Source organism: Lithobates pipiens, unplaced genomic scaffold, assembly GCF_037356315.1.
Source record: "Lithobates pipiens isolate NorthernLeopardFrog02 unplaced genomic scaffold, aLitPip1_a1.2 Scaffold_3, whole genome shotgun sequence".
NCBI classification, from domain to species: Eukaryota; Metazoa; Chordata; class Amphibia; order Anura; family Ranidae; genus Lithobates; species Lithobates pipiens.
In genome coordinates this window covers 225,511,489-225,655,667 of record NW_027507790.1, presented here as the reverse complement: position 1 = coordinate 225,655,667, position 144,179 = coordinate 225,511,489, and the positions used below count along the sequence as shown (strand labels likewise).

Sequence of the window (144,179 nt, the reverse complement as noted above, 5' to 3'; positions counted from 1 at the left end):
TTTGTACCAATACCTACCCCTACTCTGGTTTAGAGTTAGGTTAGTTTTAAAAGGGTTTCGTTTTAGGGTTAGGGTTAAAAGTCGGGTTAGGGTTAGAAGTAAAAGTCAGGTTAGGGTTAGAAGTAAAAGTAGGGTTAGGGTTAGAAGTAAAAGTAGGGTTAGGGTTAAAAGTCAGGTTAGAAGTAAAAGTAGGGTTAGGGTTAAAAGTCGGGTTAGGGTTAAAAGTAAAAGTCGGGTTAGGGTTAGAAATAAAAGTAGGGTTAGGGTTAAAAGTCGGGTTAGGGTTAGAAGTAAAAGTAGAGTTGGGGTTAGGGTTAAACCTAACCCAAAATTGAAACCTAAAACCAATATTTAAAGTGAAATCTCCTGACTAAATAGGCTCAACGTAGGTCCTTGTATAGGTGATATTGTGCTTGTGGTTTTATCAATGCGCTTTTTTCCCACACAGTTTTGATGCTTTGCTTGGTTTACTCAGCAGCAAGCTGTAACTTCAGAACACATCCTTCAGGAACTGCATTCCACCAGTGGAAAGGCTAATTATTACATTGAGGTAATTGGTTACTTTTTGTTTTAGAATTTAACACACAAAGTGTTAATCAATTGAACAGGCAAACGTGGTAAGTGTGTATTTTAACAAAAATATTTGTTATTTTCAGTTAGAATTTTGCGACAAACAGATAATGTGCTTCATTCTTACAAAAAAAATGTTCAAATCACAAAATAAGTAACTAAGTATTAGGCTCATCCCTATTTCAATATGTTTTGTGATTTGCAGCACAGACACCTGCTGGGATGATGAAGCTGCAGAAGAATACTCATCAGCGCCAACACAGGAGCCGCCAAACCCAGGATCTCCAAATAAGCAAATGGCTGAGCAAGCTGGAGAAGAGGAACAGGAGGAGGGGGGCTGCTGCACCAGTGCACAATTGGCACACAACTAAGAAGGGGGGTGCCACCAAACGGGCAAATGAAAAAGAGTCTGAGAAAATGTACACTTTATTAAAGTATCTGGCTGATCATTTTACCGGGCAATTGTCTCTCTCCCAACAATTTGCAAACATGTGCCCTATTTTGACCAGCTGCCCGATGCCCTTAAAATGGAGATGCAAATTTCAGTGATGCAATTTATCAAATCCTATCTCCCCAGTCCCCAAACCAGTTTCCAGCCAGACAGAAATCTTCCACTGCAGCCAACGCAGGCAGCCAGTTATGCTTCTTTCCCAAACCCCCCATTATATTACCAGATGCCTATGCAACAAAGTTACAGACCAGGAAATCAATACCTATCTAGAGCACAACTTAGACAGCTTGATCACCAACAACCTCCTCTAACATCTGCACTTGGGCCACCAGGATCCAGTTTTGGAGCACCAGATGTGGGCAATAGGGGGCTACCTTACCGTTTCACAAATGCTCCAAGTCTTGCTCAGGATCAGCACGAAGGAGAAAGTGCTCCTTCTTTGTCCTCCCAGCAACCTCAAAAATTCAAGGTCTTTGGAATATGAGTATGGTGTGAAGGACTTTGCAGCCGAACCACTTCTTTGACTCCTTTCCTTTTTTAACTGACTGTTAAAGCTATCCTTGGTACTACGCCATCTGGTTTGCAAAGCTTTTACTGCAAAATAATGAAAACATATTTTTTTTTATAATTTCAGATACCTGGCAACTGGACACTCCATTTCTAGCCTGAATTTTAAGTTCTTGATTGGGAAATCAACTGCTAGCTACATAATCCGGGACACGTGCTCCATCATTTGGGACATTCTTAAAGAGGTGGTCTTCCCAAAACCTACAACTGATGAATGGGCAAAGAAAGCAGATATATTCTGGCAGCACTGCAATTTCCAAAATTGTGTGGGTGCTATTGACGGAAAGCATATACGCATCCAGAAGCCAGTAGGCAGTGGCAGCAACTTTTATAACTATAAAAAAATATTTTTAATTTGTGCTTTTTGCAATGACAGATGCCAATTACCGTTTTTTATATGTTGATATCGGGTCCTACATCAGAAGTTCAGACTCGAGTATATTTAGCCACTCAACCTTAGGGCATCTTATGCTTGAAAATAGGCTGGGACTACCAGCCAATAGACCACTCCCTGGAACTAGTGGGCCTGCAATGCCATATGTATTTGTGGCTGATGAAGCATTTGCACTAGGGGAACACCTTCTCAGACCGTATTCAAGACACTCTTTGAGCCCCGAAAAAAGGGTGTTCAATTATAGACTGACTAGGGCCAGGAGAGTTGTGGAATGTGCTTTTGGCATACTGGCAAACAAATGGCGTTTGTTGCACACACCAATCTATCTCAAAATGGAACACGCTATACAGGCTGTGAAAGCTGCTTGTGCTCTCCATAATTTTATTCGAGAGCATGATGGGTTCCAAATTGAGGACACCCTTGCCAATCAGGCTATGCCAAGAGCTGAAATAAGTTCAACCCGAGGCAGCAGGAGTGGTGCTGCTTTCCGAGATCATTTCTGCTTATATTTTATGTTTCCAGAAGGTCAGCTGCCATGGAAGCTAGATGCAATAGCCTAGATAGCCCAAATTTTACACATCTTCTAAACATTGTAAATGTGTTTTTTGGTTAAGGTTATGTTTGTTCAATTTGTCAAGCTCTGCTGTACTTTTGTTGCCTGCATGGAAAAATGTGTATCTGACACTAAGCTACTATTTAAAACAACTAGCCTAATTTGTATTAGAATTTTTATTACTAAAGGTTTTAAAGGGACATTAATCTCAAACAGAGCAATACAGCTGTTAGGGAAATACAAGTCCCATGAAGCATTGCAAGGCTGACAGTTAAAAGCATCACTGACAAAGGTTGAGGCATGCTAGAACCAGCAGGACCACAGGCTCAACACACATTATGCAAAGGTCTATAAACTTTAAAAACAAAGGGACATTTTAATCTCCTACACTTTAGGGGCTACAATTACTGGATAATGACTAGACATGTGCAGTTTGGCAAATTTGTAAGAATTACTGGAAAATAGAACATTTGGAGGTCTCTGAATTCATTTTTTACAATAGTAACCAATTTAAATAATCAACCAGAAATTGACCATAAATTATAATCAATTCAAATGCAAACAAAAAATGTATAAAAAAAGTATTTGCTCAAAGTCCAAAAAAATTTAAACATGATAAGAGAATCTAAAAAAAAAGACAAAAAAATAATAAAATTGAAAGAGAATAACTATATTTTTTCTATTTTTATTCTAGTCTCTATGAATTATTTTTCTAATCTAATGTAGTTTAATTTGTTAGAAATTATGGTGAGTTTTAGCAAATTCGGAAGAATTCTACACAAATTCAGAAGAATTCAACACAAATTCAGAAGAATTCAACACAAATTCGGAAGAATTCTACTCAAATTCGGAAGAATTCTACTCAAATTCAGAAGAATTCAACACAAATTTGGAAGAATTCTACTCAAATTCAGAAGAATTCAACACAAATTCAGAAGAATTCAACTCAAATTCTGAAGAATTCAACTCAAATTCTGAAGAATTCAACTCAAATTCTGAAGAATTCTACACAAATTCAGAAGAATTCAACACAAATTCGGAAGAATTCTACTCAAATTCGGAAGAATGCAACACAAATTCGGAAGAATTCAACACAAATTTGGAAGAATTCTACTCAAATTTGGAAAAGAATTCTACACAAATTCGGAAGAATTCTACACAAATTCGGAAGAATTCAACACAAATTCAGAAGAATTCTACTCAAATTTGGAAGAATTCAACACAAATTCGGAAGAATTCTACTCAAATTCGGAAGAATTCAACACAAATTCAGAAGAATTCTATTCAAATTCGGAAGAATTCAACACAAATTTGGAAGAATTGGCAAAATTTGAATGGGTTTTTGCCCAATTTGAATGCAATTTTTCCCAATTTGAATGCTTTTTTGCCCAGTTTGAATACAATTTTGCCCAATTTTAATGGGTTTTTGCCCAATTTAAATGCAGTTTTGCCCAATTTGAATGCAATTTTGCCCAATTTGAATGGATTTTTGCCCAATTTGAATGCAATTTTGACCAATTTTAATGGGTTTATGCCCAATTTAAATGCAATTTTGCCCAATTTTAATGGGTTTTTGCCTAATTTGAATGGGATTTTGCCCAATTTTAATTCAATTTTGCCCAATTTGAATGGGGTTTTTACCAATTTGAATGCAATTTTGCCCAATTTGAATGGGTTTTTGCCCAATTTGAATGCAATTTTGCCCCATTTGAATGGTATTTTGCCCAATTTGAATGCAATTTTGACCAATTTGAATGCAATTTTGCCCAATTTTAATGGGGTTTTGACCAATTTGAATGGGTTTTTGCCCAATTTGAAACTCCACTAACACCGTAATAAAAATGTAAAAATGTAGCAAATGTAAATTAATTAATTTAGGGAAATAAATAATTAAACAGAACTAAACACTCAAAAATGTTTGGGTCCTGAGTTTTTCTGTTGTACAGTTTCTAAGTCACATTAAGGTGTAAAAAGTTCTTCAAATTATTTCTTTGTCTCATTTTTCAACATCACAAAAACCTCAAATTTTAACAAGTGTGTGTAAACCTTTTCAATCTTACTTACATTTCATGTCTGCTTGTTTCTTGGAGAAACTATCCCATTGTGGATACAACTCCTTGGCAATTTCAAGCCACCCCTGGTCCCGTTTTCTATGATCCTTGTGTTGGGGATCAGCAGGAGTGTATAAATATGCTCTTGGCCTCACCAGGCTGATCAGATGCTCAGTCCTCACCATGATTGCTGTAGTCTAAACCTGGGATTTCCTGGTTCTCAAGGTATCCTGGGTATTTTCTTTTTAAAGGGAAGGTGTTTGATCACATGCTGCTTTCAAAAACGCAAAATGCAAAGCGCATCAAAAATTATGAACTTGCGTTTATCTTGCATGCCCATTGAATTCTATTACATGCAAAACGCTGCATTTTGCGGGAAAAAAGTCTCCGACCCTTTCCAAAAACACAGAGACACAAAAATGCACTGATATGAACATGTTCCATAGGAACCCATGCTAAAAAATGTCCCTGCATTTCTGCAAAATGCAGAATGCATCAAAAAACGCGTTAGTGTGAATCGAGCCTAAGGCTTAATGTACACAGCTGCTGGCAAACGGACGTTTAGGAGCAATTGGGCATTTTTTTCAGCTGCTCCTGAACTCTTCTCTATGTTATCTTATCAGTACATATACACAAGGTAATTTCTAGGCAGTTGAGTTTAAAAGCATTTTTTGGAAAGCAAAAAAATGCGTTAAGGACGGATGTTCAGAGGCATTTGAAACGGCAAATACCTGTAACAGCTTGTAAACGCGTGTAAATGCGGTAACTCATTGCAGTTTAAACGCATTTCGTTTACAGGCAGTTTTAATGGAGATACATTTTTGAATATTTAAAAAAAAAAAAAGCAACCCACGTCACCAGAACCAATGTCCCCATGGGAAGATTTCCCCTTTATTACTTTTCCAGGGACAACCCAAAATGTGTGATTTTCTTTACTTTCACTTTCAATGAGAATGGTGAACAGGGCAAATAGAGAGGGTGAATCTCCCTAACAGAGGAACAGACAGCAATAAAAACTGACAGGTGTTCTAATCCCTCACCACTCTATCCAGAACAAAAAGAAAAAAGTTTTGGATATACTTTAAATAGGCTTTACGAAGCTGTTCTTCTATCCTCAAGACCCTTACATAATGACAGCACTGAGTGGCAGTGTAGGGATTCAGAGGATAGAACCAGGCATCTGAACCTCCTGAGAGCTTGGAGTTTTGAAGCTCAAATGGGCTGTAGTGTTATAAAAGATGGCAGGTCAGATACACAAGCTGCTATTAATGTCCTAATTGTTACAGGCTCCATGCAATACATACCACCAAGCAGGGCAGTTATTTATTAATTTATGCTTTTACAGTAATACCTTGGATTGCGAGTAACGCGGTTAACAAGAGTTTCGCAATATGAGCTATTATTTGGAAAAAAATCTTGACTCAGGTACAAGCCTCTGCGGTGTGCAGTAATGCATTTGGCCAGAGGTGCATGGGCGCTGGTTACACTCGGAGCCGTTGGGAGCCGCTCAGATGCATTGAGTTTGTGAGTGCATCCGAGTGGCTGCGAGTGGTCTCCGAGTATTTCTGAGTCTCTCCGAAGCCCCCCCACCTCTGGTCCCATGCAGTACTGCATACAATAGAAGTCAATGCGGCACGAATTATCTTCATTTCTATTGACTTCTATGGGGAAACCCACTTTGATATGCGAGTGCTTTGAATTACAACATTCTCCTGGAATGGACTATGCTGGTAATCCAAGGTTCCACTGTATTTGTTTTTCAGAGTTTGCTCTGAACATTTTAGATGTCTTTTGTTTGCTAATCTCAGTTAAAAGGTGGTATTACACTCCATATTTGGAACTTTTCATAAGAAGGGTCTTACATTGTAAACACACAATGTCACCCTCTGTGCTCTATTAATGTCTTGCAGACATTTTAAAAGGAATCTGTCACCAACAATTGAATGCTCGGACATGGACCAGAGAACTAATTAGAAACAGAATTTTTTTTTTGGCTAAGTTTGTGTCTATATTGTACTAGTACAATACGCAAATAAATGATGTCTGGGTGTGGTCAATGTGAATAATTATGTGTAGTATGCAGGAGCATACTTGTACACAACAAGAATAATCATATACAGTAGATGGGAATGTATACATATCAAAAACCACAGAATAAGTAAAAAAAAATGTATTTTACAAATTAGACATAAAATCATATTTTACATATATATTACACAAGTAAATGCTTGTGATAATTTCACTGTATTACACTTTTTGGGTTTGTCATATTTACTGCACATCCAGCTTTAACACATATAATCTAAGTTTACTCTAATTTGTCTATCTATTAGTGGATAGTTAGATATTTGCATGTGTTACTATGCAACTTGCATTTGTACAATAATATTAATTATTGATGATCTAACACCACAGATTACCTCATTACCTCTGTTTGATCTGACCTGACTGATTGTGAAATGCGTCAAGACCACAGCACCCCCTACTCCATGTATTGGAGAAGTTGTATGTAATACCTGCTACATTAGAATGGTGCTTTGTATAAGGACTATTACAGTATGTCCTGTACCTTCAAGTTTATGTTAAGACAAATGGTAAAATAAATGTTTATATAGGCAGGGGTGACGACTTAGAGCAGCCTTTCTCAACCTTTTCAACACAGAGGAACCCTTGAAATAGTTTTCCAGTCTCAGGGAACCCCTACTAAAAATTAGAAATTTACAACTCATGATACATTAGTGTGATGGTCAGTGGGAAGAATGGTCCTTACACTTGTGGTCATTGGGAAAAATTACCTCCTTACAGATAGCTAAAAAGATCAATGGTGTAGGTGGGAACTTATCCGAGAGGCAGAAATGGCCCAATGCTGAAGGAATCCCTAGCAACCTCTGGAGGAAACCCAGGGATCCACAGAACCCTGGTTGAGACTAACTGACTTAGAGGTATAATTGAACTGTGAAATACATTGTAATTATCACAAGCATTTATTTGTATGTAAAATATGATGGTAGTCCACGCTGGGGAGAGGTAGCAGCCCCCCTCCCCACCTGGACCTCTCTCAAGAGGAAGACTGGACCACAAGCCCATGTGCTCTTCAGATATAAATACAGTTACCCAGCATGCCTTGCAGCACATCCCCTTCTAATTGGCCAGGACTATACAGACTTCCATGCTCTCATCTGCCAGGTCTCCACCCACTGTCCAATATACTGCATAGCTATTGGATCAGTGTAGAAATTTCAAGACAGCACGAGTGCCACCAGAGCACACTGAGCAGACTCTATCAATCAATCACAGTCTCTGTTAAGCAGACAGCACATACATTTGCCTAGCTGTCTCCCTGTCAAGCACAGAAACCAAGAACGATATACACTCACACTAGCACCTACCTAGGAGGGCGCTACATCTACATTTTCAAAAGTTACAATATTACAGTTTTAAGTGCAAATGTCAGTATTTAGGCTACAAATAGGTACAACATGCAATTAGCTATGTGATTTAAAGCGGAGTTCCAGCCTGTATAAAAAAAAAGATAAAAAAATAAAAAAATTTAAAGTCAGCAGTTACAAATACTATAGATGATAACTTTTATATAAGCAATACACCAACTAAAAAGCAGGGAAGTCAGTGCTCACTGATATACAATGGTTAGTGCTGGTACAAAAACAAAAATATGAACAAATGAATGAATGAATAAAATTATTCATAATAAAGAATGGAGATACATGGGTCCAAATAGTCCATGGGGAAACCAAATATAGTGGTGCTAACAGTGGGGGACTGGGCAGTGTATACACAGGTCGGCAGCTCCTTGTAGAGGTAGAGATTCCCTCAGAGACAACAGAAAAAGGAAAGAAAAGGGTGCCAGGTCAATGTAAGATAAACCATAAAACCAACAGTATTTTATTAAATATCCACTTACATTGAAGTAATTTGCAAGCAGTTGCCCGCCGCTCCCTCCGCAGTTTGCCTCTCCTTTGCTTTCTGTAGCCTTACAGGTGCTGGTGTGCATGTGGCGGTGCCATCCTCCTGTCCATCTTTAACGCGGATCCCGGCTCCAGTGAGCGGCTGCTTCACCTGGTGTGTTCTTCCACAGCGTGGGTCCCGGCCCGCGGCTGCTCAGCCTATCCAGTCTTTCACACTTTCCTGGCAGTTACATCTTGGAGGTTGTTGACATCTAGACTCCTGGCCGTCTTCCCCAGCAGGTCTGGACGCCACATCGCCGTTCTCCCATTCATCCTGTCCTCCAGCCTGGAGCTCTGCACCTCACACTACAGCACTTTCCCACGCTGCTTGCAACTTACTAAGATGTAAGTGGATATTTAATAAAATACTGTTGGTTTTATCTTACATTGACTTGGCACCCTTAACTTTTAATATAAGGACACTTACCTGTCCAGGAATCCCAGAATGTCTACATCCAAATTTGATTCATCCATTGGCTTTGGGTGCAAAAGCCAGCATTGCAAGTAAGAGAAACCAGCAGTGAAGCCTTCAGGCTTCACAGGTGGTTTCCTACTGCATATGCATGAGTCATTCTATGCTTTCTGAATGGTTCAGTTGTTATCTGGGACACACACAGCTCCCAGAAGGCAGGGGTCCTCTCTAGCCTCTCTGGCTTTTGACTGTCAAGCAGACGTTAAGGAGAAGTATGGGGTTTTCAAAAAACAAACATACATACTCACCTCCATGCTACATCATCACTCTGAAGCTTTAAGCCAAAAAACTGAGAAATCATATCACCAATGATCACTCTCAGACAACTCTGACTGACAGTCACCACTCTCTGCTCTGCCCCTCCAGTGTTCACTGGAGTTTGGGACTGAAGGGGGGGGGGGGGGGTCGGACGCAGCTGGCTCCAGCTCTCAGTCGAGCACTGAGAACCAGAGCCAGCTGTTAATCAGGCATCTGGATGGATCCTGACAATATGGTTGGAATCCTTTCAGAGCCTGAAGCAGCTTTGTGACGTCATTTTGAATCACAGGAGAGCCCGAGTAACTGCACCATTGTGACCCAGAAGAGAATTATAACCAAAAAAGATTTGACCATACTTCTCTTTAAGAGGTTACCCCCCTGCTCACTCCTCCTATCAACATTCTTTATCACCACATTTGCATTCAGTTTAACTCCCAGTCCTGCTCCTTTCACTCTCAGTGTGCAAGGGTCTGACATGGACATTCACTGTATTGTTCATTTAAGCACAAGAGACTCCAATTTTGTTCACACTGTTGAAATGTTTTCTGTAACCGTCACCTAACACATGGACACATCTTCTGCTAGAAGCTCTCCCTGTCTCTACTTCCTCCTCCTCTCTCAAGTTTTTACTTTTGCAATTGTTCTATCTGCTAGCTTTTAATAGTATATTTCTATTTGTTAGCTTTTAATAACATATTTATATTTGTTAGTTCTTAATAACATCTTACACCACCTCTTTCTTATCTATGTATAAAGTAACATGTAATAATACATTTTGGCCCTGAACGGATATTTTAAACACAGTGATTGCGTCCTGTGAATCTGTTCCCGCAGCTGTAGTATTAACTTCTGTTTTTAGAGTTCCAATTAGAAATAATTCCAGAACAGGGCTGAAACCAAGTCTAATTGAGGTGCTTACACTTGTAAAGGGGTGTTATTCTCTTTTGCTAAGTTCTTGTTCATGGCATCCCCTCTTATATTCCCTGGGCAACTGAACAAGAAATCTGGACAGCAATGGGCGATCAGACATTGCAGCTGATTTAGTCCCCTTTCACAATGGCACCACCTAGTCCAATCAGCGGGGGGGGGGCTTTTGAATTGGCACAGAATAGAATGGATGTCACTTTTGTTACATACGTGTTAGTTTTCTGCTGCATTTAAAAATAGGAGCTTTTTGGTTCCATGTCAGTTATATGAGGGGCCAGATATAAATGGAATTGCATTTGAAAATATGGAAAAGAAAACATTACTTTTTTTTTGCATCAGAATGAATTTGGAGGCAATCAAATGTAAACACACGCAAGTCTGTTTACATCTGGCCACCTATAGACTAACATGGACCTTCAATCAAGTCTGCCTGAAAGACTGGCAGACAGATCTTATCGGATCGTCCGTGTGAAAGGGTTACACACATGAGGGACAGCATGAAGTAGGAGCACAGCTCACATGGGACTGTAGCAGCTGGAACTGATTTGTATGTTGAAGCTTGAACTATTTATGTTAATACCAAAATGTGGATTTCAGTGATGTGAACTTTTATGCTACCAACAATTTGGATCTTATCAGTAAAGAGGTTAAAAAAAATTAAGAAATGTCTCCTTAGGCTCCATGCACACTACCGTTTTCTTAAGCTCCTCCTAGCTATTAGTGTTTTTTTCTGCTCCTAGAAGCTAAATAGTGTTATCCTATGTGTCACTGCACACTACTTTAGGCTATTAGCATTTTGTAAGCTTGTATTAGACAAGTGGGTTACTGAAATAAGTCTCATTGTGGCAGAGGGCACAGCCTATACCTGAGGGGGTTGTAACAGCAGGTTTGGGCCAAGAATGAGTGGTGGTCTGGTGTCACTGTCAGTGGACTGGCCAGGCAGGTTCCATGGGCACACTCATGAGGAAATCTGGACTACTGTTATACGGGATAAGGACAGCCTAAGGATCAGATGGAACCACCAAGAATTTGAGGTCTCGCAATGTGTGAAATTTAAATGTACTCTCAGTCAGGTCAGCTTTCCAAAAAAACATCTTTTGTGTGGCCTGTCCTTCAGACTGGTTGTATTTAAAAAATCTAGTTAATCGATGATACCAGGCTCGTCCCTTGAAGGAGCTGTCCCACTAGACTGCTGAGCAATGCCGCCCGCCTGCTTGCCGCCCAAAAGTTCACAGACAAGCATGAATGGATAGTAGTTGAAAATGGGATTGGAACTGTGGGAATCAGCAATCTTGCCCAGGAGGCATTAGGCAATGTGGTTTACTGTAATCTTCCAGAGGTTGGGACCAAGTTGAATAAACTAGAGGAGTTTGGAACCTTAGAAAGTGTAAATATGGATAGTGAACTATTTTCTCCACTGATCGGAGAAGTAACAGACACAAATGGAGCCCTAGCTGACAACGCCGGTCTGGTGAATAAATCCTGCTATGATGAATGATGGTTGGTTAATAAACATGACTGTAGATAGTCTTGGGGGACGTGAAGAGAGTCTCCCCCAGGCTCTCGGACCGCCTCACACAGCTATACATTATACATAAGACATACCTGACCCCCCAGAAAGTAGCACGGTTCAAACCCACGTATAATCCAGGATGCCGCTTATGCGACCACACTCCAGGCTCCTTCTATCACCTCATATGGTCCTGTCCGGTTATCCAAACATACTGGATACAGGTAATTCACTTTCTCCATGACCAAATGGGCTCTCCTGCTAGCCTTGACCCAAAGATGTGCCTGCTTGGTCTATTGCCAGAATTAGAAGCTGACAAGTCCCTTCGCACCTTCCTACATGAAACACTGTTCCTGGCGAGAAAAGTGATTGCTCGTGGCTGGATGCAGGCCCTCCCCCCCACGGTCCAGTGCTGGAAGAAAGAGGTTAACAATACCCTCCCATATAAGAAATTGGTCTATACACATAGAGGATGTCCACTTAAATACGAGCAGATCTGGGGTAGGTGGTTGGGGGATGGGGAGACGTGTACTTGATATGCTGATATATTGATCCCTTGCCCCCCTCCCCCCTCTGCTTTTCCCCTTCTGGGCTTCCTCCACCTCACGGACCTACTTTTATTATGTCCCCTTCCCCCTCCCCCTTTTATTTCTCCTTTTGCCTGCTCCCCCTCCCCCGGTTGACACAAATTAGCTCTATTATGCCTCTACCCATGATGGGTGTCGGAACCCTATACAGCGCAGCTAATCCAATGCACTCATGTATGCAACACTGCCTTGGCCAGATTGGCCCTCATTACTTGATGTACCGTATGTATGCCTACTATGTATGTTATCTTCTCTGTTTCCTTCTTTTTTTTTCAATAAAGTTGGTTTTTCAATAAAAAAAAAAAAGATGACTGTAGATGCTCCCTCCAAACTGGATGAGCTGATGAGCGAAGATGCATATGAGGAATATGTGAAGTCCATTGAGGAACACTGATCCCATTAAGGAACATGTCCAGCTAGACATCTTAGTCATGTTTAGAGTCAGAGTAGCAGTTTTTGCCCATGTTGGTGCTATGTGCCTACTACAGAGGTAACTGCTAACTAATCTTCCCGCCATGTAACCTAAATTGGACTGGCCGACACAGAAGCAGCTTCAGGATCTTCCTAATTTTGTGTTTTTTTATTTTAAAGTTGAAATTACTTTAAAATTTTACAGTTAATACAACTATAATAATCCGGATAGGATAGTCTTTCTATTGGTTCCCTTTGTGTGCTTCCCTCCAATTTCGAAAAGACTAGAATTAATACTTTCTAAAGACTGCAATATTTTTCCTATACCGGAGTCATTGTAAATGAAAACAATAATGTGTTTAACCACTTTCAGACCGGACCATTTTGCTGGTAAATGACCAGAGGTCTTTTTACAATTTGGCACTGCGCTGCTTTAACTGGTAATTGCGCGGTCATGCAATGTTGTACCCAAACAAAATTTGCGTCCTTTTCTTCCCACAAATAGAGCTTTCTTTTGATGGTATTTGATTGCCTCTGCGATTTTTATTTTTTGCGATATAAATGGAAAAAGACCGCAAATTTTGAAAAAAAATGATATTTTCTACTTTTTGTTATTAGAAAAATCCAATAAATTCAATTTTAGTCATACATTTAGGCCAAAATGTATTCAGCCACATGTCTTTGGTAAAAAAAAAGTCAATAACTGTATATTTATTGGTTTGCGCAAAAGTTGTCACATCTACAAACTAAGGTACGTTTTCTGGAATTTACGCAGCTTTTAGTTTACGACTGCCTATCTCAGTTCTTGAGGTGCTAAAATGGCAGGGCAGTACAAAACCCCCCCAAATGACCCCATTTTGGAAAGTAGACCCCCTAAGGAAATTGATAAGTGGCATGTTGAGCCCATCGAATATTTTATTTTTTTGCCTCAAGCGATTGAATAATGACAAAAAAATAATTTTTTTTTTTTTTTTACACAAAGTTGTCACTAAATGATATATTGCTCACACATGCTATGGGCATATGTGAAATGACACCCCAAAATAAATTCTGCTGCTTCTCCTGAGTACGGGGATACCACACGTGTGGGATTTTTTGGGAGCCTAGCCGCGTACGGGGCCCCGAAAGCCAAGAACCGCCTTCAGGTTTTCTAAGGGCGTAAATATTTGACTTCACTCCTCACTACCTATTACAGTTTTGAAGGCCATAAAATGCCAAGATGGCACAAAACCCCCACAAATGACCCCATTTTAGAAAGTAGACACCCCAAGCTATTTGCTGAGAGGCATTTTGAGTCCATGGAATATTTTATATTTTGCCACAAGTTGCGGGAAAATTACAAACTTTAATTTTTTTTTATTTTTTTTTCACAAAGTTGTCACTAAATGATATATTGCTCACACATGCTATGGGCATATGTGAAATGACACCCCAAAATAAATTCTGCTGCTTCTCCTGAGTACGGGGATACCACATATGTGGGACTTTTTGGGAGCCTAGCCACGTACGGGGCCCCGAAAACCAAGAACCGCCTTCAGGTTTTCTAAGGGCGTAAATATTTGACTTCACTCCTCACTACCTATTACAGTTTTGAAGGCCATAAAATGCCAAGATGGCACAAAACCCCCACAAATGACCCCATTTTAGAAAGTAGACACCCCAAGTTATTTGCTGAGAGGCATGTTGAGTCCATGGAATATTTTATATTTTGCCACAAGTTGCGGGAAAATTACAAACTTTTTTTTTTTTTTCACAAAGTTGTCACTAAATGATATATTGCTCACGCATGCCATGGGCATATGTGAAATGACACCCCAAAATAAATTCTGCTGCTTCTCCTGAGTACGGGGATACCACATATGTGGGACTTTTTGGGAGCCTAGCCGCGTACGGGGCCCCGAAAACCAAGCACCGCCTTCAGGCTTTCTAAGGGCGTTACAGTTTTGAAGGCCATAAAATGCCAAGATGGCACAAACCCCCCCCAAATGACCCCATTTTGGAAAGTAGACACCCCTAAATTTAGGGGTACACTAGTGAGACTAGGTAATAAATGGCGGGTGCCCTGAAACTATAAAAAAAATAACTAACCAACCAGCGTCACCTGTAACAGTTATATGGTGATCACTGGTGAAAGGGTTAACTAGGGGGCAATCAGGGGGCTTTATGCGGTAGTATATGGGGGTCCCTGGCGCTATAAAAAGCTGCGGCGAACCTAAATACCTACCTGCCTAACTAGCGTCACCTGTGACACTAATACAGTGATCAGAAAAACGATCGCTTATTAGGCTGGGTTCACACTGGAGCGATGTGGGAACGCCACGAATGCGCGGCGGGTTCCCGCATCACATGCCTCCCGGCGGCAGTTCACACTGCCCTATGCGAACTGCTGGGAGTGTCAGTGAAATGTTAATGACACCCCCAGATCAGTTCGCATATCGCAGTGCGATCTGCAAACTCGGATCGCATGGTGTGAACACCCATGCGATCCGATTCTGCTGCGGACCAAAAAAAGGGTCCCGTGCGAGTTTGCGGCGGGTGCGGCGGGTGCGACACGAATTCAGCCATACTATCTGTATGGCTGAACTCGAATCGCACAGAGATCGGATGTGATTTGCACTGCAGTGCGGTGCGAATCACATCCGTTCTCATAAACCGCTGCAATGTGAACCCAGCCTTAGTGACACAGGCGACGGGGGGTGATCACGGGGTTAAACCTTTATTGGGGGGGTTAGGGGGGTACCTTAGAACTAAAGGAGGCTAACCCTAACTGCCCTAACAGTTATCACAGTCACAAATGACACCCGCCGGGTGATCAGGGGGTTAAACCTTTATTAGGTAATAAATGGCGGGTGCCCTGAAACTATAAAAAAATAACTAACCAACCAGCGTCACCTGTAACAGTTATATGGTGATCACTGGTGAAAGGGTTAACTAGGGGGCAATCAGGGGGCTTTATGCGGTAGTATATGGGGGTCCCTGGCGCTATAAAAAGTTGCGGCGAACCTAAATACCTACCTGCCTAACTAGCGTCACCTGTGACACTAATACAGCGATCAGAAAAATGATCGCTTATTAGGCTGGGTTCACACTGGAGCGATGCGGGAACGCCACGAATCCGCGGCGGGTTCCCACATCGCATGCCTCCCGGCGGCAGTTCACACTGCCCTATGCGAACTGCTGGGAGTGTCAGTGAAATAATGACACCCCCAGATCAGTTCGCATATCGCAGTGCGATCTGCAAACTCGGATCGCATGGTGTGAACACCCATGCGATCCGATTCTGCTGCGGACCAAAAAAAGGGTCCCGTGCGAGTTTGCGGCGGGTGCGGCGGGTGCGGCGGGTGCGACACGAATTCAGCCATACTATCTGTATGGCTGAACTCGAATCGCACAGAGATCGGATGTGATTTGCACTGCAGTGCGGTGCGAATCACATCCGTTCTCAAACCGCTGCAATGTGAACCCAGCCTTAGTGACACTGGCGACGGGGGGTGATCACGGGGTTAAACCTTTATTGGGGGGGGTTAGGGGGTACATTAGAACTAAAGGGGGCTAACCCTAACTGCCCTAACAGTTATTACAGTCACAAATGACACCAATGCAAAAAAAAAAAAAAAAAAAGCAATTGGTGTCACTGTGACTGGGGGGGCAGGGGTAATTGGGGGGTGATCGGGGGGTAAAGGGGGGGTGTGAGTGTGCCTGGCATGTTCTACTGTATGTGTGGTGTGTTGGTGCAACTCACCGAACCTCTCTCCTCGGTGCCGGAACGAAAAATACCGACACGGAGGAGAGAATACATCACTTCCTCTCCTGTGTTTACATTACAGGAGAGGAAGTGATGTCACGGAGGATTTCCATTCGTCGAGAGCGATCGCGAGGGGGTGGCCATGAATGAATGGCCGCCCCCTCATCCCGGATCGCTCTCGAAGGAATGCCGACCGCCGCAGGCACCGGGGGGGGGCCCGATCGGGCCCCCCACCCGCGGGCAGGCAGGGACTTATATATACGCCCATATACCTGCCCGTGCCATTCTGCCGACGTATATCGTCGTGCGGTGGTCGGCAAGTGGTTAATGAAGATCATATTTTTTTGCCAATCATGATGAATGACTGTAAAAGCCCCACTACAGGTTTACCAATATTACTGTGCAATAAAAAACTTTGACACCTTGAAAAAAATAAAAAATAAATTAGTTAATGAATACAGCTAAGTTAATTTGCCCCCCTTTTTTGTTATCTACCTGGCGTTCAGCCCTAATCTGTCAGCTACCCTTGGTAAAGTGAAGGCTTACTGTACTGTGCACTAGATAAATGACACAATTCATAGATGGTTAGGTATTTATACTGCTGGAGAAAGGTGTAGACATTTCCACTTTCTTTGCCTCTTCTGTGACCTTATTTAAGGACAGATCACCACTCACTCACTCATCCTCCATGACACTTTCCCAGTGAATTATTGTAAATGGTTGCTTTTTGAAAGACACAAACATTGTTTTTCATTAAATGGAAGCAAAAATGGTTTGTGGATGATTTTATTTTTTTAAAGTTTGTAAACTGATCTTTTATCTCTTTATTTATTTTTTGCTATATATGTGTACAATCCTTGTACCACAAATACAAATTTAATACATGTCAAATGATTCCCAGAGCACTATAGGTTATATAAAGATACAGCAAAGCAGTAGCTTTCTCCTTCCTGGCATATCTCTCACTGAAATTTCAGACTGCGCCATTTGATAAGATGGGAACCACTTCTAACTCACTCACTTGTGTGTCTAAGGCCTCGTTCACACGTGGTGATGGGGAGAGCATGAAGCATAAAACATTTTTATCATCCCCCATCATCTTTTTTTTTTTTTGCAAATCTTTTTATTAAGATTTAGGCAGTAAACAACAGCAAGCAAACTAACAAACAAAAAAGAACACATACATTGGTCACGACTACAGTTACAGGCGTGGTGTATACAGAGTTGTAATACAAGACAGTTTGGTACATACAGAATATGACGGAGAGTCTAAGGCACCTCATAGGCCACAGATAGCTGACTCCATGTGCAGCAGGACAACTTGGAGTTAAAACATGCTACTCAGACATATGACATTTCCACTGGTGCAGTTCCTGTTTGCTAGCAAAAGGTAACTTGTTAAGTAGGCTGCGGGTCCGAGGCTGTGGAGGCGTCAGCCAGCCAGCTGGACCAAACCTTGTCATATTTTTGCGGGCAACCCCTATTAACATAGCAGTCTTTGTAAAGAGGCAGGCTGCCGTTGACCAATTTTTTCCACAGGGAGAGAGGAGGGGGAGTTGGCTTACGCCAGCTGAGGGCTATGGCCTTGCGGGCGTAGAAGAGGAGAAGCCCAACCAGGGTGCGTCGCGCCACAGTGGGAATAATATGATCTATCAGGCCCAGTATGCAAATTTCGATGGAGGGCTGGAGCGATATGGAGGTGACCTGTGTAATGACCCTCAGTATCTCCTTCCAATAGTCGACAATGGCCAGGCAGGTCCAAAAAATATGAGTGAAGTCCCCCGGTATTGTATCCCCCATCATCTTACTTAAATTGTGCAATTGCAGCCTCAGGGGACAATACGTATTGTAACATTGCATATTTAATAGAGAAACAGTGTTAAGCTGAAAAAAAGGGGTGATTGCATCTATTTCCTGTCTATATTAATGGACTCCAGCAATTCCCTAGGCCAGTTTCCAAATGGTGACACCAGTGGACCATTGCTACATTAGTTGAAATGGCCACCTGTAGTCTCCATCACAAGCCTGTTCAGGCTAAAACTAAAATCTCTTAATCGACTTGTATCCACAATCCAAGACGAATATATTTAGCCCCGTAAAGAAAAAATTGCTATACATACCTGTCCTGCAGCTGCTCTGGTCTGGTCCCACGCTGAGCTGTCAGTGTGTGGGTTTGTGCAAGAGAGGCAGCCGACAACGGAAGCCCCATAGTAAGTCTATGGGTGACGTCACTTCCCAGGCATTTCCCAACTGTTGTAGGCTGTCTCCTGCACACAGCTTCTGCCGCTGGAGACCAGACCAGGCCTCCTCCAGAAAAGGTATGTATAGCAATTTCTTCTTTGCAGTGTTAGATAGGTTAGTCTTAGATTGTGGATGCAAGTAGATTTTAGTTTTAGGTTTAACTTCCACTTTAAAGCTTACATACGTATATGAGATTTTAGTGCTTGGGTTCATCCTTAGATTTTACTTCACCTCAGAAAAGATTCTGCATGAAATGTTGATACTAGTTCCTAATATCCTAATGTTTTTAGATTGCAAGGTAAAATTAGCCCTTGTACACACGGTCGGACAGTCCGACTGATTTTTTCCGAAACTTGTGTTGCATACACACGGTCAGAACAAAGTTGTCGGAAAATCCGATCGTTCAGAACGCGGTGACGTTATTTCGTTACGACGGGACTACATTCAGGCCAGTAGCCAATAGCTTTGGTCTAGGAATTTGATCTGAGCATGCGTGGCACTTTGTCAGATCGTAATTCTCTACAAACGATAGGACAAAGTCCCATCGGACCATGTTGTCTGAAAATTTTATAGCCCAGCTCTAAAACTTTGTCGGTCGGATATTCCGACGGAAACACTCCGATGGAGCCCACACATGGTCGGATTATCTGATAACATGTTTTTCCGTCGGAATGTCGGACCGTGTATACAAGGGCTAAGATATATTATTTTTTCACAGAGATAGGAGACACATGTTAGACCTCAAAAACAAATTGGCTCTTCACCATCCAGATAAATCATATTGACAAGAATCACATGGTCACCTCCGGTCATGGAGTGGTAAAGACAGATACCATATTTTCAGTCCTTCCTCAGTTACAGGCATTACCTGTATACTAAAGTAAATGTGAGCTTTGGCTGAAGGAGACTCCTTTCTGCTTCTCCAGCACTAACTCTTTTATCTATTTGGTTTTGCTTTTCTCATCATCCTCTGTTCATTATAGAGATAACCTTAACTCATGCAACATGTGTTTTGAGGAATGATATTTTGGAAGTGTAAAAACTATTGTGTATCAGACCAAATGGAAAAAGATGTTTTTTGCTGCTTTCTATTGGCCATGAAAAGACTAACCAGACTGAAATAGCGTAGACAAAAATCCATTTGGGACTGATACGATGGTTTATATAACCTTATTACAGTCATTTAAAACCTCTCATCTGTGTATTAGTGGTTAGTTTGCTGTCATTTCGTCTGTAAAAATATGTTGTCTTAGCACACAAGAGACATACAGGTTTGAGAAATGGGCAGAATTTTACTGGCTCGGCTTGTAAAAATAGGACTTGTTGCAAGAGATAAATAAGAAAGGAGTAATAATCACATTACTTTCAATGAGAAAAGGTGGAAAGATTAGCGTGATGAGTCAAACATCTTTATATGGAGGCAGAACTCCATGATCACGCATTGGCTGTTGTATCCTCTGTTGGAATAAAGGTTGCTGTATTGTTAAACAAAAACTTCACTTATGTCACAAGACATATGATAGCATTTACTGCACATTTGCTACACAAACTATTTGTAATGTTTCCTTTTAAACAGTAAACACATTTTTTGGATTTGCGTGACTTCGTACATACATACTGTGCATAGAACATACAGAGTAGAGATATCCATTTGACATTAAGGGTTGGTTCACACTGAGGAAGCACGACTTGCAGCGCGACTGCCTCAGGGGACCTGGACACGAACGACTGCTGCCGCCGACTTGCAAAACTACTTCTCTATAGAAGTCAATGCAAGTCGCCTCAAGTCCTCCCCAAAGTCATACAGGAACCTTTTTCTAAGTCGATTAGAACGGTTACATTGTACAGAACCGGACGCGACTTGTCAGGCGGCTAAGTCATCTGACAAGTCGTCCCAGTGTCAACCGACCCTAAAGGATCAGAGAATGGCATACAGACACATTTTAGCAATAAATTAGTTACAAAGAGTAACACCATATTCTTCACATGTAACAAACTTGATGAGTTCTGCACAGGCATTTAAGAGCTATAAGAGCTTGTGTAGGAGCATAAATTACAATATCAAACTAGGATCCCTCAGTGGAAGGAGCAAATTTAGAGCTTGATGGGGAGCTTTTCAGCATTTAACACTTCAGCCAGTCGGACCAAATTTTCTAGGTCCAATGATTTCCACTGTGAGAAAGTAGGAGGGTCTGGTAGTTGTTCATATAAGAGAATGTTTTCTTTTTCTCAAGCATTAAAAAAACAGAATATAATAAAGGGCTGGGTTGCTCTTGGCAGTTCTAGACCACTAATCAGACTCAAAAGGAAAATGGCAGGGTCAGCCATCAACACTATGCCCACTCTGTCATCTATGGCGGGAATATGTCACCAATAGTTTCTACTTATGGGACAAGCCCACATTATGCAGCTGGGAAAATTATTATTTGATCCCTGCAGATTTTGTAAGTTTGCACACTTACAAAGAAGTGAAGGGTCTATAATTTCGTATCATAGGTGTATTTTAAATGATAGAGATATCAACCAAAAATCAAAAATAAACACATGGTATAAATGTTATAAATTGAGTTGCAGTTCAGTGAGTAAAATAAGTATTTGATCCCCAAGCAAAACATGACTTAGTACCTGGTGGAGAAACTCTTGTTGGCAAGTACAGAGGTAAGACATTTCTTGTAGATGGTTACCAGTTTTGCACACATCTCAGGAGGGATTTTGATCCACTCTTCTTTACAGAGTTTCTGTAAATCCTTAAGATCTCTTGGCTGTCACTTGGAAACTCAAAGTTTCAGCTCCCTCCATACATTTTCCATAGAATTAAGGTCTGGGGACTGGCTAGGCCACGCCATGATGTTAATGTGCATCTTCTTGAGCCACTCCTTTGTTGCCTTGCCAGTATGTTTTGGGTCATTGTTATGCTGGAAAATCCATCCAGGATCCATCTTCAGTGTTCTGGCTACAGGACGAAGGTTTTCATCCAAGATTTTACAATACATGGCCGATCCATTGGCCCTTCAATACTGCAAAGTTGGTCTGTGCCTTTAGCAGAGAGATAGCCCAAAACATAATTTTTCCAACTTCATGCTTGACTGTAGGGATGGTGTCCTTAGGGTCATGCCAATGAGATCAATTTTGGTCTCATCTGACCACAGCACTTTCTCCCAATCCTTCACTAAATCATTTATATGTTCATTGGCAAACTTCAGATGGGCCTGTACATGTGCCTTCTCAAAGAGGACGATCTTGTGGGCGGTGCAGGATTTCAATCCATGGTGGCATATTATGGTTTGTTTGGTGACTGTGTTTCCAGCTGCCTTGAGATAATTCACAAGCTCCTCCCGTGTAGTGCTGGGCTACTCCCGCATTTTTCTCATGGTCATTATTACCCCATGAGGAGAAAAACTTGCATGGAGCTCCAGTCCAAGGGCAATTGAAGGTTGTTTTGTTTTTCTTCCATTTGTGAATAATCATTCCAACAGTTGTCTACTTTTCACCAAACTTCTTGCTGATGTTCTTGTAGCCCATTCCAGTCTTGTGCAGATCTACATTCTTGTCCCTTAGGTCCTTTGACAGCTCTTTGGTCTTGCCCATGATAGTGAGGTTTGAATGAAAGAAAGGGATTATGTGGAAAGGTGTCTTTTATACACATAACCATCTATTACTTCTACTTCAATATTTTAATAGCAATATCAATAAGAAGCTTGATATAATTGATAAGGACACCCAAAAAAAGAAAGTTAAGAAATGTATTTTTCATCTACAAAAAAGGAGATAATGGCTGACCCTCCCCTTACCCCTAGGGTGAAGTCATCTGTAACTGAGCTTTATGGGGTAGATCAATCAACTCCGAGGCTGAATTCTGAAGGTTGGACCCAAGTGGAACCACGTTTTAAAGGAAACAGGGGTAATGGCCCAAGAGCACCTAGGGGTACTTACCCCAAGGGGGAAAACCTAGGGGAAACCCAAATTATGGGTATGTGGATTCACATCAATATAACAATGTGCCAACTACAAATAGATTTGACCCACTAAGTGAGAATGGAGATTATTATCATAACTCTCCCCGTCCTTTTTTAGGGAGAGGTGGGTGGAGAGGAAGATGGAGACCACGGGGAAGGGGGTCAAATGGGAGGCACAACAATTATCCCCAGAGACCATGGTTCCCGCCGGGACGACAACAGGGCTGGAGCAATCCTCCACAAAACCGGTTGGGTCCACAGCCTCCTCTGGCGGCATCCCAAATCCAGCAACCAGAAGGAGGGCCAGCCGAGAAGTCTCCCCAGAAAATATTACAGGAAAAGGCAATACTACAGCAGGTCTCAAATCGAACTGGAGTAAGAGAAGGGGATGTAGTGCAGGTAGGCGAGTCCAACAAAAAAAGAAGGAGGGATCAGGACCAACCAGAATCTACAATTTAAGCAGTGTGACATTAACACAAAAAGAATCAAATATTTTACAATTAGGTCTAAAATGTGCCCACAAGAAGCCCATGAATACGTTCAATGTATATATGGATATCCATAAATACATACGAAAAATAAATATGAAAAAGTATTTTTTGAATACAAACAACACTAGTGAGAACAGGACAGTTGGTAAAGGAGGTATAATAGGAGTGGACAGCGGCCTAAAAAATCGATCATTGTTTAATCCATTAAATTCGGCGAACCAACATATAGATGTATTTAAAAATTTTATATTACGTGATTTGGAGACAGTAGCACCAAAAAATAATATAAATCCTTTTTATATTCGAGATGGAATAAAATCATTGGAGGACAGATATTACATTATTATTAGACCTGCAGATAAGGGGGGGGGGGGGGGGAGTAGTGATTTTGGATAAAATATTTTATGAAAAACAATTAGAAACTATGTTGGCTGATTCTAATACATATGTAAAACTTACTCATGACCCGACGGGGGCGTACCACCAAAATTTGGAAAAGTTAGTGTCATTGGGAGCAGAAAAGAAAGTATTGAACAAAAAGGAAAGCAGATATTTAGTACCCAGTTATTGTAATGTGCCTACTATTTACACACTACCAAAAGTTCATAAGAACCCACTTGCACCTCCAGCTAGGCCAATAGTTAATTGTATAGGGTCAGTCACGGCAAGACTTGGACAATATCTTGACACATTTTTGCAAACTAGTGTGCAGAATACGAGAGCTTACTTAAAAGACACAAAGAATTTATTACAATTGATTGACCAGATAAGATTAACAGAGGGATTGGAAATATTTCTAGTCACAGCAGATGTCTCTTCGTTGTATAGCGTGATTCAGCACGATGATGCCCTATTGGCTTTAAACTGGGCCTTAAGTCAGAGGGAGGATATCCCTCACTAACAGAAAGTTTTTTTAAGACAGGCATTAGATTTCTGCCTGTCTCATAATTATTTCTGGTACAACCAGCAATTTTACTCCCAAAAAAGAGGAGTTGCTATGGGGGCAAAGTTTTCCCCCAGTATAGCAAATTTATTCATGGCAGAATGGGAGGATCAAGTGGTATTTGCACAACAGAATGGTGCCTTGAAGTTTTACAAGAGGTTCATTGATGACTTGTTGTTTATTTGGGAGGGTACAGAATCTTCTCTACAGGAATTTATGGTATATTTAAACTCTAATAAGAATAATATTTGTTTAGAGTATGAATACAGTAGAGAGAATATTCACTTTTTGGACGTTGATATAATAAGACGGGGTGAGAACTTGATTACTAAAGTCTATTTCAAACACACGGATCGGAACAGCTATCTACCTCTAAAAAGTGGGCACCATCCCCAGTGGTTAAAAAACATCCCTAAAGGTCAAGTAATGCGCATTCGACGAAATTGCACGGCAGATGAAATTTTTTTTTACCTAATCTGAGATCCCTCCTGTATTGATTTGTATTGTAAGTGTACTGTCTGCCCTCATATTTTAAAGTGCTGTGCAAACTGTTGGCGCTATATAAATCCTGAATAATAATAATAATAATAAAGAGACGTTTTGTGGAAAAAGGGTATAATGATAAGGATTTAAGCGAAACAATTATAGAAATAGGAGACAAAATGCCTCGAGGATAGACCAAAAATTAGCAGATTTAACCAGGAGTGGGGGTTCATTTCGGATTTCCACACCCAATATCGGGACGTGAGAAAATCTTCAAACGACACTGGCACATATTGTGTTTAAACAAAAATTTAACAAAAATTTGAGTCAATCTCTTCCAATGGACCCCACATTTATATATAGAAAGGCCCCAAATTTTAGGGATAAGGTAGTTAAGAAGGTCTTAAATCCCCCTAAATGGTCCATAACTTTTTGGGATCAGGGTTTTTTTTCCACCTGTAGGAGATGTCCAACGTGTGCAAAGATATCCCATCCGATTAGAAGTTTGACCGAATTTATGTCATCAGGTAATAATAAAAGATTCGAAATCAAAGAATTTATTACCTGCTGCTCTACTCAACAATGCCCGTGCAATCTTATGTATGTAGGGAGAACAAAAAGAACCTTAAAGAAACGAGTATCAGAACATATGTATAATATTGAAATAGGGTATAAGGACCATAGTGTGTCCTTACATTTTAAAAAATACCACAATCAGGACCCTTCCCTTTTGAAATTTTGGGAGGTAGACAAAGTATCGCCTAATTGGTTGGGGATCGAATATGGTAAGAGAAATATCAAAAAAGGAATCCCAATGGATATATTTTATGAATACTTTATGAATAGCGCCTAATGGGTTGAATGTGGAATTGGATGTCAACTTTTTATTAGTGATTATTAAGGATGTGTTTTAATTTTACTTTTTAATTAAATTGTAAGATTGCATTGTAATCTTAGGTTTTAATTAATATTTAAAACCTACATTTAGTATTGAACATTTAGTACGGGGCTAGGTATAGAAAAATTATCTCGAAGTAGGAAGCATGGATTTTTAACGCATTGTTGCACTTTATTTTAGACATAAAATTAATCCAGCAGATATGTGTAAAATTTACATTTAAAATTGAGAATACATTTAAAATAGATTTTATTATGGACTTTTATATTGTATATAGACAATTATTTTATGCCCTTTTGTCTAAACCTTATAATTACAAAAAACGTGTTTAAAAGTATCTGCAATCCCATAATATTAATAATAGAGTATTTTGGGGGAGTAATGCACCGGATCGGTATGTAGGTATTATAGCAGCGCGATATATATTGCAATGTATATGGCAGAATAAGATGGGTTAACAAGGAGTAGTCTATAATGATGTGAAAAGATAGATCACTATAAGGAGTGTGAGGGGATGTGGTGTGTGTGGTACATGTTTATTTTCGTCTCCCATACACACCGGCATCCCTGTTCCTTGGTCAGCAATCAGGACGAGTGTTTTATCGCCCTGCCGGATTCTGAGAAGGGAGAAGATGTGCATAATTATGGTGCGGATCCTGAGTGTATTGGGAAGCATAGACATAGATGTTTGAAATTGACACAGCACTCGTCACTCAATGCTCATGCTCAGAGTAACTGAGCGTTGATTGGTGTGGATGCGGTCCGCTGCTCGCCATTGTCGGCAGTGTGTAAACACGGGGGGCATGACTGCACCACACGCCTTCTGTCACGCAGCGCGCATGCCCACACTCTGAACGGTGATTGGAGATTGCCCTGAATTACGTGTGTGCGCCGTCATGGATATGGCGACGCTGAAGTGTGAGGGTAAGGAAATGATGAAGGGGGAATTTGTGAAAATAGGGTTAACCCAGTGGGGTCGGAAAACATATAAAAGAAAGAAAAAATCATACGACACCACCCTCAGATGATGTCATTACGACGAAACGCGTCAGTGTTGTACCGTGTGAAATTGATTTACAGCCGCAGGGGTAAGATCAAGAGAGGCTGGTCTGATCAATAACACAAATCCCAGGGATGGGTGAGCGGTATAACGAGCCATACAAAACCTGATTACCCTACTGTGAGCTTGATTGATGCCTATTGAAGATTTTATGTTTGTGAGTGGATAATTTGTTGTTTTAACATAAATAAAGATAAACAGTTTTTATGGAATTACACTATATGTGTTTTTTTTCTGCATAATCATTATCTGGGAGAGTTGAAAGTAATGAAAGGAAATGTGGAAGAAGGAATAATGAAAATCTGGATTAGCCTGCTTTGCTTGTGAAACGCTGATTCACTCATCACAAACCTCCTTTGAGTGTATTTCACGTGTGAAGGTGGTGTGGAAAAAACAGGTGGCAGTGAATTATTTTCCAGCAAAAAGGACTAATTCAGCTGCATCTATATGAGAGATGAACTGATTCATGTGGATGCATAGACATATCGATTGATTTACACATTGATTTATTTATTTATTTATTTATTTTATTTATGGATGGCAGCAGACACTTGCTAATATCATAAATCATTGAACGAAATAGCGCTGCTTGATCAATATAGCATTGAATGTCTTTAGATATTGATTATTTTGAGGTATTAATGTGTTTATGGGTCAGATTTTGTGATTGTATACACATAACCAGTTGTTGTTAGGAGCACCTTCTTAAATTGACAGGACTAATCTGTGTACCACATGAGCACAGATTGTAGCCAGTCGGTGGGAGCCAGAATTATTGTTGGTTGGTAGTGGATCAAATACTTATTTAAAGCGGAGGTCCACCCTAAAATGGACCTTCCGCTCATCGGATTCCTCCCCCCCTCCGGCACCACGATTGGCACCTTTCAGGGGGGAGGGGGGTGCAGTTACCTGGATAATCCAGGTAACTGCACCCACTTCCGGGCTAGCTCTCTGCGGAAAGGAGCGTACATTACGCCCCTTTCCGCAAGTGCCCGCCCCCTTCCGCAAGTGCCCCGCTGCCTGCTGGGAAACACACAGATCCCAGAGGCAGCGGGGACCGTCCTCATTGCGCAGCGCGGCTCGCGCATGCGCAGTAGGGAACCGGGAAATGAAGCCGAAAGGCTCCATTTCCTGATTCCCATACCCAAGATGGCGGCGGCAGCACTCGAGTGTCGATCTAGAGATCGGCTTCGGGTGCCGACATCGCGGGCGCGCTGGACAGGTAAGTGTCACTATTTTAAAAGTCAGCAGCTGCAGTATTTGTAGCTGCTGACTTTTAGAAAAGAAAAAAAAACCCGGAGTCCCGGCGGACTGCCGCTTTAACTCACTCAACTGCAACTCAATTTATAACATTTGTATTATGTGTTTTTATTTTTTGGATTGTTGGATATTCTGTCTTTATTACTTAAAATACAACTGTGATAACAATTATAGACCCTTTATTTTTTTGGAAGTGGTCAAACTTACAAAATCTGCAGGGGATCAAATAATTATTTTCCCCACTGTATGTAGGAATGATCCATTTTCTGTCCATTTTTTATGATAGAAGGAAGCAGCTGTGTGATACATTGTGGATAGCTTAAGAGAGGTATAGTACGTCCTGTGTAAAGTTTTTAGTTGGATAAACAATGTTTGATAAAGATCATCTGGGATACATTGGTACTCTATTTAGTAAGTTGTCCAATGCCTTAATCTCTAATGTGGGAGTAACCATTTTGTAAATGAAAGTTATTTAGAATTACCTTTCCATTTCAAACAGCAGGCGCTGTAATTTAAAAAAAAAAATGTAATACAATATGGCAACCTGGAGGTGTTCTGTACTTTATTGAGTTTTCCAAACTTTCTTTTCCCATGTGTTGAGCACTGCAAAATGATTCAGTCTGAATCAGCATGCTTTGGACAGAGTTCAGAAGACAGGGATTCCAGGGAGCCTCCCTAATAGCAGGACCAAGTTCAGAAGCATCCAATACTCCTAAGCAAAGTTGCCATCCCTGGCACAGTGATCGATGCAACCAGTTTGGCATTTTTGCTGGCTGGTTGATAAAACTTGTAGCCAATTTTGGACAAGTGTACATAGGCAAATGCAGTATACTTCCAAGTACATTCAGCTTGTATTTGAGATCAGTTTTAGGTGCTTCTGAGTTCCTTTTCCCATTGACAAAGCTGCTATTGCAATCCCATTGACTTGTATGGAGAGAAAATCAGTTAGGGTGCAAACAAAACCCTGTGTATTGAAAAATAGTAAAAAAAAATATTATTCCAAGAAAACTAACAAATTTAGCCATGACCTGGTAATGTTATGCTTATCTTGGAATTTATAATAAATATCACACATCTCTAAGTGGACCTACTCACAGAGTACTCCCCCTGACAACACTTGGTCAAACATTTCTAGTGTCAGCATCATCTTCCTGAAAGACAATACAGTCATGTATTGGGGACTGTTTCGTTTTTGGCTGACCAATGTTATTATCTCAGCTTAGGCAGAGTAACTTGTATGCAGCTCAAGAACAGCTTGCAATGAGAAAAAGTGGACCTTTTTTGAAAAGAGTTTACTGTTGCTGTATGCTTTGACTTGTAAAAGTTGTGAAAGGTCCACTTTAAATATTTCACCCTTGTGCTAGAATTAAGGAACAAGCTCAAATAATGTCATTGTTCCAAGATGGCTGCTTGACAGCTTCCTGTTTGCTCCTAGATTGTTTTTTGTGTCCTCTTCTGATGATCTTGCTCACAGCTGTGTCTCCATGTTGTAAGCAGATGTTTTATCTAAGAAATTTTGAATCAAGAGGCATCTTCTGAAATGGGCCCCCCTCTATCAATGTAGCAAAGTCAAATAGAGACTAAAAATAAATCCCTCATGCAGGCCTGGTGAGCTATGAGTGCAGAGACTACATAAATATTCCTCGGCCAGGCTCTGCCGGCAGTGACTTAGACACAAGGCATGAAATACAAACGCCTCTGTCCTATCTCATGTGTGTTTATATGGACGTCAATAGCTGGCAGAAGACCTGGAGATTCCTTTAGAATATAACTTTCTGTATTCAGTGATCTCTCAAGTGGCACATATTTTCACAATTTACAAACACGCTGCTGATCTCTGGAGAGCAGAGATGAGGGAGAAGAGCAAGTGTGACCTTTCTTTATATGAGATGCACTGAAAGCAGAGAACGTTTTGCAAAGTGTGTTACAGGGAACTTGTAATAATCAAAATATTGGACCTGCCATTGCTGATTGTATTTAAAATTTCATATGCAGGACCTGTCATCTAGTTCTTCGCTTTATTGCCCAACAAATGATCTGGAACAAACATGAGGCCAGTAAAGTCTGAAAATGCATTTTGCATGCTTGTTGCTTGTTTTAGGGCAGTGCATTAGCAGGGCACCAATTCACCATCAGCAATGCCATGCTGACCAAGGGCCCCTCCCATTGTCCTCCTGCTCAGGAACAAGATAGGGTACACACACGTGTAACATGCAAAATCTCCTTTAATCACTAACATTCTCCATGCCTGAGGCCCACTTCCAGAAATCAAGGACTGTCCACATGTTCAGCCTTTAATTTAGATTTTACTGTAACAGAAGCATAATGAACAGTTCTTGACCTCTGCCTTTCTGTCACATCAATAATTATTCTGCACAGTGGCAGTCCAAAATTAACATAGGAAAGGTGCCCAATTCTTCTATTCTCCTCACTGTAGGTCCCATGAGTGAATTCTCCAAGTGAGTCTGTTCTGGGTCTACCCCAAAGGGTTTACTTCCTAAGGCTCCATGTTTACAGTGCAATATACTAAAGGTAGCCTTCTCCCATCACTAGGCTGCTCCCACTAGGTCTTTATAAAAGGGGTACTAAGCCTTACTTATAAGTGGCTCACTAGGAATAAAGTCCATGTAACCTATTGCACCTACAGGGCACCCTATCAGTAAAAAAAAGAAAACATAAAACAATTTTTACAAGGTTTTTTTAGTCCTTCCCTTTCTCTCTAGGCAGCAGAGGGTAGTTCCAACTTCTGCACTAAACAGCATGCATGTCATGTATTTTGAGCTCCATTCGGTGCAATAATACTCTGGGTTTAGGCTGTATGATGACACCCCCCACTGGGTATGTACATGACAGCCTGGACTCAGAGGAAGTAAATTGAATGATGCTGTCAATCAACCCAGAAGACTTGGAACTGCCAGAATATAGGAGTGTCTGCGGGAACCACTCATACTCATACAGCCTGGAGGGAGCCTACAGGGGCATAGCATCGGTAAGTAAAAATGATTTTTGTGACCCCCCCATACCTAAACAAGCTTTTAACCCCAGGGAGTATTTGTTTTCTTTTTCCTGGAGTTCATGCCAGAATATAGGAGTGTCTGCGGGGACCACTCATACAGCCTGGAGGGAGCCTACAGGGGCATAGCATCGGGTAAATAAAAAATATTTTTGTGACTCGTCTATACCTAAACAAGCTTTTAACCCCAGGGAGTATTTGTTTTCTTTTTCCTGGAGTTCATGTGTTGCAGCCATAGCCCCCCCCCCCCCCCCCCCCCCGCAACAAACCATTTTTTCTTTCCCTGGAGATTGGCGTTAGTAGAAATAATGATCGCAATAATTTGGACAGCAGTAACTATTATAATATCTTCCCTTTTAAGTGAACATGTTAAATTAGAAACACAGGAGCTGCCACTGTTGACTTGTTTTTTTAAAATCCAGCTAGAAACTAAATGCAGAATGAATAGGCCACAGTAATATATGGTGTCTCCACCAATAATTGCTCTCACATGTTCATTTTAATGGCAGAACATTATAATAGCCACTGCTGTCCAAATTATTGCAACCATTATTTCTCCTTAAGCCAATCTCTAATGATAGGGAAAATGCTCAGTTGCAGTGGGGCCAGCTCCGTACTGCAAGGGTTAAATGCTCATTTAAGTCTTAAGTCTAAAGAACTTGGAAAATCAGTTTTACTTATTTTGATCTTCCTCTAAACCTCATGTCCAATGCAGTGCTGTAGGCTGTGCATTGGACTTGATATTAGAAGACCTGTGACTTCCTGAACATAAGGAAGAAGTGGCTGCAGAGACCAGTCTTACAGCCTAGAGGGAGCCTACAGGGGCATATCAACGGGTAAATAAAAGTGCTTTTTATCACCCTCTATACCTAAACAAGCTTTTAACCCCAAGAGAGCATTTTTTTTCTCTGGAGTTTAAGTATCTTGAAACCTGCTTGAACTCTGCCGAAATTCTGAATGCTACCATTTCCCATCCACCTCCACAGACATAATGGCTCTCAGCACCCTCCATTATTTATCTTTTTGTCTAAACCTTAAAGTACTAAAGACCATCAAATTATAAAGTACTAAAGACGGTAGTCTGTTCACAACTGGCAGGTGTTTAGTAAAGATTTAGACTTACCATTTTGAAGTTCAAAAAGACATTTCAAATTAAGAGGTTACACTTGTGTGGCCAAATCTGGATGTGTGGAACTCTCTGATGGTTTTTATTGAATCATGCGAAGGAAAATATAGCCTAAAATATATACTATAGATAGATAGATGTAAAATGTAGAAAGTAATGGTAATGGTCTACAGAGGTTCTAAAGGCATCATTTTCAGGTGGGAAATTCATATAGCTCCCATACATGTGCCAGTTTCAGGCAAATTAGGTCTGAAGCATTTAACCTAGGTGCTTTGTGAAAAAAAAAAAAAAAAGATTGAAGCTTATATTGCTGGTTTGTTTTTAAAGATGCATGCTTCAGGTCTGTTATGCTAATTTTTCCTTCACAGCTTATTACATCACTGATTAGGAAGGTTCGGTCCTGCCCTGGATAATGTCTGCTGTCAAAGACCCCCAGCATGGACGTAATAGCCTTTGAGCTTGGCTCAGCTATGTAAGCTGCCAGGTCTATGAATTCTCTATATATTCCAATGGAAAAAATAGCGCATGCTACAGTATTTTTGTCCTTCAAGAGTCTATGGATTCTTCACAGGAATTTTGTTGACAATTCTGTCATGTTATCAGCATGAAAGATATGTCATCTTGCCATGTTCAACTTATTATGGAAAAATATATTATTTGAAACTTTTCTGTTTAACCAGGAGCCAGGAGTGGGGCTACGGAAACCAAAGTGTGACAGCCAAGGAAAGAAAGCACTCAACAAGTTTTTGTGATTAATCTAATACTCACTTCCTAACAAACTAATATGTAAGGCTGGGTTGTGTAAAAAAACAGGAGTCACAACTCTCCGGGATCCCTAACCTGCTCACTTTTCTTATTAAATAATTTGGCAGCTTGTGGTGCTGATTCATTTCTGAGTCTGGAATTTTGGATTGAAGGGAAATGAATCAGCAGCACATATATACGTATTATATATAATTCTGTCTTCTTGTACTGGCATGGATCTACTTACTAGACTTGGCACCAGGTATGGTTATCATTAGGTTTTGTACCAGATATAAACAAGTCTCTATATAATGATGAGCCAAAAGTTATACTGAAGGTTCAGTATATTTTGCAATAAATATAGTTTGGCACCAGATATATATTTATTACCTCTTGCACCTGACACAATTCTGTACATAACAGATTTGGAAACAGACAGGGCTGGGACAGGACATTCTAATTTTTTGTGACATTAAACATGACTTTTATGTTAGATTTAAAGCAGACACAAGATTAAATTATATCTAAAGCCAAAACGTGTTTAATTTTGGTTAGAGTAGTGAATTGTTGAAGTGGTTGTAAACCCTTACATATACCCACTGAAGTGACTAGCCTCCGGCGATACACAGAGAAGGCAGAGGGTGGGCATTTGTTGTCACAAACTTCGGAGAATACAGCAGAGAGCTGACTGTAATCTGAGACATGACTGTAGGGAGCGGACACACCCCCCTCTATGCAGTCACATAGAAAAGACTGCACAGCTGAGGCTGTCAATCACCTGCTGTGTGCTGGGGGGGCACCTCTCAGGATTGTCTGGTGTTGGTATAACCTGTCAGAAGAGACTCATACAGAGGGAAAGAGAAGAAAGAAACCACACTAGGTGCTTTGGATTGAGGCTAGTATACATTATAGAGGAATATGCTTTGTTTTACCAAAAAACCGAAGTGAGATAAATCCCAGACAGTTGTCACATGAACATGTGAACACAATTAAAGATTTTCCCTGTATTCCTGTTCTTGCAACAACTTGAAAATTTAACTTTTTCCTAATTTCTTAGTCGGTGTGGTCACCAGGACAAATAGAGAGTGATTCTCTGCAACGGGAAACAGACAGCAAAATAATCCAACATAGGTCATAACCCTTGACCACTCAGCCCAAAACTCAAAGTGTAAAGTTTGACTGTCTAACATGAATTAGCAGGGAGTTATTTTGATAAAACAATATATATCTCTTGATCAGAAAAAGCACATCATTTGCTCACGTGGCTGGGCCTAAACAATCTCTATTCTTTAATCATCACAGGAACCTAGCAAGACTTTGACTTCAGAGGCAATGCCTGCCTATTCCTGCCTTCAGTGTATAATATGGTGTTATCAGGGAGCAGGTCTTAGCAATTGCTAGCATTGCTCCATAACGGTTTGCTTCTCCACCAATGTGGTAGATACCTTGCATCCATACAAAACTGAGAAGTGAATAAACCAGCCACTCAACTTCACTACTCTAACTCCCACCTTGTTGGCCAAACTCTACACACACTGTACTTCCCCTTCAGTCTACCATAAATGCTGCTGCCAAACTAACCCACCTCACTAATTCTTTAGTATCTGCTGCCCTTCTATGCCAATCCCTCCCCTGGCTCTTTGCTCCACCTAATCCCTCCTGCTTCCCCGTCACTGCCTCCCATGGTCAATTCTAGGATTGTTCCAGATAATTTCCCTTTCTTCAGAACTCCCTACCCAAATCTCACAAACAATTAACTACTCTCTCTGCCTGTAAGCAACCCCTGAAGACCCATTTCTTCTGGGAAATCTATCCTGCGTCAATCCAACCACTGAACTTTTACTATCTTCATCAACTCAATGCCTCACAGCTACTACCTTTTGTATCATTTGCCATTCCCTTTTAGATTTTCTTTCTTCTTGTTTCCTTTTATTTTTTACAGCAAACTACAAACTGTTGGTGCTATATAAATCCTGTATGATTATAGTAATAAAGCCAAAACTGTTTTGAAATTAAAAAGAGTAAGAAAGGGTTTCATCCCGTCAGGTCATTACTACTTATGTGTTGCAGCTAGGGAGAATTTCCTTCTCTATATATCCAGATGATCATCACTGGGAAAGAAATTGATGAGAAATCCAGAGTTTAAGTTGTCATCAGAACTAGACTAGGACTAGACGAGGGTGCACTTCCCTACGCACCAAAAGGCCACTTAACTAAAACGTAACCTTTAATTTAAGTAATAAAGGGGATGTAAATGACCATATCAGATATATTAGGTTCAGGTGATTTGGGTGATTTGATTTTGGGAGCACCTTCTGACTTTATTTTCATTTAGGTTCACATGATTTAATTTTTGTCCTGACACATTCTTTCCCCCCTTCCCTCCATTTTTTCTTTTTTGTGGGGTGAGATATGCATTGTGTCAATGCAGTCTTGATAAAGAGCAGGGGCGTAACTATAAGTGGTGCAGCAGTCACAACCACAACTGGGCCCTGTGATGCAGGGGGCCCATGCAGCCCCCTCTGCATATGGCCGGCAGCAGCATAGGCAGCTAGCACACACTATTACATACCCCCTCCATATCCCCCTGGGGACAGGGACCCCTTCTCACGTGGGGACGGGGACCCCCACCTCCCCTGACGACAGGGACCCCTTCTCACCTGGGGGCAGTAACTTCATCTGCCCTGGAGAAAAGGACCTCATCTCTTCTGGAGACGGGGACCCAATCCTGCCTAGGGACAGTCCCCCAATGGGGCACCTAAAAATGTAAAAAAATAAATAAATAAAAACTACTGAGACCAGTGGTGGAACTACAGGGCTCACAAAGGTCATACCTGTGACCATGGCCTGGAGTTCCACCACCGGACTCGGAGGGAAGGGCCCTGGCTGGGGTTCAGGGGGGCCCTTCATGGTTTCTTGCATCGGGGCCCTGAAGGTTCTAGTTACGCCACTGATAAAGAGAAAAGCTTTTTGTGGATATGGTGATATATGTGGCTCGTCTATTAGTAGTTGTTTGTGTCCACATGGATGAGTGTACCCGTATCGCATATCTGAGAGATAGATCATTTCATAGGGCAGAAGATAGCCCATATCTTTAGTAAAGACAGTATTTACTAGTATACCTTCTCCTTTTCTGTTCATCTCAGTTTTATATGTGGCTAATAGATGAGAGGAGAGACAGATATACCCCATCACTTGATACCACGTGGTGTTGGTGAGTATGCCTTTAATTTACAGATCCTCTAATACAGCCTGGAGGCTTTATATTGAAACTTTGTAGATGTTAATATTACCACATAGAGATGGAACGTTTATTCTTATATATAATGGCATTGACCTCATCCTATAGGTATATCTGATATGGTCATTTACATACTTTTCATGATTTAAAATAAAGGTTATGTTTTAGTTAAATGGCCTTTTAGTACGTAGGGAAGTGCACCCTCATTTAGTTCTAGTCTAATTTTGCCACAGTTAAGTGTTATCAATATCACAGGCTTTTGTATATATGTCATCAGAACTAGAAACGAGGGTGTTAAATGGTAATTCCCCTCACTTTATAAAGAATTCCTTCCACTTCCTGTTGCACCTCTGGTGTACAAAGTGAAGATAATTCACTCAATAAGACAAACTGCAAAAGATAAACCTTTAGCCTTTCCTTTGATGTGAAAGGTGCCTATTTTTCCAAATATCCCTCTATTAAGTGGGAGATCCAATCCCTAGTCCAAAAAAGATATTTGGCAAAAGAAAAGTGTGTTTTGCCAAATCACACTACTTTCTGATTACAATATCAGAATATCAGTTGCATTGCCTCTTACTCATATTATTGACAATATTGAAAAAAGAACACCAAAAGAATGATAGAAATGAGTTTTATTTCGTAAAAAGTTAAAAAATGAATATAGTACAAAAATAAAGTTTGTAGAGAACTTTGGTTGCATAACACAAAAGAACCAAGACAACAAAGGTATGTGAAATTTTAACATTCAGATAAGCAAATGGTTACAGCGTTATACCATTTTTGGAAGAAAACCATCACAAACTTTACCCTTTTTTCCAATAAAAGCTAGAATCAGAAATGCACAACCATCTGTCGGGCGTAAAAAAAAAAAAAAAAAAAAAGATAAAACTATTGGAATAAAGACTGGTTAAATGTTCATAAAAATACTGAAAATATTGCAATTTCTGTGTCAGTTTTGTAAATTTTTTGTCAATTTTTATATATTTGTTTTTAACAGTTTTGTAATTTGTGACTCCTAAGAAACTTTATATCTTCTGTATGTTTAGGTTATTTCTAAATCGCACTGTTAAAAACAATTAACATAACAGATGCAGTAAAACCATAATTATGCAATTCCATCTTTAAACTACAAAAAGTTGTATTGGTAGCTTTGTATGACTGATGAGAGTTCTGGAAAGGGTTCAGTGGAGCAGTTCATGTACTGTTAGCTGGAGGTGTATAGCGCTCATTGGATAGAGTCACATTCTTCTGTGTCTACACTGGGTGACTAAGTGAACCACTGCATGGGAGGTCATTCAAAGTTTTGTATTGTCTTCTGCTGCTGCTCAAGGTGAGAAGTTCCATGACATGCCTGGACAGACCCTGTTTAAAGACCACTCACTAATCATAAATACGGGTTCCATTACAAGCATCAATTAATATGTAAAGTTTTAGAATAGATAATATAGTATACAGTATGTAAAGGGAATGTATAGTGTTTTTCATGCTTAATTTAAAAAAATCAGGTAAAATATGAAATGGTAAGCTGGTGGTAAACATCAATAGCTTTCTCAAACTTATTTTACATCTCTGCTGTTAAATTAAACTAGGGAACAAAAAAGGTCAGGCTACAAAACAGCTAAATGACTCAATGATCACACCTACCCTCTCTTCCAGTAGAGACAGGACCTTCTGGCTAAGCCAGCTACAAACAAGCTACCTACAAGCGTGCAGGCAGTGCTAGACTTTCTATCTAGGTGTTTATGTGTAAAGATTATATATGGAATTAAAACAAATTATAGAAAGCTGACAATTTTTAAACTGGCAAACAAACAAAAAAAAGGGCAAAAAGCAAACTTCCCCTTTTAAATATTGTATAGCTGGAACTGATATTTTCCAACACAAGTGACACCCTGGCCAGTAATTCTAGAGAAAAGCTACTAACAGTCACTTTGGTGCCTCATGATGCCTACAATGGCAGCTATCAGCCAAAAGATGTCCATCAAAGTTGACCAAATGTCAAAAATCTCACTTTTGGTTTTCGTTGAACTGTCTAGCTTAAGCCAAGGTAACTTTTACAGTTTGAAGAATGTAACCCTTGTGTAAATTTAAAACTTACATTAAAACCCACAGTTGATAGGCAGTGCACACATGTCCAAATACAAGGCCAAAACTTTTTAGAACCACATTAATTACACATATTTGTGTAAAGGGAACTAGTAAAAAACAGGATCTGGGTCATATCTACGTACTTAACTAAAAATATTCTATACCAAATTCCAATTTCTTTTTTTTTACTTCTAAGCTCTCCCTTGGATCAATGATTCAAAATCCTATAACAAAAATAAAAATGGAACTCTTTGGAACTTTCGTTTTTACACCTCTTAGGGATGGCAGCAGAGCAGAGGAGGAAAAAGTTATTTATTGACTGCTGATGGTAGAATTGAAACAAAAACGTTGAATGCAAACCAGTCAAATCGGAGATTAGTAAATGCTTTCAAATAGGAAAAATTTTGTCAAATATTAAAAACAGAAAAATGAAATAATGTTGCTGCAAAACATCTATATAGCTAGGAAATTCTAGGGAAAAAGTTTTGTAACATTTCATACTTCTCAGTACCAAAACAGATGTTTGATGCAAGTCCATAAAAGGCTGTAATCCAAAGTGGTAGTAGCATCATGCAAGTGAAAAACAATGTTTAATTTCATTGGGTAAACTTTTCTCACTGAAATGAACAGTTGATTGTCCTATTCCATTAACACAACTGGAACAGAGAGAACTATCAATGATAACATGTATTTCAATGAATAGAAATGCTTTTTCAAGTCAAAGAATGAAAATGCTTTACATTTGTTAATGTTTAAACTGTTTTTCCCTGATCACCCTCAGCCTCAGCCTCATTATGATTAAAAAAGACCATACCAAACTCCTTTTCGAACTGAAATAATCAGAATAACCCCACAAGCCAAAGAACTGCCATGTGGTACATATTTGTTTGTTAACGTGATATTGTTTTAAACTCTACCCAGTGCACTCAAAATGCATTCTTTATTGATGACCATTACTGATGTTTTGACATTGACTATTGCATCTTTTTTAAATATGAAGGATGCCATTGCTGAGTTCCTAGTTGCCTTTTGCGGACCCTTTTGCCATCATTCTTTGTTTCACTGATCTGGAACAAGCATGTCATATCACATAAGCTAGAATACAATCAGAGCTCAATGCATGCTTGTCCTGGGTTAGTGACTCAAAATAGTGAAGAAAGAGGACCTGCACGACAGCCAAGCAGTTTTAATTCACAGAATAAAAAAAATCAGCAAGGGCACTCTACACATTTCTCTGATGCATCCTTCCATGTTAACATTCATAAGCTGGTAATTGTAAATACAATTCCAAATATTGAACAGAGAAAACTGCAGCTTTAGCTGAGTTGGGTAACAAATTGGCTGGTGCCAGTCCTTTGGTTGACTTTATACTTCTACCTGGTTTCTACCTCTTACAATTGACTAGTAAAATTATTTAGTATGAAGCAGCTTTTTCAAAAAATCAACCATGTAATCTAGTTTGCCACCAACCACCTTTATGTGTCACCTGTAAAAAAAGGGTAAAGTATGTGATTCCATAATTTGTTTGCATCTGTCTCATGTGGCCCTTGAGAGCATGCTTCACTTTGGCACCATCAAAGAAGAGAAAATGCAATAAATAGGAAAAAAAAACAGGAAACATTCATAACTGGACTGTAATAAATAGCAATAACTTAATTCTCAATAAATATCTTATATATTCATGTATTTGTGAGGATGCATGGCATCAAGTAGTCCGTTTGGCCTCGTGGACCAATTACTAATGTACTGTCAAAGAAAAATAAAAAAGACAAATCTTCTGTAAACCCAAAATTAAAATCTATATAACCTGTGTTGAGTGGTTGATACAAAAAAGTTGGAAAACAGCCCTCAAAGAACAGGCAGACCATAAATATGGACAGCCCTTCTAGACCATAAGTGGGTTCATTAGATCTACTTTTTTTATTAATTTACCTGCTCAGCTACAAGGCAAATCTAAAGGCTAATTCCACCCATAATGATTTTATTTTCATTGGAGCCTGCAAAGCATTTCTTCTTCAATTAGTCGATTGTGGGTGAAATGCTCAGGCTTCTGCAGACTATTTTACCAGCCGCAGATCCTTGATAAGGTACAGACCACCATTTATGGGCCTGGAAGAAGTATCAATGGACTACAAGAGTGGCGACATCACCACACTTGTGCTCAATCAGAAATACAGGTCCCTTTGCAGATGAAGAACCCCAGGATTCTTTAAGAGGTATGGGGTTTGGAGGTGGGTCACTGCAATCTGACTATGTTGAGTGTTATGCCCTTAAAATGGGTGCAACATGAAACATGTTCTGAACGGTGGACCCGCTTTTAAGGCTGCCTTTATTGGCCTCTCTTGGCTAATTGGCTGTCTTGATTATCCAGCGAGGTTAACTAAAGGTGTAAAATTGTTCTTTCAACAAAATGAATGTGGTGGAACTATGTTCCCTTTAAATACCCAATTATATGCAAGGGAAATAAAAAGAAAGATAAAAAAAGATTTTTGCTGTGAAACGACAGGATGAAAGTTCACCCTATTAGCTAAGCTAAGTGAACATTCACTTTGCAAAGTGAAAATTCTCTTCTTGATTAGTTAATCAACCCCAATTAAATTAGTACAGTTGCTAACCCATAACAAATAGCCAGATCGGTGATTAAAAAAAATTGTAGTGAATAATCAGCAAACAAAAATTAAGGAGGTCAACAATAGCAGATTTTCCCTCCATTAGTGTTCTAGAGACAACCCAAAATGTATGCTTTTCTTTTACTTTCACTTTTGATTATAACAATAAACAGGTGGATGGAGAGGGCGAATCTCCTTAATGGGGGCAAAGAAAGCATTAGGAACAGGAGCTGTTCTAATACCTCCCCACTATATTCAAGACTAACATTTTTGCTTTTAGTTATATTTTAAGTTGTGGAAGAGTTTTGAGCTACTTCTCAAGATTTTCCGAGACTCTACGTGACAATTGATGGAGTTTATTCTTTGTTTGAAAGTCTAGTATGCTAAGGGTGTCAATCTTTTATGGGATGTTTACTTGAATATAGTAAAGTCAGAACCAACCACTTGGCTCTCATTTTTAAGATTTAAGCAAGCATTGGAATGCTTAATCTCCACATCTACAGAAGAGAATAAGGTGGGTATCTATTAGGTTTTTCTAAAAATCTATGAAATGTGTACAGTTGAAATTAGATATTTCCTTTTTAAATAGAACTTTGCCTTGGGCATAATATTCACCCTAATGCTTTGTCTCCTAAAACAGGTCCAAGTTATCCCCTGACAACTGTGGCATGGTGTAGCATACTCAAAATGCCTTTTCTAATTTTAGTATTACGTCTTAAGCTGGACATAGATGGATCAAAATTTAGATGGTTCAGCAGGGACCAGATGAATTACAATCCAGGTATAGCCATACCCATTGAACGGGAATGTTAGAGAATTTCTCTATTAAAGGAGTCCCACTGTCAAAATATGTCTCAGTGGGGAGGATTCCTCTATCCTCTTGCTTGTGTGAACAGAGGAAGTCTATTTTTTTTCAATCTGCCCGCTGGTGATCTATGGCCACCTTCAAAGTATACTGATGACTTAGCTAAAGCAGCCAGTGACAAAACAGTACTTCTGTCAACAGCACCATAGGGACTGTCATCAAGAGTCAACATGAACCTACTTTAAAAGATAACTTAGTTGGAAGAGGAAATCTATAGCTGATAGGGCAAAAACCATTAAAGTTTTGCTTTCTAGGGCAAATATAAACAGATCCAACAATAAAAGATTGGGTCCATCATCCTCTAATCCTCTGCATGAACGTCTGGGCCCAAGTGGCTTCCAAGACCTTCATCGACCCGTGCCAGTCTCATAAAAGATTATTAGGAAATCTATTACAGAAAGCATGCTAAAGGCATTGTGGGTCAACTTTATCAGGAATTTCAAATGGCAAATTACAGGATTGAGAGACCAGCGGCAATTTATGTGCTAAACACCTCAGTACTCGAATGATTTTCTCTAGGTAAAATACCTTGCCTTTGCCTTTTAATCAGTAGCGCTTGGGGGCTGTGGAAACTTACACACTAGCCTAACCAAATCTAATAAATTTCATTGGCTCCTCTGGGCTACAGAATACCCTTAAACTCTAAATTAATTATTAAAAAGCTTTAAATCTATGCACCCCCTGCCTGCTGGTCTGGGGTTAAAGACAAATTAACTCTTGGCTATAAACTGGAGGTTTTTTATGGTTTAAAGTTATAGTATTTGAAGAACTGTACTACCTAAAGTTATGTTATAAGGATGTCAATGGATTTAAAGTGAACTGAATTAACATATACTATAATAGCAAATATTTTAATTCAACCCCAAAATACAGAGCTAATAGATTATGTAATACACTTGTTTGTTGTACAAAAAAACATACAGGAAAAAACCTGACATGCACGATGTATAAATGCCTGTGTTTAAAAGCTGGTTATTGACCTTTTCAGTCAACACTGCTGGTGAGTCATATATATAATGGTGAAAACACAATCCTCCTACTGGAGCGCATGACTGGGCGCCACAGTTGCCATTTTTTTCCCCAGAGCCATTTCTAACTCTCACACTTGCAGGACAAATCCCTCAGCGGGTCGCCAGGATGGCACCATGCCCAGCTTTCCTTGGTCCTCTTCTCCATCCTTAACCTCAGGATACTGTGAAGGGAATCTTGATCCCTGATCCCTTCCTTTGTGTTACATCAGGAATGCGACACACACTGCCAAGCGGCCCTCCACAAAATGAAAATCAAACACATCCACATTTCTTGGCGGAATGTTGTCTCAAGGTGTGGTAAACTAAATTGTCATCCAAGAAGGAGACATCATCATCGAATGCAATTGGCCTGCAACATGCTTGCTTTACCTTATCATTAACCAACTTTTTCTTGATAGTCAAATTTTTAAGAATTTGGTCATAAGTTGTCTCTGGGTTACTGCAGGAGCCGCTGCAGTATCGAAATTTTAGTTCTTCCTTGGCTTCATAGCCCAAACCCAAGTCTGTCACATTCAGGTGTATTTCCCGCAGGACGCAGCCTTTGTTTTTACGCTTTTTATCTTTGCCTGCTTTTTTACTGGAACTTTGAGTCTCTGCTGCAACGTGTCTCCCTCTGTCTCGCCGGGAGAGTGTTTGCTTGTTGGATGACCTTCGAAGTCTTTTTATGGTGTCTTGAATGAACTCCAACACGTCGTCAACCTGATCTGGATAGTCATCAGGTATTTCAGCTGCAAAAAAAAAAATCCAAAAACAGCAGATTAGAATATCATGCCAGAAAAGCAAAATAAAATACTGACAACTAATGCATTAAACTGAAGCTACAGAGCAAAGCAACAGGTGCAATTCAATAGAAGCCCCATTAGCAACACATTATTACCTTCCTTCTCCTGCTACTCTGTTCAACCACAAAGAGCAAGAACAATGCTTTTGGGTTATAGGGGAGCTGGTGACTCACCCCCTTCCTACCATATTACAGTTGCTTAGCTCTTTGTAACCTCAGGTTCCAACTTGTTAGTTACACAGGGTTTACTCTTTGCTCCATGTGCCAAAACTGGAGTGTTGGAGGGGTGAAGGGAAGGAAAGTACATAGAGATAATTATTTTGCTCTGCACGGGCTAAGCACAAAATTACTATGAGTGAAAAAGACTACAGTGTTCTGTGATACCAGATTTCTTCATCAAGCCTTCATGTTGCTTGCCAATAGTCATGGCAAATTTTCCACTTTGAGCGATTCCCTGTAAAATATATTCTGATTAAACTGAAACCTGAAGGTTTGTCAGTTTTGGGTACATTGTAGTTGATTTACTAAAACTGGCGAGTGTAAAAACTGGTGAAGCTCTGCATTGAAACCAATCAGCATCAAGGTTTTATTGTTAAAGCATAATTGAACAAGCTGAAGTTAGAAGCAGATTGGCTACCATGCACAGATGCACCAAATTTTGCACTCTCCAGTTTTAGTAAATCAACCCCAATGTGTTCTAGGTGCTTGTGCCATTGTTTCAGCTCAGCTTTGTTTAGAATATGAAGAGAACTGATTTGATGATGCCTAAAATGATATGTAGAAACCCAAGTCAATAAGCCAGGTAGTCTCATCCACAACTGATTATTCATCAAAGCCTAATATTCCAGCCAACCTCGAAAAAAAACCTTTGGCAGATTTGTGCTTTCAGTCTGTCAAATCTACATATTGGGAGTTAGTTAAAAGGCATCTGTCATAAGTGATTAGACTTTTTTTCATAAGTAAACACTATTCCACAGGTATGTAAATGTTGTATCTTATGACCTTCATGGAAGTACCAATGTAAACCTGCATCATAGAATCATGCAGACTCCTCAACATGCAAGAAATGTTGTGACATTTCACAAGTGTGCCTGGGCCACAATTGTGTTTATCCCCTTTCCTTTGCCTTGCTGCATGATGATCGGAACAAAAAGTTCCCCAGTATATAGTGAAAATGGAATAATAAGACCTACACGATGCTTCAAGGAGGAAACTAGAGCACCCAGAGGAAAACCATACAAGCATAGGCAGGACATGACAAAGAGAACTCATGACACGTGGGCTGCAAGTTAACAGGGCTAACTTAACCACCTTACTAACCAAAAGTGTTGCATTGTAATGTTTTGTTGTCAGAGAACAAAACTTAAGTGCAGCAGAGCAGGTAATTTAAAGAGGAAGTAAACCCTTTCAGACCACTTTGACCTACAGGTAAGCCTAGATTAAGGCTTACCTGTAGGTCCAAGCAATATCTCCTAAACCTATATGGTTTAGGAGATATTTGCCCGAAAATGGGCACCGCTGTCTACGGCGCATGCGCCGTAGACAGCGGCGCGCAGGCGCACTAAATGCGGCAAGTCCAAGAATGGATTTGCCTAATTTGTCGACTCCTGTGCGCATGCGCGGGAGTGACGTCATCGCGGCTTCGCCGAATGGCAGCGGCGGAGCTGCGAGACGAGACTCCCATGCGCATGCGTGGGAGTGACGTCATCGCGGCTTCGCCGCTGTCATTCGTCGGAGCTGCAAGACACCACCAGCAAGATGGATGCGGTGGACTACAGGGGACAGCGGCGACTTCGCTGGCTCCTGTGTCAGGTAAGTGACACATAATGAGCTACTATGCGATGCATAGTAGTCCATTATGCTTTACCTTTGCAGGGAAAAAAAAGAGGAAGTAAACCCATCAGGGTTTACTTCCTCTTTAAATCATATACACCAACCATATGCAACAAGTTTAGAGTTGACATCAAATCACTCAGCATGCAGCCCAGAAATCTATTTGTTTTAATGCAATATATGACGACATTACTGGCAAATGTTCTGCACTTGACAAAAGCGATGTAATGGAGACCACATGAGTACCATATGTTTGATGACTGATCCACATTGTGACTTATGGCTGTGTTTAAAATCTATCAATACATTCCATTAGAACAACTATATCAAGTGTTACTTGTGTTCTGTGACAAAGTGATGGGTCATTAAAATGTACCGGTCACAAAGTTACTCCCCCACCCTTCACTGGCAGCCATCTATTTTTGCACATGCCGGACATTTTCTGCCTTTAAAATTTGCTTAGAAGTAACTGGCTATGAACCTGGGTGCACTAATCTTTTCTCCAAATTCCATATGTATAACACAAAGTCAGACCCAGAAAGACACCCAGAAGTATACACTATATATTTGTGAGATTTATAGCTTGGTGGTGTGCAATTCAGCATATGCAAATAGGGATTTTACAGTAAATCTGATATGTAGGGTTTTCAAAAGTGTGCCTGAGTAAGCAGGACAAAAAGAGCAAGGATTTCCCCAGGAATCAATCGCTGATCACTTTTAAAACCATTGATTCACCACTAGAAAAAGCTAATCTTTTATGAGTGATCAGGGATGGCAACAGCAATACAGGCTTTATTATAAATATGGCAAATGTTGCTCTGGGCTGGATTGGTTTCTACTGCTATACACTGAGCATCAAATCTGTGGTTTACATCATGTAGCTATCCTGGTGCCATAGTACCTAAACTGTGCAGAAGAGAAATTAACAAACCTCATCTAATTCCTCATGTATGAAGTCTGAATGGAGATTTTTTTTTCACAGGTCTCCTTCCACAATCCAAATACAGTATATACTGGTAGGTTAAAGCTGAACTCCAGGTAGATGGAAAACAAAACCAATCCACATGCCCAAGGCCTGACATACATCCTCTTGCCAACAACTCCACTATTACATGCAAAAATGGTCCTCAAATCTTAGACTAGACTAGGACACATACGATTGGAGTCATATATGGGAGACAACAAAATCTTGCTCAACTAATGCATTAGTGGTCAAGACCAAGTTTAAGTATATGAAATGATAGCATCTAGTTCCAAGTAGAATCAGCCACTATTTTCCAAGCTGTTTCCCAAATTATTTTGGAACTAGTAGTCTCCTTCTAAATCTAAAACCCCCAAGCATTTCCAAACGTGGCTTCATACTGCTGATGCATGTCTTTACCGTGGCCAAACAAACAATTGCTAAAGCCTGGTAAACACCCACCCTCTCCTTGGTAGAGACCAAATCTAGGATTAACTCAGTTCTTTTACACAATAAAATAGAGGCTAAACTTCATGATAAAATGGATACATTTCTTTCTTTCTGGTGTCCGTGAATGTCACAATTCTTACCAGTGGGATTCCATCAAGATCTCCTGACTTTAAGGGGGGTTGCTCCCCCATTGGCCCTGCTACTTCCAATTACTCCACACCACAAATGACACATCTTTATTTCTTTGTTACTCTACTCCTGCTTTCCCTTACCTTCCTTCCCATCTTTGTTCCTTGGTTAACATTTTCATATCCTTGATCTACAATAGTTGTACATCGATTCATTGCTTATATTGAATAAGTTGATGACTGTACTGCTTACACTAATTTTGAGCTTAATTTTTTGCAGCCCAGCTTTTACATTTAAAGCGGAACTTCAGTAATTTTTTTCAACTTTTCATCTATTTAATCTTCTGCCCTTGTTGTTTTAACTTTGGATAGTAAAATTTTTTTTTCTGCCAGTAAATAACTTAGACAGCCCACTTCCTTTTCTTTTCTGGTAAGTCATAAGAGTGCCAATAAGAGTGCCAATGAGAGCTGCAGAGCTGGAGGTGTGCCTCTGTGTAAATCCAGGAAGTAAACAGTCTGCAACCTCGGCTGCCCACAGTTAAAATGGTTGCAGCCAAACTCAGTGGAGGGAGATTTCTGCAGCATATTTGGCAAGTTCAGAATCACAGTATATATAAAATATGCAAAGTGGTTGGAGGGAAGCTTCAGATGTTTTTATTACAAAATATGTGAGCAGACTGGAGTTCCTCTTTAAGCCTTCATTGGCTCTGTACAATAAGAAACAAAAATATTTTTTTTAAAGCCAACAGTATAAGCACTCTGCCAGGGAGAGAGGGGCAACACTAGAATCAGATGTGCTAAATGCAATATACCAAAATGATGATGGCAGGAGGAGAGAGCAGAGGGGATGAGTACATCAGTCTGCTGCTGCTCATTTACAAGCTGGGGGCTGCAAAGTGACCACACTAAATTTCTTAACTGCCATAGAAGTAACTTGGTAGTGCTGTCTGCCCAAGTTATATCTCAGGACTCGGACACAAGTACAAATGCTTTTGATGGGTAGAACTGGTCCCAAATAAGCATTTTATCCATGTATTTGGGCCACCCACCATATTGGTTTTAGATGTGTATGGGGTTGTGGAGACATTAAATTGTCCCCTGGGGCAGAGACTGATTTAAATGCTGCTGTGTTTTCTCCAAAAACTGCATATTACATTGTCACTATAAAAATATGAGAAATAAAAGATTCATCCAGTAAAATAGAATGCTGTCTGCTATCTTCCTGGTGCCTTGGTATTACTTTGCATATTTCTATGCTTAGGTTATTCAGATTTCATTAGCTCTCTGGAACGACTCAGCAAATGCAGTCGACCAAGTCTCTGAATGACAGCAATGGCAGAACAGGTGCACTGCATTCTGATTATTTGACAAGGCCGTGTAAAAAGCAATAGTAATGTATAGGGACACAACCAAAGTACAAGTTGCATCTGTTATGCTAAGAAAAGATCATTTCTGATTGGTTACTACAACATCATACAGTTTTATTTTGAGCATGTCTATACATTTACAGGGCTACAGGAAGTAGTAGAGCATTGTGCCATGTTAATCATCATTTAATACAGAAGGTAAGCAGTTTAAGTGATGTCCTTTATTGTTTTACTAAATTAAAGATGCAAGCTTTCAAGATAACTTACATTATATCTTTAGGCTTTATACATTTCTAAAAAGAAAAAAGGAAGGACTTATGCCAAAAGCTTGAATCTGTACAAAAAAGAATTTTGCCAATAAAGGGTATCAGGCCAAAACTGAAAACAGAAATTTACCCTTGTGGTGGGGTGCCCTGCATTGCAAGGGTTACGTGTGTACTATTTCATTATTTATTTCTAGGGTGTAGGGCAGGGGTCTCCAAACTTTTCAAACCAAGGGTCAGTTTATTGTCCTTCAGGCTCTAGGAGGGTCGGATTGTGGCCAGCGGGGGGCAGAAAATGTCCTGGGCCCAGCATCAGTAAGAATAAACATGGCCTCAAGGTCAGTGGTCAGTAGAAGGAGTAGTAGTGCCCCTATTAGTAAGAGGAATAGTAATCTTGTTGATCCTGAGTAAGGCTACATTCACATGGCCATAATATATCTGTAAACGTTTTACTGTGCATTAGGCAGGGAACAAAACGTCCTGCGTAAATAGAGATTTTTATCTCCAATTTCCAATGTATATGCATGCCACAGACACAGATTTTTGGATTTTGTGTTACAGATCTGAGCGCAGTGCATATTTTTGCACTTGATTAAATTTCTCCATTGAAAATACATTCAGATCCCCAAATAAAAAATATTTGTAAATGCATTTTTTTTACCATCACACAAATGAGCCAAGGTATTGACGTGTGTTCCTGGATATATGTATCCGTGAATATATGTGTGTGTGTTTATTTTTAAGTAATTACACAAATTCCTTATTTGGTGTGTTGAATTCACGTCTTATGATGATTTCCTTTTTTTTACAGTGACTGTAACAAATGTAAGAAGTATTTATATACAATGTAGGAGAGCATGGTGTAATGTGGCCACCCCAATTAAAGTGAATCTATAAAGTACACCTGGAAGTGATAACAGACTGTTGCAGCTATGCCATGTAGGAGATCCAGTATCATGGGGAACATGGTGTGCTGTGGCCACTTCAGTTGATGTGGATCTATAAAGCATACCTGGAAGAGATTTTAGCCTGTTATAGCTATGCACAAGGTCCTCTGTTTCATAGGAAAGGTAAGTGTATTTGTAGATCTGTAGGGGCTACTCTATGGCTTTTGTCTCAGTCCATAGTCACAGTCCAGTCCTGAGGTGTGTGTCATCACCAGACAACTTTGCAAGTCAAATGGATGATGATAGTTCAAATAATAGTCAGCTCACGTATCACCAGGAGCTTTCCTGTACATAGACAGCATACAAATGCGGATCAAGTTATTTCCACGTCCTTTTCTTACTCAATGGGCTTTATAAATAGAATAGAAAGTTCATTTATGCCTGTGAACCTGTGCTCACTTAAAATACTCAACCTCATGTAGAGGAATAAAAAAAAAAAAAATGGGGAAAAGACCAACAAAATGGTGGGGGGGATTTCTCTTGCACATGATTGGATGACTGAAGTAAACTCAAATATCACTGGGCTATTGTAACATTCTACTTTCTTTAGAAATCAACTGTGTAATCAACCTATACACACAGTCGCCATTTCCGACGGAAAATGTGCGATCAGATTGTGTTGCCGGAAAATCCGATCGTATGTGGACTCCATCTGACTTTTTCCATCGGAATTTCCGACACACAAAGTTTGAGAGCTGGATCTAAAATTTTCCGACAACAAAATTTGATTGTTTAAATTCCGATCGTGTGTAGATAATTCCGACGGACAAAGTGCCATGCACGCTCAGAATAAATTACGAGATGAAAGCTATTGGCTACTGGCCTCTTTATAGTCCCGTTATATGTGGTTTACATCACCTCGTTCTGAAAGATCGGATTTTCTGACAACTTTGTGCGACCGTGTGTATGCAAGACAAGTTTGGGCCAAAATACGACGGATTTTGTCATAGAAATGTCTGACTGTGTGTACAGGGCATAATACCTCCAAAGCATGCCTTATTAAACCCTTGTGGGGGAGAAAACATAATAATATAACAGGATACTTTATATAGTTCCTTCCTTGCTTTCCCCTTTGTGTGACATTTCAGAAAACAGAGCCATTCCAATTTCTGTGCATTGTATTTTCACCTATAGGATGGCTACACTGCCTTGCAAAGTCTTACTAAGACCCCAGCATTGCCACCCTAACATGCATGTGTAGCCACCTTGTTGTCAGAGGTGTCTAGTAAATTTAGTTTGCTGGGTAATGGTTTGCCCAGGCCGATTTGTAGTTTTTTCTATTTGTCTCTTCACTGAGTTCAGGGTGATTACTGCTCCCTGCTGCCGTCACTGAGTGACACTGGTGCTCAGGCAATAGTCCTGAAGGTGGTAAACTTGGATTTATGAATATGTATATCCTCTCTGGCAACCACTAGTAGAGTTTCATGGCCAGAGGTGCGTGCTGGGGGAGGATATAAATGTAAAATGGCCTGGTGAGTTTTCTTCCCACGGGCGGGGGACTGGAGAGGTGTGTGCAGTGATTTGTGCTGAATAGGCCAGGACTTGTTTGGGGCCTAGCTCAGATTCCTCAAGCTAATCTGCCTGGTTGAGGAGGGTACAGCACCCAAGTTGGAGAGCCAGAGAATGGAAATCCTGCTGGAGGGGGGAAGTGGTCCTTCCTCAGAGGACCCAAACATTCCCTTGGATGGAAGAGAAGTGTGGTAAAGTATTAAAACCATGTTACTGTAGGAAACTGAGATCCTAACCCTCTCTCCCTGTGAATCAGAGCAATAAAACCAGAAAAAGAAAAAAATTACTGCCACCCATCATTTTTGTGGCTCTCCACTGTGGCCATGGATCCACCTTGGGGTAATGTAAGCCAGTCAGGAGGTGCACTACACATACTTCTGGCTGTGACTACATCTTGATGTGCTGAAGTTCTGTGCGGACATGCATAGGTGGCAGCAAAGGCCTGCATTCCAACACAAACTGATAAACCTCCTGTTCAATACCTTGTCCAGCTACACAATGTACAGATACACAAAGCTTTCTAAAAAGGAAGATATTTACATATCATGAATTACAAGAATTACATGAATTGCAAGGGGTTCAGACTATGATTTAGGACAGTGGATAAAGCCATGAAACTCACCTCTATGCTCACATCACCAACTTTGCATCTTATGCCGCGTACACACGATTGGAATTCTTGTCAGAAAAAGCTCTGATGGTTTTCCCGACGGAATTCCGACGGACATCGGCTCAAGCTGTCTTGCCTACATATGGTCACATCAAATTCCAATCATTTATAACGCGGTGACGTACAACACGTACGACGTGACTAGAAAAAGGAAGTTCAATAGCCAGTAGCCAATAGCTTCTGTCTCGTATTTGAATCTGAGCATGCATGATTTTTGGCGTGTCGGAATTGCATACACACGATCGGAATTACTGATAGAAAGTTTTTCCGTCGGGAAAATTGAGAACATGCTATCAATTTTTGGCTGGCGGAAATTCGGACAGCTAAATTCCGATGGAGCATACACACGGTCGCATTTTCCGATGAAAAGCTGTCATCTGTCTTTTTCTGGCCGGAAATCCGATCGTGTGTACGCGACATAAGACTGCTGATTTATTAAACACATGCAGTGTGGAATAAATGTAATAAACCCTTGCTTTTTGCATTGGTGTAAGAACCAATACATTTTATTATTCATTTCACAGAATTCATAAAGTACATAAAATAAAGAACAGTTCTCCTCCAAGGATTACATATTGGAGCAATCTGACCGGAAGCCAAATACATTATCGGTATGTTTGATAATAGATAAACAGAGAAACCGAGCATCAGGATCACATCTGCACAAATGACTATGTGGAGAACATACAAATGCCATACAGACAATGGGGTTGGTTTTCATAAAGGAGAAGAGAATATTAATTTAGCTTAGTGACTAGAGTAAAGCTGTGAATGCCCAATCATATGCAGGGGATAGTAAAATGAAACAGGAGGATTTCTGCACATAATTCAGTAATGCAAGTGAATGTGGCTTCACCTTATTTACTGAACTAAACATTTACTTAAAGTAAAAGTTCAGCCAAAAACTAACTCTAAATCCACTGGCGGCCACACATTCTAAGACTGATCTAATCCTGTAAAGCAAAAATCGCTATACTTACCTGTTCTGCAGCCAACCCGGTCCGGTCTTACGCTGAGCTGTTAGTGATGGCGTCTCTGTGTAGGCGTCTGCAGAAGAGGCAACCGACAATGGAAGTCCCATAGTAACTCTATGGGTGAAGTCAATTTCCAGGCATTTCCCAGCCGATGACAGCTGTCTTTTACATAGCATCCACCGCTGGAGACCAGACTGGATCGGCTGCAGAAAAGGTATGTATAGAGATTTTTGCTTTACAGGGTTAGATAGATTAGCCTTAGAAGGTGGCTACAAGTAGATTTAAATTTAGTCCGTTTTGGCTGAACTTCCACTTTAAAATTTGATTTTTTTTTCTTACTTTAATGCAGATGATTCCTCCTGTATTGATTTGTATTGTAAGTGTACTGTCTGTCCTCATGTTGTAAAGCGCTGTGCAAGCTGTTGGCGCTATATAAATCCTGTATAATAATAATAATAATGGATTGGCTTTCTATCGTTTTTTCCCCACTATCGGCAAGAGACATGGTTCATGCACTTTTCACATTCCTATTGAATGTTGTCGGTTTGACTGTAATGGATATTGTTTGGGCAAACTTTGGCCAAAAAAACTTTTAAAGTGGCATTAGACATGGAATTCTACTTTGATAACAAGGCGCTTCTTGTGTGGCTGATATTTTATCTAAATAGCTGTTAAAATAGACAAAATTGAACTGAATCACCAATAGCTTCCTCTAATATATATAGATATGCAGATCTATTTTCTGTAAACAATTACAGAAATATGATAGAACACGATTGTAAAAATGTGTAAGTCATTAAAAAAATGACTTAAGGTACATCCACAAGTAAGCCCCATTGCATTCAGGCATCAAACTTGAAGCAAGTTGAATACATATGCTTCCAGGTGCTTTGGAGTTGCTTAAAGATATCCTTTGATCTGCTTCTGATTGAGCAGCTTTTGCTTTTTACGAGGACTTGTCTTAGTCATCTTTGATAACTTAAGTTAGCCAAAAATGGGTATCACTTTAACTCCAAATGTTCTACATTGACTTGTATAAGGACAAAAATCAACTAAGACACAAATATAAGCCCATGTTCATAAGCCCCAACTCGAAACAGGTCCCTTCTATCACATGAGGCCACGTGCCAATGTTTTAAACTCCATTGAATTATACCTTTGTTCCAATTTAAATCAATGGTTTAGACTGGGTTCACACTGATGCGAATCGGATGTGCGTTTTGCTGCATCTGATTCGCATGACAGGAGACTGTGACCGGCTCCCAATGGAGCCAGTTCACACAGCTTTGGGACAAATGTGTGGTGCATTGGAAAAGGGTCTTGTGCATCTTTGGTTCAGTTTCAGGTGTGAATTTAGCCAAAAAGTCTGACCTGATTTGCACCTGAAACAGTGTGCAGGGATTCACCGGACCCCTTGCTGTGATCCGTGGACGCAGTTTGTGTGAGCCCAGCCTAAATGTCCAATATGAAAATACTTTTTTTAGCATGCAATATATTCTCTGGCTCTTTTAATTGTTGTATTGTTGTACTTTTTTTCCTATCTATTGTTATTCATGCTGCATGGTTTGTACTCACGAACACTTATCTCTCTGTCTCAGTTGTTTGTTAAAACTCCTAATGAAATATTAAAACCAAAAAGCTTTTTTTAAACCTGTATTTCTGCTTGGCATGTACCTTCTGAAAATTTATAAACATTTTATCAAAAAAGGTCTCTACTCATAGAGTAGAGTAGAGCCCATTTGGTGCATATTACCCCTTGTTTAGAACCCTATTTCACCAAATAAAAAATTTTCTGCTTTTTTCTCCTAAAAAAAGGAAAATATTACCAAAAAAATACAATTGTAAGAATCAATATAAAATAAAATAATAAAAATAAAAACTACTGACACTATCCACTGCCCTAATGACACCAATCTCTGCCCTTATGACACCATCCACTTCTCTGCTAGCACCGCCAGTATATATACACATGCACACACGCATATGCGTTTGAGCTTTGGGGTGCACATCCTGATGCAATAGTCTGCGCACACCTATGTCTCTACTAAAAACACAATATTCTTGCCTTATAAAGGTGCTTTACCTGACGTTGTGATGTTGAAATGACTGGCAGAATTCAAATAGGTTTGTAGGATTTTCTTATATGGTATGCACAGCTACAGTAATATATAAATAAATAAATTACATTTATATATATATATATAAATAATAATACACATACATACACCGTACGTATACTAAAAGTATTGCTACGCCTGCCTTTACACACACACACATGGACTTTAATGACATCACAGTCTGTAGGGTTCATTATTGAGTTGGCTCACCCTTTTATTGAACATTCTTCCAGGAGCACATTTGTGAGGTCAGGTACTAATGTAGGCGAGAAGACCTGGCTCGCACTCTCTGCTCTAATTCATCCCAAAGGTGTTCTATCGGGTTGAGGTCAGGACATTGTGCAGTCAAGTTCATCCACCCCAAACTTGCACAGTCATGTTGGAAAAGGAAGAGCCCATCCCAAAACTGGTACCACTAAGTTGGGAGCATGAAATTGTCCAAAATGTCTTGGTACGCTGACACCTTAAGAGTTCCCTTCACTGGAACTGAGGGGCCAAGCCCAACCCCTGAAAAACAACCCCACATCATAATCCCCATTCCACCAAATGATTTAGACATGGATGAGCAAGTTTGGGGGGGAGGAACATGACTGGCCTGCACAGAGTCCTGTCCTCAACCCAACACCTTTGGGATGCATTAGAGTGGAGACTGCAAGCCAGAACTTCTTGTCCAACATCAGTGCCTGACCTCACAAATGCGCTTCTGGAAGAATGGTCAAACATTCCCGTAGACACACTCCTACACCTTGTGGACAGCCTTCATAGAAGAGTTGAAGCTGTTATAGCTGCAAAGGGTGGGCCAACTCAATATTGAACCCTAAAGACTAAGACTGGGATGCCATTAAAGTTCATGTACATGTAAAGGCAGGTGTCACAATACTTTTGGTAATATAGTGTATATGTATAAATATATATAGAGACCTATGTCCAGGAGAGATGTGAATCACATAAACACATCACAAGACTAACAACATAAAGTAAACCTGAAGTGTCCCTGGTCTGCTGGATGGTATGCCAAGAGAAGGGGGCATACCCAAGATAAGTGATTGGATGGTTTTGTAGAGAAAATGTTTTAAGAGAAGTGCCCTAAGAAGGGAAATGGTTGGGTGGGTACCGTGCACTGGAACCGACAAAGACCAGCGTGGGTGGTCTGCTTAAATACCCCCCGGGCTCCTCCCATAATTTCAGGCCACCATACTGGCCTTCCTATGTACAAAAGTGAGATAATGCATACATGATCCCTTCCCTTCAGAGGCTGGGCCGCAGGGCAGTATTCCAACATGATAACGACCCCAAACACACCTCCAAGATGACCACTGCTTTGCTAAAGAAGCTGAGGATAAAGGTGATGGTCTGGCCAAGCATGTCTCCAGACCAAAACCCTGTTGAGTATTTGTGGGGCATCCTCAAACGGAAGGTGAAGGAGCCCAAGGTCTTTAACATCCCCCAGCTTTGTGATGTCATCATGGAGGAGTGGAAGAGGACTCCAGTGGCAACCTGTGAAGCTCTGGGGAACTCCATGCCCAAAGGGTTAAGGCAATGCTGGAAAATAATGGTGGCCACACAAAATATAGACACGTTGTGCCCAATTTAGACATTTTCACTTAGGGGTGTACTCTTTTGTTGCCAGCGGTATAGAAATGAATGGCTGTGCGTTGAGTTATTTTGAGTGGACAACAAATTTTGTGAGATACTGTATATAATCTATGATGTGATATAATATAATATAGATTATATTATGAAATGTATATTAACTACAGTATGAAAATATTATGATCCAAGAAATTGATCAGACTGACTGTGGGCTTGCTGCTCCAGTTGAAGAATTTTCCCATCACTTCTTGTCCCTTTTGTGACTAGAACATGCCAACAAAAGAGACAGGCAGCAACAAGAACATGAGAGAGGTTCTAACCCTTTCTAAACTAATAATGTTTTGGCTGGAATTGAGTTTCCAGCCATCTTCACTTTGCAGTGAAAGTGCCTCCTCTTCTTACTTTGCACGTGTACTGCATTCCCATTCCTATGCAGCCTCCAGCCATCCAGTGAAGTATGGCTCACCCAAAATGAATGGGGCCATAAAAAACGTGCAATAAAAAGAGGACCTGGCAGGATGTTTTCCATGGAAAGGCTGTACAGCGCCAGGTAGGGCCACGCAGTGATGATTGCTGACAATTGGGGAATTATTGGAGGACCATACAAAAGATACGATTGTCCTTTAAACAAAAATTACGAAAGGTACAGTTGTCCAAAAATTCTGATTAGTCACAGTTTGTGATTTTTTTTCTCAGGTTTTACTGAATAAGTCAGACAAAGGGGATAACAATGTGGAAAGCCTATTATAATTCTCACAGGTTATTAATCAGAAGTGTTAACCAGTACAATGGAGCTCTTTTTGGTATCTCAGCTGGAATTTAGCTGCTATTTCTTGGAATTCCATCAACTGTCAGAGAATCACACATATTAAAAATTGAAAGCCTAAAGCTGAGAACATCTCTGAATACCTCAATATCAGATGTCATCTTGTGCACAGTGATACAAGTTTATTCCATGTGTTGCTGAGGGAGGTATGCCATACTAGATTCCACACTCCAGGAAGTGCATCAAGTGCCTTGATCGCTTCATTCATGAAACAATTGTTTGAATATTCTCATCAAATTTAGCAAATCTCAAAAGTTTTTACTGATATTTCAATTGCCTTCATTACATTTAAAAGCAACCAAAAGATTCCGAATATTTGATTGTCTCACTTCTGATGAAACAATAGGTCAAACTCAAAACTATTTTTTTTCAAAGTAATAGCCATCAGCTTCTAATTACCATTTGTCACTGAGATCAATCAGATCCGAATGAGTAACTAATCAAACTAAATGTTCAAGCAAATAAAAATTATGCATTTGGGTTCAACATAAGACCAATTTGACTGCTGCAAAACTGATATAGGTAACAATATCTACAATGAGAAACTGCTGACTGATCCCAAATGATCCCCACAGTTTCCAGAGATCAAGCCAGCACCAGGTATATCTGCTAAATGTGCACACTTATCTAAAGTGATCTTAAAATTTTCTTAAATTCCAATGCACTATTTCCAACGCACATATTCCTTTAGAGATTGCTGTATTTGTAATTGGGTGCTGAACGACCACCAAAGCTTTGATCAATGATCACATCATTACAGCAGATAGCAATGTTTTGGAGCTACGCAGGACTACTACGCAGGACCCCTTCATCGGGCATGTGACAAATGTCACAAATTGTGATATAAAACAGACAATAGTTAAAGAACCACCCACCAGTCAGTGAGCAAGAAAACTACTCCAGACCCCATGATGTCAGGGGGTGGGTCTGGGGTTGTTTTCTTGCTTACTGGTTGGTGGGTGGTTCTTTAAATATTGCCTGTTTTGTATCACAATTTGTCACATGCCCAATGAAGGGGTCCTGTGTGGCTCAGAAATGTTTCTATCTGCTGTAACATTTTGATCATTGATTAAAGCTTTGGACCCATTTTGGAAATCTTGGTTTGTTGATGACGTAACAATTTTTTTCTGGTTCGCACAGATTGAAAATCCTGCTTCTGATGCCAAATGTTCTATCACAGTTGATGTTTTTGGGGTTTATTTTCGAGATGTGCAAACAAAAATCATATACACACTTGCAGGTAAATCAAACTGTACATAAAATTTAATTAAATAATGACAGCTAGAGATAATAAATGTATTATTGGAAAAATGTAACAAGAAATGTAGGTATAGATGACATTCGGCAATGAGTCCCACCCGTTTCCAACGGCTTGGCAGATGATAAAACCAGACACATGCATGTAGCAGCCCTGGAGAGAGACTAACATATTCCATTTTCGGCTGTGGTATATACAGAAATAATAATTGGTAGTAATGAATGACTAATCATAACACCTGGAAAGTAGTATTACCTTTCAACCAGTTCCCTACCGCCATATTGTAAAATGACGGCGGCAGGAACCGTTCATCCCTCCAGGTGGGCATCATATGATGTCCCCTGGTTCCCGGCATTTTTATAGCACCGATCGCTTTATAAATGTGAATGGTCCCAAAATAGTGTCAAAAGTGTCCGATCTGTTCGCCGCAATGTCACAGTCACAATAAAAATCGCAGATTGCCGCCATTATTAGTAAAAAATAAATAAATAAATAAATATGACAAATTTATCCCCTATTGTGTAGATGCTATAACTTGTGCAAACCAATCAATATACGCTTATTGGGATTTTTTTACCAAAAATATGTAGAATACATATCGGCCTAAACTGAGGGAAAAAATATATATATTTTTTTTAAATGGGATATTTACTATAGCAGAAAGTAATAAATATTGTATTTTTTTCAAAATTGTCACTCTTTTTTTGTTCATAGCGTAAAAAATAAAAACCCGCAGAGGTGATCAAATACCACCAAAAGAAAGTTCTATTTGTGGGAAAAAAAATTATCAAAATTTAATTTGGGTACAACGTCGCATGACCGTGCAATTGTCATTCAAATTGTGACAGAGCTAAAAGCTGAAAATTGGCCTGGGCAGGAAGGGGGTGAAATGCCCTGTATTGAAGTTGTTAAGGAGGAGGAAATCATGCATTCTTGAAGGGGCTTGGTCAGTTTACAGTAAGGACATTCCTGTAGTATTTGGTCAGTTTGGTGAAAACCATCCCTGATCTACATTCTTATGTATCAGTGAACTATAACTAGGGAAAGACTACAATTGGCTACCCACAGAAGTAAAATTGTGCTCACCAGATGTGTAAATGTTGACCAAGATTGAGTACTAGCCAATCAACATTTTCTTTATTGAAAATATGATTTGCAGAAATTTTAGAGCATAAAGTGATATCTTTTACTAGTTAGTGTCAGGGATCTTATGCTGGCCATGCACAAATAAAATCTGGTTTATCATTGTTCGTTTCATTTTTAACATTCATCCAATTTTCTAATTGTTAGAGGAGTCCAATTGACTGTTTTCAACCACAGGAGCAGACTGGAAAATTTATTGAAAACATTTCTAACATGTACTTTTACTGATACTTGTTCTTGTGCAGTGCATAACTACCATGAGACCAGTTACGGGTTCTATTCTTAGCCAAGTTGTGATTTGCTTTTGACCTAGGTTGAGCCAGGCTTGCCTAACTAAGCAGTATTTCTGGATATGTGACTCAAGTTGAGTGTTAAGATTTTCTTTCATTTTTTTGACTTGTTTTGCTCAGTTTTGCTCTTTGTTTTAATTTTAAAAAATTTACTCAATAGCTTTTTGCAACTGTTATTGTGCCTTGTGTAAGCTTAACCCTGACAAAGGGATCGAAGTTATCCCAAAAGCTTGCATCTTTAATAATTTGAGTTAGCCAATAAAAATTACCACTTAAACTATAAACATTCTGCAATAATTGATAGCTAACATGTACAGGACAAGAACGTAGTACAGCACAGGATTTCTTTGAAAATCAAATTTTTTTTAAATAATGTTCCTGATACAGGAAACATGCATGAGCATTGTGTAGGACCGTATGACAAGCTTATAGCTGAACTCCAGGAATTAGGCAAAATTTACCTTTACTGTAGTTCAGCTTTAAAGCATATCAAAATCCACAATTGAAATGGAATATCATACAGCCTACCAGTCCTTAGATGTGGAGGCCAGAATTTTTTTTTCAGGCTCTTTTTTATCCTGGTAATACTGGGAACAACATGTTCTGTCCCCCAGTGGAAACAGTGCATCCATTTCTCCACTGTATGTATGGAGGGAGACAGATCTGTTCACTGATCTTTCCTAGCTAGTAAGAATCCAGAAGCACCGAGGATCATATCCAGGTTCTGCTGTTACTTTCCCATGATGCTGGGGCTGGGAGAGTGGAGTGCAGAGAGAGACATAAGAGGTCCAATCAACCCCTTGTGCCTCATTTAAGAGAATCTGTCCCTATACGCCAAGTTTCACATATGGGGACTATTGGTCTCCTATGTGATAGCAATAAAGTTAAGTGAAAAAATTGTTTAAAGAAATTATAGGTGCACCCATGCACTTAAACCACCTCAAAAAATATTTGAGCCTCTCTTGCCTCCACGTACATAATGCCTTTTAATGGGCATTCACAATTCACAAAAAGGTTGACATGTTCCAGATCTATTTATTCTGCACAACCTCGTCTTTTATATTTTACCCACAAATTGGCTAATATATAATTTGTGTGCACTAAAATTAACTTTAATATATTTTCCACTAACAAGTTGTGCTTGATAAATCATTGTGCTAATATGTGACATATTGGAACTGCCACCTGGATTTTTTAATATATACTGTTTGGGGGTTTATTTAAAATGATTCTAACGTTTTTTTTTTTTTTACCTGCTCTATGCAATGGTTTTGCACAGAGCAGCCCCGATCCTCTTTTTTTTGGGTCCTCCACTGGCAGTAGGGTTGTCACCTTTTCTTCAAGCCAAGCCCAAACACTTTAGTGGCCTGGGACACCTTTAGGTTCCCCAAGGAGAGTAGCAATGCGGTACACATAGCGTGCTGCAGCTAATAGTAGGTGTGGCCAAACTCCACAAGGTGAGATCTTGCATGGAGCCCCAGACCGAGGGAACTTGACAGTTATTTTGTATTTCTTCCATTATTATTATTATTATTATTATTCAGGATTTATATAGTGCCAACAGTTTGCGCAGCGCTTTACAATATGAGGGCAGACAGTACACTTACAATACAAATCAATACAGGAGGGATCAGAGGGCCCTGCTCGTTAGAGCTTACAATCTAGAAATTTGTGAATACTCGCACCAACTGTGGTCACCCTCTCACCAATCTGCTTGGCAATGGTCTTGTAGCCCATTCCAGCATTGTGTAGGTCTACAATCTTGTCCTTGACATCCTTGGACAGCTCTTTGGTCTTGGCCATGGTGGAGAGATTGGAATCTGATTTATTGCTTCTGTGGACAAGTGTCTTTTATACAGGTAACAAGCTGATATTAGGAGCACTCCCTTTAACTCCCTTCTATATAGAAGACACCTGGAAGCCAGAAACCTTGTTGATTGATAGAGGATCAAATACCTATTTCAGTCATTAAAGTGCAAATCAATTTATAACTTTTTGGAAATAAATTTTTATGGATATTTGGGTTATTCTGTCTTTCCCTGTTAAAATAAACCTACCATTAAAATTAGACTGATTTTTTCTTTGTCAGTGGGCAAACATACAAAATCAGCAGGTGATCAAATACTTTTTTCCCTTGCTGTATAAACAACCAATAAGTTTAAGACTTCAGAAAAACTCAAGGCAGATGTGGTATTATGACTATAAGAGATGAGGGAAAATCTTCCAATGAGAACACCTGTCCGAAAGGGAGGGGGATTTCACATCACTTCCTGTTGTGTCTCCAGGACAGGCAGCACAGGGAAATTTCCCCAGTTGAACACAAAACTACACTGTAGACTAAACCTCTTCCTACTAATAAAAAAGGTTTTGCCTCCAGACATTTTATTTCTACACCATGTTACATCTCCTTGCTGCATAGACTGAAAACTTTGCCTTTGCCACTTTCAACAACCTAACAAATACCAGAGGAAATATTTCGCAGCATGGCCCAGGCTGGTGACTGAAGCACCATGTTTGATATGCACAAATATTACAGAGCCGAATCAATAGAAAAATAAAGTCAGAAAAAAGCAAAAACTCATTTTGAGCCCAAACAAATCTGCTATTTTATAAACCATAAACACTTTCTAAATCAGAAACACACGCCTCGGTTCCCCAGTACCATATGTGATGGAGATATAAAATGCAGTATGTTAAGAATGCATGGAAGGGAATGTTGTGTCTGTAATTGCTGGAATAAGGAATCTGCTAAGTTAAAGCGAACCATAGCCATTGAATGTTTCTTAAATACACATATGAAAAAGATCAGCTTAGTATAAACAATCGTATTAGTTGGTCAATGTATTAAAAATTTGTTTCTTTGTTGGAAATGAATTGTGAATGTGGGGGCAGCCATATTTTATTCTCTGATCCTACAGTTGTCAAGTGACACTAAACTCTAATTAAAAAAAAAAAACCTTCTATTTCTATTTGCCTCCCCAAATCTCCTAATCTTTTTTTTTTTTTTTTGCTGCTGCTCTGACTTTCTGTTAGAGAGTGACTATTCTTATAGCCACCCTCTTGCGGTCTCCTGACTGGGCTGCACTGTCAGCATACCAAGACATTTTGGACAATTTCATGCTCCCAACTTAGTGGTACCAGTTTTGGGATGGCCTCTTCCTGTTCCAACATGACTGTGCACCAGTGCACAAAGCAAGATCCATAAATGGATGAGCAAGTTTGGGGTGGATGAACTTGACTGCACAATGTCTTGACCTCAACCCGATAGAACACCTTGAGATAAATTAGAGCAGAGACTGGGAGCCAGACCTTCTCATCCACGTCAGTGCCTAACCTCACAAATGTGCTTCTAGAAGAATGGTCAAACATTCCCATAGACACACTCCTAAACCTTGTGGACAGCCTTTCCAGAGGAGTTGAAACTGTTATAGCTGCAAAGGGTGGGCCAACTCAATATTGAACCCTACGGACTAAGACTGGGATGCCATTAAAGTTCATGTGCTTGTAAAGGCAAGTGTCCCAATACTTCTGGTAATATAGTGTGTGTGTTCCTGTTCGGGTTTACATACACTTTACACTGCTGGTGTGAATGGATTATTAGACTTAGTTTGGGTATGGGCTAATAGAGGTACATTTCAACTCAGGAATAATTTGTCTCTTTTAAATCAAATGCTCCTGTTCTCCCTACACTTTCCAATGTTTACCAAAGGCACTTTAGAGGCCCCATGTATTAGAGAGCTGCTTAACCATTTTCTCTACACTATGGACCTATCTTCAGCTTTAGGAACTTAAAGAAAATCTATAGTACACTTTGCTTTTATAATATCAGCATTGTGCTAACAATACAATCCAATATAAGCTTACTTGAAAAATCGATTTTCAAGTTGTAAGTGCTGCCTGTCTGCTGGCCGTCTTTTTCCACAACTTCCTGGATTTCCTGCATGCTTTGCAAACTCTCCTCTGTGCTTTACTTTCCATTTTTATGTATGACACAGCAGTGCCTACTCACAGGGCATAGTAAATCCAGTCTTGGATCCAGAATCTCCCACCCATATTGCCTTCTGAGCAATAAAAGCTTTATGGGGTTTTAAAGAGGAGGGCCAGTTAAAAAAAAAAAAAAAAAAAGTCAGCAGCTGCAAACACTGCAGCTGCTGACTTAATAAACACACTTACCTGTCCAGGGCGCCCGCGATGTCGGCCGCCCGAGGCCGTCCCGTCCCTCGGCTCTCGGGTCCCGGCGCCGCCATTCCCTCTAAGGGAAACAGGCAGCGGAGCCTTACGGCTTCACTGCCCGTTTCCTACTGCGCATGCGCGAGTCCCGCAGCTACTGCGCATGCGCGAGTCCCGCAGCGGTTTCTGAATGGGACGCGCTGTGTTCTGGAACACACAGTTCCCAGAACACAGCGCGACCCATTACCCAGAAGACGCCGCGACGAAGACAGAAGACAGAAGATCTCCGCGGAGGAGGAAGAGGAAGATTAGGATAAAGTGCCTAGCAACAGGCATTTCTGGTAAGTAAAAAAAATAATTTTTTTCATTTTATTTTTTTTAGATTTTTTTGTCATTTTTAAAATTTTTTGGTTTTCAGGGTGGCCTTCCACTTTAACTAAAATGAAAAATTATTTTATTAGGGCGTGATGTTCAAAGAAGTATTCCAGGTAGGTATATTTTTACATAGTTGCACTGGTCCAGCTTGGACCAATGTATATATGTATACCATACCTGTGGAATCCCTCTAGAAGTTGGAAATCATTGTAGTAGGCACCCCTACTCTAGTGATTTCCATTTGCTTTTGGGTCCCGTCCCAAGTGGCTGCTTTGCTGCATTGTGACACAGGAGGTGACCTGCTTAGCATGGGCGCCATTAAGAGTTTGCTTTGCATTTTTTCAATGCATGCAAAACGTTCTTGGATTAGCAGCACTAGGATGTTGCTTTGGCTTCTGGCCATGGCACTACCTGCATGGAGTTTGCATGTCCATTCTGTGCTTGTGTTGGTTTCCTCCAGGTACTCCGGTTTGCTCCCACACACCAAAGACATGCTGGTAGGTTAATTGGCTCCTGTCTAAATTGGCCCTACTGTGTGTATGTATGTACAGTATCTCACAAAAGTGAGTACACCCCTCACATCTTTGTAAATATTTTATTATATCTTTTATTGTGACAATACCGAAGAAATAAAATTTTGCTGCAATGTAAAATTGTGACTGTACAGCTTGTATAACAGTGTAAATTTGATATCCCCTCAAAAGAACTCAACACACAGCCATTAATGTCTAAACCGCTGGCAACAAAAGTGAGTACACCCCTAAGTGAAAATGTCCAAATTGAGCCCAAAGTATCAATATTTTGTGTGGCCACCATTATTTTCCAGCACTGCCTTAACCCTCTTGGGCATGAAGTTCACCAGAGCTTCACAGGTTGTCACTGGAGTCCTCTTCTACTCCTCTATGATGACATCACGGAGCTGGTGGATGTTAGAGACCTTGCACTCCTCCACCTTCCGTTTGAGGATGCCCCACAGATGCTCAATAGGGTTTAGGTCTGGAGATGTGATTGGCCAGTCCATCTTTATCCTCAGCTTTTTTAGCAAGGCAATGGTCATCATGGAGGTGTGTTTGGGGTCGTTATGTTGGAATACTGCCCTGAGGCTCAGTCTCCAAAGGGAGGGGCATGTTCTGCTTCAGTATGTCACAGTACATGTTGGCATTCATGGTTTCCGTGCTTTACATTTTAGCAAAGTGTAATTTCTTAATTGTTGTCACATGAAAATATAGAATAAAATATTTACAAAAATGTGAGGGGTGTACTCACTTTTGTGAGATACTGTATGTGAGTTAGGAACTTTAGATTATAAGCTTGTTGAAGGCAGGGACCGATGTGAATATACAATATATTTGTAAACCGCCATTCACATGGATAGCATTGTATAAGTACCTACAAATCAATAAAAAAAATAAAGTGGTCCAAGTTGGAACAATGTAACTATGAAAAAATTCCTACACCTGGAATTCTTCTTTAATGTCAGAAATATAGTCTGTTGTGAATTTCTGTTATGTAATTAAACTGTCCCCAAAAAGTATTAGCTGGTAGATACTCCAGAGGAGGTAGAAATATATTTCCAGCATTTAGGCTAATTGGTAAACTTGCACAACTCTGCAACTACACCAAACCTGATATTATGCATATTCTCAAGCATTTTTTCCTTAATGTTTCCCTAATTTCTCAATTTCTCCTCTACTAATAGAGCTGAAGAGACAGCCTAAGCCTTATGCATTCAATCTACAGCAGTCTTTATATTCCAAGCTTTAGCCCTGGTAAGAATAAATGAGGTTTCTGCAAAATATGAAGTTATTAAACGTGGCAGTTATGCCAAGTACGGAAGTGTTTGGAATTTGTTATGTATATAGAATTCCCAAATGCCATGACACATGTCTATGTATTTGTGAATTATATGCTGACCTCACAGGTGTATACATATTGATAGATGACATAAGTATCTGCAGAGTGTAACATAAACCTGCCATTGATTATAATGGTAATAACAGTGAGTGTATCAGATGACACCTTACTACTGCTCTTCTCTGTGACTCAGCCAGCACAACTATTTGACTCAAAGCAAATCTGCAGAATTGGACAACTCATTTACTAATGTGACTCACCATAGAAAATATAGTATCAGGGTCAGATCACAGTGACATTTTAACTGGTATGTTGTCTCTTTTCAAATTAGAAAATAAGCAGATCATTCAGTTAGACAGAAAACCCTTTTTTTTAGTACAGAGATGAAAAAAACAAAAACTAGCAGATCAGTTGAGTTGGTTAGCCAAGAGTACCTTTTTAGAATAAGTATAAGAAGTACTGCTTCTCCTGGATCAGGGGAAGACATACCTTTTGTGCAGAAAGTTCAACAGCACAGAAACCCTTGGGGAGTTAGGGGATGATTTATACTATAGGTGGCCCAGGTGGGTGCTGAGATCTGGGTGGTGTTCACCGGCAGATACCCATAGCATATGAGGAACAATGAGAGGGTTTAGGGCAATGATGGCGAACCTTGGCACCCCAGATGTTTTGGAACTACATTTCCCATGATGCTCAACTACACTGCAGAGTGTATGAGCATCATGGGAAATGTAGTTCCAAAACATCTGGGGTGCCAAGGTTCGCCATCACTGATTTAGGGCAACCTTTCTCAACCATTTTATTATAGAGGAACTCACAAAATAATTTCTAGGACCAAAGAAATACATACTAAACCCAAATAATCTGAGATGAAATGGAAAAATGCCCCTTATATTGGTGGTCCGGAGGAAGAATGAAACTCTTACAGTGGTGGTCAGAATTTCACCCTTAAAAAGATAACTGGTGTGATACTGCTGGCTGTGCCTCGTAGCGTTGGCTCAGGAACTATTGGGGCACCATCAAAGAGGAGGTCAATTAACTACGGCTCAAGGAATCTCTAAAAGAACCCTAGGGTTCCATGGAAACCTGGCTGTGTCTATCTATTTATCAAGAGTAAATAAGTATTTGTAATTGGCAGAATAACTGTGGTCAAAATGACATTATTGCCACGATTACGCTACCTATTTAAATCACTCCCGATATCCATAAAGAAAAGAGCCCTCCTTGAAGTCCAATCCCAAATCACATGTTTTATATGGGGTAAAAAAGGTTACAGATGCCCCAAAGACACACCTTTCCGTTTGAAAAAGCAAGGGGTTCTCGGTCTCCCTAATATTTGGTGGTACTATCAGGCAGCACAGTTGGCACAAATATAAACGGTATACGCCAGAGGACCCAAACCTGACAGAGTAGCTATAGAAAGGGTAGCAGTCCCCTAACGCACAATCAACTACCTGCTGTGATGTAACCCAAAAGGACGGCCTCCAATACTATTGCCCACCCTTTCTCACCCAATAACCCTATGTGATTCCATACACAAACATCATAAGGTGACCTCTACTATGCACCCATTGGCTCATTTATTCAATAACCCTGATACACCTAACCCCCCCCCCCACCCGGCTTGAACATACAGGTCTTTTGTTGGTGGCTAAAAAAAGGCTTATTCTGCATAGGGCACTCCCAATTCTACAGGCCCACTCTCCCCCTGAGCTACTGCACAAGCTAACTGGAGATGCCAGCTTCAGAGAAGTTCAGGCTCACCCAAATCAGGCTTTTCCTAACCTCGATCTGGCCAGATAAAACAGAACCCCCCCCCCCCCAAGTCTACTCTCTATGAACAATGGTGTGCTAGCCTTACAGATCAGAGGGGGATCTTGATTATATACACCTTGCTGGCAAACAGAGATGGCAGGCCTTCATATGTCCAGGCATGGGAGCACGACATGGAGATCTCTTGGGACAGCAATACCTGGTTTCAGGTTCTACAACGCGCATACAAAGGTATCCTCAATGTATCACTAATTGAAACAATGTTAAACTCCTCACCAGATGGTACTATGTTCCTGCTAGACTGGCAGTAATGTACAAAGATGCTTCTCCCTTATGCTTTAGAAACTGGTGGGATCCATGTTCCATGTCTGGTGGTCTTCAAGTCAGATCCTACTGGAACAAGGTATTCTGTCTCTTAAGGAATATCTCTGGAGCAGCGATACCTCAAGATCCCACTATTGCTCTGCTGAACCATAGGGTAGACGCACTACACAAGCATATGCAAACCTGGGTCTACTTTATCTTCTTGGATGTCAAGATTACACTAGCGGGGGCTTGGAAAAAGCCCTCTCATTTCTGGCAGCAAAGAGGAAAATATCCTGGATTATGTCACAAGAACAATTAGTAGTGAAGCTTGTAAACAAAATACCTACATTTGAGGCCACCTGGGAACCTTGGGCAACCTACTCTGACATTTCCCTATGCCGGGGCATTACACCAGACTCTTATGCCGCGTACACACGAGCGGGCTTTTCAACATCCAAAGTCCGAAGGACTGAGTCCGTCAGACTATCCGATCGTGTGTGGGCTGCAACGGACTTTTGACTCGCCAAAGTCCGAAGGACTTTAGAATATGGAACATGCTTCAAATTTTCCCGAAGGAACTCCGCCGGACCCGGTCCCCTTCGAAAACTCCGCTCGTGTGTATGCTACTCCGACGGACTAAAACCGACGCTAGGGCAGCTATTGGCTACTGGCTATGAACTTCCTTATTCGAGTCGGGTCGTACGTCATCACGTTCGAATCCGTCGGAGTTTAGTGTGATTGTGTGTGGCCAAGTCCGTTCGGCCAAAAAGTCTGTCAGAACTCCGTCGGAATTCCAGCAGAACTCCGACGGAACTCCTTTGGAAGTCTGTCGGACATAAGTCCGCTCGTGTGTACGGGGCTTTAGATCCTCCTAGACTCCACCCTCTCCTTTCTCTCTTCCCTATGATTTCTCTCTTCTCTCTCGGAGGCATTATGGTGCCTCCCTCTCCTACTTCTTTCCCATTTTCCACACATATAGAATTTTATAGTTTACACTTTAAAAGGAGCAACTGTCCCCCAGAGCAAGCCCTATATACTGCTAGGGTATGGAGGGGGGGTGGGGGGCCCTGATCTGCAAGCTGTGGGGAGGGAACTGAACACTTACAGTTTGATCCCATGGGGGTGAAGTGCGGCTGCCTTCCAGGGCGGGGGAGTTGGGGTACTTCACCCACCAAATAGTCGGTGATTTACTATCCCAATCTGGACTTGAGCCTCTGGGAAAAGTTCTCAACCTAGAGGACCCGAATAAAGTTAGTGCTCCTCTTCACTATAAAAGTAACTTCTGATCTACATTTTGGAATTAAATATTAGAATATTGTCTCATATGATATGTTACAGTTGACACTTTGTTGCAGTAATACTTTGTTGCCGAGCAGGCTGATATGTATTTGCCCCCTATTTGGTTTACATGAAAATTTTATAAAAAACATGTAAAATAAAGTATTTGTAATTGAGTCAGGGTTGAATGTGGGGCCCAAAAGTTGTTCATGCACAGGTGCTCTTTTGTAACCTCTTTTGCCTATTAATAGTTTTTCATGGGAAAAAAATAAATAGAAAAGCGGCTAGATAAAAGTAAACAGAAAATAGAAGGTAGACCGATATAAGAGCATGTGAGAGTCTACTAAAACACCCAATTATTATGCTCAAACCATATTCCTACTCCATGCGAGAAATATCAGGTCTTCTGGCAAAATAGAGATTGTGATTTAGGTTCACACTAATGCAGTGCAGAAAAAAACATGATCCGTCTAGATTTACCACATCATATTTAAATTGCACTGTCCTTGCGATCCCCAGCGGGTGTCAGTGGAATCTTAACAACACCCCAATGCACAAAATGACCATGCGATCTGGTTGCCGTGTGATTCCAAAATTGCTACATGCACATCTTTGGTGCAATGTGGTATGATTTCAGCCCATTCAAGATGAATGGGTTGAAATTAAACCACTTTGAATTGCAAGTGAATTGAACAGGAATGTAGTGCGTTTCCTGTGCGATTCATATGTGTGAACTGAACCTTAAGCCTAGTACACACTACTAGCTTTTTTTTCATTCAAGAAACTGCCAGCTCAGAAGGAACACTCCGTCAGCATTCTCAGCCATTGGCTGAGCAGGCTGATCGGGAGCTGAACAGCCAGCTCCTGTTGGATCGGCTGCAGTGCACACGTGCCCAAAATAGGGCGATTTCTATTGAACTGGCCGATGCTGCCTGGCATTCGGTGCGTGTGTACTAGGCTTTAGGGTGATACCATTTAACTAAATAGATTACAGGCATACCCCATTTTCTAAAGCTGAAAAGTGCAAAATCAGGCTTACTTCTGCATAGAGACCAATGAGCTTCTAACCCCAGCTTGTTCAATTAAGCTTTGGTAATAAAACCTGGAAGCTCATTGGTTTCTATGCAGAAATTAGCCTGATTTCGCACTTTCCAGCTTTAGTAAATAAACCCCATTGTGAACTAATCAAGGCTATCTAGTGTATCTATCAATTGTCTAAGATCTTACTTCAGGCACAGGAGTACCTTGTAAGGGAATGGAAGTGATCGAGTCAGAGCAAGTTAGGCTCCTTTCACACTGAGCAGGGAGGGACCTGTCAGAGCCCCGCTGATATCTATGGGGGCTCTATCTCATCTGCCAAGCTGGATGGCAGGCGTTTCGCCATACGTCTGTCTTGATCAGATGACAGGCGGGTGTCAGCGGACACATCTCCGCTGACACCCGCCTGCCCATAGGCGTCAATGGATGGCCCACTCGGATCTGCCTGAAAAACGGACAGGCGGATCTGAGCAGGCTTATCGTGTGAAAGGGGCCTAAAGATCAATGCATCACAGTTATTAAGTTAATACGAGGTGGTATCAAAAAGTTTTGAGACTAGTTTTGTAACACACCAACAGATGGCAGCAAAAGGCTGCATGCAGAGTCACAGGGAGCACCAACCTTTATAAGTTAGTGTGCCAAAAGACAATGTACTATGTGCTATGTACATTGGGAGCTGTGCAACTGGCGCTATTCTGACCATGTGTGGTACCACTTCTGCTATGTCATCGTGGACACCAAGTTAGAACAAACAGCAAATCTGAAATTCTGTGCGAGGCTGAATTCACACCTATGCAATTTTAGTGCTTTTTGTATTTTGCAGATTTGTACTACAGAACGTGTTCCATAGAAAATCATGTTAGATAGACTGTAGTGCAAATCTGCAAAATGCAAAAAGCACTACAACTGCATAGGCTGAAAGTGGGCAAATCTGTCACAGAGACGTTTGACATGATTCAGCAAGTTGCTGCAATGATTTGACGATCTAGCTCAAAATGTCGTAATTTTGACATCATTGCAGAGATCCAGCGCCAATAGCAGAAGGTGCTTGACTCGCTTAGAAAAGACTTCCAGAACACACTCCAGAAGTGACAGGAACACTGGGAACGCTGTATTTCTGTGCAGGGGGACTATTTTGAAGGTGTGTGAATGTAGATACATTAAGTAAACAGTGCTAGTCTCAAAACTTTTTGATACCACTTTGTATAATGTGAAGCAGATGTGGCACATTATCTAGCTCTTGTGGGTTCTGATCATAGACCACACTGCTCTTCTCACCCTCCGGTAGTGATGGCCGAACGGTTCGCCCGGCGGTCGTTTCGCGGCGAATTTCCGACTTTCGCCGTCCGCGGGTTCGAACGCCTTTTTCCGTCGTTCGCCCCGGCGGACTTACGTGTTTAATGTATACAAGAACTTTAACCTTTCGTGACACGTTTATCATGTGTTACAGGACAACCAATTGAGACATGACAGCTCATGGACACTTGGACATTCCCCCTAACCTATAAATACACCCGATCCGGTGGCCATTTTACATTCTTTCTTCTGTCACTGTAGGGAAAGGATCCTGTGTGGAGTAGGGACAGAGAAAACGCTAGCTATTTGGTACACAAAAGTTCTTTTCAGGACTGGTATAGGTGTTAGGTCAGCAGCCTGAGTTTCTTTTGTCAGTTTAGATAAAGGGACAGAGCGCTGTATGCTGCTATTTTAGGGACAGCTCAGCCAGATTAGTCTTTCTTCATCATCATCATCATCATCATCATTAGCTGTTACTATCAGGTCCACAAAAGAGCTGTTCCAGCTAATCGTTCCAGCCTACTCTTTTTTGCCAATTTGTATAGGGACAGGCAGGAAGCAGTGTGTCAGGCAGTGAGGATAATTTTAAAGACTTGCTGTTACTATTAGTTCCACAAAGGTTCTTTTCAGGACTGGTATCAGTGGTACGGTAATAGGCTTGTACACGTATAATATTCTTTCTTCCAAATATAGAAAGAATATTATACTTGACTGCTGCCCTTCTGCTGCAGTCTGCTAATCATTCACAACTCACTTGTTCCACAAAGCTCTTTATCAGGACTGGTAACTTGGTCTGTCTAGGGTGCTACGGTACATAGGCTTGGGTGCGGTACAGTCTGCTGTTCTGTAAGGACCGCTATCGGTCCACAATACATAGGGTTGCCGTGCACTACTGCTGACCGCTGCCCTATACTGCAGCAGTCCTTCAGCGGTATAGGGACTGACGCACAGTCTGCTAAACACTAATACACAACCTGCTTGGTCCACAAAAGTTCTTATAAGGACTGGTAACTTGGTATAGGGTGCTACGGTACATAGGCCTGAGTGCAGTACAGTCTGCTGTTCTGTAAGGACCGCTATCGGTCCACAATACATAGGGTTGCCGTGCACTACTGCTGACCGCTGCCCTATACTGCAGCAGTCCTTCATTGGTATAGGGACTGACGTACAGTCTGCTAATCACTAACACACAACCTGCTTGGTCCACAAAAGTTCTTATAAGGACTGGTAACTTGGTATAGGGTGCTACGGTACATAGGCCTGAGTGCAGTACAGTCTGCTGTTCTGTAAGGACCGCTATCGGTCCACAATACATAGGGTTGCCGTGCACTACTGCTGACCGCTGCCCTATACTGCAGCAGTCCTTCATTGGTATAGGGACTGACGTACAGTCTGCTAATCACTAACACACAACCTGCTTGGTCCACAAAAGTTCTTATAAGGACTGGTAACTTGGTATAGGGTGCTACGGTACATAGGCCTGAGTGCGTTACAGTCTGCTGTTCTGTAAGGACCGCTATCGGTCCACAATACATAGGGTTGCCGTGCACTACTGCTGACCGCTGCCCTATACTGCAGCAGTCCTTCAGCGGTATAGGGACTGACGCACAGTCTGCTAAACACTAACACACAACCTGCTTGGTCCACAAAAGTTTTTATAAGGACTGGTAACTTGGTATAGGGTGCTACGGTACATAGGCCTGAGTGCAGTACAGTCTGCTGTTCTGTAAGGACCGCTATCGGTCCACAATACATAGGGTTGCCGTGCACTACTGCTGACCGCTGCCCTATACTGCAGCAGTCCTTCATTGGTATAGGGACTGACGTACAGTCTGCTAATCACTAACACACAACCTGCTTGGTCCACAAAAGTTCTTATAAGGACTGGTAACTTGGTATAGGGTGCTACGGTACATAGGCCTGAGTGCGTTACAGTCTGCTGTTCTGTAAGGACCGCTATCGGTCCACAATACATAGGGTTGCCGTGCACTACTGCTGACCGCTGCCCTATACTGCAGCAGTCCTTCATTGGTATAGGGACTGACGTACAGTCTGCTAATCACTAACACACAACCTGCTTGGTCCACAAAAGTTCTTATAAGGACTGGTAACTTGGTATAGGGTGCTACGGTACATAGGCCTGAGTGCGTTACAGTCTGCTGTTCTGTAAGGACCGCTATCGGTCCACAATACATAGGGTTGCCGTGCACTACTGCTGACCGCTGCCCTATACTGCAGCAGTCCTTCATTGGTATAGGGACTGACGTACAGTCTGCTAATCACTAACACACAACCTGCTTGGTCCACAAAAGTTCTTATAAGGACTGGTAACTTGGTATAGGGTGCTACGGTACATAGGCCTGAGTGCGTTACAGTCTGCTGTTCTGTAAGGACCGCTATCGGTCCACAATACATAGGGTTGCCGTGCACTACTGCTGACCGCTGCCCTATACTGCAGCAGTCCTTCAGCGGTATAGGGACTGACGCACAGTCTGCTAAACACTAACACACAACCTGCTTGGTCCACAAAAGTTTTTATAAGGACTGGTAACTTGGTATAGGGTGCTACGGTACATAGGCCTGAGTGCAGTACAGTCTGCTGTTCTGTAAGGACCGCTATCGGTCCACAATACATAGGGTTGCCGTGCACTACTGCTGACCGCTGCCCTATACTGCAGCAGTCCTTCATTGGTATAGGGACTGACGTACAGTCTGCTAATCACTAACACACAACCTGCTTGGTCCACAAAAGTTCTTATAAGGACTGGTAACTTGGTATAGGGTGCTACGGTACATAGGCCTGAGTGCGTTACAGTCTGCTGTTCTGTAAGGACCGCTATCGGTCCACAATACATAGGGTTGCCGTGCACTACTGCTGACCGCTGCCCTATACTGCAGCAGTCCTTCAGCGGTATAGGGACTGACGTACAGTCTGCTAAACACTAATACACAACCTGCTTGGTCCACAAAAGTTCTTATAAGGACTGGTAACTTGGTATAGGGTGCTACGGTACATAGGCTTGAGTGCGGTACAGTCTGCTGTTCTGTAAGGACCGCTATCGGTCCACAATAGATAGGGTTGACGTGCACCACTGCTGACCGCTCACCTATACTGCAGCAGTCCTTCAGCGGTATAGGGACTGACGTACAGTCTGCTAATCACTAACACACAACCTGCTTGTTCCACAAAAGTTCTTATAAGGACTGGTAACTTGGTATAGGGTGCTACGGTACATAGGCCTGAGTGCGTTACAGTCTGCTGTTCTGTAAGGACCGCTATCGGTCCACAATACATAGGGTTGCCGTGCACTACTGCTGACCGCTGCCCTATACTGCAGCAGTCCTTCATTGGTATAGGGACTGACGTACAGTCTGCTAATCACTAACACACAACCTGCTTGGTCCACAAAAGTTCTTATAAGGACTGGTAACTTGGTATAGGGTGCTACGGTACATAGGCCTGAGTGCGTTACAGTCTGCTGTTCTGTAAGGACCGCTATCGGTCCACAATACATAGGGTTGCCGTGCACTACTGCTGACCGCTGCCCTATACTGCAGCAGTCCTTCAGCGGTATAGGGACTGACGCACAGTCTGCTAAACACTAACACACAACCTGCTTGGTCCACAAAAGTTTTTATAAGGACTGGTAACTTGGTATAGGGTGCTACGGTACATAGGCCTGAGTGCAGTACAGTCTGCTGTTCTGTAAGGACCGCTATCGGTCCACAATACATAGGGTTGCCGTGCACTACTGCTGACCGCTGCCCTATACTGCAGCAGTCCTTCATTGGTATAGGGACTGACGTACAGTCTGCTAATCACTAACACACAACCTGCTTGGTCCACAAAAGTTCTTATAAGGACTGGTAACTTGGTATAGGGTGCTACGGTACATAGGCCTGAGTGCGTTACAGTCTGCTGTTCTGTAAGGACCGCTATCGGTCCACAATACATAGGGTTGCCGTGCACTACTGCTGACCGCTGCCCTATACTGCAGCAGTCCTTCATTGGTATAGGGACTGACGTACAGTCTGCTAATCACTAACACACAACCTGCTTGGTCCACAAAAGTTCTTATAAGGACTGGTAACTTGGTATAGGGTGCTACGGTACATAGGCCTGAGTGCGTTACAGTCTGCTGTTCTGTAAGGACCGCTATCGGTCCACAATACATAGGGTTGCCGTGCACTACTGCTGACCGCTGCCCTATACTGCAGCAGTCCTTCATTGGTATAGGGACTGACGTACAGTCTGCTAATCACTAACACACAACCTGCTTGGTCCACAAAAGTTCTTATAAGGACTGGTAACTTGGTATAGGGTGCTACGGTACATAGGCCTGAGTGCGTTACAGTCTGCTGTTCTGTAAGGACCGCTATCGGTCCACAATACATAGGGTTGCCGTGCACTACTGCTGACCGCTGCCCTATACTGCAGCAGTCCTTCAGCGGTATAGGGACTGACGCACAGTCTGCTAAACACTAACACACAACCTGCTTGGTCCACAAAAGTTTTTATAAGGACTGGTAACTTGGTATAGGGTGCTACGGTACATAGGCCTGAGTGCAGTACAGTCTGCTGTTCTGTAAGGACCGCTATCGGTCCACAATACATAGGGTTGCCGTGCACTACTGCTGACCGCTGCCCTATACTGCAGCAGTCCTTCATTGGTATAGGGACTGACGTACAGTCTGCTAATCACTAACACACAACCTGCTTGGTCCACAAAAGTTCTTATAAGGACTGGTAACTTGGTATAGGGTGCTACGGTACATAGGCCTGAGTGCGTTACAGTCTGCTGTTCTGTAAGGACCGCTATCGGTCCACAATACATAGGGTTGCCGTGCACTACTGCTGACCGCTGCCCTATACTGCAGCAGTCCTTCAGCGGTATAGGGACTGACGTACAGTCTGCTAAACACTAATACACAACCTGCTTGTTCCACAAAAGTTCTTATAAGGACTGGTAACTTGGTATAGGGTGCTACGGTACATAGGCTTGAGTGCGGTACAGTCTGCTGTTCTGTAAGGACCGCTATAGGTCCACAATAGATAGGGTTGACGTGCACCACTGCTGACCGCTCACCTATACTGCAGCAGTCCTTCAGCGGTATAGGGACTAAGAGTTTTGTCACAGGGTCATTTAAAAAATGACATGCAGAGGAAGAGGCAGGCCCTTCCGCAGGGGTGGTAGGGGTAGGGCAGGAGCAACAGGCTTGAGCCAAAGTGGGAAGTTGCAGAAGGTGCGTTCAATTACTTTAAAGGATGCACCAGACTTGGTTGAGTGGCTCGCTCAGCCTTACTCTTCTGCACCCTCCTCATCCTCTCGATCTGCACCCTCTTCTTCACTCTCTGCTATGTGCACCCCCAAAGACACTACCACCAACAACACGACCACCACCACCACCACCACATACCTTCCGCTTGAGTCACTGGAATTATTTTCCGATCCATATCAAGAGGACATTTCTGATGCGCAGCCACTCTTGGTATTGGATCAGGAAGAGGAGGTAGCAACAAGCGCTACTCAGCAGTCTGACGCCAGTACCCAGATCAGCCCAAGGAGGAGGTTGGTCCCCGGTGTTGCTGCCTACTCTACTTATAGCGGTGGGGAAGGTGACGTTGATGATGACGTGTCTAGTGATGTCACGTGGGTGCCCACAAGAGAGGAAGAGGAGGGGAGTTCAGAGGGAGATATGGACCAGCAGATAGGGAGGAGAAGCAGCAATGACTTACATTGCACAGCAGGGACAAAGCAGACTGCAAATGTATCAGGAGCGAGTCATCGACCATGTACGGTCACATCTGGCGCTCCCAGGACACCGGCACATGGCTCCGCAGTGTGGGCTTTTTTTAACGTGTCCGCTGCTGACAATAGCGTTGCCATCTGCAATCTTTGCAGTCAACGCGTTAGTCGCGGTAAGCCCAATACTCACCTAGGGACGACCGCCTTAAGAAGGCACATGAGCAGCCATCACCGAGCCCAGTGGGAGCAACGGAACACACAAAGCCACACTGCAGGCTCTCACCGTCCAGCCTCGTCTTCTACTTCTCCTTCTCCTCTCTCCTCACAATTGTCCTCCACTCCACCTTCCATCACGCCAAGCTCACATTTTTCTGCAAAAAGGCAGGCTTCCGTGGGCCTAATGTTTGAGCGTAAAAAAATGATGACGCCGGATAACCCTCTTGCCCAACGGTTGGCGGCTGGCTTGTCAGAACTCATAGCCCGCCAACTACTGCCATATAAACTGGTGGACTCGGAGGCCTTTCGCAAATTTGTGGCCATTGGAACACCACAATGGAAGGTCCCAGGAAGGAAGTATTTCTCAGAGAAGGGCATCCCAGAGCTATATGGCCATGTTCAGCGGCAAGTGAATGTATCTCTGGCACACAGTGTCGGTGCCAAGATACATCTGACCACAGACACGTGGTCTAGCAAACACGGGCAGGGAAGGTATATCAGTTTTACTGCCCACTGGGTGAACCTTCTGACGGCCGTCAAGCATGTAACCCGTGGCACCCGTGTAGATTTGGTTTTACCGCCACGGATTGCATGCAGGCCTGACTCTTCTTCTCCTCCTCCTACTCCATCCTCCTCCCTCTCCTCCTCAGCTGCCTCCTCCTTTTCCGCTGCTAGCGTCTCTTCCACTGCACCGCCCAAGCTCCCCAGAACCTATTCCACATGCCAGGTGAGACGTTGCCATGCCGTGCTGCGTCTGTTGTGCCTGGAAGCAAAGAGCCACACTGGCCCGGCACTCCTTTCAGCTTTGCGTTCACAGGCAGATGAGTGGCTAACACCGCTCAATTTGACAGTTGGTAAAGTGGTGTGTGACAACGGTGCCAATCTGCTTAGCGCATTGAAACAGGGCAAAATCACGCACGTGCCGTGCATGGCACACGTCTTAAACTTGGTCGTGCAGCGATTCCTTGTCAAATACCCTGGGGTCCAGGACATCTTGCGGCAGGCAAGGAAAATCTCGGCCCATTTCAGAAGATCTTACACGGCCATGGCTCGCCTTGCTGACATTCAGCGGCGACACCATCTGCCGGTCAGACGTCTTATTTGCGATTGCCCGACGCGATGGAACTCAACCTTCTATATGCTTGATAGGCTGCTCCAGCAGAAACGTGCAGTTAACGTCTACCTGTATGAACTCTGCGAAAGAAACGGTTCTGGGGAGCTGGGTTTTTTTTCACCGCGCCAGTGGCTGCTCATGCGCGACACATGCAGACTTCTGCGGCCATTTGAGGAGATCACCAAACTGGTCAGTCGCAGCCATGGCGCCATCAGTGACATGGTACCTTATGCCTTCTTTCTGGAGCGTGCATTGCGTCGTGTCATTGATCAGGCTGTGGAGGAGCAGGAGCGGGAAGATGAGGAAGTCGCAATGCTGGATGAATTCCCAGGGGGGGCTACTCTATCTGAGACAAGTCAACAACAGGAGTCTGATGAGGAGTCAGAGGAGGATGGTGCCGGGGCGGATGAGCAGGAGCAAGAAGAGCATGCTTTAAACCTTTCTGGGATCCCTGTTGTGCGAGGATGGGGAGAGGAGAATGAAGAGGACGACATTATCCTGGATGATGAGCAGGAGCCAGGCCACCACACCGCTTCCACTTTAGTGCAAATGGGGGCCTTCATGCTCCAGTGTTTTAATAGGGACCCCCGTATAAAAAGCATGAGGGTCAAGGACCAGTACTGGGTGGCAACGTACTTAGACCCCCGGTACAAACACAAAATGGCGGAAATGTTACCGCCGTCGCAGAGGGCTGTCAGAATGCAGCACTTCCAGGCCTTGCTTCGAGAAATGCTGCATTCTGCTTTTGCGTGCGCTGGCAGAGGAGCAATTCCCACTCCCAGAGAAGGATTTGCGGGTACCAATCCAACAGCGCCTGCAAGAAGAGGCCGGTTTGAAGATGTGTTGGTGACTTCGGATATGAGGTCATTCTTTCAGCCGACCCATCGACAGGTGTCATCCGGATCCAGCATCAGGGAACGCCTAGACCGTCAGGTGTCCGACTACATTGGGTTAACGGCCGATGTGGACGCTCTGAGGAGTGATGAACCCCTAGACTACTGGGTGGGCAGGCTTGACCTCTGGCCAGAGCTTGCCCAATTTGCAATCGAACTGTTGGCTTGCCCCTCATCCAGTGTCCTGTCCGAAAGGACGTTCAGCGCAGCAGGGGGGATTGTGACCGATAAGCGTACTCGCCTAGCTCACCACAGTGTTAACTACCTCACATTTCTAAAAATGAATGAGGCATGGATCTCGGAGGAATTCAACACATGTGATCAGTAGACCATGTATATGTCTATAAACAATTTTTGGAATCAAGCACACAGACCTTCTTAATTCATTTGGCTCACTTCCCTGACCCAAAAAAGCACACCGTACTATATGCCCCTACCCTCCTCTTTGAAGAGGTTGAGCGGTGTCATATTTCTACTGGGGCTGCTTATTATGAGGGGTTCCCACCATCCCTGTGCTGTGCTGACTTCCTCCTGGGTGTTCTTATTATGAGGGGCTCCCACCATCCCTGTGCTGTGCTGACTTCCTCCTGGGGGTTCTTATTATGAGGGGATCACACCATCCCTGTGCTGTGCTGACTTCCTCCTGGGGCTGCTTACGGTGCTGCTGTCAGCGCTGTATGTCACGGAGCTGCTGTCAGCGCTGTATGTCACGGAGCTGCTGTCAGCGCTGTATGTCACGGAGCTGCTGTCAGCGCTGTATGTCACGGAGCTGCTGTCAGCGCTGTATGTCACGGAGCTGCTGTCAGCGCTGTATGTCACGGAGCTGCTGTCAGCGCTGTATGTCACGGAGCTGCTGTCAGCGCTGTATGTCACGGAGCTGCTGTCAGCGCTGTATGTCACGGAGCTGCTGTCAGCGCTGTATGTCACGGAGCTGCTGTCAGCGCTGTATGTCACGGAGCTGCTGTCAGCGCTGTATGTCACGGTGCTGCTGTCAGCGCTGTATGTCACGGAGCTGCTGTCAGCGCTGTATGTCACGGAGCTGCTGTCAGCGCTGTATGTCACGGAGCTGCTGTCAGCGCTGTATGTCACGGAGCTGCTGTCAGCGCTGTATGTCACGGAGCTGCTGTCAGCGCTGTATGTCACGGTGCTGCTGTCAGCGCTGTATGTCACGGAGCTGCTGTCAGCGCTGTATGTCACGGAGCTGCTGTCAGCGCTGTATGTCACGGAGCTGCTGTCAGCGCTGTATGTCACGGAGCTGCTGTCAGCGCTGTATGTCACGGAGCTGCTGTCAGCGCTGTATGTCACGGTGCTGCTGTCAGCGCTGTATGTCACGGAGCTGCTGTCAGCGCTGTATGTCACGGAGCTGCTGTCAGTGCTGTATGTCACGGAGCTGCTGTCAGCGCTGTATGTCACGGAGCTGCTGTCAGCGCTGTATGTCACGGAGCTGCTGTCAGCGCTGTATGTCACGGTGCTGCTGTCAGCGCTGTATGTCACGGAGCTGCTGTCAGCGCTGTATGTCACGGAGCTGCTGTCAGCGCTGTATGTCACGGAGCTGCTGTCAGCGCTGTATGTCACGGAGCTGCTGTCAGCGCTGTATGTCACGGAGCTGCTGTCAGCGCTGTATGTCACGGTGCTGATGTCAGTGCTCTGTATTACGGTGCTGCTGTCAGTGCTCTGTATCTCCTGCACCCTCTTGTTTGCCTACCCTGGTCCCTGACCTTCCCTCTCCTCCATTGCCTTCATTAGCTCCATAGTCCTGAATTGTCAGAACAATTTCCCAAATAAAAAAAAAATGCTTGTAGTTATCGATCCCAAATTCACCTCATACATGTATTATGCTATTGTCCAGGTGGTGGGACTACGTGCTACCCCCTAATAATTACCCCGTGGCCGCAAATTCGACCTAAAGGTTTGCGAAATTCGCCTCCCATTGAAGTCAATGGAGCCCGCGGCGAACGGTCGTTTTCGCGAACGTTTGTGTCCGTTCGCGTTTCGCGTTCGCGAAACGTCCCGTCGGAAGTTCGTCCATCACTACCCTCCGGTGCTATGGAGTGCTCACTGTAGTGAAGCCATGTGCACTGAGAAAAAAAATTGCTGGTGTCATGAGATAATGCTTTCAATTTTATAACATATAATTCTCCTTCTGAATTGTTTGTTTTATTTTTACAAAACAACTGATCTAGAACACATTTTACAGCCAACATTAGAAAAGCCAATTTGTAACAATGGACTGGAAACAGTAATCATAACACAAAAGTTCAATCTGGGTTTTTTCGTGTGGGGATTACGTATGCCTCATTGGATTCCATGATATCGTCCTCTGTTTCTGTCTGAAAAAAAAAAAGTCAGTCTTTTTTAATTTTTGTGGTTGGATCTTGGCACCCATCAAGGTCTATTCGTCTATTAGGAAAGCCACGTCTACGTTACAAATACAAGTACAGGTCAAACATAAGCAAACTGCACCGATACTGACTGCCTAACTAAAAATTATCCTAAATCCTAATCCTATTTTAAATAAAATGTTGACTGGCTCAGGGCCAATTGAAGTCTTGTCCACATAAAATGAAGCTCAGCATTGAACCTGTAATAGGAGGCTGCAGTCCTGCACAGAAAAGGACTGGCTGCAACAGACTATATGAAAAGAGACAACAGAAAAAAAATAGCCCTTTACCTCCTCTTCTGGGACCCCTGACCGGTGCTCACCGGTCCTCCTCTTCCCCGAGTGCCCACATAGCACACCTATTGCTATAGGGGTACTCGTGTGAGCATGCTCCTGAGCTGGGCGGTGTGCTTCCATAGACACACAGCCCCATAGCACACCTCTTGCTATGGAGGCACTCATGCAAGCATGCTCCTGAGCTGGGCGGTGTGCTTCCATAGGCACACGGCCCCATAGCACACCTCTTGTTATGGGGGGCACTCGTGCGAGCCCGCTCCTGAGCCGGGTCGTGTGCTTCCATAGACACACAGAACATGTCTCAACCTCACCCCCTGCTCCCTCCTGAAAGGATTTGATTGACAGCAGTAGGAGCCAAAGGCTCCCGCTCATATCAGAACTTTCTGCGAATACAAGAGGGAAGGAGAGCTGCTATAGACCGTATAGCGCTGAACTGAGAGAAGACTCAGGCAACTGTTTAAGGAGGGGGCTGGGTAGAGGTGCTATTGAAATGTTTATCACCCTTATCCTAAGTGGTTTAAAATGCAAAAGTTTTTTTATACCTCAATGCACTGTATTAGGAAAAAAAAAACTTTCAATATCTGCCCCCCCCCCCACTTAATTAAGCCCTCTCGATCCAGCTCTGTGCCCATATGCAGCAACTATTCTCCCCTCTCTTTTTTTACAGGAAACTCGGCAGCAGCAGGAGCCAGTGATCACCATCAGAAGAGGAGGTTCAGGGCCGCACTATGCAAAACCCTTGAGCAGGTAACTATAATATGCCTTTTATTTTAGGGAAAAAAAGATTTTAAGCTTTATAACTGTTTTAATGCAGAGAATGCAGAGAAAAATTTACCTTTAGAACCACTTTAACTGCCATTATGAAGACAATATTAGCAGTTCACCTAAGGCCTCCTTAGATATGCAGGTGTGTTTTGATCAACACTGCTAATGCACAAATCCTAAAGGTGATATAATCTGCAGTTTAGCTTTCGTTTTTACAATGGTCATGTAGCGATATACTAACTGCAGAATTGTAGTGGTATGTCTTGATGCCATGCAAGACTGCACAGCAGTTACAAAGGTATCTTCAAATTTGCATATGTCAAACAATAGTATAAAAAAGTAGACAACACATCTGAAGACATACCAGCCCATGGCTAATTGATTTTATGCATCAAGGCACACATTAGAAATGAGTGCACTTGGCTTTCTGGATCTCCAAAAATTCACTTAACCATTCACTATAGGCAGAATATGCATCAGGTTCCCATCCCCCCCCACCCTTATACTGGAAGACGATGTGAAGGACCAGATGGGCTTCCTCCACATTGGTGGCCACCAGTCATCTAATGAAATCTCCCTTAAATCTGGCAATAAACAGATTGCATTTTGGCCAGTTCAGTGGAACTGGACAAATTTTGATTTCTATTGGAAAATGGTTGTACTGAAATCAATCTATTTTGCTTTTAGAGCAAAAACAGAATGTATTCTTGGCAATATTGAAGTGTTTTCACATTGAAGTCTTTGAGGCCAAAAACACCCAAGTATACTCTGTACCTACAAATGTAAACCAGGACAATTAGAAAGAATGGGATTCTGCTGTTGAGCACGGGGAAACAAGCTGAAAACTGCTCCAATATGAATGAAGGCTTAGGATACAGCGATACAAGGGTGCTCAGATAGGTTTATTATTGGATAAAAGGTAGGTCCACACCAGCCTTCTGTCCATACTATACACAATTCGTTATGTAGTTACAGAGTCATATAGCAAGGATTTGCAGGGATCCTCCTGCAATCTGAAAATGAGGACTAAATCATTAGATTTTTGTTGTAAGTGACATAAAAATAAATTTCTCTTAAGAAAGCATGCTGTCACTTGCAGTGTTTTAGAGGAAAGGCTTTTGGGTTCCATATGGCCCTCCTTGAGCTAAGCTGACTAGTAAGCCAGTTTGGCGAATAGGTAGGCGTCTCACATAAGTAAAAAAACAAAAAACAAACAGTATAGTAATGGCTGGAGTTCCACCACTTCGTATTGGTGGCACACAATAAGGTAGAACACATTGACTCCTCTGTTCTTCTACATCTGCTTTTCACTTATACATGAAAGCATCTAACAAGTGTTTTTTATTTGCTGTAATTTTAGGTTCATGTTCTTGTGTGTGCAAGATGCCTTCTGAAAACAACACGATCAGTTCCTCTGTTTTTTCTATCTGCCATGTATCATAATTCTTTCACCATGCAATGAAATTCCTCTAGCGTGATTATATTACACTGTCCACGCACAGACCTATGCTTCTGTATCCAGGTCATTTTACCTTGAAGGTAATGGTCAAGCATGATACCCTCTGGAAGTTATATTGTTTTAAGTCATGAGAAAAGCTCTAACCAGTAAATGCACATCAGGATCAGACTGAGTGGGGGAGGATCAACCCTAGGGTGTACTCGATAAAGCAATGTAAAAAGTATTTAAGGGCTTGTTCAGTAATGGCAGGATGATGTACACTGTACTTTACCAAAGCAACCAATACAAACACAGTTTAGAAAGGAGTTCAGAAACTCAAAATTTCTGATTTGATGCTATAGCTTACTTACTAAACGTCATGTTGAATTGTATTACAAGACTTAGGGGTTGATTTACTAAAACTAAAAATGAACGAAATTTTGTGTATGGTAGCCAATCAGCGTCTAACTTTTTAATTACCGTATTTATTGGCGTATAACACGCACCCCAAGTTTAGGAGGGAATTTTAAGGAAAAAAACTTTTAGGAGGGAAGTTTAAGGAAAAAAACTTACATTTAAATGCCCATCAATGCAGCCTCATCAGTGTTATTTGCAGCCTTGTCAGTCATTTGCAGCCTTGCATTGCAGACTTGTCAGTCATTTGCAGCCTTGAATTGCAGACTTGTCAGTCATTTGCAGCCTTGTCAGTCATTTGCAGCCTTGCTTTGCAACCTTGTCAGGGTTGTTGCAGGCTTGCCGTTTAAAAATGATGCAGCCGAGATACAGAGCGAATGTCCTGTGTATCTCGGGGGCGCACGGTAGCTCTCGGCCGTTCTCGGCGGCTTTCAGCTATTTTCGGCCGCACTCAGCCGCTCTCTGTGGCTTTCGGCTATTTTCGGCCACACTTGGCCGTTCTCAGCAGCTTTTGGCTATTTTCGGCCACACTCGGCCGTTCTCTGCGGCTTTTGGCTTTCCGAAAGCGGCTGAGAATGGCTGAAAATAGCCGAAAGCCGCAGAGAAGCTCACAATTGGTGGGGGAGCGGCATATAACACGCATATGCGGATAAATATGGTAATTAATTAATTAACTTTTTAATTTAATTTAATTTTTTCAATTAAGCTTTGAGAAAAAAAACTGGTAGCTGATTGGTTTCTATGCAGAGCTGTACCAGGTTTTGCACTCTTCAGTTTTAGTAAATCAACCCCTTAGTGACAACCTATCCTAACATGGCTCTTCTTGTTTTTTTTGTGTTCATCAATAGGCCATTACAATACAATTACAATACAATACAATACAATACCCACACCAGCTACCTTTAGTGTTAGATAAAAGATTTAGAAGAATGTGAAAACTAAAAATAAATAAAAAATAAATACACAAAACTATGTTTCCTTAAAGCTGAAGTTCAGGTATGGCAATTTTGACAGAGTTACAATGCTCCAACTTGGAGCAATGTAATAAGCTGGAAATCATTGTAGTAGGCACTGCTACTCTAGTGATCTTCACTAGCTTCCAAGTCCCAGCTGCCCTACTACATTGTGAGCACAGGAGGTTGCTGTGTGAGCATGGGTGACATTTAGAGAACACTTTGTATTTTCTCAATAAATGAAAATTATTCTGATTGCACAAAGTGGAGAGGTACAGCAGTGGTGGTCATCCAATTAGAGAATGCGTCCCATTCATTGAGAAAATCCAAAGAGTTCCATGAATGGCACATGTGCTGAGTGAGCATCTACTTGTGTTCACAATGGAATAGGGTAGCATGAACCTGAAAGTTAGTGGAGATCACTAGAGTAGCAGTGCCTACTACAGTCATTTTGATCTTCCACTGGGATGCCACCAGTATGGCACATACCTACTTACATTGGTCCCAGCCGGATGTAAACTTCAGCTTCAAAAACTTTAAATGGTATAAAAAGCTTCACCTATTCACCTAGCTATTGACCACATAAAGCAAGAATCATATATCCCTCTATGCTCAGCCTAAAGCTCACTTTACACATTAAAATCTGATCATACAATCTTTGTATAATTAACTTTAAATTTATCAAAACTACATATGTAATATGAGGACCTACCTAAACAGTCGAATCAATCTGCAATCAATCAGGCAGGCCCTATCTACATAGTTGTTGGTAGATCCAAATGAGCTTTTACAGTCATATTGTAATAAGTGTGGTGACCTTAAAGCGGAAATATACTGTATCTGAGCACCACAAACCAAAAACTGTATTTAATTCATTTTTAATAATCAAAGTAATTTCACCCATCCATCCATGTCTCTGCTTTATTTTGTTAAGAAAACCCCTAGCATTTCTGGTTGTGGCCATCTTGAGGGCACATGATTCATGTAGCATTTACTTCCTGGAATCTGTCCTTTTTTATTTTTTCACAAAGAAATTTATTAAATAAAAATAAAAAAAAAGACAAACAAGTTCTAGAATCCAATTCAAGATAATACAGCGTTACAGGCATTATAAGCAGCAATCACTTTCCACCATTGTATAACATGAATTATTTCCTATGCGCACCCACCACGCAACTCAGCAGGGCCGTCTAAACTTCACACTAACAGGTACCGCTATAATCCAAATTACTATAACAAAGTTATTAGAGCAATAGTTCCATACCAGATCTACTGGAGAGATTCAAGGGGTATCTAACCAGGGTGACCGCAGTTTAGTCAATTATCCAGGATGTCCTCTACGGTAGGAGAACTATATCTTTCAACACAGAGTGTCCCCCACTTAAGCAATCCATTCTTTCACCGTGGGAGGGTCAGCTGCCTGCCAATGTCTAAGAATGAGCTTGGGGACCTGAAAAAGAGCTTTAGCAATGGCCTGTTTAGGACTATCCTCAACTGGGAATGCATTCAAAATACCCAATATACATGGTCTAGGGTCAGTCAGGATGTTAACCTGAAAAACCCTATTAATAGTATTAATAACCCCTGTTCAGTAAATATGTAACTTAGTGCATCGCTATAACAGATGGATTAGGTCCCCACGGTTTCTGGAACACCTTGGGCAGTCTGAGTCCGCTCTTACTCCCTTTCTAAATAATCTTGCAGTGTTAAATGCACCAGACAATGACAATGTACAACTGGGAAAGGCATTGTGCCACATCGAGAGAGCATATCTGAATAGCCTGTAGGACCACGGTTCCTCCTCAAATGTGCCTACATGTCTCTCCATCTTGCTCACCACTCCCAGAGGGAATCAATCTGGGAAAACAGATAATAGCATTGAGTAGCATCTAGAATTAAAACCCTTGAAATAGGTCACTTCTTCCATATAATGGAATTTGGGGTTTGGGGATAGCATCCACAGAGTCCCGGTAGATTGTGCCCTGACAGCATGTCACATTGTAGGGGAGGTTGAAAAAAGACCATCAAGTTCAACCTATGTGTGTGATTATATGTCAGTATTACATTGTATATCCCTGTATGTTGTGGTCGTTCAGGTGCTGAGACCACCACCTGTGGAATGGAATTCCACATCCTTGCCGATCATACAGTAAAGAACCCTCTACGTAGTTTAAGGTTAAACCTCTTTTCTTCTAAATTTAATGAGTGGCCACATGTCTTGTTAAACTCCCTTCCACAAAAAAGTTTTATCCCTATCGTGGGGTCACCAGTACGGTATTTATAAATTGAAATCATATCTGCTCTCAAGTGTCTCTTCTCCAGAGAGAATGAGTTCAGTGCTCACCACCTTTCCTCATAACTAATATCCTCACTCCATTTCCAGTACATCCTTCCTGATGACTGGTGCCCAGAACTGGACAGCATACTCCAGGTGCGGCTGGACCAGAGTCTTGTAGAGCTGGAGAATTATCTTTTTATCTCTGGAGTTGATCCCCTTTTTAATGCATGCCAATATTCTGTTTGCTTTGTTAGCAGCAGCTTAGCATTGCATGCCAATGCTGAGCCCATCATTTACTAGGACCCCCAGGTCCTTTTCCATCCTAGATTCCCCCAGAGGTTCTCCCCCCAGTGTGTAGTTTGTATTCATATTTTTGCCACCCAAATGCATTCTTTTACATTTTTCTACATTAAACCATCATTTGCCATGTAGTTACCCACCCCATTAATTTGTTCAGATCTTTTTGCAAGGTTTCCTCATCCTGAGGAGAAGTTATTGCCCTGCTTAGCTTAGTATCATCTGCAAATACAGAGATTGAACAGTTTACCCCATCCTCCAGGTCGTTTATGAATAAAATAAATAGGTTTGGTCCCAGCACAGAACCCTGGGGGACCCCACTACCCACCCCTGACCATTCCAAGTACTCCCCATTTATCACCACCCTCTGAACTCGCCCTTGTAGCCAGTTTTCAATCCATGTACTCACTCTATGGTCCATGGCAACGGAACCTTATTTTGTACAGTAAACGTTTATGTTGCAGCTGCATGTAATAAAAATACATTGTTTGCGGGAGTCAAAACCGCTCCCGTAAATCTGAAAAAGAGCACAATTTACCATTGGCAAAAATGTGCCTCAGGTGAGTCACTCCATGTTTTCTCCACCGAAACTCACATGTCAGTGACTGCATCTACTCATAATAACTATTGTCCCAAATTGGGCTATAACTAACAAAGCCATAAACAGCCTGTAAATAAGGGTCGCTGGTTGGAATCCCAACCATGACACTACCTGCCTGGAGTTTGCATGTTCTCCCTGTGCCATGCGTGGGTTTCCTCCAGGTATTTCGGTTTCCTCCCACACTCCAAAGACATGCTGGGAGGTTAATTGGCTTCTGTCTAAATTGGCCCTAGTATATGAATGTGAGTTAGGGACCATGGATTGTAAGCTACTTGAGGGTAGGGACCGATGTGATTGTACAATGTATATGTAAAGCGCTGTGTAAATTGACAGCACCATATAAGTATCTTAAATAATAATAATAATACTAATAAATGTCTGACCTTGTTCCACACCTTTTGCATCAGGGCATATGTAGGGAACCATTTATTGGATTTCACATAGACCACGGCCACCAATCCCGCAGTTACAGTGTTAACCCATGTTACATACATACTGACACACAAGGGCCTTAAATGGTATCTTCTTTAGAATTTCTCCCTTCCTTTTCCTGCTCAAAAGACATGGTCTGGACAATATGCTATAACTGGGCAATAGTGATGGACGAACTTCCGACGGGACGTTTCGCGAACGCGAAACGCGAACGGACACAAACGTTCGCGAAAACGACCGTTCGCCGCGGGCTCCATTGACTTCAATGGGAGGCGAATTTCGCAAACCTTTAGGTCGAATTTGCGGCCACGGGGTAATTATTAGGGGGTAGCACGTAGTCCCACCACCTGGACAATAGCATAATACATGTATGAGGTGAATTTGGGATCGATAACTACAAGCATTTTTTTTTTATTTGGGAAATTGTTCTGACAATTCAGGACTATGGAGCTAATGAAGGCAATGGAGGAGAGGGAAGGTCAGGGACCAGGGTAGGCAAACAAGAGGGTGCAGGAGATACAGAGCACTGACAGCAGCACCGTAATACAGAGCACTGACATCAGCACCGTGACATACAGCGCTGACAGCAGCTCCGTGACATACAGCGCTGACAGCAGCTCCGTGACATACAGCGCTGACAGCAGCTCCGTGACATACAGCGCTGACAGCAGCTCCGTGACATACAGCGCTGACAGCAGCTCCGTGACATACAGCGCTGACAGCAGCACCGTGACATACAGCGCTGACAGCAGCTCCGTGACATACAGCGCTGACAGCAGCTCCGTGACATACAGCGCTGACAGCAGCTCCGTGACATACAGCACTGACAGCAGCTCCGTGACATACAGCGCTGACAGCAGCTCCGTGACATACAGCGCTGACAGCAGCACCGTGACATACAGCGCTGACAGCAGCTCCGTGACATACAGCGCTGACAGCAGCTCCGTGACATACAGCGCTGACAGCAGCTCCGTGACATACAGCGCTGACAGCAGCTCCGTGACATACAGCGCTGACAGCAGCTCCGTGACATACAGCGCTGACAGCAGCTCCGTGACATACAGCGCTGACAGCAGCTCCGTGACATACAGCGCTGACAGCAGCTCCGTGACATACAGCGCTGACAGCAGCTCCGTGACATACAGCGCTGACAGCAGCACCGTAAGCAGCCCCAGGAGGAAGTCAGCACAGCACAGGGATGGTGTGATCCCCTCATAATAAGAACCCCCAGGAGGAAGTCAGCACAGCACAGGGATGGTGGGAGCCCCTCATAATAAGAACACCCAGGAGGAAGTCAGCACAGCACAGGGATGGTGGGAACCCCTCATAATAAGCAGCCCCAGTAGAAATATGACACCGCTCAACCTCTTCAAAGAGGAGGGTAGGGGCATATAGTACGGTGTGCTTTTTTGGGTCAGGGAAGTGAGCCAAATGAATTAAGAAGGTCTGTGTGCTTGATTCCAAAAATTGTTTATAGACATATACATGGTCTACTGATCACATGTGTTGAATTCCTCCGAGATCCATGCCTCATTCATTTTTAGAAATGTGAGGTAGTTAACACTGTGGTGAGCTAGGCGAGTACGCTTATCGGTCACAATCCCCCCTGCTGCGCTGAACGTCCTTTCGGACAGGACACTGGATGAGGGGCAAGCCAACAGTTCGATTGCAAATTGGGCAAGCTCTGGCCAGAGGTCAAGCCTGCCCACCCAGTAGTCTAGGGGTTCATCACTCCTCAGAGCGTCCACATCGGCCGTTAACCCAATGTAGTCGGACACCTGACGGTCTAGGCGTTCCCTGATGCTGGATCCGGATGACACCTGTCGATGGGTCGGCTGAAAGAATGACCTCATATCCGAAGTCACCAACACATCTTCAAACCGGCCTCTTCTTGCAGGCGCTGTTGGATTGGTACCCGCAAATCCTTCTCTGGGAGTGGGAATTGCTCCTCTGCCAGCGCACGCAAAAGCAGAATGCAGCATTTCTCGAAGCAAGGCCTGGAAGTGCTGCATTCTGACAGCCCTCTGCGACGGCGGTAACATTTCCGCCATTTTGTGTTTGTACCGGGGGTCTAAGTACGTTGCCACCCAGTACTGGTCCTTGACCCTCATGCTTTTTATACGGGGGTCCCTATTAAAACACTGGAGCATGAAGGCCCCCATTTGCACTAAAGTGGAAGCGGTGTGGTGGCCTGGCTCCTGCTCATCATCCAGGATAATGTCGTCCTCTTCATTCTCCTCTCCCCATCCTCGCACAACAGGGATCCCAGAAAGGTTTAAAGCATGCTCTTCTTGCTCCTGCTCATCCGCCCCGGCACCATCCTCCTCTGACTCCTCATCAGACTCCTGTTGTTGACTTGTCTCAGATAGAGTAGCCCCCCCTGGGAATTCATCCAGCATTGCGACTTCCTCATCTTCCCGCTCCTGCTCCTCCACAGCCTGATCAATGACACGACGCAATGCACGCTCCAGAAAGAAGGCATAAGGTACCATGTCACTGATGGCGCCATGGCTGCGACTGACCAGTTTGGTGATCTCCTCAAATGGCCGCAGAAGTCTGCATGTGTCGCGCATGAGCAGCCACTGGCGCGGTGAAAAAAAACCCAGCTCCCCAGAACCGTTTCTTTCGCAGAGTTCATACAGGTAGACGTTAACTGCACGTTTCTGCTGGAGCAGCCTATCAAGCATATAGAAGGTTGAGTTCCATCGCGTCGGGCAATCGCAAATAAGACGTCTGACCGGCAGATGGTGTCGCCGCTGAATGTCAGCAAGGCGAGCCATGGCCGTGTAAGATCTTCTGAAATGGGCCGAGATTTTCCTTGCCTGCCGCAAGATGTCCTGGACCCCAGGGTATTTGACAAGGAATCGCTGCACGACCAAGTTTAAGACGTGTGCCATGCACGGCACGTGCGTGATTTTGCCCTGTTTCAATGCGCTAAGCAGATTGGCACCGTTGTCACACACCACTTTACCAACTGTCAAATTGAGCGGTGTTAGCCACTCATCTGCCTGTGAACGCAAAGCTGAAAGGAGTGCCGGGCCAGTGTGGCTCTTTGCTTCCAGGCACAACAGACGCAGCACGGCATGGCAACGTCTCACCTGGCATGTGGAATAGGTTCTGGGGAGCTTGGGCGGTGCAGTGGAAGAGACGCTAGCAGCGGAAAAGGAGGAGGCAGCTGAGGAGGAGAGGGAGGAGGATGGAGTAGGAGGAGGAGAAGAAGAGTCAGGCCTGCATGCAATCCGTGGCGGTAAAACCAAATCTACACGGGTGCCACGGGTTACATGCTTGACGGCCGTCAGAAGGTTCACCCAGTGGGCAGTAAAACTGATATACCTTCCCTGCCCGTGTTTGCTAGACCACGTGTCTGTGGTCAGATGTATCTTGGCACCGACACTGTGTGCCAGAGATACATTCACTTGCCGCTGAACATGGCCATATAGCTCTGGGATGCCCTTCTCTGAGAAATACTTCCTTCCTGGGACCTTCCATTGTGGTGTTCCAATGGCCACAAATTTGCGAAAGGCCTCCGAGTCCACCAGTTTATATGGCAGTAGTTGGCGGGCTATGAGTTCTGACAAGCCAGCCGCCAACCGTTGGGCAAGAGGGTTATCCGGCGTCATCATTTTTTTACGCTCAAACATTAGGCCCACGGAAGCCTGCCTTTTTGCAGAAAAATGTGAGCTTGGCGTGATGGAAGGTGGAGTGGAGGACAATTGTGAGGAGAGAGGAGAAGGAGAAGTAGAAGACGAGGCTGGACGGTGAGAGCCTGCAGTGTGGCTTTGTGTGTTCCGTTGCTCCCACTGGGCTCGGTGATGGCTGCTCATGTGCCTTCTTAAGGCGGTCGTCCCTAGGTGAGTATTGGGCTTACCGCGACTAACGCGTTGACTGCAAAGATTGCAGATGGCAACGCTATTGTCAGCAGCGGACACGTTAAAAAAAGCCCACACTGCGGAGCCATGTGCCGGTGTCCTGGGAGCGCCAGATGTGACCGTACATGGTCGATGACTCGCTCCTGATACATTTGCAGTCTGCTTTGTCCCTGCTGTGTAATGTAAGTCATTGCTGCTTCTCCTCCCTATCTGCTGGTCCATATCTCCCTCTGAACTCCCCTCCTCTTCCTCTCTTGTGGGCACCCACGTGACATCACTAGACACGTCATCATCAACGTCACCTTCCCCACCGCTATAAGTAGAGTAGGCAGCAACACCGGGGACCAACCTCCTCCTTGGGCTGATCTGGGTACTGGCGTCAGACTGCTGAGTAGCGCTTGTTGCTACCTCCTCTTCCTGATCCAATACCAAGAGTGGCTGCGCATCAGAAATGTCCTCTTGATATGGATCGGAAAATAATTCCAGTGACTCAAGCGGAAGGTATGTGGTGGTGGTGGTGGTGGTCGTGTTGTTGGTGGTAGTGTCTTTGGGGGTGCACATAGCAGAGAGTGAAGAAGAGGGTGCAGATCGAGAGGATGAGGAGGGTGCAGAAGAGTAAGGCTGAGCGAGCCACTCAACCAAGTCTGGTGCATCCTTTAAAGTAATTGAACGCACCTTCTGCAACTTCCCACTTTGGCTCAAGCCTGTTGCTCCTGCCCTACCCCTACCACCCCTGCGGAAGGGCCTGCCTCTTCCTCTGCATGTCATTTTTTAAATGACCCTGTGACAAAACTCTTAGTCCCTATACCGCTGAAGGACTGCTGCAGTATAGGTGAGCGGTCAGCAGTGGTGCACGTCAACCCTATCTATTGTGGACCGATAGCGGTCCTTACAGAACAGCAGACTGTACCGCACTCAAGCCTATGTACCGTAGCACCCTATACCAAGTTACCAGTCCTTATAAGAACTTTTGTGGACCAAGCAGGTTGTGTATTAGTGTTTAGCAGACTGTACGTCAGTCCCTATACCGCTGAAGGACTGCTGCAGTATAGGGCAGCGGTCAGCAGTGGTGCACGTCAACCCTATCTATTGTGGACCGATAGCGGTCCTTACAGAACAGCAGACTGTACCGCACTCAAGCCTATGTACCGTAGCACCCTATACCAAGTTACCAGTCCTTATAAGAACTTTTGTGGACCAAGCAGGTTGTGTATTAGTGTTTAGCAGACTGTACGTCAGTCCCTATACCGCTGAAGGACTGCTGCAGTATAGGGCAGCGGTCAGCAGTGGTGCACGTCAACCCTATCTATTGTGGACCGATAGCGGTCCTTACAGAACAGCAGACTGTACCGCACTCAAGCCTATGTACCGTAGCACCCTATACCAAGTTACCAGTCCTTATAAGAACTTTTGTGGAACAAGCAGGTTGTGTGTTAGTGATTAGCAGACTGTACGTCAGTCCCTATACCGCTGAAGGACTGCTGCAGTATAGGTGAGCGGTCAGCAGTGGTGCACGTCAACCCTATCTATTGTGGACCGATAGCGGTCCTTACAGAACAGCAGACTGTACCGCACTCAAGCCTATGTACCGTAGCACCCTATACCAAGTTACCAGTCCTTATAAGAACTTTTGTGGACCAAGCAGGTTGTGTATTAGTGTTTAGCAGACTGTACGTCAGTCCCTATACCGCTGAAGGACTGCTGCAGTATAGGGCAGCGGTCAGCAGTGGTGCACGTCAACCCTATCTATTGTGGACCGATAGCGGTCCTTACAGAACAGCAGACTGTACCGCACTCAAGCCTATGTACCGTAGCACCCTATACCAAGTTACCAGTCCTTATAAGAACTTTTGTGGACCAAGCAGGTTGTGTATTAGTGTTTAGCAGACTGTACGTCAGTCCCTATACCGCTGAAGGACTGCTGCAGTATAGGGCAGCGGTCAGCAGTGGTGCACGTCAACCCTATCTATTGTGGACCGATAGCGGTCCTTACAGAACAGCAGACTGTACCGCACTCAAGCCTATGTACCGTAGCACCCTATACCAAGTTACCAGTCCTTATAAGAACTTTTGTGGACCAAGCAGGTTGTGTATTAGTGTTTAGCAGACTGTACGTCAGTCCCTATACCGCTGAAGGACTGCTGCAGTATAGGGCAGCGGTCAGCAGTGGTGCACGTCAACCCTATCTATTGTGGACCGATAGCGGTCCTTACAGAACAGCAGACTGTACCGCACTCAAGCCTATGTACCGTAGCACCCTATACCAAGTTACCAGTCCTTATAAGAACTTTTGTGGAACAAGCAGGTTGTGTGTTAGTGATTAGCAGACTGTACGTCAGTCCCTATACCAATGAAGGACTGCTGCAGTATAGGGCAGCGGTCAGCAGTAGTGCACGGCAACCCTATGTATTGTGGACCGATAGCGGTCCTTACAGAACAGCAGACTGTAACGCACTCAGGCCTATGTACCGTAGCACCCTATACCAAGTTACCAGTCCTTATAAGAACTTTTGTGGACCAAGCAGGTTGTGTGTTAGTGATTAGCAGACTGTACGTCAGTCCCTATACCAATGAAGGACTGCTGCAGTATAGGGCAGCGGTCAGCAGTAGTGCACGGCAACCCTATGTATTGTGGACCGATAGCGGTCCTTACAGAACAGCAGACTGTACTGCACTCAGGCCTATGTACCGTAGCACCCTATACCAAGTTACCAGTCCTTATAAAAACTTTTGTGGACCAAGCAGGTTGTGTGTTAGTGTTTAGCAGACTGTGCGTCAGTCCCTATACCGCTGAAGGACTGCTGCAGTATAGGGCAGCGGTCAGCAGTAGTGCACGGCAACCCTATGTATTGTGGACCGATAGCGGTCCTTACAGAACAGCAGACTGTAACGCACTCAGGCCTATGTACCGTAGCACCCTATACCAAGTTACCAGTCCTTATAAGAACTTTTGTGGACCAAGCAGGTTGTGTGTTAGTGATTAGCAGACTGTACGTCAGTCCCTATACCAATGAAGGACTGCTGCAGTATAGGGCAGCGGTCAGCAGTAGTGCACGGCAACCCTATGTATTGTGGACCGATAGCGGTCCTTACAGAACAGCAGACTGTACTGCACTCAGGCCTATGTACCGTAGCACCCTATACCAAGTTACCAGTCCTTATAAGAACTTTTGTGGACCAAGCAGGTTGTGTGTTAGTGATTAGCAGACTGTACGTCAGTCCCTATACCAATGAAGGACTGCTGCAGTATAGGGCAGCGGTCAGCAGTAGTGCACGGCAACCCTATGTATTGTGGACCGATAGCGGTCCTTACAGAACAGCAGACTGTACTGCACTCAGGCCTATGTACCGTAGCACCCTATACCAAGTTACCAGTCCTTATAAGAACTTTTGTGGACCAAGCAGGTTGTGTATTAGTGTTTAGCAGACTGTGCGTCAGTCCCTATACCGCTGAAGGACTGCTGCAGTATAGGGCAGCGGTCAGCAGTAGTGCACGGCAACCCTATGTATTGTGGACCGATAGCGGTCCTTACAGAACAGCAGACTGTACCGCACCCAAGCCTATGTACCGTAGCACCCTAGACAGACCAAGTTACCAGTCCTGATAAAGAGCTTTGTGGAACAAGTGAGTTGTGAATGATTAGCAGACTGCAGCAGAAGGGCAGCAGTCAAGTATAATATTCTTTCTATATTTGGAAGAAAGAATATTATACGTGTACAAGCCTATTACCGTACCACTGATACCAGTCCTGAAAAGAACCTTTGTGGAACTAATAGTAACAGCAAGTCTTTAAAATTATCCTCACTGCCTGACACACTGCTTCCTGCCTGTCCCTATACAAATTGGCAAAAAAGAGTAGGCTGGAACGATTAGCTGGAACAGCTCTTTTGTGGACCTGATAGTAACAGCTAATGATGATGATGATGATGATGATGAAGAAAGACTAATCTGGCTGAGCTGTCCCTAAAATAGCAGCATACAGCGCTCTGTCCCTTTATCTAAACTGACAAAAGAAACTCAGGCTGCTGACCTAACACCTATACCAGTCCTGAAAAGAACTTTTGTGTACCAAATAGCTAGCGTTTTCTCTGTCCCTACTCCACACAGGATCCTTTCCCTACAGTGACAGAAGAAAGAATGTAAAATGGCCACCGGATCGGGTGTATTTATAGGTTAGGGGGAATGTCCAAGTGTCCATGAGCTGTCATGTCTCAATTGGTTGTCCTGTAACACATGATAAACGTGTCACGAAAGGTTAAAGTTCTTGTATACATTAAACACGTAAGTCCGCCGGGGCGAACGACGGAAAAAGGCGTTCGAACCCGCGGACGGCGAAAGTCGGAAATTCGCCGCGAAACGACCGCCGGGCGAACCGTTCGGCCATCACTACTGGGCAATAACTGAGATAATAAAGCCATGGATTGGGCAAGGCCAGGCCTCCCATATCCTTAGATTTCTGTAGTTGCGCAAGCTTAATCTGTGGGGGCCTGTTAAGCAATAGAAAATACCTAAAGATGAAATTGATAATACTAAATATTTTAAGGGGAACCATCATGTTCACTATGTTATGTAACATATAAAGGAGTTGTGGCCTAAAGATCATTTATATTAGTACGTTACCTACCAGGGACATTTTAAGTCTTGACCACACTTTTGCTCTATCCCGAATTTGGCCCAACAAAGGTGACAGATTGAGTGAAATGTAATCTTGTGCCTCAGGGTTGACATAGACTTCCAGATACTTAAAGCAGGAAGTCACCGGTACATTATGTAACGTACATCCCTGGCTATCAGAAGCTGCATCTATCAACACGATCGAGGATTTGGTCCAATTAATCACTAGGCCATAATATACACCGAATTTTGTAATAACCGACATTGCCTCCTTCAATAAGTAAGCAGTTTCTCCCAAAAGCAGCATAGTGTCATCAGCATATAGCATAAGTTATAGCATAAGTTTTTCATTAATCCCCAAATGTTGAAATCCACAGATAGAAGGGTTAGACCGGATTAAGGCAGCCATGGGCTAAAAGGCAATAGTGAATAGTAAAGGGGATAATGGGCACCCCTGGTGGGTGCCTTTGTATAGGGGAAGTGGTAAAGAAATTTGACCCGCTTCTCTTATAACTTCTTGCAGTGAGCTATATAATAGCTGGACCCAAGACAGAAATGTGTCGCCAAATCCAAATTTGTCCATGGTTGCCCAGAGTATAATGTTGAAGGCCTTATGGGCATCCAACGAACAACAGCGCTCTACTGCCCACATTGTCTGACTGAGATAGTAAATTAAGGAAAAGTCTTCGAAGATTTATGGCAGTGGATTTTTGAGGCATGAAGTCAGACTGGTCCAAATGAATGATAGAGGATATAACCTCGTTGAGCCTCAAGGCCAGGACTTTGGCTAATATTTTAATATCACTCTGTAAAAGAGATATTGGTCTATATGATCCTGAGTCAAGCCGTTCTTTGCCCAGTTTTAGCATGAGAACAATGTTGGCCCTAGTCAGAGTCAAGCAGACACTGATAGTCCCTGGCTGAGTTAAGCACCTTAAGTAATTGTGGTAGAAAGGATCCTCCATATTTCCATAGGGAAGCCGTTACCCCCAGGGGCCTTGGAATTAGGAGAAAGGCTAATCGCCTCCTGTAATTCCTCTATCTTTATAGGGGCCTCTAAAAGTGACCTTTGAGATTAAAAGAGACAGGGCAAATCTATGTCCTGCAAGTATTCCTGCAATTCAGGGACCTGTACAGATTAGAGTACAATTCCACCAGCTTCTGCATAATTTGGGTAGGAGTGTTCACCACCTTCCCCACTCTGGTACACAATGCACCTATGGATGGAGAAGTCTGGGAAGACTTCACAATTTTTGCAAGCAGATGGCCTGTGTGTTCCCCCTCCTCGTAGAAGCCTAGTCTATTAAAAAAAAGTTTCCTGTCAGCTGCAGAGCTAGTGATATGATCAACTGCCTCTTGAGCTGCCATCCAGTCCTCCCTATTGGGATCAGATGGGCTAGCAATGAACTTTGCCTGCAATCGGCATACCAGCTGTGCAGGCTGTTCTTTCTGTGCACTCGTTCTAGTCTAAATGCCCGCAACCTCAGTAATAAGGATACCTCTTAAGAATGCTTTAAAAGCATCCCATGCAGTGTTTAAATTGGAGTGGGCTGCATGGCGCAGCCAGAAATCTGAAATTTCAAAAAATAACCTTTTGTGAGCGGTAAATGGGTTTAGCCAGAAGGCATTTAGTTTCCACGGTGCCCTCGGCAAAGTCGTGGCAGGTTTAGTGTTCAAATAGACCAATAAGGGAGAATGATCAGATACGCCCCTAACCAAATATTGGATATCCTGTAATAAGTGGGACGTTTTGGAGGTGCATAAACATAGATCAATCAATCTATCTGTCCTTAGCGCAAGCATGCAGCCAAGAGGGCGTGCTTAGCGGAGAAAACCCAGAGGTCCCCTCGTAAAGACTCCTGGGATGTATAATATAATTTGCCTGGGCCTGGAAAGCAGAAAAAAAACAGAGAAAGAAAAAGTTTAACACAAGTAAATACTATATACTTTCTTTTTTACTAAGGCTAGCATCATAAGGATTAAAAATAGGCAGTGTTTTGTAAGAGAGTTTAGTTCCTCTTTAAGTAACCTCTGAACAGAGAATGACTGGCACATTGAATTGTATTATAACAGCACACTTTCCTTTTACGGGGGTTCTCAGCAACTGACCAAATTTAAACCTTTATTAGAAATCAGACTTTGGTGATACAGTACAAATTAACCTGTAAGGTCCAGTGAGGGGGGTATTGCCCACAGCATCCAATCTTATTCCAGCTGCCATGTTCAGTGAAAGTAAAATAAAATAAAAATGAGGCAAGGTCTGATTTGCTCTTGTTATTAATGTCACAATTCTATTTTTGTACAGGGTGTCAACTATGATCCACATTAAAAGACACTATACAGGAGAACCATTTAGATCAGGTTCTTTATATGTATCCATAGGTCAGGGTGTATCAGGACCATTAGCTAATGCCATCTACAACTACAGCAATACCACTGGTAAGCTGCCACTACGGCAAGCTAAGAAGACCAGATATCAATTCTGACCAGGAGCACTTCTAGGTCTATTAGCCATCTATTATCTGTCATTACTACGAGCTCAGACATCAGCGTGTGATCCTACATTATAAGGGTAGAGCGGCAGATGAAGGTTACAGTCAGATAAAATCTAGCCTCTATCTATCTTCAGAGACAAGATCTGAAGTTGAGTGCTCATTTATTGCCCCCAGATTATGTCAATGTTTCCCTCGTATGGTTTGTTCTTTTCACCATCATTAACAGGTTGGGACGTTCATTCAGCATACAGCAATATCTAACAAACACTGGAAAACGCAGTGGGAGCACTGTAACTGCAGGGAATGAGACATCTGGGCAACAGCTGTAAAGATCACCAGATGCTCATACAGGGATGTGTGCAGCTCTGATCATGGAGCTTCACCTTTGCCATACAGCAGTCACACCTACTGCTGCTCCCATTCTGCTGCTAACCTGTGCACAACATCTACTCATCAGACATGTCCGTCATTACAAGCAGATTATAGAAAACCAGTACTAAGACAATGTGCTGGCTTTTAGGCTGATCAAATGGCTTCCAGATTTTGTGTCAATGACCTGGAAGTAGGTCAAGAGTTCTCACTTTACTAAAGTCACTTGCTACATGATTGTTTGAGGTGAGTTACTCAGTGTAGTGAGAGCAGAGGCAGTTAGGTAACAAGCATTTTAAGGTGTTTAACAAATCATCCCCCAATCAGACTTTGTAAAGGTTCTTCTAAGACCCTGTCAGGTGTAGGTGTCTAAAGGTAGCCTTTCAACCTTTTTTTTTTTTCCAGAGGAAGCCCTAAAATAATTTTCAGGTCTCCGGAAACCCTCACTAAAACCAGTTTGTTGGGAGGGTCAAATGGCAAAAAATTCTCCTTACATTGGTGGTCGGCAGAAAGAATGCAACCCTGTTTCACACGGGCAGAGCGATATGGTCCGCCTGTCAGTTTTTAAGGTGGACCCAATCAGACAATCCATTGCCTTCTATGGAGTGGAGGATGTCAGACATGTGTCTGTGTACACCCGCTGACATCCGCGCTGATCCTGTCCGCTAAAAACAGATAGATGGGGGATCTGTTACCCATCCATCTGGCGCAATTGGTTGACAGTTGGATAGAAATGGACTGGTGGTCTGTTTCCATCTGATCACCCATAGAGGAAAACTGTCTTTGTTCGTGTCCACTCTGTATAAGTGGAGCAGACATGGACCTGTAATCTGACAGCAGGGATCAGCAGACAGATTGCCTGCTCAGCAGGTGGATCTGCTGCCGGAGTCCACCTGTCTGAAAGGAGCCTTACAGACCACAGACCAAAGATAAACTGGTCATCCTGCTGGCACTGCCAAGTGGCATTGGCTCCGGAACTATGCAGGCACCATCAGATGGTAGATCAATCAGCCATAGCTCAAGGAACTCCTAGCAACCTCAGGAGGAACCTTTGGAACCCTGATTGAGAATAGCTGTTCTAAAGTTTTAAAAACGTTACTTTTATGTTCAGTAGAACACAATACACTCACCTCTCCAGTGGCTCATTTCTGCTACTCAGACACTTTTGAGAGTATCAGATGTCTGTGTCCTCCACCTGTGCATTTGTCCCTTCCTCCAACCCTTATGTCACCACTAAATCCTGCAGTAACATAGTGGAACAAACCACAGAAAATACATTTACTTTCTGATAACCCTCACTGATGGGATTTTCGTCCTTCCTTTTACACTCTGTATATACATTCTGCCCAACATTCATGGTAAACTCCAAATAGTTGCAGTCTTGTTTCACATATTACATAGTATGTCAGGTTGAAAAAACAACCCTATCGATTAGGTTCAACAAAACGCATCGTCAAAAAGCATCCACAGAACCCTAAAAACCACAGTTACTCCAAAGGAAGGCAAATACCCTTATATTATGTAACTTATTCCAACAGGGAAAAAAAAAATCTTTCTGGTATCCAAAGGCAATCCAAAACATTCTACAATGATTTTACCTATAAATACAGTACTAGTAGCCATTTGTATTTTATGCATTTAGAGACACAACCAGCTCCTTATTAAAACCAACAACGAAAGCCAGAATAGGTTCCTGTGAAAAAACATTATTCATATTCACAACTCTTACAGTAAAAATAAAGCTCTCCATTTTGATACTTTTTTACTTCCTGTTGCAAAGGGTGTGTTATTTTGTCTCTACAGACTATTTATATATTTTTTGTGGAGGCATAAAGTAATTCAGTTAATATTTTCTCAATTCTTTTACTGAAATGTATTGAAATTTTTCAACAAAACAAGATAAGTAAAAGCGGTACAACGAAGTATAAATAAAAGTACCAATACACTTTGTACAAGTATTTCTCCCCAAAATGCAAAATAAGAGCAGCAATAGCCTTTGCCCCCTTTCACATGGGCTTTCTGATCAGGTCCACCTGGCAGTTTTTCAGGTGGACCTGATCAGACACTCCATTCATCTCTATGGGGCAGCATATGTCGTTGGTGACATGTCCGCTGACATCCACCATGATCCGATCTGATCCGTGAAATACAGATGGATGGAAACTTTTTCCATCTGTATGGTGTATCAGATCAGATTGGATTTTCATCCGATCTCCCCATAGAGGAAAGCGGGGCTCTGACAGGTCCATCTCTGCACAGTGAGGGGAGATGGACCTGTCATCTGGCTGCTCAGCGGATGAAATAAACGGCCATGGTCTACGCTGTTCATCCAGAGACTATAGGCACTCAACAAACTGGGGAGGAAGCAAGTAAAGAGAAGCAGTAAGAGGAGAAGAGAAGGAGAAAGGGAGAGAGAGAGAAAGGGAAGGGAAATGGAGAAGGGAGGGAATTGGGAACCCCAGGGGGTTTTAGGCTGTACCACATGGAACCTTCAAATTTCTAGGAATTGGGAGGTCATTTGAGAAGGTGGGAAGTGGTCTATCCAGGATTGCCAAGTCTGTTGAAATTTGTCATACTTGTCCTCAAGGATTGTATTCAATCTTTCATTAATGAGCGTGCCATGAACCCCGTTTTAAACCCCCTCAAAGCTGAGGAGTGGATCTTTTCTCACTTCTAAGCTCCTCCATGCAACTAACCTCAAAAGCACCAGGTATGTCAGATATGGCCGTACATGTTTACAAGGTTGGAGAGTCCTATAGCTACCAAAAGCTATCATAACATTATGTATTTTATAAAGCCTAAACATATTTTCAGTCTTTTTGAATTCCGTGCAAAGGCCCACTAATATTATCTCCCTTCGGGGGGGCTATCTAACATTGCTTCAACAGTGAGGCCTCTGGAGGGTCACCCAAATTTATAGACATTGTTTCAGATGCTGACCAGATGGGGGCACTGTAAGTGCAATGAATGGGCCTCCACTCATAATATAGGAAACTCTGTATGCGATAGTCATAGGATTGGAAACGCTGTATGTAATTCAGGGGGCAGGTAGCTTGTTTTAGGGAGACATGTTTGATATAAGACTACACCATTGACATGCAACATGCAACAATCAGTCATAGAAGGAAATAATTACATATTGATTTTTTTATTGAAAAAGGAACTAAAGATATCTTTCCAGCATAATTGGCCTTGCTCTTGAACTGGAAAGTCAATTTAAAGTTTATTTTACTCTGTGCTGGTGCTCTAAATTTTGCAAACATTACATTTATATTTTATTTATATCATGCATATAGTATCAATTATATTTCATACAAGTATGTGTAGTTCTAGCCTTGCACACCAAATTCCTCATTGTAATTGAACAAAAAGGGCATCAAAGGCCTTTGCATTAGCTCTGTTTTACTACTTATTATATCATAGTGGAGATGCCAGAGGCTAATCCAGAGTTACTCCATTTGTGCTGAGTAAGGAATATGACATGAAAGTGCCGAGGTCAAAGCCTTCTTCTTTGAGATTGATAAAGACTTCTTTCTTCGACTCTTTTCACAGATTCTTAGTGTGAAAAAAGACACACAGAGTTCCCCTTCCCATGGCTGCAAAGACAGAAGGAAACCGACACTGCTAACAGTATCACCTGGCCTCCCAGCCCAAAAAAAGAGATTAGATAACCAGGTCTCTGTCCTGTCCACCCTCATTCAGACCCACTTAATCTAACACAATAGGAAGGGGTCAATACCAAGCAAGAGCAGAAACCTGAAGCCTATAAAGAGGAGACACACCTCTACTGTATGAACCAATCAGATTTAGGCTTCAGCCATGCTTAAGGATGTTTTTGGTAGCCGCTTTGCTTAAAGCCAGAAGATAGACAGTCCGACAAACGTTGTACCAGTAACTTCCATTTCAAAAATGTTGCACCTCCACTTCCCTTTTCTATCAGTGACACTATGGGACTACTATTTACTCTATACCACAGTAACTCCACAGTGCATAAAATGTAGACTGTAGAGTATCTTAGCCTGTGTTATCTTATGGAGTTCTCTCTGTCTGGAAGCAAGTGAAGTGAAATACGTATGAAAAGCACATTAATGTGCCATAAAAATGTTCAGTATTTTTTTTATAGCAGTGGTATGATTGTGACAGGCCAATTTGCGGATTTATAAATTGACCTCTAGGTTACTGCACTGCCCAACAGGCATTAGAGTTTGACCACATTGCTCAATACACTCCATAGTCTTATCAGCTGTGTCCGGCAGTAGTAGTAGTACAAGGTATAGACCAGTGGTCTCCAAACTGCGGCCCATAGGCTGGATGTTGCAAATTGCATGCCTTTATCTGGACTTTGGGAATTCCTCTCACAAATATGAAGCACTATTCTTCCCACTGATACAGATGATGGGGCACTATTCTTTCCACTGACACCAATGATGGGGCACTATTCCTCCCATTGACCCCAATGATGGAGCACTATTTCTCCCACAGACACCAATGACGGAGCACTATTCCTCCCACAGACACCAATTATGAGGCACTATTCTACCCACTGATGTGGACAATGGGGCACTATTCCTCCCACTAACACCAATGATGGGGCACTATTCCTTCCATAGACACCAATGATGGGACACAATTTCTCCCACAGATACCGATGATGGGGCACTATTCCTTCCACTGACACTGATTATGGGGCGCTATTCCTTCCACTGACACCGATTATGGGGCGCTATTCCTTCCACTGACACCGATTATGGGGCGCTATTCCTTCCACTGGCACTAACAATAGGGCACTATTCCTCCCACAGATACTAACAATGGGACACTATTCCTTCCACTGATGCAAACAATAAGGAAATTATTCCTATCACTATTACCCATTATTGGGAACTATACTTCCCTCTACCAACTACAGGCACTATGTATTTTTTTTTACTCCCACTGACTAAAGTCTGAAGGACTGTAGGCCCTTTGTTTAAAACATTTGAAAACCCCTGGTATAGACCATAGGTATGTACGTTTGTAGTACAATCACAGTATATATGAATCGTGGAATATTACAGTTATGTAGAAAATAATGAAAAATATCAATAACTGCAAACAATTCAATTTTCTTTTCAAAATTCTCATTACAAACAAAAGAACTTCCTTAAAACCTTATGAACTAATACCAGCATTATCTGTTGTGAATATCAAAGTATATTGAGGCATAGCAATATTCTAGGGATCTGTCCTTTAGCATGTAAGGATGATTCAGATTCCACCATTCTCAACAGGCCAACAAACGGATGGGAATTAAAATATATCCAATTTACCAAGAAAGCCTTGTACTTTGGCTGTATTGTACCAATAAATATAATCATTAAGTTAATGTAAATTCTGTCGTAAGAAAATTAGATCACGTCTGAAAGTTTTTTTTAGTACGTTTTGAAAAAATATATTTTAGAAAAAAAGTACTAATCTCATTTTCTATACCACCCTTTGCAGAAAAGTAAAATAAGCAGCAATTAGATTTAGCAAATTAGTTTACCCAGGTCTTGCTTGTGCCCCAGGCTGCAAGAAAACACTAGATATGGAGGACTGTGGGAGAAGTCATAATAGGGTCAAGAAGTCCCAGAATCATCAACTGGGCATCCAGAGTCAAACAAAAAACAAACCAAAAGCTTCAATCTATAAAGACCCGTTCTATAAGAACTCATAATGGGGAGTCTTGCAGTACAGTCTTAGTTATGTGATATGATAACAGAATGAAAACAATACTCACAAAGGTTTTGCACATCTTGCTGGCCGTTTACGGCAGTTGGAAGCTCAGGAGCTGCTTCGTACATTCCCAAAGCCGTGTCCTCCTCCTCCAGCTGGGATTCTTGACTAAATCTCTTTTTACCAGCTAACCAGTGTGAGGGCAATGGAGTGTTGGACACGGAGCTCGACAGCAAAATGCAGACAGCCAGAACAGCCCATAACTTCATCTTAGAAAGACTTCCAAGAAAGGGACCTTACAGGGAACAAAAAACAGTAAACAATATGACATTTCAAAGGAATTCAAATGAGTTTCTTATTTATATTAAGTTTGTTACTCTTCACGTATAATAGAAAGTTGACATTGGCTTTGGTTCCTTTAAAATGGATGTTCATCCTAGAATTAAGCCTGGTACAGAGTTTTTTTCCGCCCCCTCCCCACCAGAAATCTCCTCTCAGTGCTCTCAGCCATTGGCTGAAAGGGCTGATCGGGAGTCAGAAGGCTGCTGATTTTCCAGGATGCACATCCGTCAGAAGCCGGTCAAATGACCAGCTTCTGTCAGACCTGCTGGCATACACACAGACTGAATGTCGGCCATTTTTTTTTAACAGACTGATGTGGCACTGGCATTCAGAAACTGGCAGCCATTTACCAGTGAGACCATGCAATACATGCTCAGCCCCCCTCATGCTATCTACAGCCTTGACAGCATCAGGGCCTACTGGAAGCATTTCCTAGTCAGGCTTTGCCATTACAACCCAAAGATGGCATTTGGGAAAGGGGGGGAGGGTTGAGTGACATTATGAGTTGCATAGTGTCACTGGTAAATGGCTGGCAGTGTCCAATGCCCATTGCTGGACAACTGCAGTGCACACAGATGTCTACTCCAAAGACATGCTGGTAGGTCAATTGGCTTCTGTCTAAATTGGCCCTAGTACATGAAAATGAGTTAGGGACCTTAGTTTGTAAGCTCCTTGAGGGTAGGGACCGATGTGAATGTACAATGTATATTTAAAGCACTGCATAAATTGACAGCGCTATATAAGTGCCTTAAATAATAATAATAATAATACTATACTGCTATGAATTTATTAAGGTGCATGTGCAAATTAGGATTGCACAGGGGAGACAAACACCCATATACAAAAAAATAAATACTCTTTCCCATTCCATTTGGAATTAGGTTTTAATGCAATGCATCTCTGCAGTACACAAAGATTTTCCACATGTTCCCATTAAAAATGCGGAGGTATAAGAAAACACCTGTGGATCCTGTCAGAAATCCAGTGAGCTCTTACCTTCCTTCACACACTGCCTCTGCTGCACTGTAAACCCAAGCAGTGTTATCAGCCCTGTCCGAGCGTTCATCAGCTGGACTACAGATCACCTCTCCCTTCCGTTGTGCAGATGAGAAGAGGAGCAGGTGTTCTGCAGTGGAGAACTCATACACTGCCTGGTATTTTAGTGTAGAAGTTGCAGTGTGTTGTCAGCTCAGACAGGAAGTTAGGAGTGCACTGAGTTTCTGGCAGGATCATCAAAAATGTTTACTTGCAAATTTTTAAAGAGACAAAGCATAAGGAAATGTGCATATATTACAAAAATGTATGTTTCTTTTTTCTTTTTTGCCTTGGCACACAGCATACAAAGCACCAGTCTGACTTAACCCTACTCAGCGATGGTCTTATAAACTATGTTAACGGATAAATTCACCTTTAGTAACATCTTACATGTTACCAAAACAAAAAAAACTCTACCACCCAAATGCCCCCAAAACTGGGCAGTCAGATCAGCATGTGAATAGACTGGTGCAAGATAGACAGGATTGGCTTGTCAGGCTGTAGAAGACTTAAACAAAATGGTGGTCGTCTACACACACCGACTCCGTTGCATGAATGTGGATTGAATGGGTATGAGATACCTTTGGCTCCTGTTCTCCACCCATAGAGGTTTCCTCGGAGGCGTTTCGTCCTTTCTGGGATCTCTATGATTAATCTGCAAAAAGGGCGAGACTAGGAGCTGAAGTCACTTTATACCCATCTCATTCACATTTATGCAACAGGGAGCTAGTCTGTGTGTGCAGAGGACCACCATTTTGTTGAGATCTTACTCGGTACACCTGTATTTAGGGTGTAACATGTTACTAATGCAGCCTCCCTCCACCCTGATCCCTCAGTGTAGGGAACCCACAGCTGCATCCATCATTCACAGAGTTCTGTGAAAGAATGAACTACAAGTCCTGTCATCCACTGCAGCAGAAGGCTTGTAGTTCTCAGTGAACTCAGAGGGTACCGGTGAGCACCCTCAATGATTATATTGATTCATCCTGGTCTTCAATAACTATCTGCCTGTAGGAGAGGTATGGGCATAAAGCTATACAGAGATTCTGCAGGATCCTGACGTTTACCCACCAGCTGCTGATTGCTGGTACAATCCTCTGTAGGCTCCTAAAAAAAATGCCTGCAGAGCATTGCACCCGCAAAAAATGTGCATTTTCTTTTCTTTAAAGGTGAAGTTATCCATTAACACTTGTACAGTTTGTGGCAGGAAATTTACTTTAAACCTACATACAACATCATCAACCCTTTGAAGATAGTCATGTTTACACAGATTACTGGATTATTAGCAGTTTTTTTCATATACATTTTATTTGTCAAGACCTCCAAGATATTTGTAATGTTGCCTTATTCATTTGAACAAAAGGGTTTACCTTCACCGAGATCTTTGAATTTCAACTGCTGTTGTCTCCGTCTTAAAATAAAACAATCACCTGACAATGGGCCCCACTCTCTACATGTGTGTGAACTTGCCTGGGTGTTTCACGTTTGGAAAATCCACTAAGATTTGTACATAGGGCAGTCAGCGGAGTGATTGCATGTCTGGAAGAATGCAGTAAAAGCAAAGTTTACACTGCGAAAATACTCTGTGTGGGAAACGCAAGAGCCAAGTATATGCAAAGCTAAAATAATCTGTCATCTCTCTCGCTTTGTTAACCCTTTCCGCCTCTGTACAGCACTGCAGTGCTTGAAGGAAATGCAAACTTTTTAAATGAATTTTCTCTTTAATATGGTCAAGATTTAAAAAAAAATATTTGGAACCCAGCAAGTTTAACCAGATTATGATGGCTATTAGATTTCTTTAGAAACATCTCACCAAAACTCGTTGGGTCAAAAGCCTTACTCCATGAAAGCCAAGGTTTTCATACACTGCACTGATGACCGAAAAGCCTGAAATATCTGTATGCAGTTGGGAGTAAATGACCCTATATATTATTAGGTTATACACCGATCAGTACTAACATAATGACCGCCCACTATAACTCGTCGAGGCATGGAATCCACTGGACTTCTAAAGGTTTTCTGTGGTATCTGGCACCATCTGTTAGTAGCAGATACTTTACGTCCTGTAAGTTGCAAGGTGGGACCTACATGGATCGGACTTGTTTTCCAGCACATCCCACAGATGCTCATTTGTACTTAGATCTGTATAACTTCAACACTTCAAACTTGTGTTCCTCAAACCATTCTTGGATTTATCAGAACAGGCCACCTTCTTCCATTACTCTGTGGTCCAGTTCTAATGCTCACGTACCTATTGTAGGTGCTTTACTCTGTGGACACAGGTCAGCATGGGCAACCTGACCAGACTGCGGCTACGCAGCCTCATACACAAACTGATACACTGTGGGGTTGATTTACTAAAACTGGAGACTGGAAAATCTGGTGTATCTCTGCATGGAAACCAATCGGCTTCCATTTTTTTTTGTCAAAGCTTAATTGAACAAGCTGAAGTTAGAAGCCGATTGGCTACCATGCACAGCTGCACCAGATATTGCACTCTCCAGTTTTAGTAAATCAACCCCTGTGTGTTCTGACACCTTTCTATCAGAACCAACATTAACCTCCCTGGCGGTATGATTATGTAAAATTTTTGCATCTCAAATCGGTACATTGTTTCACATGGAAATTTGACGTTTTATATTGTAGTCCTGTAATTCTTAGGAAAAACTCACTTAAATCTGTCCAAACCAGAGTCTAGTAGACATCCCAGGTATGGTAATGTTTGAAACAAAATCATAAATTATAATATAATAAATAACTATAAATAATTATAACAAATAATATAATAATAATAAAATGTATTCAATAATGTAATCAAATCAAAAACACTGAAATTTGCTCTGTTGCAGAATTGTCACTGACGTTACTTTCAGTGTTCGATGATGAACTTCCCCATGATTCACTATCGCTCAATTCTGCAAGTGGTTCTAATTTACTATCGCTGCTTTGCTGGTCTAAAACCACTATTGACGAAAAGGAACACTTTTTGGTTGCTATGGACAAACTCAAGATTCCAGGCAGAAAGAACTGTATATATAATATAAACCTGCATGCAGAGCACTGGACAAAGCACTAGGGATAAATGGGATGTGAAAGGATTTGATACTGTAATGTAATCTGTAAGATTACAGTGTACTGTATGCGTTTTGTTTTTTGCACTTTTTGAATTCGGCGCTGGACTCCATCCCCGTTGCAATGCTTGCAGGAAAACGGATCCCGACAAACAGAGGCATCAGGCGGAGAAAACAGCACACAGACACAGCGAGGGGACATTGCAGGATCCTGAGGACATAGTAAGTAACTTTCCCAGGATAATGCGATGCAATCCCGAGTGTGGCTCCGGGTTACTGATTTAGGTAAGGAAAATTCACCCCGAGACACACTCAGGATTACCACCAGGGAGGTTAACTTTTTCAGCAATTTCAGGTACAATAGTTCATCCCCTAGATCAGTCTACACAGGCCAGCCTTCACTCCCCACATGCATCGTGAGCCTTGGTTACCCCATGACCCTGTTGCCAGTTCACTGGTTTTCCTTCCTTGGACCATTTTTGGTAGGTTCTGAGTATGACCACCGCAGACTAGAAACATCCCACAAGAGTTGCAGTTTTGGAGTTACTCTGACCCAGTCATCTAACTATGACAATTTGGCCCTTGTCAAAGCTGCTCAAATCCTTATACTTACCCATTTTTTTCTGCTTTCAGAACATCAATTTAAGGGACAACATGTTCACTTGCTGCCTAATATATCCACAGATTTTCAGATGGCATTGTAATGAGCCCAAAATGTCCCCATACTCTCTTCACCAGAACGTCAAACTCACCATCAACAATCCTATTAGGTACCATTATGACTTTTGTAGCAAGGTGCTTGGCTAAGCATATAGAGTGAGATAAACACTGGCTGCAGCTGCTCTCTGTACTTGCTGTCCTGCAGTGCTGAATTGGTTAACAGCTATATCAGCAAAAGAAGGAAGCTGCTGAGCAGGAAGAATTCAATAGACTGAGTCAGGCAGCATTGCACAGTGGAAGCTGTAGTCCAGAGGAAAGATACCCTACTGTAATCAAGAGCTTTTCAACTGCATTTCCCAGAGGCTGTACAGCTCTCCTCTCCCTGTAAAGGAGATCAGAGAGTGCATATCACTGTCCAGTGTGCACCATCACTGCTGCATTTCAGAGGCCTGAGAGGGATCCAGAGTGCTGACTGCAGACAGAGGCACCTGGGTGCAGAGCAGAGAGCGGATTAATTGCTGTGTATGACCAGATGGTGAGCCGCAATATTGATGGGGCTGGTGAGCTGCTGCTGTGGGGATTTACTATCTGCTGCTAGAGAGACTGAGCCCTTTTAGGAACTGACCATACAGCTGTATAGTAGCCTTGGTTAAGGCCAGCAGGTGTGACTTGACTGTACTCATGTGCACCAATAGTACAACTGTGCCCCAATGCTAGCCGGCTGAAGAGTTAGGACTAAACACTGTCCATTTACAACAGCCACACAGAGACCTTCATCTATTGCTTATGCTAAGCAGTATCTCTCAGGTGACATTGGACCATATCTTAGCCAGCCAGGGAGCCTTCTAGAGTGCAGTCTAGACTAGGTATAATATTGATCACATTGCAGTTAATGCTTATATGTACTGTTTATTGCTGACTTTGCTAATTCATGAGTTAATCCCAGCCTAGTGGTAGAGAACCTTATACTAAATTACTTTGGCATAGTGATTACACTGTCTAGTGGACTGTCTGAACCTACCTTCTGTGTTCATTTATGCACAAACCACCATTTATTTCCTGGTGCTAATTCACAAGCAAGTTAAAGAATCTATGCTTATGTTCTCATAAGTGCTTCCAGTAACTTTAATTAAACCAGGTGCGTGAGAGGGGCTGAGCTTGTTCTTGGATTCAAGGCAAAATGACCAAGCAGCACCCGCAGGGGATAGCGCTACAAATATATTCAGATTACTCGGTTTGATAAATAGCTAGAAACAGAAGGAAAATGTGGAATTTATCATATTTATTTAGACAAATGGCAAAAACACAAACTAGCTACAACTAGTGCAATTTTTGTGCTATCAAAATATGATAATCTGTGACTATCGACAATCTCGAGGGCTGACTTCAGCCGGGAATTTTTGCAGTTTAACAGCCTGGTCAGTGACTAAGAAACCAAGGCCAGCAACAGCTAACCTGAATTTGATTGGGTATTACCCTCTTGCAATACTCTGTACAGCTTGAAAGGCTTATGCGCCAACAAAAAATATGTTGATTGGAGGCGAGAGCAGAATGACAGAAAGATGAGCTCATTGTCCTGCTACTCATTCCATTGTTCAGACCCATTCTGTGGGAGGAGAAAAGACCCGTAGTTGTCATCTAACTGCAGCAAAGAAAAATCAAGTTTCCTGCCCTCCAGACAGAACTGAGCTGGAGGCAGAGCTGTGTACATCTCAGGACTGGATGGACAGAAGTGAAAATCCTATGGCAGATAGCAGCCCCATCATATGTGTTTCATGTGTGCATTTAGTCGTTTGCCTGGAGTTCATCTTTAATGCTCATGGTCTCAGTTTCACCAGTCTTGCATCCTGCTGGCATTCGAGAGGCTTGTACAGGATGCCCCGGCTTGTGGTTTGTAAGAGGAGATGTTGAGTTAATCTCAGCTGAGCATGTCGCCGACAGAAAAATTAAACACAAGAGTGTTTAAACAAGTTATATACCTTTCCAACACATGACGAACAAGCACCAGCTTCAATTTGCTTCTACTATTTTAATCACACTGCCAGCCATGTAGGCTTAACCTACAGTATTCAGAACACGCTGTATACTCATAGGCAGATTTAAAGCCAAGGTCCATCAAACACTTTAAAAACTCTTTGAACAACATATATAATGTAGTTTGTGAACAGGGTTTTTTTTTTTTTTTTTTAGCTCCCTCTGTAACAGTTTTACTTTCTGTTATTTTTCTACTTCCTTTAACAGGGTGGAAACGCTGTTGGTTTTGGAGCAACAATCACACAGCTGCCATGTTGTCACCTTGTGGACAGGGTAGATTTAGCCGCACAAGTAGTTTTACATGGACTTACAGTGACACACAAATTCAGGCCTAATTTCAGCTAACACCTTTTAGGCAGTTACAGTAAAAAAAAAAAAAAAACTCTCCATATATTCCAGCTGTGCTCTTGATAGCTCACCCCATTGTATGGTTTCTCATTGAGACTACAAGAAGCCATTTGGGTATACGTAAGGGCATCCAACCTCTTTAACAGGATAAGGCTCTTTACTGAGCCATGTACTGTAACTAATTTTTAAAGGAGACGTACAGTCAAAGCTCATTTGGCTGTACTTCTCCCGTGGATCACAGGAATGCAGCTCGTTCTGCACTACTGTGATCCGTTTTCAGCAGACAGCAGGCTGAAGCCCGCTATCAGCTGACATCACAGAGCCAGTCCAGGCTTGGGCAAGATCACGACCATATGGTCGGGATCTGCCCACATGTCTGGACCTGCAGCCCGCTCAGCCTCTCAGCTAAGCCTCTCCTGCCCCCTCCACAGCACTCGGGTGAGCATGGTGGGGGGGGGGGGACAGAGCAGAGAACCGGTGACTGACAATCACCAGCTCTCTGCTCATGGAGCTTTGAGAACTGAGCGATTGGCAGTGTTTGATCGCTTGGTTCTCAGTCGTAGAGTCAGTGGGGTACAGATGCAGCTTTGGACCGCGGTGCTGCATCCACTTAGGTAAGTATGAATCTGCAAAAAAACATTCAAGTCTTATTGGAAATAACTGTCTTTTTTTTTATAAAAGAGTATACTTATATGTGTTAGCTTTGTCAGTTGAGCATATTATGCAGGCATGGTCCACTGTTATCCTTAGAAATGCCATGGAGCCGTCATTGGACAGAAAGAGGCTGCAGGAGATCAGCAGTGCGAGTAGCCAAAAAATATATAAAAATAATAGTAATTGTCTATAATACACTGTGGTTTAGCAAAAATTGGTGGATTTTCTAAAGGCAAATAGACGTTGCAAGTGCGCTCAATTTTCCCAGAGCTTAGTATATGTAATAAAGCTCATGTGACCTAGCTTTTAGCTTTAAAGTGGTTGTATGCCCTGGAAAAAAAAAAACTGTAAGGCAAAAGCATAATGAGCTACTATGCACGGCATACTATTATTATTAAATATTATTATTATTCACAATTTATATAGCGACAACAGTTTACGCAGCGCTTTACAATGTAGGGGGGGGGGGGGAGCAGCAAAATTACAGTACAGCTCAATACAGAAGGGACAGGAGGGCCCTGCTTATAGAGCTGACATTGTAATGGGAGGGGGTGGTGGTACAAATGGTAATAGATGCGGGGAATGATTTGATGGGGTTGTTAGGTGGGTGTGGGATTCCACTGAATAAGTAAGTTTTCAGGGATCTCCTGAAGGCTCTGGAGAAGTCTTGAAGGCGAGCATGAGAGGAGGTAACAAGGGAGCTAGAGAGCAGGAGGTCTTGGGAGGAGCAGAGGGAATGATTTGAGCGATATCTGTAGCTGAGGTTGGTGATTAGCTGGGGGCAATGTTGTGGATGGTCTTGTATGTTGAGGTTAGCATTTTGAGTTTTATACGGTGGGTAGGGGGAGCCAGTGAAGGGATTGACATAGAGGGGCAGCAGTCACGGATCGATTAGTGAGGTTTATTAGTCTAGCAGCAGCATTCATAATAGACTGAAGGGGGGATAGCCTGTGTAAGGGTAGGCCATTAAGGAGAGAGTTGCAGTAGTCAAGGTGGAAAATGATCAAGGAGTGAATAAGTTGCTTTGCGGTGTCATTAGTCAGGAAGGTCGAATTCTGGAGATGTTGTGGAGGTAAAGGTGGCAGGATTTAGCCAGAGATTTGATGTGGGGGCTGAAGAAGAGGTCAGAGTCGAGGATGACACCCAGCACCCTGGCATGTGTGGAGGGACCAATGGTTGTGCTGTTGATCTTATTGGTAAAGTCATGGGGGGTTGGGGGACCGGGAAGGAGGAAATATTACAAGAGCAGTTTTAGAAAGATTGAGTTTGAGAAAGTGGTGTGACATCCATACCGAGATGTCATTCAGTAAGTTTGAGATCTGTGAGGAGATCGAGGGGGTGAGTTGGGGAGTGGGAAGATAGATCTGGGTGTCATCGGCATAGAGGTGGTATTCAAAGCCTTGGGAGGCTATCCACTGGCCCAGGGAAGAGGTATAGAGCGAGAATAGGAGGGACCCAAGGAAAGAGTCTTGGGGTACCCCAACAGAGAGAGGAAGAGGACTAGAGGAGATGGAGTTGTAAGTAACACTGAAAGTGTGCTGAGATAGGTAGGAAAAGAACCAGGAAAAAAAAGAATCACAGGGGCCAAAGGAGTGATGACATCACTCCCGGGAGTCCTCCGTTCCAGCAAGGTTCAGAAGCATCCGCCGGACCTTCAGAGAGCATGCGCCGCTGATGTCAGCGGCTACAAGCAAGGTAAATATCTCCTAAACCATACAGGTTTAGCAGATATTAATTTTACCTACAGGTAAAATTAATATCTGCTATTATAGCCTTATTATAGGCTTACCTGTAGGTAAAAATATACAACCGCTTTAAATATTTGTTAACAAAATTTTGTTTGAGTCACCATGTGTAATAAAATGTGGGCATGATTAGTGGCAATTGACTGTTTTTGGGTAAATTATCCTGTTTTTGAAATTAATTTCTGGTGCCAAAAATATTTCCATGAAAGATTTTTATCATATTACCAATAAAATGGAATGTACCCATTCATGGAAAAAAAAATATAGTAATTGGAAGCAATATACATGTGTTACTGGTGCTCACAGTGATAGAAGAATGGGAAATTGTTGGAAATTTCTTTATTAATGTCAAAAGAATTGTATATAGGATAGAATTCCATAAGGCTGGCCAGCACCAGGCCGCTCCTAATTCAGACATAGGAAATGGTCTCCCTGAGGCCGCAAATTCCTTTAAAAGCAATATATGTTGAAAAGCATTATTGAAGTAATTTATCTGTATTCGATAGCATTCGTTACACGTCATGATGAAAAAATACCCGTTGCTCTTTTCTTGGCCCCTGTGACATGGCTGTCAGTTTGTATAATAGACTGCGTGTGGTATGGCGGTCAATGATGGGCTGACCACACATACCTAGACTGGGGGAGATCCAGATGTGTGGCCCTCGGCTTGGCTTCCTCATCAATTGCAGATTAAATGGCTGCTTGTTAATATACCTGGATGTAAGTGAGAAAATCTGTCCTCCCACAACAGAAACTATTAAAACTTAACTCCAGTCAGATATAAAAGACACAAATGAACGCAGTTATGCAAACTTTAATTATTAAACAATTATCTTTATTTCTTTTTACTGCCGCTAGAGTAAGTAGCTGAACTGGACATGGTATCAACCTTCTACAATGCCCTATACAGGAGCATCTGGACTAGGAGAAGGAAGGGCAGGACTCTGAGCCAATCAGGTGTACTGAATCCAAATGTGCTGACATAGAATATGCTGACAAGAGTAGAGATCAGAGAGTGCATATAGAACAGGGGTCTTCAAACTTTTTAAACAGAGGGCTAAGTTTACTGTCCCTAAGACTTTAGGGGGGCTGGAATGGTCAGCAGAAGTAGAAAATGTCCTAACATCGGTATGAGTAAACAATGCCCTATGTTTGTTATTAGGGGGAGGAATAGTGCCCCATCATTGGTGTCAGTGGGAGGAATGGTACCCCATTGTTTGTGCCAGTGGCAGGAATAGTGTCCCATAGTTGATGCCAGTGGAAGGAAAAGTGCCCCATTGTTGGTATCAGTGGAAACCAACAGTGACCGATCGATAGTGGAAGAAATCGTGCCACTATCTTGGTGACAGTGGGAGGAAAAGTGGCCCAAGGGTCAGATAAAGACAAGCAAAGGGTCGCTTTCAGCCCCTGGGCCAGTTGGAGACCCCTGTTCCAGGACATTGTTTTAGATTGGGGTCTCCAAACTTTCTAAACAAAGGGCCAGTTTACTGTCCTTCAGATTTTAGGGGGCCGGGCGTTAGTGTGAGTGGGAGGAATAGTAGTACTCCATTGTTGGTGTCAGTGGAAGGAATAGTAGTACCCCATTGTTGGTGTTAGTGGGAGGAATAGTACCCCATTGTTGGTGTTAGTGGGAGGAATAGTGTCTTGTATCAGTGAGTGTAATAGTGCCCCGTCGTTTGTGTCAGAGGGAGAAATAGTGTCCCATCATTGGTCTCAGAGGGAGAAATAGTGTCTTGTATCAGTGAGAGTAATAGTGCCCCAAGGGCCAGATAAAGGCAAGCAAAGGACTGCATCCGGCCCCTGGGCCACTGTTTGGAGACCACTGATATAGAAGATCATGTCAGTCTGCTGCTTCTCCTTCATTGTCCTATCAGCAGGCTGGAAGTCCAAAGAGGATATCACTGTATCCCATTTGCTGTCCATAGTGCCAACAGAAAAAGTGGTGTCATCTGGCTGGGCATTACAATGGGTGGTATAAATCTTGGCAGGTACATCTTTAAAATGTAAAACTGCTACCTTATATGTGGGCCCTGCTGCCTCCCTCTAATTACAGGCCTGCTTTACTAACATTTATAGACAAGCCAACAAAGGCTCCATAAGAATTTTAGTAATTCATTTTATACTGACCATAGAAAATATCTCTATCCTGCTACACCAATAACTGCAAATAGAACTACCTACTGGTTTATAAAGCATCAGCATATTCTGCAACACCAAATCAGTGTCTGCTGCAATGGAGCATAAATACAACATCCTTACCTATTTGGGAACCAGTAAGCATTATGTTTTGAGTAATAAATTTAGCATCCACAGCAAACCCAAATAAAAAAGAAAAAGAAATACTGTGTACAGTCATCATCCTTTCTGCATGGATGTTGTATGTTCTCCCTATGTTTATATGGGTATCCTAATGTGTTCTCCAGATTCCTCCCAAAGTCCAAGGGCCCATTCACACCACTGTGCTGAGCTATGGTACACATTTTATTAATGCAGATTATGAAGTTTCGTTCTGAATAGCACCCCAAATACTTTGACCCTTCTTTAACACTAAAGTTACAATGTAAACCTGACCAGCACACCTGTGCAATGCATTGTGTAAAATTCCTACTTTTTGGTCCGTTATGGCTCATTAGGGTTTGTTCACACCATTTTGGTTGCACCGCATTGATCAATGCAAGGGCACATCAAATGCAATTGTTTTCTATGGTGTGCTGTTCACACTTTACATTTGCCTTGCATAAAATTGCTGCAGGTCTGCAGCGCAACATAAAACAATGCAAACAACCCACCGTAGTGCATCAAAACATGTTGTACATAGCTATTGAAAGAGAGGGTTTATTGGGAATTTATATGAAGCACGGGTTAAAGGAATTGAATATACAATCACATGTTAATGGATTTGAGACAAATATGCATAGAATAGTAACGATAACATGATAAACAAAGGTAACACCTTAACAATTAATTGTACATAATGACAACATGATTCACACTATAATGTTAATAATTTCATAAATATAGTAAAATTGTTCCAATTCATATAATTATGTTAGTGGCGATACAAGAAAAACAGAAATGGAAGGCGCGCACACCTAGCGCATTACCAATGATAATTTAATAAAAATGTTTTATATAAAAGTGGGTACTCACAAAATGCAACTGACAAAAGGCCATAAAAACAATGCTTGGACATGCACAGAACACGGGGCACCGCTAACGCGTTTCAGGGACGCACTCCCTACCTCAGAGCCTAGCTTAGTAAATTATTATTAAATTGTCTTTGGTAATGCACTAGGTGTACGTGCCTTCCATTTCTGTTTTTCTTGTAGTTCCTTTCAGATTACTCCAGGAAGGCAGCATCCACCCAGTTTTGGATACCATTATATACCTTTCACACCACCATTTTATTTGATATCTTTTACTCCACACCTTGGAAGACCTATTAGCACTGGAAGTGACTTTTTTGTATCTCTAATATTAGTGGTGATAATAAAAGTCCATGTTGATCAATCTCAAAATCACATGAATGTGATGATATAGCATAAGGCTGGGTCTCTATGCGTTTCGTGGAGATGTCCACCCATCAGGAGCAGTAACAAAATGGATAGATCTACAAATTAATTGGATATACAGGAGGTAGTGTTTGATAGATGAAGGTGCCATGGGTAACAGACATTATTCACTTTGAGACCTCAACAAACTGATTGTCACACTTTTCTTTCCAAGTTCAAGGAACCCATATATACACTGATTTTCTTCCATTCAGGAATCACCCTTGCTACAGGTATTGCCAGCTGTTGCTGTCCCAGATGGAGTGCTATTGGTATCACTCCACCTGTGACAGGAGGCGGCGCTATACAGCAAGCATCAGCTTAGGTGGCTCTGCTGCCTCCACAGCCGCGCTTCCTCTAGAACTGGCTCCATTCAGAACACTGATGCTCTGGGATGGCGGGTCAGGAACCCAGGATCTGGGCTTGCCGACCCACCAGCCTAGTGCAGGAGGTCATGGGCCACATAAGAGGGCTCTGCAGTCCACATGTGGCCCATGGGCCAGCGGTTGGGCACCCCTGATCTATGCCACATGTGGCCCATGGGCCAGCGGTTGGGCACCCATGATCCAACCTTTTGACCATCCTGGGCCACATTGAAAGAAGAGGAATTGTCTTGGGCCGCACATAAAATAAACAATCAATAAGGACAGCTGATGAGCAGATAAAGTCGGGCAGATCACAATTTAACAATCACTGATATAATGTAATCTAAATAAAACATATGTTTTTTAAAAATGTATTTTATCAAAGTAAAAGAGGACAACATAAAACTACTTGACACTGTTTTTGATAAACTAACGCATCAATATCTGCTTGGATGGATGTAGTAGCAATTCTCAAGCGGCACGCTCTGTGATCAGCAAGTCTATGAGACTCGGCTGATCACAAATAGGAGTAATGGGTCGATCCAGACCCCTTACCACATGATCAGCTGTCAGCCAATGACAGCTGATCATGTGATGTAAACCGAGCCGGTAATCGGCTATTTTTTCTCTTCACGCTGGTAGCGTGAGGAATGAAAAAGCCGATCATCGGTGGCCGTGAGAGGGACATCAGCCCTGATCATGGAGAGCCTCTGCAGAGGCTTCTGTGCCCACCAGCACCACCTACCAGTGCCCACAGTCACCCATCTGTGCCCACAGTGCCACCTATCAGTGCCCACAGTGCTACCTATCAGTGCTTACAGTACCACCTATCAGTGCCCACAGTACCACCTATCAGTGCCTCATCACCAGTGCTGCCTATCAGTACCACCTATCAGTGTCCATCAGTGCTGCCCATTAGTACCACCCATCAGTGCCATCCATCAGTGCCACCCATCAGTGCCACCCATCAGTGCCACCCATCAGTGCCACCCATCAGGGCCGTCTTATCAGTGCCCATCAGTGACGTCTTATCAGTACCCATCAGTGACGTCTTATCAGTACCCATCAGTGACGTCTTAGTGCCCATCAGTGTCGCCTTATCTGTGCCTATCAGTGTCGCCTTATCTGTGCCTATCAGTGCAGCCCATCAGTGCAGCCTCATCAGCGAATATCAATGAAGGAGAAAAATGACACATTTGCAAAATTTTATAACAAACTATGAAACGTTTTTTTTTTTTTCAAAAATTTCTGTCTTTTTGTTTGTTTAGCAAAAAATAAAAACCCAAGTGGTGATTAAATACCACCGAAAGAAAGCTCCATTTGTGTGGAAAAAAAATATAAAAATTTCATTTGAGTATAGTGTAGCATGGCCACGCAATTGTCATTCAAAGTGTGAGAGCGCTGAAAACTAAAAATTGGTCTGGGCAGGAGGGGGGGGGGGGGGTTTAAGTGCCCAGTAAGCAAGTGGTTAAGTAAGTTTATGATATTGTGGAGGACCATGTTATAGCCGCATTGGGCCAGGTGCGACCCCTGGGCAGAAGGTTGGACACCCCTGCCCTACGCCATTCAAAACGAAAAAATAAATAAATAATTTGGTTTAGATACAGTATACCGGTAATTTAAAATATGTAAATGTGTACCAATCATCTTCCAGGGGTTGGCCCTCTTACTCCTTTAGCAAAACACTTTATTTTGCTTTTTAAACGTATTCTACATCTCCCGTGTATGTTCATCCAGCAGCTCTGGGCTGCACTTTCAGGGTGAAGCACTCCAGTCTTGTTTAGTTACAAATGCCAAAATTGCTGCCAGGCTTAAATTCCACACTTACAGCAGAGCCACATGTTGCCTGAATATAAACAAGAGGAACACCTACCAGTCACTAATAACAATGATCCAACGACTACTCAACTGGAACAACATTGCTCAGAAGTCAATTCATCTTTTTTGCCATGAAATCGTTAACGCTAATCTGTCATTTGTAAGGTGAGATCACAACCTTGTGCAGAGGGCTGAGACAGCAAACATTGCTACTTTACAGAAGATGAACAACTCGTAGTGGGAAATCATCAATTTTAGCATCGTTACTTACGCTCTATTTTTATTACCAGCTGCAACAACAGGCCAAACTCTACAGCAAACCTGACAGTAGCAAAGTTGGGCCATACCATATTACATTGGCAGGGGTGTTAACAGCTCAACTGTTGTAGTAATTAATGCAAAACAGTTTTTAAAGTGCAACTGCAGAGATTTTTTATTTTTTTGGCTAGAGTGAAGGGGCATTAAAACAACTGTCAGATTTTTATTGATGCTTGTGGCCTCATACGGGATATTTTCTCCTGGTTACCAAAAGTAAACTTTTAAAATGAGGAGTTGTCACTACAGTAGAACAAGAATAGAAGGAACATTTCCAAAGGGGACTCTTGTTCTGTTGATCTTGGTGACAAGAGGTTTCCCTCACTTTCGAGGAATTAAAGCCAAACCCATGATAAGAATGATGAACGAATAATCGTCCATTCTTTTTTTCATGCTGGTCTCTCATATCGTAAACCAATAGATTACTAAGAGCCCTTTCACACCAAGAGCGTTTTGCAGGTGCTATAGCGTTAGAAATAGCGCCTGCAATCCGCCCTCAAACTGCTGCACCATTCATTCCAGTGTGAAAGCCCTGAGGGCTTTCACACTGGAATGGTACGCTGGCAGGACGTCAGGAAAAGTCCTGCCAGCAGCTTCTTTGAAGCGGTGAAGGAGCGGTGTGTTTACTGCTCCTCCATCGCCGCTCTCCATTGAAATCAATGGGGTAGTGCTGCATTACCGCCAGCAAAACGCCACTATTGCAGCATATTGTGGGCGGTTTTTAACCCTTTCTCGGCTGCTAGCGGGGGTAAAAGCGCCCCACTAGCGGCCGAAATGCGCTGCAAATCCGACAGTAAAATGCCGCTAAAAATAGCGGCGTTTTACCGCCGACGCTATAGGCTCTGTGGTGTGAAAGATGTCTAAAGGTATGAAAATTCTCATACAACAAAATATAACTGCAGAAGTGATGTATTGTAATGTATTTTCTCATTTCCGAGAACGTGGTCTTGGTCACATCATTTTTTTTTTTTAAATACCATACTAATTAAATGAAAATCATTTGTTCTGTCATTGCACCAGAAAATCTTTCATGCTTTGTCCCTTCAGATATTTCCGCGAGAATGGTCGTGATCGGCTCTCAAAAGCTGTGTACTAACAAATCAGATTATCGGACGATCGATGAAAAAGAGGTATTTTTCATCTGATTTTCTCAACGTGTGTACCAGGCGTTGCTTTCACTTCCTGTTGTGGCAATGGGACATGCAGAAGAGAAATTCCCCCCAATGATAAACAGATGGAAAAAAGAAAAAAACTGATATGGTTATACCTTTCACTTAATCCAAAATGCTAAAAGTTTTGCTTTCGGGTTTAATTTACTATTTATAGAGTATGAAAACTCAACATTTCATATTCCTGATATGTGCCTTGCGCACCATTTACTTGTATGAGAAAGTATCCTGTTCTCTTTGTTTTGCTTCCTTTGTGTGAAATCCCTGGTGTTCCTGCCAGTCCCTCTGCTTTCCTATTAAAACTGACCACGCTAAACAAGAGAAGACACTGGTCAGCTGTCTAGCTGTACTAGGATCTCAGCCTGCTCTCCTCCAATGATCAGACTTGTCCTGACACCTCTCCTGCACAGCCATTCACTGGGAAGCTCAGTGTTCTGCTGTTTCTCCTCCCCCAGCTCTTATGCAGCGGAGAATAGAGGAAATGTGATCACTTCTAAAAAAGGGCAAAAAGATATTTATAATTTTTTTTATATATCTATGCACAAATGTTTTGCATTTAATTTCTATTTTAAGCTAAATGGTTTGTTTTATAAGGTGATCGTTTACATGTACCTAGGATAACACTAGTGCTGTTACGTGTTGATGTGTTTTTCAGTGTGTCTTTGTAGTGCAACTTTGTACGTTTTTACACGTGTTTTTGATGCACCTTTCATGCTGCGTGCGTTTTTCTTTTGCACTACAAATGTATGTACGGGCATGTGCTCCAATTGAAGTCTATGGGGCAAAAAAAATGTACTGCATTGCACCAAAAGCAGCGCCTGCACCTTTTCAAAAAATTGTGCTGCAGTTGCGCTACTTTAATGCTTGAGCAGTGCCAGTGACAGCAAACAGGACAAAATGCACTCGTGTGAACTGAGTGAAACTACAAGTTTTTGCTTTTATTTTTTTTATTACAGGTACTTATATAGCGGCGTCAATTTACGCAGAACTTTACATGGATATTGTACATTCACATCAGTCCCTATCCTCGAGCAGCTTACAATCTAAGGTCCCTAACCAGTGATGACCCATGCATTAAGGGCGCACGGGCACTGCCCCCCTCTCCTGCCACCCCCTCTGTGCACTATGGATAGATGCGTTGCATGAATCTATCTATGGCCGCTGCTGCCACCCCCCATTCAGGCATCCGGCCCCTTTTCAGGCGGCGGGTGCCTTAATTACAGTGGCGGGGGTGTTTTTAAAGGCACCTGATTATAGCCATAGGCTCTAATAGGTGTCAAAAATGGTGACCTGCGAGCGACATGCTTGGTGCTCGCACTTCACTCAGCTGTGTTAGGAAAGCAAATGAATCTTCCCTTTAATAACACTGAATCGCCTTTCCGCCAATCAGCCCGCTAACAGGCGCTGCCATGATGGATTTGAAATGACAGGTGTTCATTAAATGTGACACCTTTTTTGCTGGTAGTTAGAATATTTAATATTTGCAAACAAAATGAAGGTTTCCTATTTAGAATAATAAGCTGTCAGGTTAGTAAAACAGCGATATCAGAACCGATTCAATCATACAGTTTGTAGTGTAAACAATGGAATAAAGGAAAATTCCTGAACTTTGCTTTATCTCATGGTTACTGTGAAATTGTGTGAATTCATCAATACAGTGCAGAACTTGGATTCAATCAACGAGTTTGTAAAATGTAAGTATTGCAATTTAAATATACAGCCTCATGCTACATAACAGCTCTATTTCATACTGAATAAACTAAATGAATGTATCTTAAATAGAAAACTATCTTTACATAGAGTTTTACTCTAAAAGCATTTTATTAAAATAAATTTGATAAAAATCTAAAAAAATCTGATTTAAATAAAAAAAAAAAAAAAAAAAGAAGATTTTTCTTTTTTCAAATCATTGAATTATATCCACCATACTTTAAGGGCTTGTTCACACATGGGGGGAGAAAAAAATAGGCAGTTGAGCCATGGCGTTACTGCCCTTAACTTAACACAGGGGAGAAGGAGGTTGTACACAAGGCGGGGAAAAAATGATACCCCCTTTTGGTTCGGGGCAGTACTACCACTGCATGCCACCTGTTCAAGTGAATAGGGCTGTGCCACAACCACCCTGCAAATGCATGCAATGCACAATGGTGCAAGCTTTTCAGGTTTAAAACAGGTGGCGGAGAGAAGCTGTCTCACCTCCCCACCACCTGTCAACCACTGTCTGAAAAGCGATACACTACGGATCGGTTTTCTAAGGGGCGGCAAGGGCTATAAACAAGCCCTAAATGTCAGACCTTGACACTCTGCAGTGAGGAACTGCAAAGGAATATTCAGCCTGACAGCCCCCATAGTGCATTTTCCATTACACTGTTACATTTTATGCATGTAACATTAATCTCCCTACTACTTACAATAGCGCTGTGGCCAGATGTTACGTCACTCAGGTGCCAAAAAGGAGGGAGGGGGGGTGTAGTCTCTCTATACCCAGGAGTTTCCATATTTCAGATGACTCCAGCAGACTTGTCAAAGTACTTGATCAATACATGTACTTGATCAATACAAAGTACATGATCAATGTAGAATCTGATACTTGATGGTGCAGCAGGTATCACAACATAGTATGATTTCCACTACTCTGGCAGAATATTGCACTGTTACAATCTGAACACTAGAGGTCAGGAGAGAACAATGTCATCCTGTATCATCATACACTAAATATCTTTTTATCAGTCCCCCCCATCCCAGGAATATGTGATCAGCAGAAATGGAGATGTTGTCCCCCCTTTTCAATCACAGACTGACATGTTACATACAGGCAGTAGCCCTAACCAACTTGAAAGGGGCTTGTAACTAAATTCAAGCAATTTCTTCCACCCAGGATAATTATGTTTGTACTTTAATGAACTGGGAAACTCTGCAGAGGTCAGAGTTTTGTTACTTTGAATTTCTGCAGAAGTTATGGGAATTTTTGAAGTTGTGAAGTTTATATTCTTTGCAACCTAGGACTGAAAAGAGCCTGCCAGAGACTGCTTTTCTTGCCACTGCTTAAAAAAAGGGCAATTCAGACAGCAAAGGAGAAATACTTTAATAATTTTAAGTGATCGGGCCACTAAACACAAGTCAAAAATAGAGCTGCTCTAAACGCCTTCCGTTCATCAGTTCTCCTCCCATTCCATGGAACAACCACAATAGTAAAATTAGGGACGCACACCACATAGGTCAACCACATGCACTGGCAAAATTAAGCTGCAGTCCCCGCATCTTGGCCAAGACTCAGGGACTGTAGCTGAAGCCTCTACTAGTTTACCAGCGGATGTGGCTGATCCATGTGGTGTGCGTCCCTAATTTTATTTTTGTGGTTGTTCACTAAACATAACTTACAAGTTGGCTGATTTACTAAAGTGCAAAATCAGGCTCACTTCTGCAGAGAAACCAATGAGCTTCCAGGTTTTATTACCAAAGCTTAATTGAACAAACTTAAAAGTGGGGTATGCCTGTAATTGTTTTTTGAAACAGTTAAATTGTTTGGGCAATTTACAGAACACACTCATTTTGGTAGCGTTTCTTTCTAAAGAACATTATTTTTATCAAGCTGTTATGGGTAAAGTACAGCTTTAATTCAATGCATGGTAATGTGTTGCAACCTGTTACAGGCATACCCCACTTTTAAGTACACAATGGGGTTTATTTATTAAAGTTGGAAAGTGCAAAATCAGGCTCACTTCTGCATAGAAACCAATGAGCTTCTCACTTCTGTTTGTTCAATGAAGCTTTGGTAATAAAACCTGGAAGCTCATTGGTTTCTATGCAGAAGTGAGCCTGATGTTGCACTTTCCAACCTTAATAAATAAATCCCATTGTGTACTTAAAAGTGGGATATGCCTGTACATTCCAGCCTCAAGTGATCTAGCAGGACTTCTGACTAAAGTTCCACTTTAAGAAAAACAAAAGAAAAAAAAATACAAGCACTGCCATGTATTTTACCGACAAATTACAGCACGTGTGCACAAGGAACACCAGCATGTGCATATTACTCAAACCTTAATACGTGCCTGCTGGTATCATTGTGCCCTTTCAGGTTTCAGTCAATTCTGAGTACAAAAGATACTTAAAGTGGTTGTAAAGGCACAACATGTTTTACCTTCATGCATTGTATGCAAGAAGATAAAAAAACCTGTGTGCAGCATCGCTCCAGATACTTACCTGAGCCCCCCTCGATCCAGCGAACCTTGGCTCTCTGGGGACGCACACTCCTGATTTGCTTTTGGCAATGGCAATGGCTCCCGCTGCTGTCAATCACAGCCAGTGAGCCAATCAGGAGATGGATTAGGTGGGGCCAAGCCACGGCTCTATGTATGAATGGACACAGAGCCGTGGTTCAGGAGCATGCCTGCTTGGTTTCCCCCAGAGCTAGCTGTTTGGTGTGGGGGGCACCCAGCAGGAGGAGGAGGGCAGGAGCACTGGCACGGGACCTGGGAAGGGGATAATCTGGGCTGCTCTGTGAAAAACCCCTCAGCAGGTAAGTATAACAAGATAAGTATAACATGTTTGTTATTGTAATGCAAAAAAACAAACAAAACTGAGGGTTCAATAAACCTTTCATATGAAAGTGGTATGGTGAGTATATCAGGAGCCTGTCCACTTGCTCCCAATTCCAGAGGCTGAGAGTTTCCAATGACAGCTCGATCAGTGTGCTGGGAGCAGGCAATGAGCACGCTCTCAGTACAGGAGAAGTATATACAAACTTCTTAAGCACCCATCATCACCATAAGAAATGTCTCCAGAGCGTATATAAGGGGGCTTTACACTGGCTTGCTGAGCTTTCGCTGCAACACAGTGTACCCGCGGTTTTGGTGCGGGTTAGCTGCACTTTGCCATAGACTCCTATTATGTCCCAGGTGCACTTTAAAAAACACACCAAAACCACGGGACATAAATAGAAGTCTACGGCAAAGCGTAGCTAACTTGGACCAAAATCAAGGGTACACTGTGCTGTGACCAATTCTCAGCGGGCAGTGTGAATTTGCACCAAAGACAAAAAAAACACAATACGTTTACAAAGTGGGGAACTTTCACTTTCTCGCCTTGCTATATCACATTTGTTAGGATAGCCATACAAGCTTATATTTCTGTTTAGTGTGGATAGAAGAATCTATTAGACTTCTGCTCTTCAGCCCGTGGGCCAATAAAACAGCTTTGATGAAGGAATATTTCCTGTCAGTTATTGTATTCTGACAGCTGTGGCTGTCAGAGTACCCAAACCGTGATTACATCTGAGTACTTTTCAGCCAACAATTTTCTACCCAGCTCACCCGAAAAGCGTTGATTGAAAAATCGACTTGTTGATCTTGATGATGCCCCAGGTGGGGAGAACTGTGGTGGGGAGAACAGATTTTTCAGGTTGTAGCTGAAATAAATGGTTTTATACATCCTTTGTAGTGCACCATGGTACGTCATTACTATATTACTGGTGCCTACTGTGGACGTTTAGTCTAAAACAGATTCTTAACCTTTTAAACAGGAAGGAACCCTTGAAATAACTTTCTGGTCTCAGGGAACCCCTACCTTAAAATAACTAAATCTACAGCTTAGTGTACATTAGTGTGATGGTCAATGGGAAGAATGTTCCTCACATTGATGGTCAACAGGAAGAATGTTCCTTACATTGGTAGTCAAGGGGAAGAATGTTCCTTACATTGGTAGTCAAGGGGAAGAATGTTCCTTACATTGGTAGTCAAGGGGAAGAATGTTCCTTACATTGGTAGTCAACGGGAAGAATGTTCCTTACATTGGTAGTCAACGGGAAGAATGTTCCTTACATTGGTAGTCAACGGGAAGAATGTTCCTTACATTGGTAGTCAACGGGAAGAATGTTCCTTAGATTGGTAGTCAACGGGAAGAATGTTCCTTATATTGGTAGTCAACGGGAAGAATGTTCCTTACATTGGTGGGCAACGGGAAGAATGTTCCTTGCATTGGTGGTCAACGGGAAGAGTGTTCCTTGCATTGGTGGTCAACGGGAAGAGTGTTCCTTGCATTGGTGGTCAACGGGAAGAGTGTTCCTTGCATTGGTGGTCAACGAGAAGAGTGTTCCTTGCATTGGTGGTCAATGGGAAGAGTGTTCCTTGCATTGGTGGTCAATGGGAAGAGTGTTCCTTGCATTGGTAGTCAATGGGAAGAGTGTTCCTTGCATTGGTGGTCAATGGGAAGAGTGTTGCTTACAATGTGGTCAATGGGAAAAATGTTCTTTACATTGGTGGTCAATGGGAAGAATGTTCCTTAGCTTGGTAGTCAATGGGAGAAATGGTCCTTACATTGGTGGTCAATATGAAGAATGTTCCTTACATTGGTGGTCATTATGAAGAATGTTGATTACATTAGTGGTCAATGGGAAGAATGTTCCTTACATTAGTGGCCAATGGGAAGAATGTTCCTTACATTAGTGGCCAATGGGAAGACTGTTACTTACATTAGTGGTCAATGGGAAGAATGTTCCTTACATTAGTGGTCAATGGGAAGGATCCTCCTCTTAGAGATGACTAAAATAATCAATGTCCCTGGGAACTTATCTGAGAGACAGAAACTGCTCCTTCTTCGGTGCACACCCAGGAACCTCTGGAGCAGGGTTTCTTAACCAGGGTTCCATGGAACTTTAGAGTTCCTCAGGGGGTTGCTAGGGTTTCCTTGAGCAAGGATACATTTCTGCCTTTCAGATAAGTTCCCACCGACACCACTGATCCTTTTAGCTATCTGTAAAGGGGTCATTTTTCTCAAAGACCACAAGTGTAAGGAGCATTCTTTCTACTGACCATCACACTAATGTAACATGAGTTGTAGACGTAGTCATTTTTAGCAGGGGTTCCCTGGGACCAGATAGTTATTTTAAGGGTTCATCTGTGTTGAAAAGGTTGAGAAAGGCTGCTCTAGAGGAACTCTAAGTTTCCATGGAACCCTGATTGATAAAGCCTGCTCTAAACGAATAAAATGAATCTCGAGTCTAGAAACAGGTGAGTAATATCAGAATTATGTCAAAATATTAAAGTGCATTATCTTACTTCTGGCTCTGTGTATAGTTTCCAATGATATATTTACATGGAACAGCCTCTTGTCCCTAATACACACTCAGCTTCCTGCTTAGTACCCCAGCAAAGTGCTTATTCTTTTTCTGTACCTTATCGTATTGCAAATCTTTGGTGTGAGTCCCGGCTGCCACACTGTCTGGCTTATTCTGTTATACATTATATCTCAGCAGATGTTCAGCAACAATGTTGACTGCACTGTCTGATACTAATAGCCACTAGAGAAAACCTAGAAACCAGTCCATTAAATACAATAGGCAAAATGTTGCACAGCTAGTGAAAATATGAACACTGGGCTGGAAACAAGTGAGGATGAGAGATTAATGCATAGTGATGTGTTGATTCAAACAGGCAATGTGTGTTTGTTTAATCAGGCATGTGTTTGTCATTGCAGAGGCCAGTAATGCATACAGAGATGGACTGATACCAATGAGAGGAGACCACACATTGATTCTTCCACTGGGGACATCATGCAGCGAGGAGCCTGAGGCATCCACAATACCTGATTACATCTTGACAGGGGTGCAGCTATGAGTGACAACCCTCCTCATGTATACATTAAGTCTTCATGGGGGAGATAATACATTATAGGCAACCTTTGGCTCCCCGTCTGTTCCCACCTAGAACTCCTTGTACCCATGCTAGGATTTGTAGTTCTACAGCAGCTACAGAGCCAACAGGGGGCTTTGCCTGACATTGCAAGTTGCAAGATTTGTTAATCTATTAGCAATGCATGGCTTGGTTTCACTTTAACCTCAGGCAAAATATTTCTCTGCCCACTGGGTAATTATAACGCAGCTTCTTGTCGTGTTTACAACTTTTGTCTGTGTTTGGGGTGGCAAATGTCTGTTGTGGGTCGCCGGCTGTACAGCATATGAACTAGAAATGCTCCGTATACAAAAAAGAGGTCTGTGCAAAGGAAACCTAGTGATACTGCTGAAAGAATAATCAGATGAGGTTTATTTTTATTCCCTACAGCAGCCTTTCTCAATCTTTTACTCTAGACGAACCCATGATTTCATTTTCAAGTCTAAGGGAACCCCTGCTAAAACCAATTCATCAAAGGTCAGTGAGAAGAATGCCCTTTATAATGGTGGTCAGTGGGAAGAATGCTCCTTACATTGGTGGTCAGTGGGATAAATGTCTCTTACATTGGGGGGTCCATGGGAAGAATGCCCCTTACATCAGTGCTAAGTGGAAAGAATGTCCTATTACATTGGAAGTGAGTGGGAAAAATTCCCCTTACATCAGTGGTCAGTGGGAAGAATGCCCCTTACATTGGAGGTCCATGGGAAGAATGCCCTTACATTGGTTATCACTGGTAAGAATGCCCCTTACATTGGTGATCACTGGAAAGAATGCCCCTTACATTGGTGATCACTGGAAAGAATGCCCCTTACATTGGTGATCACTGGAAAGAATGCCCCTTACATTGGTGATTACTGGAAAGAATGCCCCTTACATTTGTGATCACTGGAAAGAATGCCCCTTACATTGGTGATCACTGGAAAGAATGCCCCTTACATTGGTGATCACTGGAAAGAATGCCCCTTACATTGGTGGTCAGTGGGAAGAACGTCCCTTACATTGGTGGTCAGTGGGAAGAATGTCTCTTACATTAGTTGTCAGAGGGAAGAATGTCCCTTACATTTGTGATCACTGAGAAGAATGCCTCTTATATTGGGGGTCAGTGGGAAGAATGCCCCTTGCATTGAGGGTCAATGGGAAGAATGCACCTTACACTGCTGGTCTGTGGGGAAAGTGCTCCTTTACATTGGTGCTCAGAGTGTCACTCTTAAAGGCATTTTAAAAGATAATTGGTGTAATGTTGCTGGCTCTTTCAAGCAGCTTTGGTCCCCAATCTGTGAAGGCCCCATCAGATGGGAGGTCAATCAGCCATAGCTCAAGGAACTTCCAGCAAACTTTGGAGAAACCCTAGGTTTTTATGTAACCCCTGTTTTAGAATGGCTGCAACAAAGTGCTCTAAAGTTAGGTCCAGAGTTGCAGGAATAAGGAGAAATATTTACCTAACTCCTCCCTCCTGTAAGCTCCCTCCATCTTTGAGACCACTCCAACTACACCTCTTCTATAAAGTGATCCTGGCCGGGGGTTGCATGCCTGCCTCCTCTACATGAAATGCAGGGTTAAATGTCCTGCATTGTGAGGATGACGCCTAAGGTTCCCCCCACAACTCAGAGCACAGGAGGGAAGGGAGAAGTAGTATCCATAGTGCTTTGTGGGAAACATCCATTTTTTGATGGCCATCCTTTGAGGACATGTACTTACAGACATGTATACGTGACCTGTGGCGCTACACCTGATGAGCGAGCTACAATTAAAACACAAAGTCCTCATTCACACAGAGAATGACATCCAAGTATTTATAGGACATTTCTATAAAGTAATATAGGTCAAGGCTGCACTCCATACAATGCTGTGATCAGTAGGATTAGATGGTGCTCATAATGACATCAGAGGATGGATCTGTGCAACAAGTACCAGCACTCACTTGTTCCAACGATCAAAGATTTTCATGGTTTTATTAGTGTCACTTCACAATGTACATCAAATATAGCCAACGTTTGGGAACCTCGCAAGATCCCTTCCTCAAGACGACACTGTGTCTTTGATGTACAAGTGAGTTCTGGTGACTTCTTCTATAGAACATTTCTAAACACATACTGCATATGCATTCAGGTGCATTTAAAGCATATGGACTTCTGTGTGTCCATGGTAAATGCCATACTCTGAACACATCTAAATGCGTGTAAACACAGTACATTTCAATACAGGAGAAAATGATCTGGGAGGCATAAGAAGTATAAACTTTCTCCTGCATTTAATAAACCAAAAAACAGGAGGCTATAGTGTAATGTAGCCTACAAGACCTTTTCTTGCGGGGTCGCTACCTCTCTGCGTGAACCAGTGAGATGTCGCTCCCTAGCTAGCAAGTGAGGTTTTGCAGTGTTCCAGGTCAGCAGGGAAATTAATACCTTACCACTGCAATCACCAAAAGAAGAATCACTCTTCCGACATAGCCCTTATATAACCATGCAGTACTGTGTCTATGTAAGCATTCCGTACACAAAATGTCAATGTGCATTCTGTAGACAACAGCTCCTGACGCAATCAGCCACATTTATGCTACTATCCATACACCTGAACCTTCCAGAGATAACTATAGATTGCTGCTGGCACTGTGCAAAACTGGAACAATTATCTACCACTGGTACCTCAAGGAGACTCAGAATCCCCCTTCTGAAGATACTAGTCCATTGATCATCAAGGTTCAGTAAGGTATGAGTAAAGGACCAGAAATTAGTATGCACATCTATTAAAGTCAGGCATCCTTAAGGGATCCGAGAGGGTAAATATGACAGCCAGGAAAGAAGTATTTTCAGAAGGAGAAGTATCAATGCCATCCATGTCACTAAGGAAAAGTTTCCTCTAATGGGATCATGTTGCTACCTTACACTAGGCACACTCACTGATCAAGCAGGCAGCCAGCCCAACTACGGCCCCTGATAGTATCCAACAGTTCCAAGTGATAACTTGCCCCCCTCTCTTTACGTCGTGGTAGTATCCAACACTTCCAAGTGAGGACCTCCCTTCCTCTGCACATTGAGGTAGTATCCAACACTTCCAAGTAATAACCTGGCCCCTCTGCATGTTGTGGTAGTATGCATTGACCATTATGTCTCAACTGTGTCTTATAATGATGGGTGAAACCACAGTGTGCCCTGGGGGACCAGGCAACTTGGCAGATAGATGTGAGCACAACTCTGAGTACAGATGGAAGAGGTGGCCATCTACCAGATAAGTACGTTTAACTAATCATGTTTAAAGCATATCTAAACCCCAAAACAGAAATATTATATATGGCATCTTACATGTCTCTCAGGAAAAAAGTTTCCGCTAAACCTTACTCTAGGTACACTCACTGATCTAGCAGGCAGCCAGCCCAACTATGGCCCCTGGTAGTATCCAACACTTTCAAGTGATAACCTGCCCCCCCCCCCCCCGCACATTGTGGTGGTATCCAACACTTCCAAGTGATAACCTGCCCCCCCCCCGCACATTGTGGTAGTATCCAACACTTCCAAGTGATAACCTTCCCCCCTCCCCCTTGCACATTGTGGTAGTATCCAACACTTCCAAATGATAGCCTGTCCCCCATGCACATTGTAGTAGTATCCAACACTTCCAAGTGATAACCTGCCCCCCCTGCACATTGTGGTAGTATCCAACACTTCCAAGTGATAACCTGTCCCCCCCACGCACATTGTGGTAGTATCCAACACTTCCAAGTGGTAACCTGCCCCCCCCCCCCTGCACATTGTGGTAGTATACAACACTTCCAATTGATAACCTGCCCCCCTATTCACATTGTGGTAGTATCTAACACTTCCAAGTGATAACCTGCCCCCGCCCACGCACATTGTGGTAGTATCCAACACTTCCAAATGATAGCCTGTCCCCCATGCACATTGTAGTAGTATCCAACACTTCCAAGTGATAACCTGCCCCCCCCACGCACATTGTGGTAGTATCCAACACTTCCAAATGATAGCCTGTCCCCCATGCACATTGTAGTAGTATCCAACACTTCCAAGTGATAACCTGCCCCCCCCCACGCACATTGTGGTAGTATCCAACACTTCCAAATGATAGCCTGTCCCCCATGCACATTGTAGTAGTATCCAACACTTCCAAGTGATAACCTCCCCCCCCCCTCACGCACATTGTGGTAGTATCCAAAACTTCTAAGTGATAACTCCCCTTCTCTGCACTTTGTGGTAGTAGCCAATTCTAGAAAGTGATAACATGCCCCCCTCTGCATGTTAAGGTTTCACCACTATCCATTCACCACTATGTCTCTTCTGTGTCTTATAATGATGGGAGAAACCAAAGTGTGCCCAGGGGGACCAGGCAACTAATTTCTCAGATAGAGGTGGTCATAGCTCTGAGGGGTCAACATTTATAATGTAAAATCTTTATTCCAAAAGGAAAAAAAATAAGCTGCATAAAAAGTGATGTTAGTCACTTATGTAAAGTCCATCTTAATCTACTAGTCCACCTATCACTAACCTATGCACTGAGTAACAATGCTGCTGTCCAAGGGTGGCTCCATTGCTCCTCCATAGATACGGTGGAGGAGTGAGTGTAGCCCTTGGAAGCCCCCATTCACACCTAAACATTTTGTTGCGCATTTCCCTACACATAACATTGCTCAGCAACAAAAATCCTATTTTTTTTTATTATGGCTGCTCACATGCCTATGCTCAGTCACCGAAGTTCTGAAAGGTACATGAACTTTTTTGGAAGTGGCATTGTGTGTTTTTAGCCTCACAGGCCTCAGCAGATGCGCATGTAAGCGACACAAGTGTTATCCTCTGCTCTCATCCTCTCCTTCCACCCACGAGCCAGCATACACATGCAAAAATGCTTTCAAAACACTTAAAAAAAAATGCCTGGAAAACGCACCACTTAGGTGTGAACGGGGGCTGAGACAAGAAATGTGTTACTGGCTGGTGAAAATGAATGGTGGCCCTATACGTTTCCATAAATGATCAGATTCTTTTCTGATCGATCTCTTCTGATAGGAATAATCTATTGATAGTCCACAACCACCTTCGACTCCCAACCACGGCACCACCTGCCTGGAGTTTGCATGTTCTACCTGTGTGGGTTTCCTCCGGCGACTCCGGTTTCCTCCCACACTCCAAAGACATGCCGGTAGGGTAATTGGCTCCTGTCTAAATTGGCTCTAGTATGTGTATGTATGGATGTGAGTTAGGGACCTCAGATTGTAAGATCCTTGAGGGTAGGGATTGATGTGAATGTACAATATATATGTAAAGCACTGCCTAAATTGACGGCACTATATAAGTAACTGTAATAAATAAATAAAAACCCATTTGATCCATATGTCACACATAGGGAAGAGGACCTTGATCACCAGTGAAGATACGATCATAGCGTGCGAATCGTACATTAACAATCGCATCTCTGTTTCCCCATTGTAATCTGATCAATCGAAATGTGATCATATTCACTAAGATTCTTTGCGCTGTTGACTGATACAAAACGATCATTATTATCTGATCATCTCCAATATAAATGGAGTCTAAATGGAGCCTAGAGAAGCTAATACTATTTGATTGTTTGCAGATTTGATTGTTTTGATCAAATGGCACATTGATCTGATAAACAAATGAATTAAATAAAATCAACGTGTGTGTGTGGATAAGGAAAAAAGCGTAAAAAAAAGCCGATACATCTTTTTTCACACTCGTTCGCATCAAAGCTGCCTGTAAAATGCCTAGGTGTTAATGGAGCGTTTTTTACTGCACGTTTTAAGCGTTTACAGTGCATTTTTTAAAGGATATGTGACTAAAACTGCACTAAAAATAATGGATGAACACTCTGCACACTACTATATACCCTTTCTAGCAAACTTTGCAAAAATAAATAGTTAAACCGCACCACAAAATGCATCGCATGTGAATTTTTGACGCTATTTAGATGCATTTTTTCCTGTTTTCCATTTCAATGGGGAGGTGCGTTTTCAGTGTTTTTTTTAACTGACCAAACATGCTCCAAAAATGTGGCAAGCAGGATTTTTTTTTACGCCGCAATGGAAACACAACGTCCCAGTGTGAATACATAGAATTTCCTTGAGCTTTTCTGGCAATTACATTTTTTTTAACGTAAAAGTGTTCCAAAGAGTGTGAAAGCAGTTGTACGACCTTTTTCACGTAATAGTCGCAAGTAGAAATTGAATAGGTAAATAAAGTCACAAAAATTCTCGTACGACAGAAAAAAAAATCGGAAGTGATGTCATGTGTTGAAATGTATATGCATTGTATTTTCGGGCGACAACTGTACTGACTAATGCCCCGTACACACGATCCGAAAATCGTACGGAAAATACCGCTTTCGAAGCGATCGTACGATAATCGGATCGTTAGTACAGAGCTTTCGAGAGCCGATTAGGACAGTACATCCGATATTATTCTATCGGACATGCACGGAAATTTTTTTCGTACGATGCCAGATCGTACGATTTTCGTTTAATCAGTACAGCTATCGTTTGAAAATGCAATACAAATGCATTACAACACATGACATCACTTCCGAATTTTTTTTCTGTCGTGCGGGAATTTTCGTGACTTTAGTAAACTCATCAGATTCGATCTGAGATTAGCATGCAATAAAAAACGGACGATCATTCGTCCGATAATCTCATCGTGTGTATGGGGCATAAAGGAAAATCGTACTATCTGGTGTCATACAAGGAAAATGTTCATGCTTGTCTGATGGAATAATATCGGGTGAACTGTCGTCATCATCTTCCGAAAGTAGTGTACACACGATACGAAAATCGTACGATTCTTCCTTGGGTGACAATTTTCATACGATATTCGGATCGTGTGTACGGGGCATTAGGATTAGTGAGCGGCAATTAAATCTAATCTTGCTTTTTCGGGTTTAGATCAGTTTGAATTATTGGACAAGATTGCTTTAACAGCGCTTATTTATTCTATTCACAGAGTTGATGATCTGGATGCCCTGCATCAGTAACAAAAAAAGTGGAGTGTCACTTTAAGAATGGAACGTTGCGGGGTCTAGTAAGTTGGTTACAATGTTGCAGTTATTAGCTGATTACAATGTTGTAGTTTCTAGCTTATTACAGTGTTGCAGTGTCTAGGTGGATATACAAAGGTGCCGTTTCTAGCTGATTACAATATTGCTGTGTCTAGTTGGTTACAATGTTGCATCTTCTATTTTATTATAATATTGCTGTGTCTAGTTGGTTACAATGTTGCAGCTTTTATTTTGTTACAATATTGCAGTTTGCAGTTACAATGTTGCAGTTTGTAGTTACAATGTTGGTTTCTAGCGTATTACAATAATGCAGTTTATAGTTATATTATTGCAGTTTTGTAGTTGCAATGTTGCCGTTTGTGGTTACATTATTGCCGTTTCTAGTTACAACATTGACGTTTCTAGTTACAATGTGGCAGTTTGTAATTACAATGTTGCAGTTTCTAGTTACAATGTTGCAGTTTCTAGCTTATTACAATATTGCCGTTTGTAGTTACAAGATTACCGTCTGTAGTTACAATATTGCCGTTTCTACTTACAATGTTGCCGTTTCTAGTTACAATATTGCCGTTTCTAGTTGCTAACATTGTTGCAATTTGTAGTTACAATGTTGCAGAGTTCAGGGGTCTTACCGTTTGTGTGGCCTCTCCTTGAGGGACATGAATCCGATCTCCCGACAATAAGTGACCTGTCCAGGTGTCCTCCTATACTATAACTTGTCCTTAGCCCGAAGAATGTCGCCAGCAGTAGCAGTAGCCCCGAATGTCCCGATCAGTAGTGGGAATAATGGTGAGGGTAAAGATCCGGCTGAGGAATCCAAGGAACACACACCATCAACAACTGCGGAGAGTCAGATGAAGACATGGGGGCTCCTGTGACAGCAGCTGGTCCAGGGGGGGGAGGTGGTGGTGGTGGTGGGGGGGACACAGCTGAGGGGGGGTGCAGAGAGCTGTGGGGGTCACCTCTGTCCACACATACACATCCAAGGGGCGCACTCCTTCCGATGTAATCCTCAGTCCACACACACACACAGCCTGGAGGACAGATGTGCTCCGATCCACATGAAGAACACTGAGTGCCAAGGCACAGAGCGGTGGGGATGGATTTATAGTCTCCCTGCACGTCACGTGCTCCAGAAGGGGGGGCCGCCTGCGCTGATTGGCTGTGCACACTTCGGAATATCTCTTAGGTGAAGTCAGATCTAATATCACTTTACTCTGGATGCTGCAAAGGATGCCATTCCCCTCCCTGACCCCTCTGTCTGCTTCTAGGGACAGTCCCAGCATTTCCATACAGGTCCCTGGAAGAGGCAGATCAACCCTCTTCCACTCTATGGACTGCCATTCTTTATCAAGTAGTAAAGGGTTAAAGGGACCCTATAGAGACTGATAGAATGGGCTGGGGGGTTCTACTATAAAGGTTTCTGCTGGACTGGCACTTTAAAGTGGCAATAAACTCTTTAAAAAAAATGTATTCCAGTATGTATTTAATATTAAATCCCAAACCAAAAATGTCATATATTGCAGCCATACCAATCCTTAGATGTGCTGGCTGCATTCGTTTTCTTTTTTTCTCTTTTTTTACCTAGTGATTGGCCAGTAACACACCCCCTGTAATAGAGTGCCCTCACTCTGGATGGGCACTACTGCTACATCTGCAGGACAGCTTGTTCTACTGAAAAACAACAGACTCACTGGCCAGATAGATCTCCAGGTGAAAATAAAGGCAAAACAAAAAAAGAAAACGAATGCAGCCACCACAACTAAGAATTGGTAAGCTGCAATATAATAAATGTTTGCCTTGGGGTTTATGGCTCCATGCTCACTAGCTTAAAAAAATCCAGTGCTCTTGGCAGAAGAAAAAAAAAACACATTTTGAGCATTTTCTTTTTTTTGTACTAGCATTTAAGAGCGTTTAGTTGAATAATGTATGTGATCTTGGGCTATTCCTTCATCTATACATAATTACCATAATAAATAAACAATAATAGTGAAAAAAAAAAAAATATATAAAAAGTCAAATGATTGTAGGAAGATAAGTGTTCTAATACAATCGGTGATTAGATAACAAGTCCTTCGATCAGGCTTTCTCAACCTTTTAACTCTAGAGGAACCCCAGAAATAATTTTCAGGTCTTGAGGAACCCTTACTAAAACCAATTCTTTAGGGGTCAGGAACAATGCTCCTTATACTGATCAATAGGAAGAATGTTCCCCTTAAAGTGGTGCTCAGAATGCCACCCTTAAAGACAGCTATATAAATATTTTACGTCATGGTTCTGCCTTTGTTAAGTGATGTTGAACCTGGAACTCTGTAGGCACCATCAAAAAGGTGGTTCATCAGCCACAGCTCAAGGAACCCCTAGAAACCTCTGGAGGAACCCTGGTTGAGAATGTGTGCTTTAGATAGATAGTTCCCAGAGAGTCTATACACCTCAGTTCTTACAGAACTCGGACCTCATAATCACAAAACATGAGCCTTGGGACCAAATCCAATAGGGGTAAACTGATCCTTCCTTCCGGAGTCCCCTTTGCAACTTCTCAGTCAAAGATCACATCTCACGTGTGGGGGTGAATGAGACAAACAAGCCTCCAATGTTGTATCAATGTACCTCAAACCATTTATTAAAAGATAACATCTGCTTACATCAAAATTCAGTAAAAAGCACTCAAATTGATAAAAAACATTGGCGTTTTCTGCCTCTCACATCATTCCCGGTCCGCTGTGTCCTCCGGCTATGACCTACGCGTTATGCCACGTGACTTCCTCAGGGGGCCCAGATTGGGTGTTCACTCAATCTATTTATATACTAGGGACTGGATAGGAGTGTTTAGTGTTTTTTTCTGACAGAAAAAATGCTCTCAAAAATGCAAAACAAAGGGTTTTTCTGCCTCTAAACACTGAGCTTCAAAAACACCTCTAGACTACCTAATGTGCATGGACACATAGGATAACATTAGTTGCTTCTCATAGGTGAGCGCACAAGGTGTGCCGGGTGTGCCTGGGCACACCCTAATCTAGGGTTAGCAACCTATCAACTGTGATCTACCCATTGATCGTGGTCAGGTGATGGGTAGACCATGATATTTTCTTGCCAACCCCCAGAACCTAGACATGAGGGGCAGCGGGGGTGGCATATACTGGAACCATTATGTATTTTCCTTCCTGCAGCAGCTGGAATTAGGCTTCTCCTACTCTCCCTCCCACCAGAATTCACCTACTACAGGAGGAAAATACAAGGGATTGGTACCAGTATATGCTGCCCCCGCCACCCCTCTTGACCCCTTTCCTCTTCTTCCCTGGACCCACCCCCAACTCTGCTGGCTTCCCCTCCTCTCCTCTCTCACTGGCTGCTGTGGAGGGTCCTTTCGGGATGGAGACAGTGAAGGGCTGGTAAATATTCCATTTACCAACATCTTCCTTTTCTGAATGAACACAGTGAGTGATTGGCACTGTCCACTGCCCTACTGACAATGTCTATGTTTTAATACATTTATACACATACATTTATATACAGTATCTCATAAAAATGAGTACATCCTCACATTTTTGTAAATATTTTATTACCTGACTTAGGTACGACAATCTTTTGAGCGCAGGAACATTTGTTTCTTTTTGAGCAGGGGATAAGCAGAGCTGGGGATACTACTGAGTGGGGGATCAGCAGAGCTGGGGGTACTACTGAGCGGGGGATCAGCAAAGCTGGGACTACTATTGAGCGGGGGGATCAGAAGAGCTGGGAGTGCTACTGAGCAGGGGATCTTCACAACAACCATAGCACCGAATGGCACCTTGCATACTGCTCTAGAGCATTATTGGTTGTTATGGTGCTGGTGGCCAACCTGCCCACACCATGGCAACTCATGGCGCTGATCCAGGGCAAACTGGGTCCTGTGTTTGCGGTATTCCCCGGGAACCCAAAGAAAACCCCTGTTGAGAGGCGTTGCCCTACATCACTACAGGACACAGAGGAAGAAAATGCAACCATCTGACACTCTTGAAAGCCTAGAATCCTGAAGAGTCTTATGGAGGCTGCAGAGCAGGAGCAGGGCAGTATGGGGACACCAACCACCGGAGAGGTAAGTATAGATGCTTTTTATTATAGGAAACTTCATATAGAAGTTTGACAGGGTCTCTTGAGCCACTGTTGACAAAGATGAGGACTGTAGCTTGGCCATTCTGTTTGGCAGGTTTGCTTTCATCACAAGACTGGATAGAATTACACATATCTTCACAGGTGATCCACTTATATTTATATCAGCTGACATGACTTTTCTACAGAATAAAAGTCGGTAATGATTAGCCAAAATGTATAGTTGACTGGAAATGTTCATTTTTCAACACTACTAATCCTGGTATTTTTAATATAAATGCATTATTAACTTTTTCCTTGTAATAATAACTAATATGAGTAGCTGAATCTGTTTCTCATAATTTGTGGTGCAGCAAACCCCTGGACTAATCTCGCTCATCCTCATACTACGGACGAGGATGAGAGGATGTCCGTGATAGGCGGAACACTGACTGCTGGGAAATTGAGTGTTCCGCCTATCACAGACGGAGGGGCGGCTTTTGAACAGTGGAATGGCCGCCGTCTGTCACAGCCGAGGAGGAGAGGTGCGGCTTTTGAATCCTGGCATGGCCGCCGTATGTTTTTTATACATGCAGATCGGTGGATCGAAGGACACAGAGGCTGCAGAAGGACAAAGAGGCTGCAGATTGGCACACGGAGGCATGCACAGGACACAGGTAGGCTGCAATGGACACAGTGATGGTCACAGGGATGGACACAGGGATGGACACAGGGATGGACACAGGGATGGACACAGTGATGGACACAGGGATGGACACAGGGATGGACACAGGGAGGTATACAGCTGCAGATGGGCATTGTTGACCCTCTTTTCCACTCTTTTAAGCTGTAACAGTAGCTGCTGCATGTCTCACCCTCGGCTTATACACGAGTCAATAAGTTTTCCCAGTTTTTTTGTGGTAAATTAGGGGCCTCGGCTTATATTCGAGTCGACCTATACTCGAGTATATACGGTACATTTTTCTCCGTTGCAGTTAGGTAACACTTGCAGGTCTTGTCCCTCCTTCAGGCTGTGACTGGGCAGTGAAAGGAGAAATAGCATATCTCTCTGCCACTCTGCTTCTATCAGCATTCTCCTTGCAATGCAACACATCTGATTGGTCCTTTATGTTTCTTCTTCTTTTCCAGTCTAATTGGGCAATAATGTGGCAAATGAGGTGCAATGTTGATAAATGTAAAGTTATGCACTTGGGGGCTAAGAATATGCATGCATCATACTTATTATGGGGAGTATAACTGGGGGAATCAAGGATGGAGAATACCTGGGTGTTCTGCTAGATCAGTGGTCTCCAAACTGCGGCTCTGGGGCTGGATGTGGCCTTTTTGCTTGCCTTTATCTGGCCCTTGAGGCATTATTCTTGCCACTGACACCAGCAATGGGGCACTATTCATTCCACTGACACCAATGATGGGGAATAATTCTTTCCATTGACAAAAAAATAGGGTACTATCCTCCCACTGACGCCAACTATATCTCCCCCTAATACCAAAAATCAAGCATTGTTTACTTCCACTGGGGACACTCCAGCCCCCTAAAGTCTGAAGTAGACTGGCCCTTTCCTTAGAAAGTTTGGAGACCCCAGTACTAGTTCATATGCATAATAATAGCATGCAACGCCAAGCCAGTTTCCAAAGTGAGCAAAAAAAGAGGTATGGGCAGCAGAGAGATATAATTTTGCCCCTGTACAAATGATTAGTAAGACCTCATCTGAAATA

The 144,179-nt window shown here is 42.5% G+C and overlaps 1 protein-coding gene across 1 annotated transcript; it reads right to left on the bottom strand.

The window, feature by feature from the left end:
* Positions 1–36,532: 36,532 nt before the first annotated feature.
* On the bottom strand, positions 36,533–139,435 carry GDNF (glial cell derived neurotrophic factor). Its single transcript, XM_077462834.1, has 3 exons — positions 139,004–139,435; positions 106,642–106,872; positions 36,533–43,238 (listed from the first exon to the last, which is right to left on the bottom strand). The coding sequence occupies exons 2-3, from the start codon at positions 106,844–106,846 to the stop codon at positions 42,763–42,765; spliced, it is 681 nt and encodes a 226-aa protein (XP_077318960.1). The 5' UTR covers positions 106,847–106,872; positions 139,004–139,435; the 3' UTR covers positions 36,533–42,762.
* Positions 139,436–144,179: the final 4,744 nt, after the last annotated feature.

What these genes read in the sequence shown, in the direction of transcription:
- GDNF (XM_077462834.1), bottom strand. Translation starts at nt 106,846, where the DNA reads ATGAAGTTATGGGCTGTTCTGGCTGTCTGCATTTTGCTGTCGAGCTCC. An exon ending in GCAAGATGTGCAAAACCTTT is followed by an intron (nt 43,239 to 106,641) that starts GTGAGTATTGTT and finishes TTTTTTTTGCAG; the next exon opens with CTGAAATACCTGATGACTAT.